The 144,179-nt window shown below is 42.4% G+C and overlaps 1 protein-coding gene across 10 annotated transcripts; it reads right to left on the bottom strand.

Moving 5' to 3' along the window:
* Positions 1-64,310: 64,310 nt before the first annotated feature.
* On the bottom strand, positions 64,311-133,103 carry Rab11fip2 (RAB11 family interacting protein 2). Of its 10 annotated transcripts, none has more exons than XR_005875939.1 (9): positions 132,390-133,103; positions 126,816-127,258; positions 125,726-126,194; positions 121,005-121,046; positions 104,636-104,681; positions 86,657-86,790; positions 85,768-85,814; positions 73,806-73,891; positions 64,311-69,384 (listed from the first exon to the last, which is right to left on the bottom strand). XR_005875939.1 is itself a non-coding variant. In XM_040742010.1 (8 exons), exons 1-7 carry the CDS (start codon positions 132,740-132,742, stop codon positions 85,808-85,810), a joined length of 1,494 nt encoding a protein of 497 aa, XP_040597944.1. In that variant the 5' UTR covers positions 132,743-133,103; the 3' UTR covers positions 64,311-68,868; positions 85,768-85,807. The 10 variants fall into 10 exon arrangements, 7 of the variants coding, with proteins under 7 accessions (XP_040597944.1, XP_040597939.1, XP_012980132.1 ...); XR_005875940.1 differs by having other exon boundaries at positions 64,311-68,868; XR_005875941.1 differs by lacking the exon at positions 121,005-121,046 and having other exon boundaries at positions 132,390-133,093.
* Between the last annotated feature and the right edge of the window lie 11,076 nt (positions 133,104-144,179).

Here is a 144,179-nt window from a genome sequence, read left to right as displayed (position 1 = left end):
CACCCAACACCTTCCTTGGACCTCTGAGTGTGTGTATAGGTGCGTGCCCTCTCCCACCCATAGGCATATACACCACAAGCAAGCAAACAAAATGCAATGTCTACCTGGTTTCCAGGCTGCTTGTACCATACCCAGCCCCCTAGCTCCCTGTATGTGTTCCTATTTCTTTGACATGCGTGGTTAATTTAAAGGTTCTACATCTTTCCCATTTCCTGTAAGGTCTAGGATGATTCTGTATAAAGGGCAGGTTTAGATCTCAATACCACAGGTCCACGTTGGAAGGCTGAAGCAGCTAGGTTACGTCCTCAACAAAGGATAGCCAGCAGTAGCAGCAGAAGCAGCAGCGACGGCGGTAACAACAGAGTAGATGAACAAACCATCAAGACGGGAAGTTAAGCAGGCGTAGAGATAAGCTTTTTCCCTTGGACCTTCCTATAGGTGGGTCATTCCTCCCTACCTCCCACCTCTCACCAAAGTTGAGTAGACCTTCACAAGGACTTACCCTAATCAAGACAGTCTCTTATAGGTATGCTTAATGGCTTGCCTATTAGTTGATTCTAGATCCAGGCCCACTGTGGTGTTTGTGTGTTTGTTAGATGTCCTTGCCTTCTAGTCTTTTTGCTATACAGTTGAGCATGTATAGGAATTCAGGGTTTTGGTGTCTGGACTGGGGGAAATGTGTTCTGAAAGATAAACATCATCAAGGTGATAACGTTCACAGCTTCTTAAAGTCTTAAGATTGTGTTAAGTGCATTAAAGAAAGCTACAAAGGGGTTTTTGCTGTCATTTGCTTATGTGTGTGTGTGTGTGTGTGTGTGTGTGTGTGTGTGGAGGGGGATTCATTTTTCCCCACTTCCAAATACAACACACTTCCAAGGATGCATCTGGATTGACTGTTGGCCCTGCCCAACTCCTACTTCCCAACATGTCAGAAAGTGCGTGATCTGCTTGTGTCTGAGAGAAGTTATTACTGCCCTGATGAAGTGACCAATAATAGCGTGGAGGTTAGAACAGAGCTCTGGATCGCAGAATCTGCTCAGCCCGTATGCTCCCTCCCCTCTAACTGACAGCAGAGTCTCAGAATTTAATATACTTTCAAGTGAGTTTTAGTACGTGTGACATTTTTTTTGGAGCCAAACGCTAAGTTCAGAGGAATGTCGGTTCCGTCAGAGTCTCACAACTGTGCTCTTGCTCCCTAATGAGATCCTGACCTTAGAGGTAAGTCCATTGTTACTTCCGACTCAAGAATGCAAATTCCCTAATTTTCTTTTGAGACTACTGTAGTTAATGAACTCAGCTACAGGGAGAAGTCCCCTCAACCCTGAGAGGTCCTCCATAGCTAGATAGGCTAATAAAAAAATTAGTCACTATTTTTTCCTATCAAAATGGACCAGATCCCTGCCTGGGCCCAAGAGTTTTGGCCACCCCATGGGAAGAAGCTAACAGTGACACTAATCCCCCCCCCCAAAGTGTTGGGTTTCTGTTTATTTTCAACATGAGCAACTTATAAGTAAATTTACCCTTTAAAAGGGTGGCCTATTTAATGGGCTCTAATTTAACTGAGAAAAAGTTATTCTTGTACATTTGCCTTATTTCAGCTCTTCACTCAACATCCCAGTTAGTACACATGGGAAATAGTTCTCAATTGCATTGTCAAGTCTAATGCTTTGGTATCTGCTGTCTAGATAGAGGCAGGAGCTGAGGCAGGACCTGGACTCAGAGGAAATGAGTGTCATGGTTGATTAGTAATGTCTGGGGAATGATTGGTAATGTCTGCTAGGGAAAGGGCCTGTGTTTACTTACCATGAGAATCATTCATGAACTTAGAAGACTCTTACTTCCTCTCCTTTTGGGCAGCAGGGAAAAGTGGTTTTGGCATTTGAGTTAAGAGATTGAGGAATCTCTTAACAAGTCAGGGAACCAAAGATTATAAGCAACAATCACAAAAATGCTAGTGTTGAAGTTGTTTCCAGGAGGAACTGGGAATTTGGTTTCTCCTATTTACTGGAAATTCTGGTGTGTTTGTTAAGGGCGTCTATGTTGGCATGGGTGCAGCTATTTCTCAAGAGGCTGCTGGTAATGGCACTGCCTAGGTTTTGTGTTATAAGTGACCTCTCTGAGACCAGCAAAACACCTCCTGAATCAGAAGTTTTGGTGTGGGGCCTGGGCATGTGTGTTTGCAAACTCTCTTAGGCAGGACCACTGGTGTAATGCATGGGACCCAGAGCAAACTAAAACTCGGAGTTCCTCATTAAATTTTATCTAGAATTTGAAACAGCAGCAGGAGACTATTACATCAAGCTGTATCACCTAGTTGTAATAATGCATGGTAATGTTTTAGAATCCTGAACTCACGACCCAGCCCAAAACACGGAGATGGAGTGATTTAGCTCATCAATCCAGTGGTGGTGAGGAAGTCAGACACCTTCCCAAACTCCCTTGCTGCATAGCATTTTAGGCCCAGAATTTCCCATCCCACATTGTGCCAATATCTACACACCAATTAAATGATATCTGAAACCTATCTCTCTTCAACCTATTTCCCAAATTGGTAACATGGAAAATTTGTTGCCATTTCCATGGGACCCTCCCTGTCCCTCCGATCGACTTACGAAGTTACCTAGCTGAATATTGAATTAAATGAGTTTGTAGTTCAGTAGGATTGCCTGGGTATTAACAAGCTTTGGATATGTTAACAATCTGATCCTAAGTGTTCCCCTTCTGGGCTCTATGATATTATCTACCATCGTTGAGACCACCACAACACCAGGTGCAGTGCTCAAAGAAGAAGTTGGAAGTTCAATCTCAGCCAGCACTTTCTTTCAAATAACCTTGTAATGAAACTGTCCATGTGTGTGTGCATATGTGTCTGTGTGTATGTGTGTGTGTGTGTGTGTGTGTGTACACAAGTACACTTCTGTGTGTGAGTCCACAAGCAAATTTTTGTGGAACCCAGAGAATAACCTTGACTGTCATTCCTCATCAACTGCTATTGGACATTTATTTATTTATCTGTTTGTTTGTTTGTTTGCTTTGGTAGCAAGGAGATTATAGGGAGGTGGGGTGATTGATTGGTTATCACAGTCCACAGGTCCTGTATGGGATTACAAGAACATCTCACCACAACTGTTGTTTTCTTTTTAATCTTTGTTTTTCTGTTTATGTGTTTTGTTTTCTTTCCTTGTATGAATGCTGGGGATCGAACTCAGGCCCCTGTGCTTGCAAGGCAAGCACTTTACTGACTGAGCCATCTCTGTAGCCCTGAAACATTGTTCTTACGAAGCTTCTGCAGGAACAGAAGCGGAAGATTCAGACTTCCAAGACACACAGGTACATCTATCACTACTCAGCCATTCTGTAACATATGACTGCTTTTGAACACTTTTTCTTTTTTCTTTTTAAGCAAACTCGAATTTGACCATTACTTTGTACATATTGACACACCAGTGTGTTTTGGAATACTTGTTCACACTCTAAAGATGTGTCTCTGCCTAAGGCACCTTCTGATTGGTTTAACAAAGAGCTAAATGTCCTATAGGAAGAGATATAGACAGGACTTCTGGGCAGAGAGAGGAAACTAGAGATGGATCTAGTTACAGGAAAGATGGGATGGAAGTAAAAGCCACTTGGTACAAGGTACATTAACAAAAATATGGATTAATTTAAGTTATAAGAGTAGTTAAAAACAAACCTAAGCTGAAGTTCACACTTTCATAATTAATAAGCCTCTGTGTAGCATAAATTCTCTTTGGTCTCAAAAATTCAGAGTCAGCTATCAGGAGTGAAAGCTGAAGGAGAAGAGAAGCAGAGTGGCCAGCCTCTAGAGTTCTTACCTCTACCAATGCTTAGACCAAAAGGGTGATCCTGTCCTCAGACTGCCTGCTTCAGACTGCCTCAGGCTGCACTGGGCTCCTGTCTCCTCCTACCTTATATTCCTCTCTCTGTCCAGCCATGTCATTCCTGTCTCCACCTCCCTAGTGCTGGGATTAAAGGTGTGTGGTCTCTAAGTGCTGAGATCACCTTTGTGTGAGCTCTGTTTCCCTTTTAGGCTAGATCCATTTCAGGTAGCCCAGGGTGGCCTTGAACTCACAGAGATCTGTCTGCCTCTGTGTGCCATTGCTGGAATTAAAGGTGTGTGCCGCTGCTGCCTGGCCTCTATTACTCACTTGACTCTGATCTTCAGGCAATCTTTATTTGTTAAAACACACACACACACACACACACACAAAATATTAACCACATTCCCTACCCCCTTTTTGTCTAAGATTAAAAAAATAAGATTATAAATTTTAAAGAGGCAGTTTGGGGACAGGATCGCCCCTTTGGCCTGTGCATTGGTAGAGGTAAGAATTGTCTAGTGGCTGGCTACTCTGCTTCTCTGATCCTTCAGCTTTCACCTCCTGGTATCTGACTCTGAGTTTTTATTGTTAAGGCCAAAGAGAATTTGTGCTACATCTGAGGGTCATTACTTGGGGACTGACTGGTAGGACAGAGAAAGACTCCCTAAACCGATGATCATTTAATAAAATATTTTCCTATTTTGGGTCTCTGGACATCTCATAAAATCTGTGCATTACAGTAGGAGACAGACAGTTTGGGATACACTTCCCAACATGACTGCAAGGTGTGGTTAGAGTTATTTCTCAAAGAGGCAAATACAAAAAGTGTGTTCATATCAGCTAAAGGGAAAATAAAGAAGGCAGAGATGAAAGAGAGACAGATAGAGTTGTGACTCTTTCTCATTGGTTCCCAGAATGAAGGGCTATAAGTCCTTGTTGGCTGTAAGTCACAAACCAGTTTAATGCCAGTCACCGGGACTCTAGCTATGTCCTGTGCCTTTTAGCTAACTAAGGCTTGAGCTGCTTCCTCCAACATCTCACTGACTGGGGATAGGGCACAGAGAGTCTACAGAAGGCTTATGAGAGGGAGGAAGAAGGACTCCTGGATGAGGTCCTAGGTCTTAAAAAAAAAAGCCCACCAGGCAGAGCGGAGGGGGCAGGCCCCTCTTCATAAGTGACTAATATTAGTGCCGAGGTGATACAGGTTAGGGTACCAGTTGCCTTGAGGTAAGGTGGGAGATGTCAGCAGGGCTTTGTTCAATGGAATGTTATAGGACGATGACTCAAAACTCATTATGCTGTCTCCTTTTGACAATTAGGTGACAGGCTACTTTGGCAATCTGCCCAACAGTTTCCTCGTCTTTAGATCCACTAAGAACTTCGTGTTCTGAAGAGACGTACTCTCTACGCTAACAGTGACAGCACAGGCCAACACATTGGTTGGCTCAGCCAGAAAAGTAGCTTGCTGCTAAACCTGACAGCCTGACCTTGACCTGCAGGACCCAAATGATGACTTCCACAGACAAGCACACCTCCCTTCAACCAACCAACCAACCAATCAGTACATGGTACATGTTAAAAAAAAGAAATCTAGTGACCCAGTATTATGCAGTCACATTCGATGGGGGTCTTGCTCATTGTTCAAGAGGCTTTTTGCTTTCAAGATGTAAGGGCTACAGCGAGTTCTTGCTGTTTATGCGATTCTGGTTTCTCCCATTCCGTCTTTTTAATTTGCACAGAAATGCTGAAATGCATCACAGGCTACTATGATCTCTTAGATCCAGCCAGGAGAGGGGCATTTTCTACCCTGAGGGCGTGGACGTATGACTGAATCAGCCACACTTGGGAAATTATTCGGAACCGTCTTCATAAGTCAGATTGAGCCAATCTGGATTTTGAACATTTGCTGTGATTTTTTTTTAGCATTTCATCTGTTTGTTTCTCAATATCTAGGCAGATTAAAGTCTTTTCATCTCAAATGGCATGGCTACGCATTAAAATGAACGGAGAAAGACTGACTCGACAGTGTGTGCAGATTTTTTTTTGTCACCAGTCAGATCACACTTTTCTTATTAATAGAAAAAAAAGGCTCATATTGAAAACAATGAAGAAAACACCAAAGAACAAAGTAGTGTGTGACTGACAGCTGGTCTCCTTGGGAACTGGCTGGACTAACTCAGGACGTTTTGCACAAATACACTGAGCACAAGAGGACTGAGCTAGCAGACCCCATACGCTGGCAACACTTCATTCAGATTGTTACTTCTGCCTGGTCACGTTCCCACCACCATGGTTTTCTGCTGGCTTCCTGCAAACCAGGCAGAAGCCCCTCTGAAATCTACGATGAGTTTTTTTTTCCTCCTTTGCGAGAGATTTATTTTGGTTTTGTTGTTGTTATACTTAACATAACAGATGTTCCGGCATTTTTTCACATAATACCACTGTGAGTCTCATGTTATCCTTAAAACCCTACAAAATTTTAGACAGCCCCTCTGAAATCACTTTCTCTTCCTTTGAAAAATTACCTATAAGAAGGCTTCCCCCGCCCCTCCTCCCTTCTCTCTGTTCATAATGATACATTAAAATGAAGGCTGTACGGAAGAGGGACTGTTTACTCCCACTTTACAGCTCTGGAATTAAGTGCTGTTGAAAGATAATTACCCCAGCGGTGGAGGCAGAGAGTCCACAGATCTACTGGAAGGGAATAAAAACGTCCCTCCTGATTTTCTTTTTCTCCTCTTCTGCACCCAGTTTATAAAGCAGGGCTACGAGGTGATGGTGGACTCACTGGGGAGTATTCTAACGACAAATCATCGGTTCTGGTTTTAATCAGGTGTGTCTGAGCCACATCTGTCTCCATGTGTTTGAGGAAGCAGTGGTGAGAAGCCCTGATGTGAGAGGGTCCTTAACTTAAAAGGCTTACAGGAACCCTGCCCGGGTCACCTCCCTTGCCTCACCTGGGATGCACTTGCTTTCAAGAATACAGCAGCCCATCCCCAGACCAGCCCTGGCTGTCAAGCTCAAAATTCTTCGGGTATGCAGAGAAGGTCACCACCACCTGCTCTGGAGATATATGGCACCTTTACCTGGCTCTTTGTCCCCTGTGACTTCGGTCACTAAAGACAACCGCCTTGATTTCAATCCTCTTTTATGATGAGGGTCCAACGACCTCCTTAAAGGAACAAGATGTTCATTTGCTTTTGCATTCAGCCTGGACTTCTCTCCTGACTTGACAGAGTGTGGGGGGGGGGTCCTTAGGCAGCCATTTCTCCGTATCACACTGCTTCCCGTGTCCCCAAATGCATACTTCAACCATTCAGTTAATTGTCTTCTGCCTTAATACCATGTCTCTTCTACACCCTCTGAGATATTCCTAGGTCATACTGATCCACTCATGAGTCCATAGCATTCTCTTTTTGCCTTCAACTACTTCGTCCGGAGGGCCATTCCCATGGCCTGTGTGCTTCTGGCTAGCACCCTTTGGGCAGCATGTCTGTGTAAATTAAGATTTTTGTTTGAGTTGCCAGTGACTGAAAAATAACCAAATTAGATTAAGTTAAAAAGACAGAAATAAATTGGTTCACACTTCTTGTAACTGAACCAAAACCAGCAGGGTGGTTGACTTCAGACGAAAGTTTTGACCAGAGTTTAAAAGATGTCCCGAGATCTGCTTTTCCTCTCTCAATGTCTCAGTTGTATACCTATAGTGTTAAGACCATCCCGTGGCTGCCCTCGGGTACAAGGTAGCTGTCAGTAGCTCCCACGGCTGCCACACCACTGGAAACGGAAATCCGGGTAACATACTCGCAGGCAAAGCTCACGGATCATGGAGATAATGTGATGGGCTGATTGGTTTGACCTAAGTCACATGTTTCAGGTTGTTCACAAGCACAACAGAAAAAAAAAAAAAAACCTCTACAGTTAGAAATGCAAACACCCAGGGAAGCCCTTTGCCTCACTCAGAAATAAGTAAAACCAGGAAGGCAAATCTGTGTGCTCTCCTCGGGGACAAGTGTTGTCTCTGCAACCAACAGGTGTTTTACCTGGACCCCAAGTGAATGACAACTGCCCACATTAACTTAATCAATACCGCCAAAAGCAAACAAAAACAAAGATACTTTAGAATGTCAACACTGCAACTCATATTGTCAGCAACAAACAAAAAGGAAGACATTTTGGAACTAACTTTACCTTGATTTCTTTATTCCTTCAGCTGGCAATCCCCTCCCAGGGGTTGTGTGTGTAGACACAGGCACCATATAGACGCCACATGTTCTAATAGGCGCCTGAGGCTGCCAGAGCAGATGTCCTGGTAGGATCCTGGCATTCTGAGTAAAGGCTTACTTTCACTGTGAAGATTCCAGTCGATGCAGCCCTGTCTACTGTCCTCACCTCTCAGCCAGGACCCTGAGCACAGACTGTCATTGTCTCTTTACAGATGCCTGGCTTCTGAAACCCTGGCTCCTCTTTGATCCTCCGAGAAGAAAGCATTTATCTTTTTTACAATGAAAGCCACTCGGAACGGCAAAAATCTGTAATTGATGGACTCTGGATGATAAAACGCTAATGTGTATGTATTTATTCAACACTGTGTAGCTGTATTATGAGTTGAACTAGGCCTTGGGTAATCAGAAATGTGTGAAAAGAAAATGGCTCCTGGCCTGTCCTGGCCTGTTGCCTTCATGGTTGAGTTATAGGTATATACGAATCAACACACCACACACACACACACACACACACACACACACACATGTGCGCGCGTGCGCACACCTCTTGGTCTCCTTTCAACTTATATAATGTCCTTGATGAGGCACAAGTACAGTTGGTTTATTAACTCTCTCCTTTTCCCCCAGGTTCCACGAGTTTTTGACTGTTTTCTGTTGCCTTCGAACCAACCCTGAGCAAGATACTTCCTGCTGCTACAGGACTCAGAAAAGAAAATTAAATAAATGACTGTCTTGTCCTAGGAATAAGTCATCCGTCTTATTCACACTAACATTGTACCTGAGTGGAAATAGAGCAAGGAACTATTTTTTTGTCTTTCTTAATTACTGTTATTTATAAACCTTTCTATGTATTTTGAAGTAGCATACCATTATGAAGTGAAGCTCCTTGCTGAATTTTCATACATCCTTTGCTTTGGTTGGCCCTCACCGCCATCCCCTCCACTCCTCCATATTCCTACTCTCTTGTACTCTGAGACTTTCAGCAATGCCGTTTTCCACCTCATGTCTCACACAGTCGGCTACTGTTGACGTGTTTATGTAAGAGAAGATAATAAAACCTTATCAACCTGTCAGCACGATTCCTGTAGTCAAAGTGGCCAACCATAAGCATCTTATTATTGGAGTCTATAGGGAAGATGTTACCCACCCTCACTCTTGTCTCTATCTTAGAGGCAAGCAGGATAAACCCACTCATTCCTCCCAGAAATACCCACGGAGAGCCTCCTAGAAGCTAGATACTACTACAAGCCAGAGAAGTAGAGCAAGCAAGACTCGGCCTCTTTTCTCTGGAAGCTTGTAGCTCCTGAGTATTCTGTGTAGGAAGAGTGTATCTATGTGGGGAAGGGGCGTTTGTTTCCTAGGCCTGCCACATCAGGTTGCCGATAGCTTGATGTTTTTATTTTCTAATAGTTCTACAAGCAGGAGAGATCCAATATCAAGATGTCAGGCTACTGATACAACTAGAGCTAGAGCGCTGGACTACCACATGCGAGGGCGTGGGTTTGATCCCCAACGCCTCAAAAATCCAAGAGGCCAGCAGGGGCGTCCCATGTGAACTCTCTAGCTTCTTGTGGCTCCTAGAAACCCTGGCTTGGGTCTCAAACATTTCAGGCCGGCCTCAGTCTAGGCATTTCTCACATGGCCTCCCCTCATCGTCTCTGTGTCTCTCATCTCGTCCTTCTCCTTGCCTGTGGATTGGGAGGTCCAGGAAACCCCTCTCTTAATGGCAAAGCTTCAGTACATTCTTTCCAAAGCTCTGTTCACACAATACTCAGGACGTGGGCACACAGAGTATTAATTCTGTTCACCCAAGGGAAATTTCCTTTAATTTTACCACTGAGGTCCTAGTATCAGTTCCTGAATCCTCGGTCTGTTTCCTGACGCCTGCCTTCCTCCATCGGTGGCCTTTTCCTCAGAGTATTCCAGTCTCACATGCCAGATGTCCTGATGCTGGGTGCTGGGTCCTGGGTGCCCAGGTCTTGCCAGGCTTCAACAAGGACTGCCCCACCAACAAAGCGAGTCTTCAATCGCCGCCTGAAGGAGTAGCTCTCACACTCTCAGGAAATGAAAGAGTGAAATAAAACCGTCGGCAGCAGAAACCACCTGAGGTCCCTAACCGTTTCTAATATCTTCGGTGCCAAAGCTGAGAAATAGCTCCAGAAGTTATAGCAAGGGATGGGGAGTTTCCGATAGATTTACCGGATACTGACCTATCTTTGTAAGTTAAAAGAGCAGGCAGAAATGGAGAGATATCATCTCCAAGTGAGACCTTGGAAGACGACCGAGGCTGACCCACAGTATGACACTGAGATGTCAGAAAAATTAGACATCCACATTGGTCACGGACCTCTCACCTAATTCAGGGAAGTGATATTCACAAACATTGTCGATATTTCTGAGTTTACAATCACACCTTTGACTGTTGACTTAAAGCATCTAGTTTGGTTCAGGCTACTGGTGATGTTTACACTTTGGAATCTATTATGCATAGAAAAATTAGGGATTATCTTTGACCCGAGTACCACATATTCTTAATGCAAAACTAAGTAGGGTTATTTATTCATTTAATCAATTCCATATGTTTGCCATCATCATGGCCATGTAGAGCAGACCTGATTTCCGCTGAGGTCAAACCCACATTGTCCTGCGTGCGAGGATCACAAGTCTGATTGGGACACAGGTCCCCTGGTTGGCATTCAGGCCACGTTAAGCCTCCCTGACTTGTGCCACATGGGGGGCATCGTTTCCTTCTTCAGCTGATGAGTCATCTGTCACTCAGGAAGGCAACCGGGAGTTTTCTTCTTCGTGGAAGCAAAACTCTGTGCCTCTGCGTGAGAAATACTTAACTCTGTGTCTGCTTTTCCTGCTTAATCTGGGGGTATGCCAGGGAACAGAACATAGAACACCAGGGGGAGAAAGAGGGATGACTATGTCTACAGCTGAAGCTGCTACCTAGATATTACAGTCAGTTCTAGAAATGGCACGTGCCAAATTCAGAACCGAGGGCCAGGATCTGAACCAAACCAAGCTCTGGTGAGGAAAGGTGAACTGTAAACTTTATGAAATCTAAGACGCACCCGTGGCCTGAGTGTGGTGTTCCTACGTGAGAGTGGAGGGCTTTGGGATACGGAGCATTGAGCCTGAGGGGTTAGGGCTACAATGCTGTTGATGAGGAGGAAGGCGCAAAATCCAGGGAACTGTTACACCCCTAGGTGGTGACTTAGGGAGTCCGTTGCTGTGATTTAAAATATGAACAAAAGCCACTTGGGGATGTAAGGGTTTATTTCACCTCGCACTTCCGGGTAATAGTGCATCACCCAGGGAAGTCAGGATAGGAACTCCAGAAGAGCGGGAACCTGGAAGCAGGAACTCACGCAGAGACCACAGAAGAGCACGGCTGACTAGCTTGCTCCTTCATGGCTTGCTTAGCCTGCTTTTGCGCAGAGATGGTCGCGCAATGGTCTGTGCCTTACCCCCTATCAATCATCAATGAAGAAAACACCCTCGCAGACTTGTACAGGCCAATTTTATGGAGGCGCTTCCTTGATTAAGAGTCCCCCTTCCCAGATGTCTAGGTTTGTGTCACGTTGACAAACACAACCAGCACAGCTGGCAAGTTGGCAGGTTGAAGCCCTACATGCGCCTGAAAGGCATAAGCAAGGCGGAAAGTGCAGCCTTTGGGGTGTACTCAGGCGCCATGGAGTTGTCTGCATGGCTGCAGTGTAGGACATGGGGGGTAAGAACTGGGGACTGGGGCCCCAGAGCGGTGGTTTGAAGAGGAACCAGTGAAGGGAGATGGCAGAGGCTTGGAAAAGCGTATTAAGAAAATACACGAACGGAAGGCCCTTTTGCTTATGTGATGGAGAGCCAGCAAAGATTTTTGGCATGGAAATGTGACACAATTTAAAAGGAAAAGATGATGTTGGGGGCTGGGAGAAGATGGAACGTCATGACAGTCGTCCAGGCTTTGCAGGACGATTGTGAAGGAGTATATAGAGACAGACATAGAGGAGTTTGAAGTTGCACACTGTAAGACTCATCTGCCTGTAGGGACACGGTGGCCCATATCCAGTTAATAAGGGCGCATAGCTTGGGACTCCAGGCTTTGAATACTCCAGTAATATCTCTTTGAACATCGGTTCAGTTCCTACTCCACAGACTCCTCTTGGAACTTCAATAAATCCATCCAGCAGATACCTACTGAATTCTTAGCCCATGCAAGTGTTCTGCTAGGCACCTAGGATTCCAAGAGGAAGCATGGACGTGTTCCCACGAGAGCAAATGATAATTGAGGAAAGGTAATGGGTAAAAAAAAAATAGTTCCCCTCTCTAGTGATTGGGCAAAACCAACCTCTTCACGATATGCTACCTCCTAGCTATTAAGACAGTCTCTTAACTTTTCCCAGTGACGCTACCCAGGCACTGGTCACCTTGTACCTCACTGTAAACTCCTTCAGCATCAGTCAGAGCATGTGCCAAGGTAGCCTCTAACCAATACTAGACATGGGCCTTCCTGCTCAGCACTTTGGGGACATTTGTGTTGTACATTGGAAATTCTTAGTTTCCCAGTTTCTTCACTATGCAAAACCCACCCACTTTATTCCTCACTTCTGTCTCCCAAACTGATACTTGAGCCTGGACCTGGCCTCCTCCAGCACATACAAGGTGGGTAGATTGTGCTCCCACGCTGCCACTGAAAGGCTAGTCACGGAGAGAGGACAAGTTCTGGGTCAGAAGTACAATGCTGTGGCTCCCCCAGGCCACTTTCAAAGACACTAACTACCATGTCAGGTGCCTGATGGGGCATGGGCAGCTCCATCTCACCATAGACCCTACAGCCAAGCAAGCGAGGCACACAGCGAGTGGGGAGCGGGTTATGAAAACATTACGATCCATCAGGTGTATGGGGCACCTAAAGAGCCATTACAGTGATTATTTTTGAAAACCACATGCACGGAAAAAAACGCTTCCAGTGACATGCCAAAGCTGTTAGAGCAACACCCAGATTCCACTGTAACAGGCAAACTATGGGGTCTGTGAAAGGTTTTGCCAAATAAGAATGAACACTCTTAGGATGGTAGCACTGTGGCAGCTGGGTTTTAATCTTAGAAAGACACTTCTCTGAAGATCAGCCCTCCCCTAGCCTCCACATCTGCACTGGCAAGAGAGCAAAGTTGCTACAAAGGCCCCTCCACCCTTCCTGGCTCTGGCAGAATCTCCCTTTCCTGGAACCTTTTACACGGAGTTCCCTGTGCCCTTGAAACCTCTTTACTCATAGGACACCAGAACCTGGACTCCTAGGCTTCCTTCCAGCCCCAGCACCCCACCCTGACAGTCTTGTACCTCTTCTAACTGACATCATCCTGCCCCACCCTCCCAGGCAGACCCCGAAGTCCAGGATCCTTTAGCACCATCAGCAATGTATGTGTCTCTGTCTCCTCTTCATTTGTTCATGGCTCTAATGGAGCCCACAGAGAGGATACTTTCTCCTTCACAACCTCACACCAGGAGGGAAGCTGAGAGACAGCTGGCAAGGGTGGGGCCCTCTTTCTTCTACCTGTGGCTTCTTTAACTTCAGGATAAAGTGAAGACAAGACGGGAGAAAGGAGTGAAAAGTGCGACTCCTCTGGTAGTTATCTACTCACTGGGTGGATAGATAAATATTCACACATGCGTATGTTCACGCTCGCCCTTCAATTCTCAATTAATCGATTTTGCACAATTTCAGGGAATCCTGGAAGCCACGATTTGCTTGGGAGTCTGAGAACTGAGAGTCAGAGCCTCTTTGCTAGAACCAAACTAATCAGCTGAAAGAGTTCAAAAGAGCAAGACAAAAACACCACAGACTATAGCAGCCAGCGCAGCTCAGAAACTCTAATCAGTAACGCAGTGAGTTTGGCACCTCTTTAAAGGGTAAGATCTCTGCCAGGATTAAAAAAACCAAACTCCAATTGCCTCCTTCCATAAGCCATCTTCCGCCCACCCCCCCTCAAAAGAAAACTCCCTGTAGCCTGTTTAAAATATCAGTAAAAGCAACATTGTCATCAATAAAAACTGAGCACAGATCAAATATTTGTCTCAGATAAGATACAATTCAAACTAAAAATATCAAATGAGTCAACAGAGACCATCCTAAGATAGGCAAACACAAGGACATTTAATACAGCTTCCTGCTTCTACTTTTCTCCAAATAAGCAAATAAACGTCCTTGAGTTGACATAAAATAAAAACCATATTAAAGCCTATATATTTTGTCAAGACATATTTAGAACTGCAGCATACCACGAATGTATATTGTTCATAGAATTTAAAGTGTCAAAAATTAAAATATGGACAATGAGAACAATTTAAAAACAAGCAGAAATTGATAGACTACTCTTAGGTTTGAATACTTTCAATGTGCCACTCTGGGTGCCTGATGTCTGATAAATGCCAACAAAAAGAAATTAATTGCTTGCACAATAAACTAAATCAAGTGAAATCTACAGTCCTAGAGCTTGCATCCAAAAGACAACATGCAATGTAATGGAATTTTAATGTAAACATTTGTATTTTATGCGTAGGAAGAGTGCTGTGAAATACCCAAACAAAATTAAGAGTTATGGCTGGTATGATTACTTGGGAGAAAATGTCTTTATTGTTGTTGATGCTATTATTTGGATTTTCCAAATCCCTCTTACAACTTGTAGATAACTTTTGTAATCAGAAGAACTGAAAATTTTAAAGGAATTGTAGAAAACATTCCTGAAGAAGCCTCTTCTCAGTTCACATCCTTTAGTACAAACATTTCTACTTTATTTCCTTCCTTTCCTTCTTCTTTTTTCTTTGCATTCAGCGCTAGGAGAAACATGAAAGATGTGTGAAAAGTTTTGCCAACACACCTGCACTGGAGGCTTAAGTTGTTTTCCACTTTATTTTTTTGTTTCTATGTGGCACGGCCAGTTGAATTTGGGAAATTCTTTCCTCTGATGCAGGAATTTTTCAAAGATGCCAATTTCATGGGACTGCTCTCTCTCTCTCTTAGTAGATCCAAGGCAGCATTTTTCTCCCTCAAGGGTGAATAGCCACCCAAAATAAGAACACTGGCTTGTTTTTAGTCATGAAGCAGCTTGCAGGTGGATGGCAATCTCCAAGCCTAGGGAAAAGTCTCGGGGATGGGGGGTTGGTGTTTGCTGGACTTCTGCAGGATATCATATGGCATAACCAATAGTGTAAGAAAATTCCAGAGACTGAGGAAATCGTAATCAGGGGAAAGAGCTGAGAACTCTCCTCCTCACACTCTATTCCTTTTGTGGCTGATCTTTAACAGAAGAAAGGAACAGGTGCAGGGGGAGTGTCCCCTCAGAATATACTGAGCGAATTCAACATCTTTTCAGCCCACACCAATGAAAGGGACTGGAGGCAGGGCAAATTCAAAAGCAGAAAGAAAATAACACGACGGAATATTTCTCAAAAGCTTTAAGAACAAAGATTCCCCCCTCCCCCATCCTCCCCCAGCGGAGACGTGAATACAGGTGGACATTCAGAAAACACTACCCACTACATTCAAATTCGTTTTACTGAGCTGGCCAGAGATAAAGGTGCATGAGATATTTATTGACAACTGATTTCAGCAAAAGCATGCAAAGAGAAGTTAATCGTTACTTTAGAGTAAGGAGTATGTCTCCATTGCTTCATAGTTTCAAAAGCCACTTTATATTCTGGAAGATATGGGGAAAAATGATGGATGAAACTATGGGTGTGCCATTTATATGGTGGCTTCAGTCATATATGCCACCAAGTGTAAACTTCAATATCCACTTAAATATTCACAAGACATTTGTCTCAGCATTATCAATCTGCTTAGATGCTGGTTTGTGTAGGAAGCTAACCGAGACAGATATCTGGATGAGCCGCACACTGAGACAGGCCTAGCATTAGATTAGTGGCTCCCAACCAGCTCAGATACAAAGACATTCAGTTAAACTCTATAACCCATCTGCAATACAATGACAGTTGCAATTATCTGGGGGCTATATCAGGGCCTCAAACACGTAAAGCCTGCACTCGACCACTGAGCTATACCATCAGCATAATAGCTATAATTGTGTGGAGAGGTGTGGACAGCTGGGGAGGGTGTTGGGTATCCTATTCTATGACTCTAACTCATTTTCTTGAAACAAGGACTCTCACTGAACGTGGAACCTGATGTTCCAGCTAGACTTCCTGACTAGCAAGTTCCCATGATCTACTTGTCTATGCTCCACCCAATGTTGGGATTTTAGGCATCCACAACTTCACCAGCTTTTACATGGGTTATGGGGATTTGAACTCAGATTCCCATGCTTGGGCAGCAAGTACAATTACATCGAGTCAACTCCCCAGCTCTTAAAAGTTACAATTTCAATTTAAGTTCTCTGAAAATAAATGCCAATACTAAAGGCTATCTTGAGCAATAACAATTTGATATCCAGCACAAACACATTCATAGGTAATTCCAAAAGGAATTGCAAAGCCAGGCATGGTGGCACATGCCTTTAATTTCAGCATTCTGGAGGTGCGGGTGAGTGGATCTCTGGTCTCTGTGAGTTCAGTGTCAGCCTGGTCTTATACATTACATACATACATACATACATACATACATACATACATACTGAATACCAAGGCAGCCAAGGCTACATAGGAGACCGTATCTTGAAAAAGATGCAGTTGCCGAGTATATAGTAATTGAGACCCTTCCTGTATTTTAATCTACTTCCTGGCCACTACAAGGTGAGCAGCTGGGTTCCACTATGCCTTTCTGCTGGTTTACACTGCCACATCAGAGGCTCCACAGTAACAGGGCCAAGTGAACATGATCTAAAACCTCTGAAATAGGATAAAACCATCTTCTTTCTATTGGCCATGAAAAGCAAACTAGAGTATCCTCCTTAGCATAGGAGCACCATTCCTTGACTTACTGGGTTAAATGGAACTACATGCCCTAGCCCATAAGATATAAATAGAAGCAACATGCACATTCCTGATAAGTTACAATTTAGTATCCAAGTGCATTGATAATGCTGAGATAAATATCTCATAAATATTAAAGGGGCTGGCTAAAATTACTGTATTGCTGAAGGTTTTATAAGCCAAATATATGGTTCTCCCCCTGCCCTTGGGTAATCTCTGGATGTTCAAGGTTCCATCTACCAATATGACTAAGAACACAGGAAGGACCTGGAGGATGGATACCAACCACCCAGGTCAAATGAAGATGATTTAGAAGCATTAGCAAGAAACGACTCTGTGTTGTGTTGAGATGTCAGGGATGCTGTTGCTGTATCATCACTAGCCTGATGCTGACTTGCACAGTCCCTTAGTGTGGTTACTTCTTCTTTATGGTTAGATCCTCCAGACCATTGTTCACATGACATTTTCCCCAAATTGCTTTACCCAGTTCATTGAAGATCTTCCTTGAGACTTCTATGAGACTGAAGATTCCCAAATGCATTCCAAGACACATATACCATTACCTATGGTCCTAGATTCTTAATTCTTTACATGTATTCTGCCTTGCCCAGGAAGGCTTTTGGATAACAACTTAAGTTCATCTTTCTAGTGAACAAGAAGGATGCAGTGAGGAAATCATTAACATTGACTATGGGGGAAAGGGACAAGGAGAAGGTTTGTGCTGTGTTGTGATGGGAATTGGGTGGATTGAGGAAGGGGGTTTATCATTTCTTCAAGTGAAGTCATCAGTCTCTGGGATTCCCACCAGAACTTCTACCTGCATACCCACCTTTGATTTGCTCTATTTTTCCAGATATTCTTACACCCATTCACATGGTCATGACACTGGCACATCTAAAGCCCATTTTAAAATCTTAACTTGCAGTGATTAGACTCTAATATTACCCACAATAGACTGAGGAGGGGCTTTCTTCTTCCCAGGAAGGGACACACAGTGGCTGCCAACCCCAGGGTGCCCATTGGAGTCTCCTGGGCAACTTAGAAATCTTTTAATGCCCAGCAACTAACTCAAAGAGCTTAGATCACACCCTTTGGGGATAAAAGTCTCTGAAAAAATTTAGCAAAACCATTTCTTTGTTTGGATTTCTGTAGTCTTGGAAAATAGCTGGTGATCATTTTGTTATTGAAAATATTTAATGCTTATAAATTGAAAAGAAGAATTATGCCCTTCCCTTTTCTCTAAATTCATTACCAAATTCCTGGGCCAAACCTCTAACCTTTGCATTAATTTGATAGTCCTTCATATAAGTTAGCAGTGGGTACATGGTGAATTACCACAAATCTTGCATCCTTTGAAGAGCATATGTTTCTTATAACCACATCTCTGAAGGCTATGCTTCTAGGCCAGCTTATATGGGCTCTATGTTTAGGAGTTCTAAAGAGTGCCATCACGACATTGGCCAAATTCTCCCTCAGGGAGCTCAGAGTATTTTGAATGGTTGTTGGTACTATTGGGCCGAGTTCCTCTTCTCTAGCTCTCAGCTGCCAGGACTATTTGTCATTCCTGGCCACAAAGCCCTATGAGCCACTTGTACTTAGAACCCTTCTGACACCAATGGGTGTGGAATGTTTTTCATACTGATTGTTATGACTTGAATCTGAAGTGTCTTCCACAAGCTCGCATTTCAAGAGCTTTTTCGCCAGCAATGGAGCCTGTGGAATATCTTTAGGTGGGTCGTGGCAGGCAGAGTGAAGTCACTAGGTACGGTTATACCTATCCCTGTTTCCAAGCTGATTCTGTTTCTTGGTCATCCACAATGTGAACAGTCATAACATCATGGTCCCACCATCAATGAAGGAGTTGTTCCCATACTCAAGCCTTTCCCACAGTGCTGACCCGAAATCTCTCTATACCATGAGCCAAAACACACCTTTCCCCCATTAAGCTGTTCCTGCCAGGTATGATGGTCAGAGCAACTCAAAAGTAGGGGTGTCGGATAATTCTATTCAGTTCTGACATTATCTACTTGGAAGTATTAGCAGCATCTGTTGAAGGCAGAGTCTCACATGGCTGTTACATTTCAGAAATCAATCACAAGCCCAGGACCACTGGAAGCTCTGACTAATGAACTATAAAGTCTGGGTGCTCCTGCCTCTCCCCTCCCCCTCCCCCACCTCCCACTCCCCCATCCCACAGTCAGTTTTAATAGTTTGATTAACTGAGCTCAGAAAAGCACTTCATTTACATTTGCAGGTCTATTTTAATGGGTGGATATGAACATCTACATACAAAGGCATATAACGCAGTGTTTGCAAGGGCCCAAAGGAAAGGAAATATGGTCCCAAGGATTACCACTAAACATGGATTCCTTCACTAATCAGAAACCTATCAGGTCTTGTGAAAAGCTTCATCAGGCTTAATCTCCAGCACTCTGCTTCCTGCTTCCTTCCCAAAGGTTAAAGGCCAGTGACCCTTCAATCAGTTGGTCTTTCTGGTGATCAGATCCATCCTGAGACTAACCAGAGGCTCTCCTCCAAGCCAACCCATTGCTGTGAATTCTGGAGCCATGAAAAAAGGTCTCTATGTTCCACAAAAGACACTTCCATCACCCAGGAAGCCCCAGGGGCTTAAAAGCCCTTTGTGTCTGGAATCAGGGACAAAGGTCAAATAACACAACAAAAGATATTTTGGTCACCCTGGCTACTGGCAAGTTACAGGGATTTTAGTGAATATTTCGTACATTGTTCCTTCCAGAGAAAGCCGAGAAAGGGAATCTTGCAAGTTTTCACCTGATTAAGTCAGATCCACTCAAGACAATCTCTTTTTTTCACTTACAATCAACCTCAAGTGCCTCTTGAATTTCCATTCACCTATTCTGATGGTTAGAAGTTAGTAAGTCCCGCCCACACCCAACGAGAGAGGGTTACTAAGAGGTGCTTCATGAAGGACCATTTAAAAAAATAAACTTATTAAAAATTAAAATTTCCCATAGTCTCCTGATATTTTATTTATTTTATTTTATTTTTTTTTGGTTTTTTGAGACAGGGTTTCTCTGTATTGTTTTGGAGGCTATCGGTCCAGCCCAGCCTCGAACTCACAGAGATCTGCCTGCCTCTGCCTCCCGAGTGCTGGGATTAAAGGCGTGCGCCACCACCGCCCGGCGTCTCCTGATATTTTAGCAGCCCCATCTAGACCTACCTCAGCCTCATGACTATCACCATCTTCATCCTCATCCAAATTAGTTCTAAATGATGAAGAAGGTGCTATAAAGATAGATTAACTCCTCCTTCCCACCACCCTGTCCCAGTTTCTACCTCCTATTCATTGTGTTGGCTTTATGGTCAACAGCTGTATATGTCTGGCTCCTATTAAGCCTGTTCTCAATTATGGCTGCCCCCCCCCAAGTCTTATGAAAGTTCACATTTAAGATCCATATGCAAGAATCAAAGATGTTTCCTCAACTAAGAAGAAGTCAGCTGTCTGCTGAGACCTTAGCAGGATCCCCATCCATCTGGGGCTAGGAATAGGTCTAAGTCAAATAGCATAGTCTCTGTTATCTCCTAAGACAACCAAAGGGCTGTGGGGAATATTTAGACATGAGAAAGGCTGGTCTTTTTTTTTTTTTTTTTTTTTTTTTGCAGGAACTAATGGGTGAAGATTAGGGAAGGTCTCCATGGGCAGAATTTAAACACTGAGTAATGAGGGAAAAAACATTCCTGGTTTCTTTTTCTTTTCTTGTGTGTGTGTGTGTGTTGCATCCATGGGGAAATTCAGGAATATACATGCCACAGCACATGTATGGAGGCCAGAGGATAATCTTGGTTGAAGATCTCTACCATCCACTTTGTTTGAGGCAAGCATTGTTTATTACTGCATTCGTACACTGGTTGTCCTTTAAGCTTCCAAGGAGTCCCCTGTCTCCACCTTCCATATTGCCATAGGAGCACTGGAAACCATAGATACAGTGGTTACACAGGTTCTGGGGATTTGAACTTGGGTCCTTATGTTTGCACAGCAAGCACTTCCCTCACTGAGCAATCGCCCCCCATCCCTCCTAGTTCCTTTTCAATCTCAGTTCTCTCAAATATTTTCCAATAAAAATACAAAGCAAAGGGAGAAATATAGTAATTTACACTTTAGCAGCCATCATGAAGCATATTTTAGCCACCTTCTGTCCAGTAAATAAGCACACAGAGTCAAAACACACATACAGCCATGCAATAGATGACTGTTGAAAAAATGAACACCCAAGGGAATTTTTTTTATAAGTTTCCACTTCTATTAGATTCAACATTGATGTGTTTTTCTCATTTAGGTTCACCAAGTAATGTTTATTATTAATTCAAATTCTCAGTATTGAAGGGAGAGATTTCCCATATGGCTGACATGCTGCTCTGTAGGTTCATAAATTTGGAAGAGTTTTGATTAACACTGACAGAAAGCCTTTGAAAACATATGGCTGGATATACATCATGTCACTTCTAATAAGATGACACTTCCTTCTTCGCTTTTCCCTAATAAGATGAGTTCAGTTGTGTTGAAGAAACATGGTAATACGCTGTTGCTTTTTCTTTATGGGAGATAAAAATGGAGAACAATAAACTGTGGTGCTGCAGACACTAAACGCACAGCAGATAGTGGGGATTAAAAAATACCAATAAATGGAGGAGGGAGGTCTCCAACAACCTTTTACAGACCCAATTAACATGTTGGAAACTTTAAAAAAGTGTTTTTGTTTTTTGACACCTCCTCACATTTGCCTCCTTGGTGATTCTGGTCCTGGTGATTCTGGTCCTGACTTGTTCCTTGATTGCTATAAACTAGGCCTCACAGATGGGAATTTCCATACCACTATGGATCAAAACCATGCTCATAAGGGTGGGAGAGATGGCTCAGTCAGCATAAAGACCTGAGTTCCTTCCCCTAAAATTCACATAAAAGGACTAGGTTCAAGGGAATGCACTTGTAATACCAGTATTGGGGCGGTAGGGGCAGGAGGATTCTTGGAGCCCACTGGGCAGGAAGTCTAGGTGAACCAGTGACTTCACTCTCACTGAGAAGCTCTGTCTGTAAAAGTAGGGTACAGAATAAATGAGGAAGTCACCTGAAATCAACCTCTAGCCTACACACACACTCACGTGCATGAACATACACACACGCGTGAACACACACATAGACACACTTTGCACATGCACACACATTCGTACACACACATGCACACACTCGCATGCATGAACACGCACACACACATACACATTCACAGGCATGAACATGTAGTGAGAGACCAGGTACCTGCAGCTAACCACGCCCTCTCTGGGCGTGGTCATGGGTACGTGGGAAGATTCAGGGGAATAAAAGAAGGAACAGGTGGGTGCTCTCGGCTCTCTTGGATCCTGACTGCGGTTCAGAGATCAGAGTGCTGACCCGGCTGTTCGTGTAAGTGATTGCTCTCTCTAAATAAATATCTAGACCTCTTTTCCACTATTAGTCGTGTGGATCTGTTCCATCATCATGAACACACACACAGACACACTTTGCACATGCACACACATACGTACACACACACATGCATACAGACACACAGAAAGAAAGACAAACACTTTTGTGCTACTGGGCCTCACTCAACCTACCACACGACGCGGAATGACTGAGTTTCATGAGATACTCGGATTCATTTAGAGTGAAGACAGGGGGCTTGAATGGGTGACACAAAAACATTCTGGAGACGTTCGGAAAGTTCTTCTCTCTACAGTGGTATAATAAGGGGTGAGGGGATATCAAATTCTATTGTTCTCACTGTGTCAGTTTAGGAGGAAAGTTAGAACACAGCACACTCATCAGGACCTTGGAAGAAAGTGCCGCGATAGAATGTCCCTAACTGGAGCCTGTTTTCATCTCCCTCCCCTTCTACACCGACAGGGAGAGGGAGACAGAAGCAAGGTGCTTCAGTTTGCGGGTCAGCAAATTCCCATCCTTAAAACGTAATCTCTAACACAGCGGTGCTGAGAGGTGTGGCATGCCAGATCACCAGGGCTGAAAGCTGCTGAGCAAGTGGGTTCCCGGCGAAAGGTGAGTGCGTCATCTTTCTCCTTCTGCCGTCCTCCACGGGCTAAGCCAAGCAGGTTCTTCTCACACGCGGTACCCTTGGCCCTGGTTCCATCAGCCTCCAGAACCGCAAGGAATAAATCTTGTTCTTTATGAATTACCCGGCAGCCTACAGTAGCTGCACGGAATGGGCTGAGAGCTAACAGCCGGGAAGGACTCTCTTGTTTTAAGACTCAAAGAACAAAAATGGGACCCAGATATACTGGAACAGTTAGAAATGAACACAGTGCCATGGTGAGTGGAAGGACTCCACATCCATGCACACATCTTTTGGAACAGACAGGCTTGAAGGACCTGACTCCAATGCACATGGCCTTTGGAGCAGAGGAGTGTGGACAGACTAGACACCCAATGTCCATGCACACGCCCTTTGGAACAGAGGAGGATGAGGAAAGAGGGTTAAAGGAACCTAGCAAACATGGATGAGAAATCCATCCTGGAAGAGAACAACTGAAGTTGTCAGTTGTTCCTAATTATCCTGTGATCCAAGCTGTAGAAGAACGTTATAAAAGCAGAGTCATTAAACAGACAGCAAGGTGACAATGACAAACTGACAGAGGGGAGCCTGGCTCACAACCCTCATCTCAGCACTGGGGAGGCTGAGGCAGGGGCTTGCTGTGAGTTCTGAGACACTAAGGGAAAGAACAGATGTAAATAAAAGTTAAACTTCTGGGATGGGAAAGTTCTTGAGACAACGATCATGATTGATTGATACGTGAGGTGAAAAATAGTGACCATCTCCTTGGAAGGCTACAGAATCACCTAGGAGAGAAGGCTCTGAGCATGCCTGTGAGGGACTTTCTAGATTAAGATAACCCACCTTACATGTGTCAGTCCTCTCTGACTAGATCCAGTCCTCTCTCTGACTAGATCCAGTCCTCTCTCTGACTAGATTCAGTCCTCTCTCTGACTAGATTCAGTCCTTTCTCTGACTAGATTCAATCCTTTGTCTGACTAGATTCAACCCTCTCTCTAGCTAGATTCAGTCCTCTCTCTGACTAACTGCAGTCCTCTCTCTGACTAGATCCAGTCCTTTCTCTGACTAGATTCAGTTCTCTCTCTGACTAGCTCCAATCCACACTCTGAAATCCTTGTCCTGGATAAAAAGGATGAAGGGATTTCAAGCTACAGAATTTATATCTCCAGACATCCTGCCTGAGGATCCTACATGCCTCAGACTGAGGATCCTGTTGCCTCAAGCTCCTGCCACTATGCCTTCCTATCATGAAGCCACGATGGACAGTGGCTTCAAAATGTGTATCCAACAAACCCTTCCTTCCTTACGTTGTTTTTATTGGGTATTTTATCACAGCCATGAATATATATGCATACTAAGGATAAAGGGGGAAAGAGAAATACAATTAGGACAAAGACAATGGGAAACAGGCACAGGTGTCCCTAAGATGACACTCCAAAAGAACAGAAAAGGATCTGTAGAGAAATAACAGAGAAGAACAAAATTTCCAAAGCAAACAAGCAACAGAAAACCTGGATCTGAAGACTGAAATGACACACTCAGTTCCAGAAAATCTCACAGAGGTTCCCACGGGGAGCTGGTGAAAATATAAAACTTAAGTACAAAGATTTTTTTCAAATTTCTAGGAAGTAAAAGGCGGTTACCATGTAATGGGGCCAGGAGGCTAATAAGACAAGCCATGACATTCCACATCAGAAGAGGAGGCAGGCGCTTCCAGAATATTCTATGGACACCAAAACCATGTGTGAAAAGGCTTTAACCAAAATGCTGTAATGTTTAATTAGAGAGGTCATTGACAGACATTCTCAAACCAGTGAGAGCATCCAGGAGTCCTTTGAACGTGTGCACACGTGTTCCTATGCACAAACGTGTGTGTGAGGTTGTGCGACTGTGTGCACCTGTGGAGATCAGAAGCTTAGTTGGGTGCCTTCTTTAACCATTCTTCACCTTTTGTTTTGAGATATGGTCTCACGCCAGATCGGGATTGGGCTAGAGCGGTAAACCCCAGAGACCACTCTGCCTCTGCCCCCAAGCGCTGGGATTACAGGTCTACCATCTCTTGCCCATGGGTTCTGGTGTTGGAACTCATAGCCTCACGTTTACACAGCAGGTGCTTTAGTGGTTGAACTGTGTTTACAACTCCCATTGGCCAGTGAAAAAGGGATTTCCAGCTGTGCCAGCCAGACGATCAAGAAATGAATCCAACAAAAGATGTAGATTTTAGAAGATATGATTTAAAAGACCATGAAAATGATGAGTCTGGATAAACATAGGTTAAGATCGAAGGTGAGGGCTTGGTTGCAGAACAGGAGCTATAAGCTAAAACGCTGAAAGCCTACAAAGCCGTCTAACCAATGTAATCAAGAGGCCCAGAGATGGAATTGATAAGATTCTTTAAAAAGTAATTGTATTTACCACAAAGACAGGATATTGTTTTTTTAAAAGTCATGAAATTGCTAATTTTTAAAGCTTTCCCATAATTACTTAAAAATATATAGCGATCTTTATCGTTTGAATCTGAAATGTCTCCAGGAGGCTTATGATTTGTGCTCTTGGTACCCAGCAGGTGGCGCTGTTTGGGGAGGCTGTGGAACCCTTAGGAGGTGGGTTGTGGCCATTGGAAGGAAGTCCCTATGGTGGGCTTTTAAAGGTTATACCCACCCAACTTTAGCTGTGGAATGTTCTCTGCTTTCTGGTCTTCCATGGCATGAACAATCACCACCATACGGTCCAATACCACTAATGCCAGCATGAACTAAAATTGTCTTAACCTAACAGTCGCTCAGTCAGTAAATTGCTTGTCTTAAGCATGAGAACCAGAGTTTGATCCCTCAGAACCTGTTAGTCACAGTGATGAACACTTGTAATTCCAATGCTGGAGAGGTGGAGATGGGTAGTTCCGTGAGGCTTGGTGATCAGACAGGCTAGCCTACTAAGAGAGCTTCAAGCCTATCTCAGTCTCAATCACAAAATCAAGATGGACAGCACTTGAGAAAGGACACAAGGGTTGTCCTCTGGCTCCATATGAAAACACACACACACACACACACACACACACACACACATAAAAACACACACATACTTTTTTGTTTTGTTTGTTTGTTGTTGTTTGTTTGTTTTTTGAGACAGGGTTTCTCTGTGTGGCTTTGGAGACTGTCCTGAAACTCGCTCTGTAGACCAGGCTGTCCCCAAACTCACAGAGATCCACCTGCCTCTGCATCCCCAGTGCTGGGATTTAAGGCGTGTGCTACCACCACCTGTTTCCACACTTAAATGTGAGCCAAAATAAGTATCTCACTCAAGGTATTTGGGCACTCTGTCATAGCAACACAAAAGTAGTTGATACAATGGTCGTTCAGGAAACACTCTTACGATAGAGAAATAACTGTAATTTAGAAACTCTGCTGTTATTATTGTCCATAATAAGTAAACATTAATCTACTTTAAAATAGTGTGCTGAATGCAACATGGATGAGAAATTGAACCAAGGAACATTTAAATGGACATAAGTGGAATACTTAGTAAAATTCAAATAAAATCTGGAGTTTCATAAGCAGTAATGAACCAGGGTTGGTTTCTCAGCTATGGCAAATGTACCATGGCAACATGGATATTAATATTAGCAGAGCCGGGGTGAGGAGGAGATGAGAAAGCTAGGTACTATATTTGTAAATTCTCGGTAAATCTGAAATGATTTCATATAAAAAAGGGTCCTAAAATATACTCAGCATGGTCATTTATACTTTTCCCCACATTTTTGTGGGGAATAAAGTCTAGGTAGAATTTATAGAACTTTGACACTGGATTATTTCCTGGCTTCAAATAGGGACTTGTAGTTCATATACTTTTAGTACTGATGAAAGTTGACAAGCTATGACTATTGTATATGACAAATGATGCTATTCAAATTTTAAAAATAAAGCCAATCAGAGAGTATTATGGAACATGAAAAATGCTTATCGTCGAACAACAACAAAAAGGACAGAAATATAATCACTGTCACCTCTTTTAGCTTTTGAGACAGAGTCCAAACTCTTGATCCTTCTGCCTCCATCTGCTGAATGCTAAGATTACGGGAAAGTGTTACCAAGCTTGGCCAGAGCCATCATACTCTGTAGGGATGAGCCCACAGAGCTATCCGCCCAAAAAGGGTGGAGATAGGAAGATTAGACAGGTGGGCTATTTAAGGAAAGGAAAAGTATTCTCTCGCTCTCTTTTCCTCTGGAACCCCCCCACTCTTTCTGTCCCCCCAGCTTGTATGTAAGTAAATATACTATATTCCACATTGCACTGACCTCCCGTCTCAATACTCTTTATATTTTATTGTAGCAACCTATTTCTCTCGGGGTGTCTGTGTGTCACGGCACATATGCGGTGGTTAGAGAGGAACCTGTGCAAAACGAGTTCCCTCCTTCCATGTGGATCCCAGGGTCTGACTCGGATCACCAGGCAGCAGGTGCCTTTACCAGCTCAGCCTTCTCACCAGCTCCCTAATCTTATTTTTTTAACTACATTTATGAACCAAGTCACTGAAAGAGGAGGACCGTTAAGTCACGGCTTGTCCCTGTCCCTAGATCACTAACTAAGCTTTGTTGTCTTCATGCATTTAAAATGCTTACAGTGGATCCACAGTGGGTGCTCGTTTGTAATAACGGGGGAGGTGGCCCTTAGAGCTTTACTGTCATCCTCGGAGTCTGGGCTGGCAGCTTGGCGAGTCCGCTGGAAAAGTTAATTAAAGCAGTGAATCATAAAATGCGATACGTACGTACCTTAGAGATTTAATTTTAACCTAAAACACATGGATGCTCACTCACTTGCCTTGCTTTTGATGTCGTGCCAAGGCCCCCTTTCTTTGTGTCAGGTTCTGCTGGTCAGACTTCTGAGCTGTCTTTCCTTCAAAACCACCCATAATGTGACATCCAGAAGGTCCAGTTTGGGCTTCTTTACTACATAATGGACCCTCAAAAACACTTAGAAACCAGCCTTTTCTATAATTCCAGTCCTTTCCCTGGTCCTTGATATGTGTTTTGCACACCCTGTCTGTCGCACTAATTTACCAAGCAATTTGCTATTGCTAAATCTTCCGGTAGTTTACAAAGGAGCGTATAAATAAGAAGCATATAATATCAACCCAACCAGGTGTCGATACGCTCATATAGATAATTTAGAGAACTCATATGGTTGGCCAGGCCATCATGGGTGGAGGTAACAGAAGTGTGTAGCTTAATAAGGAACAGTTTGCAAGCACCAAGTGGAAGGATTCGTGAAGTTAATAAAAGTTCTGCACCTCACCCGTCACACTGATGATACTGATGCAGGTCCGAAGAGCTCTGAAACAGAAGTAGAGATGGCAAGCCCCGATACCCCAGGGCTGTCTGAAATACGCAGGACCAATCTGCAGTCAAGGTCTCTGTTTGTTCATCTCTGTACTCCACACTGGACCGCCAGGCTCCCCCTCTCCCGGGCCCTGAATAGTTCCATGGACATGCATGAATGGCAAATAGGTATTTTGTGTCTTTTCTCGTAGGCTCTCAAGGACCACGATCTCTCTGTTGGAAGGAATAGGACACTGAGGCTCTGAAAATAGCTCAAGACCTTAGGCTTGATGGATGGAGAACTCCCCCCAAATGGATTATTCTGACTCTGAGCTCACTATTCCAGTGGCCCAGCTTGCTTTCTCTGTTTAGTAGCACAGGGTTAACAAATCAAGAGATATATGAAAGTACATACTGAAGAATGTCTTTTAAGTTTGAGCCTTTAAGTTTGAGCACAACTTTTCTCTGCGTCTCTGATCCAAAGAATCACCAGTTATTCAAAGGTAGTGTGTGTTATTGTACAGAACTACCTCCTACATACTCACAGTGACCCATCTCCATCTTTCTGTTAGCGACTCCTGGTCACAGAATCCAGAGTGTCTTTAGTACTATCCCTACTCCAGATAGTTCTCAATTTTGTAAGTATTACCTGTGTTTCTGACATACATAGAGTGCTAGACTATGTCCGGTGGGAGAAGATGAGCTTTTGGCTAAATAACCTTAGAGCTCCCTCATGCTCTTCCCGGATGTGCAGCTCTGAGCACCATAACTTTTTCTTTTTCAACACTTACCAGTTTGTACTGCTTTTTATAGATTTTATTTCTCAGTCTTATGTCTTCTTCACACTTCTTTTTTCCATAGTTAGGCCCCTCTAGTAAGCTATCCAAATTTGCACAATTCTCCCTCACCTTCTCTCTCCAAAATTCTATCTCTTAACAAGTGCAGCTGTGATGGTCAAGCTTGTCAACTTGATGTCACTTAGAACGACTGTGAAAACAAAGATCTAGGCCTGTATCTGAGGAATGAACTAGATTGGGTTAACTGAGTTGGGGAGATCCCACCTAATGCGGGTGGTACTATCCCATAGGAAACAGTGAGCCGGGCACAAGCATTGGATTATCTGCCCTCTTCTGCTCTCTCTTTCTCTTTCCTAACTGCAGATACAATGTGATTATCCACCTCTTGCCACCATACTTCCTCTGCCAGCTATGAGACCACCACCTTGAGCCCAAGCTCTTCAAACATGGACCCGTGGGGATAAACTATGCCCAAACCACAACAGTTACCACACAGGAGAAACTCGCAATACACACATCTTTCACTCTCTGTCCATTACTCCACTTTATTCTCCCTCTTGGCATGGCCACATTTTCCTGAGTTCACCCTCTGTCTATCCCACTACATTGCCAGGAGTAACGGTGTCTCCCTGGCTCACTACCGTTTGCAAGCCTAGATCCTACGTTGGAAGCTTGAAATACATTTTAAAATTACTGATTACGTCTCACTTGACACTGTATCCCTGTAGCCTCAAGTAGCATGTGGTGATATATTATTTATGATTTAATAAAGACTGCCTGAAGGATCAGAAACCAAAGCCGGCCACACTAGTCAGCTGTAGAAGCTAGGCAGTGTTGGCACACACCTTTAATCCCAGGACTCAGGAGACAGGCAGTTGGATCTCTCTGAGTTCAAGGTCATACTGGCCTACACAAGAGTGAAAAGTAATAGAACTCATACCTTTGATCCCAGCACTTGGGAGGTGGAGACAGGATTGATATGACTGGACACAGAAAGGAGTATAAGGAGGAGGAGGAGAACTGAGAGAGCTTTTGCCTGTGAGTATTTGTGGAGACAGGATAGCCATTTCAGTTCGGTAGAGGTAAGATCTACTGACTTGACTTCTCTGGTCTTCAGCTTGAAGCTTGAACGCCAATATCAGTCTCCCTCTGGGTCTTTTGTTATTTGTGCTACAACAAGCAATTGCAATGATATTAAAACTAATTTGGAGGCTGAAGAGATGGCTTAGTCAGTAAAGAGCTTGCCTTGCAAGCATCAGGATCTATGTTATTTAAAAAATCTGGATGTGGTGCAGCCCTGTAACCCCAGCACTGGGGAGATGGAGACATTCTAGATTAAGTCTTGCCTAATGGGTATGCTCCTGGCCAATGAGAGGCCTTGTCTCAAAAATAAGCTGGACAGTACTCAAGGATGTCCTCTGGCTTCTTCCATATGCACATATAAGAATGTGTTTACTTGCACCCATTAACACATACAAACACATGCATGCACCTACCCCCACACACATGCTTGCACGCACATGCACCAAAAATAAAATAATTTGAAAATCATAGTCATAAAGCTGGAGAACAAGCATTGGACCGAACCAAGCCCTCTAAATGTGGGTGCCAGCTAGGAGGCTAGGACAGTCTATGGGACCTCCAACAGTGGAGCCAGTGTTTATCCCTAGAGCACAAATGGATTTTGGGAGTCTATTTCCATTGGAGGAATACTATTGGCAGCCCAGATACAGGAAAGAGGGCCTAGGCCATCCACCAAATGATGTGACTGATTTTGATAGTCCCCCATGGAGGGCCTCATTATCCTTGGGAAGTGAGTGGGAGGGTGGTTGGGGGAATTGGTGGGGAGCATGGAAGGATGGGAGGGCGATGGAATGGGGGATTGATATGTAAATAAGAATGCTTATAAAATTTTTAAAAATTATTGGGAATAGTCTGTACACTAGACACTGCTCTCAGCTCAGCTCTTAGCTGGGTTAGTGTTTATCTCAATCACTCTAGAGGATAGGTTCTATGATTTTGTTTTTGTCATTGTTGTTTGCTTTAGTGTTGCTTTACCACTGACCCTGTACCCACCCCACCTCCACTCCACTCTGGGTAGGTATAGTATTATCTATTCACTTTAGGAAAGTGAGGCACAGAGAGATTAATGTACAAAGGTTAACACCGTGAATAAAAGTGAACGGTGCAGGTGTCTATAAACAGTGTTTCCTTGTGACACAATTCCTAGTCCCACTGTTCAATGAGCTACCCAGATACCCCCTATTAGTAGTTCAGTTTGCTCCCACAGAGGGAGAAAGAAAAACTTTGCAATGCTAGATTACATAAAAACTCGATGGAAACATCAATAAACACCACTCTGGGACTTGAGAAAAATATTTTAAGATGGAAAGATTTTATACCCTGTGGGCTGGTGGGCTGACTCAGTGTCAAGGCATTTGCTACCAAACCTGGTGACCTGAGCTCTATGCCAGGAGCCCACAGGGTGGAAAGAGAAGTGACCCTTACAAGTTGTCCTATGACCTCCACACATATACCACAGTGGGCATAAATGTACACATGAGTGTGCATGTGTGCACAATATATAAACAAATAAGTAAATGTAGTAAAACCTATTTTTTAAAAAAGAGATTATGTACCTTAGCTGCTTACTTAACCCTCAGAAGGGTTAAAAAGCCACTGGTTTTCAAAAAGGAAACTTCTGTTTCCTAATTTATGCCTATCTATCTCTCAACTGTCAGCAGGAACGCTGAAGGTCAGTGCAAGCTGCTCCAATAGGTGTTTCATAAGCTAAATGGTGATAAAGAATTAGATCCATCCCAAAGCCAAGGCAGAAATAGAGGTGAATACACGCTTCCAGCAAGCCAGTCCTCGCAGGACATAAATTATAGTTCCTCGAAGACAGAGGAGGCCTTCACTTAAGTCTCTCTGTGGGTTTTCAGGGCCTTTGACTATTGTGTTTGAAGTAAAAGTTAATAAAAAGTCCAGAACCAAGTTTGAAAAGGCGTGGGCACCAAGAGATTAATTCAAGAGCTTTTTTGAGGAAGTGCCCTCCATCATGATGGACCGTGGAATGAGAGGAACCTGGTCCCACATGTGGTCACAGGAATGTCCTAACTCCCAGTCCCAGCCATAAGCCTTGAGGTCTGTCACTCCCAACCCCCACCCCGGACCTCAGAAGAAAACCTGAGTGATTATTGGTTCCCAGGGGCAGGTAAAACCCAGCTTTGTGTCTCTTATACCTCCACAAGGCAAAGCTCTGTGGCTAGCAGTCCATCTGGAAAACCTATTCTCAAACTCAATCAGGCCCATAGGGGAAAGAGGCAGAAAGCAACTGTTTTGACCTTCCAAGCCTTGAGAATATCAGCATGTTTCATCAGCAGAGACCAATTGCCATGAGGATTTGAAGTGATTGTCAAGACAGACCAAGCCAAAGGCAACATATGCTTCTCTCAGCTCTGACCAGCACTCCCTACCGCCCTCCCTGCAAGGGAAGAAATGTTGACCCAAATAACTCACACCACCTAAGTCAATTGACCACAGCAGAGACTCTAGGGGGAACTAACCTTGGGGAGTCAGAGTTCAGGGCCCTGCAGATTGCAAGAGTTGTATACTGAGTGCTTGAGATGAGACTTAGTGGAGGTGTCTGAGACCCCACAGGGACTGTCGCTGTGAAGGAAGTTGACATTAAAATTGAATCAGCCTGGAAGAATCACATTAGGCCCAAGAGCCAGGCAGGTAACCCTTACTAACAAACGAGAGGCAGGACCTCAGCAATTTTCACCTCACTCTTTTCCAAGACAAAGCAAATATGTCAGCATAAAATGACATTTAAACCTAATCCAATATGAGCGCAGCACAAACGCAGAATAGCAAGGTGTTTTTCAAAGAGGGCACCCAAAAGGTTAAGTTCAGAGCCTACACACAGCTACTGAGCTGCAAACAGAAGCCACTGAACTAAAGACAGAAGCACTGGCCAGTGGTCCCCGAGGCCCATCTTGCTAGACCCACAGCTTGAGAGAATTCACCATCAAGGTCCTTAATTAAGGCCCAATTAAGGTAATCAGTGAAGGCCTGTGGATGTCACCCACAATACAGTGAAGTTAAGGACAGAACTTGGGGATGGCTCTAAGTGAAACTATCCAGGTGTGGAATTCTGAAATCCCGACACTGGAATTCAGATGCTGTGCTGATGAACCGTGGACAGGAGTCAGGAGATTTGCTAGCCGGCTTTCCATCCATGCCTGTGATGATCCTGAAGGCCTCTGCAGCACGTGAGGGGTTCAGAGTGGAGCTCAACGTAACAGGCCTTCAGGAGACATCTTGTCACTCTCTGTTTTATGTATTATTTATTTTCTTTGCAATCTACATGTTATAATGGCCACTGAGGACACTTACATCCCCACGCAGGGTCTCATGATGACTGCATCACGCAGGCCACTCATGCACATCCCTGAAGCATGAAGGATTCGGTTCCCCCCAAGCAACCCTCAGCCAATGGGAGAGAGGGTTTTGTGGATAATATTCTGACCATTTCTGTCTGATTTCAAGAAAATCCTCTGGAGACTCTGAATGCTTCATGACCCTCAGAGGGCTCCCCAGAACCGAGCCTCAGTTGCTCACAGCAGTGCTCAGCAGTTGTTTTGGTGCACGTGGTAGTGTTTTTCTCCTCTGCCCACCTCCCTCTGTCCCCTGTCTGCTTTCTGCTGTCTCCTAACAATTAAGAAACAATTCTATCCAGGGCCTTGTCAAGGTCCTGCGTCAAGAAAATGTAAGTAGCAAGACATCCAAAAATGTAAAGGGATAAGCAAATCCACACATACATCCATGCAGGCATACATACACATATACACATACACATACACATACACATACACATACACATACACATACACATACACATACACATACACATACACATACACATACACATGACACAAACCTGAAGCTGTAGGTCCAGTAACACCACTACTTCAGCTTTCTGTCATGCGAGCTAAGAAATCTCTTCTCCATTTTTTTTTAGTTTTGCTTAAGGCACGAAGCATGGGAATTATACCACGTGCTGCTAAAGAAGCCCCAAACAAGACAAGCTCTTGCACATTTCAACTAGTCGCAGTGGTGTGCGTCCAGGACCTTTTAGCTGGTAGTAGCTCCTGATGCCAGAGCTTACCGGCACGTTCCATAACGTAGAGCAGGAAGCAACATGCATGGAGCAAACAGAGCATGTGTTGTGTAAAGATTTTACCTTTACTCACGTGTATGTGGGGCGGCGAGGGTATAAGCACATGAGCACAGGTGCCGCACAAGCCACGAGAATCAGATTTGGGGTTACATGTAACTGTGAGTTTACCTGACATGGACGCTGGGAACTGAACTCACTAGCCCTGTGCAAGAGCAATACCTGCTCTTAACCACTCAGCCCTTTCTCTAGCCCCAAATCTCACGATTTATCAGAGCGTGAGGGCTCACACTGACATGCACATACCAGCTTTGCTGAACCCTATCCCAAGTGTTCCTAACATCCTTAACTCCAAGCATGTGTGCACACGCGTGCACACACACACACACACACTCACACAGCCTGTGCATACACAACCATGCACTCCTTTTTATAGTCCAATGCCAGCTTATGTAGTACTTGACCCAGCAGGGCCTCCAGAGCATTGTATGTCCTGACTGGCCAGTTCTGGCCTGAACCACTGTGTATTCGGAGCATCACCCCTGCATCAAACCTGGCGTTTTCCTTCATGGTGTTCTTTTAAAATTAATCCCCACAAAGCCCCAGAGTAATGCAACATAAAATCCTCAGCACGAAGGAAATGCTTCTTCCTCCAGATCCACCATGCTGCTAAAAATGCAGAGGAAATGGCTTTCTAGACAGTCTCTGCATGAATATTAATACCAGTGCCATACATCTGCAGACGTAACTCAGGCTTCTCATCTGGCCACACGATGAGCCAAGAAACCAACTGATGGGAAAAACTTTTCCCCCTTTCCTTCATGCAGCTCTGCCTGTGAACGGCAATGTGGGGTTCTTTCAAATTTTCTTTGCCCCCTAACTTGTACTGCTTGGTGGGTTTTTCTCTTCCTTCTTTCTTTCCTTCCTTCCTTCCTTCTTTCTTTCCTTCCTTCCCTCTTCCTCATTCTCCCTTTCTCCATCCCACCTCCTTCCTTCCTTTCTTTCTTTGGCATGAGGTGGACTTCCATAATCAAGAGGCTACTGATATTACTTTTCCATGAATTTCTTCTCCTTGGTCTTATATTACTTCTATCTAGGAGTATTTCTTCAATAGAAATACTTTTTTTTTGTTTTATCGAGACAGGGTTTCTCTGTATTGTTTTGGAGGCTGTAGGTCCAGCCTGGCCTCGAACTCGCAGAGATCCGCCTGCCTCTACCTCCCGAGTGCTGGGATTAAAGGCGTGTGCCACCACCGCCTGGTTTCAATAGAAATACTTTAAGAGCCAAATCTAACTACAAGCTCCTTGGAGGCCTCACAGTAAGCTGTGTTTTCTATACAGGCTAGGGGACATCTCGTGGATGGGTTCAAAGTCAAAGTGGATGGTCCCAGTCAGTCTTAACCCAGATGGGATTCTACAACAGGTGCGTTCAGGGCGGATGAAAACACAAACATGATCCAGGTGGGTGGATAGAAAGTCTCTGGAGAGTTTAGAAAGGGCTGCACGTGTGTCTAAACTTCCTGAGATTAGACATGGGAAAACATAGACCAGGCAGGTCTTCCTTTTAGACATGTCGGCTGAGGAAGGGACATGTCTGGACACCACTTGTAGGTGTATCTGTTGAGAAAGATGAAGGATCGTGCAAGAGATTTTGCAGGAAGTAGAGTCATGGCAAGGAGGAGAATGAGTTGAGATGATGTGGAAATGGACTTCAGTTTCAGACAAGATAATGTACGTGCCTGCTGACTCTCCTCTTCTCTACCTACTGATGATATGCTAGCTTCTCTCTCTCTCTCTCTCTCTCTCTCTCTCTCTCTCTCTCTCTCTCTCTCTCTCCCTCCCTCCCTCCCTCCCTCTCTCTCTCTGTCTCTCTCTCTCCATCTCTCTCTCTGTCTCTCTGTCTCTCTCTTTCTCTACCTCCCTCCCTCCCCCTCCCCCTCCCTCCCTCCCTCCCTCCCTCTCTCTCTCTCTCTCTACCTCCCTCCCTCCCCCTCCCCCTCCCTCCCTCCCTCCCTCCCTCCCTCTCTCTCTCTGTCTCTCTCTCTCCATCTCTCTCTCTGTCTCTCTGTCTCTCTCTTTCTCTACCTCCCTCCCTCCCCCTCCCTCCCTCCCTCCCTCCCTCCCTCCCTCTCTCTCTCTCTCTCTCTCTCTCTCTCTCTCTCTCTCTCTCTCTGTGTCTGTCTTTGAGCCAATCTGCCAATCTTTTCCTCTCAGAACCCTACATTAGTCTCCTGTGGCTACAGTACAGTTACCATAAACCCAGTGTCCCAAAACTACAGAAATGTACTGTGTCTTGGTTCTGGAGGCTAGAACCCCAGGAGAAGAAATCAACACTTCTGGGTAGGAGTGAGGTGTCAGCAGGACCACACTTGCACTTCCTTGGAAGATCCAGGAACCTCTTCCCTGCCTCTTCCGGCGTCTGATGGCCAACTGCATTCTTTGGCTTGTGACCATACCAAGCCAAACTCCACTTCTGAGATCACAGTGACTTTTTCTCTTCTATTTGAACCCACCCCCACTAGTTACTTCCACGACTCACCTGGGACTGTGTTTGGGCCTTGCCCAGGTGATTCAGGATAACACACCTACTTGAGATCCTTAATCACACTGGCCAAGTTGTGCCATGTGAGACACAACGGTCATGGAATGCTCTAGAGCAGTGGTTCTCATCCTTCCTAATGCTGTGACCCTTTCACGCAGTGGAGACCGCCCAACTATGAAATTATCTTGTTGCCCCTTCATAGCTGCAATTTTGCTACTGGCGTGAATCATAATGTAAGTATCTGATATGCAGGATGTCTGAGAGGATGGGTTGAGAACCAACCCTTCCTCTTGAGGGTATTATTCAGCCCACTACAGGCCTTATTAGAGAAGGTTCCTCCTCTTGTAGCCCCGGACTTACCATTTCTGCCACTCTCCCCATGTCAACATGTTCTTTGCTGTCTCTCAAGCGGTTTCCAGATTGAACCAGAGCATGAGGATTTTGATGTCCTACGTGTGGCCTTCAGACAAAGTCAGCTGGGACTTGGAAGAAAGCACTCCTTCTTGGGCTGGAGAGATGGCTCATTGGTTAGGAGCACTGGCTGCTTGCCCAGGGGACACGGGTTCAATTCCCAGCACCCACACGGCATCTCACAACTGTCTGTAACTCCGGATCCAGGGTATCTGACACCTTCACACCAATGCACATAAAATAAAGTTAGATAAATTTTTTTAATATAAAAAAAGAGACAATACTTCTTCTCCCTTGTTCCTGACTGGGATGACCCTAAAGCATACTCCATTGTCTTGGGATTCTCTGTTGAATCTGAACTGTAGCAGCCTGCTTACTGCCACATATTTCTAGGCTTCCTTCGTTCCCTGGCCCTGGCCTGGCTTCCTAGAGTACTCTCCTCCCACACTAACTGCTTGCAGCTACATCCTTGCCATAGAGTCCATTTCTGGAGCAAACCAAACTCCAGACAGACTTTTTACCTTCATTTTCAACACCATTTCCAGTAAGGGTGGGCTTTGGACCCGTTGAAAAATGTAAGAATCACATTCGATTTTCCGTTCTACAGCCAGGACCTGCTGAAGCTAACTGAACAAAAGGGGTCACCATTTTTAGAAAACGTAACTCTGAGAGCCACATGATCTAGGGCTCTGAAATCACATGACTTAGTTCCCAAAAGGCATATGGGATCCCCCCAGGCAGGAACTAAGGACCAAGTTCTATGCCCAGCAAGAACTCAAAAGGGGAATTGTCATATTAATAATTGGGGCTCTTTCCCCAAATTTCTTTTATGTGGGAGGATTTTAGTGTCCTGTCTGAATGCAGACTATGATAGTGTTAATCTCATATAAATAGAAACCAGTCCCAAAATGTATAATAATTGCATGTACTAACTCCTTTTGTCGACTTTTTGATTTAGTAAGACTTACTGTGGAGCTGGGCTTTATTGCATGACGATTCGACAGTAATCTTTTCTGGGGTTTTTACTTTATTTTGTTACATTTATCTTGCGTGCCAGATTCACACTCCCACAGTAACCATATGTGGAAAAGCCACAAAAGCTGTTAAGTACATTTAATTACTGTTTTGATGAGCTCATTTTTTAATTATGTTTATTGATTCTGTCTATATTGAAATAGTTTTAGCATTTCCAGAAAAAAAAGAAGCAGAATCAATATGCAGCAATTACTGAACATTTGATGATTGTGTGTGTAATTAAAACTTTCATAAACTATTTTTGAAAAATGTATCTCCGCTAATCCTAGAGCAGTGATTAACTGAGTTTCTCACCATGCTTAGGTAAGCTTTGGTTTTTCTTCTATGTAGAAGGAAAATAGGGTTCAGTGGAAAATATGTTTACAGTCAAATATTTCTGACTTTAAATGTCTCTTTTCCAAAACAGAAGAAAAGCACATATTGTACCTTGCACGATTTGCTAAAACACCGCTAACAATGATTAAACCCAAATTTAAACTTCCTAACAGCCCCACATTGCCAACTCTAAGATGACAACAACTGTCAGCTATACATATGTTGTCGCTAACTGACAGATTAGGGAGAAAAGACACTCAACCTTTTAGAGCCTGCCTGTTTCCTCTGCTCATGTCCTTGACTTCTTTTCTTTCCTGTAATTCTTAAGGAATTTTTACTTTAAAAACTATACAAGATCTCACAGAGTGCAGAGAATTAAATTAGAGCCATTTTCATCTTGGACAATTCATTATGCTCAGTCTGGCCACGGGGTAAGCAGGAAATAAAACCAAGGGAACAAAAGTAGGGAGTCATGTCTTTGAAAGGTGATGCCAGTCCATCTGTTCTGGGATGAGTATTTGTAGTTCCCTCCAATCCACCTGGCTGTGTTTCTAGAAGCACCGTGTTTCCCTGCTTACATAGGTAGCATCACCTGGCACTTCTGGAAACCTATATCATCTTAGCTACCCACACCAGGCCTTTTCAGAGAGAGCCCCAGGAGTTTGTATTGCAAATCCTACTTCCAGGCAACAAACAGGATGGGACCAATCCTCTCACCAATTGCCAGCATCTTCTCATTCTACAATGAGCTCTGACTCTTCTACAGAAGCAACACACAGGAAGACTGCTCCCAGGGTGGGGCAATGAAAGTGCCCCAGATGGAACCCAGTCCACATTTCCTCACTCTTTACCAGCAATGAATACCCCTTTGGCAAATGCATAGAGCATTTACTTTCTAGAAGCTCACAAGATCCAACGTTGCTCAAAGAGGATCATGGTGTATGTGATGTGGGAAGTCCTGTGATTATGACAATAAAGCACTGTTGGGCCAATAGGAATCTAGATAGGTGGGACTAGGAGTCCAGGAGGACTCTGGGAAGGAGAAACACAGAGAGTCAAGATGTAACGCCATGGGGTAGGAAGCCCGGAACTATTCTCCGGTAAGAGAAATACTTAGATTAACAATTATGGGGTAATTACTTAAGTCAGAGCTAGCCAGTAAGAAACAAGCAAGGCCAACAGCTTCATAATTAATATGGCCTCCTGTGTGTTTATTTGGGACTGATGAGGCTCTAGAACCAGGCTGGCGGGAAGGCTCCTCTCAAGGAAAAAGCTTCTCTTTACAGTGAATGAATTTGTTTCCTAAGACTACTATAACAGTAACCACAAGTTCTACCTACCTACCTATCTATCTATCTATCTATCTATCTATCTATCTATCTACCTACCTATCTATCATCTATCTATTATTTATTTACTTATTTAGAGTCATCACTCTTAACTCTTCCCTGTAGATTAGCATCCCCAGAGCAACTTCTCTGTGCATGTGTTGGGATTCAGTTAGCTCCCTTGTAAGTTTGGGTCCATTTTAATCCACTACAATCATGTATTGGTCAGGATCCCCTATGGAGAAAGAACCAATAGGACAGGCACACACAAAGATTTACTGATAGAAATTTGCTCACACGATCCTCTCAGAAGCTGAGAAGTTCAAAGATCAAGCTGAAGTCCCTAGAGAGCAGAGAATAAGCTCCTGTTTGAGCCTGAAGGCTCAGGTTCCAGGACCCTGATCTACAAGTCCTGATCCAAGAGGGGAGCAGGGCAAGCCAGCTCAACCTCAACAGCCAGACCAAGAGGAAGAATTCAAACTCCCTCTACCATGTTTCATATGGGCACTCAGTGGGCTGGCTGCTGTCCTCAAACATTGAGGAGGGCCACTGGCTTTACTTACTTTTCCAGTTCAAATGCTAATCTCTTGCAGAAACACTTCAAATAATTTTTAGTTACCTATCTTGGCATTCCACGGCCCAAAACAACTAGACACATGAAATTAGCCATCAAAAGCCTCTTCTTAAGTTGATTATATCAGCCAGGATCTCAGATCCAAACACCATCACTGTCACAGATTTTGGGAATTTGAGCTTTAATGTATCTTTGGAAGCCACAAAAGCAGGTGGGCTAATGGAGGGTGGTCTGCCTTCTAGAGTCTCCAATAATATGTTTTGTGTTTTTAAATGGCATCCAGACCATATAAAAAGCTGCCTTGTCTCACAGAATGCTTTCCCGAGATGCCTCTGGTCAGTTCTTACTAGGCCTCGCCAAGGTCACTGAAGGGTCACGGTGACAGTTTGCTTAGAACATCTTCTACCTTATGTTAGGGCCATCAGAACTGTGGCATACTCCAAGCTGGGGAAGCTGAGACAGTAGAATGTGTCTTTTGCCTTTTGTAATATGATTGGGAAAAGTGAACCTGTCAGGCATAGTGGGGTGATTCTAATGCTTAACATGTAGGCATTAATTCATCGGTGTTTGTTTCAAAGTTTCAGGGAAACCAACAAAATTGGGGAATGAGCCAAAAATCTCACTGAATTTCCATGGCATTTTACTGAAGGACTTTATGTAATACTAAGCAGAAAAACACAATAATTGGAAATGGCAAACAAGATTTTTCAGAAAATCTTGTTCCTTATTTGCAAGGACTGGCGGGGGGGGGTGATTTCTAAGCCATCTTTAGGACACATTTGCTAAAGGATTTACACTGATGAATGGAAAGGAGGGAATTGTCTTTATAAAGAGATTTATAAGGGCATTTTTTTCTCTCTCAAGAATTATGTGTAAGGTATATGTATGACAACAGTTTTGGTTTAATTTAAAAGGAAAGAACACTGAGCCCGTGTTGCTTTAACAAATGTCCATCGGCCCCCTGCTGCGCATGTGGCCTTTGGCTAGGTCTTGTGGGACAAGCGGAGATTGAGAGGCTGTCTGTGCTGTCACAGAACTGGGAATTCTGAGGGGGCGGGCTGTGGAACTGGCACAGGACCACCTGGTCCTGGATGACGACATGAGGATGAGACAGCAGTTAATGCTAAAGGAACTCCAAGAGACTCACTACACTAATCCACCCACTCTCAGTCCCCATTCCTTGGTTCACCACAACAGGCTCATCCTAAATGAAGGGCCTCTCCATCCTAGTAAACTGTGTACTTCCTCCAGTTAGTGACCTCCTTCAGAAGGGAAATCAGACTCTGTCCCCCGTGACTCCCGAGCACTTCATCAAACCGAACCTCTCTCCAGTGTCCCACCAACAGTGTTAAATCTGATTTTTGCCCATGTATGGACTGTGTGATATTGAATAACTGATTTAGATCCTTCAGTTTACCCATATAAATAATGAGGGCAACAATCGTCCACTCCCCTAGGTGATGAAACATTCACAATGTATCATCTACTATGTGGCTACTTGGATCCTCCATTCAGTAGCCCATTAACTACTCTTGTCTGACTTTATTGACCTTCCTCCCTGCCTGTACCAAGACTGAAAAGCAGAACCCCAGATAAGCAACCCACCATTGAGGAAACAAAGCAGATGACTTAAATGGGGACTCAGGGAACAAGATGGAGGCTGACACTTGGGCCCATGACAAGGTCTGTTCCCCTACTTCCCTGGTCTGTTCCTAACCCCGTCTTCTTCCTTCCTCTTCCCTTTCTCCTTCCTCTCCCCCTTCTTCCTCTCCCTCTTCCTCTTGCCCTCTGCTGTCTTCCTCCTCCTCTTCCTCCACCTTTACATATGGGGTCATTTAAGACTTCTCCAAACAGCCTCACCCAGCGAACTCTGCTCATTCAGGTCTTGACTCTGGCTGTTGACAGCCACTGACTTTTTCCACTTGACTCTAGCCCTTTAAGAGCACTGCTCCATAACAGTTATGTGATCCCAGGGGCATCTGGAAAGGCACGGCCACACTGAGTGTAATCAGGCCCAGACCAGCACAGTGTGCGTGGAAGCACTCTGCTCCAGCATTTCCACCCGCTCCCTGGATGCTAAGAGCCTGCAGGTTAAGACAGCCAGGCTGAAGGTCTCACGGGTCAAGCAAAGGGGTTAGCAATAGCAGCGATGCCACCAAGAAAGTGGATGCCTGCTTGAATGGCTTCTGCGCTGAAAGACTTAGGTCCTCTTCCCTTTCTTCAGATCCACCTCTGGTCCCAGACCATCACCATGTACCCCCATGAACAACAATCAGACACCAAAACATTCTGGGCAGCTTTTCTCTGGGGTCTGACTTCTCAACCCCCCTTCACACTCAGAGTCACAGATTCTTCTGCAGGTACAGCAAAAGCCACAAACAAGTGAACCCCGGAGAGCAGTGGCACGGGGCCTCTAATTGGATGAAATGCCTGAATTAGAGGAATTGGTGTGAACCTCTCTCTCTCTCTCTCTCTCTCTCTCTCTCTCTCTTTCTGTATGTGTGTTAATGTTTGAATGGAGGCATGTGTAAGAGATCAGAGGTCAACCTCAGGTGTTACCTTTTGTTTGAGACAGGCTTGCCACTGACCTGAAACTTCACTGAGCTAGACTAGCTGGGCAGCAAGCTCTAGGGATCCATCTATCTCTGCCTTCCGTCTGCCATCTCTAGAAGTGCACATGTTCCCCTCACCGAACCCAGCTTTTTATGTGGGCTCCTGGGCTCAAGGTGATGTCTTTACTCTCGCTCTCCAGCCCCAAGAGGATTTGTGTTTTAGAAAGATGACAGATGTCCATGGGGGCTCAGTTTTCCTGCTACTTTTGGAAGTTATTTTCATCTCACAAGGAGTGCAGTCACTGTGTTGCAATTACAAGAGTAGAGTAGATTTTATTCAGTGGCCTGCATGCTTCACTTTTATCTAGTCTGTTTTCAACAAGGACCCTGGTGGCAGAGGCTATGTTCCTCTCAATAATAAGTGTTTTCCTACAGTGAACACAATAGCTGCCATTTTTCAAGCATCTAACACGTGCCATGCCTTGAAATAAGAACTTTAAATCATGGCATTTAAGGTCAATGTCAGGGTAATTAGTTATATTAATGTATTATAATGGCATGGTACTAATAGTTATTACATTGATACCAATAAAATAAACCAAGTTAATCGATGTGCACAACACCCAGATAGGAGAAGGAGTGGAGAACACTAATCACATTATTAGCTCCCTTGAAGGATTTATTCTGAGAACACTTCTTCTCTTGCAAAACACACAAGGCTTAGTTTCCCTGACCTGGCACTTTCACAACTATTAAATGCCCATTAATATGATATTGAAGATTTCTAACTCATCTGGCCATGGGTTCACTTGGTCCCCCATTTCAACATTTTGTTATATAAAATAATATATCTACAGGTATGAGAATTCAGAGGTGGTGGTGTCTTCGGAACATAACTGTAAGACTTCCCATTACAGTGAGATTATACTTGCTCACAAAGCTTCTTAAGCCAGTTTAAAAAAGAAAAAGAAACCCCCAAATTCTGAATTCCTGCATGTGCCTCTTGAATTGGTATCTATGCCTCAATGTTCCATAGGCCTGACAGTCTCACTCCAACTTAGGGTATATAAACACACACACACACACACACACACACATGAGTCACTGGCATGTGACATACACATAGACAGTATCAAATCAGGGTGGGGCTCCAGAATATGTGCCTGGATAAATGAAAGCAACTGTTGGAAGGGACCCTGGGATTGATTCCAGACCAATTCTGGGTTCTCTCCTTGGAAGGACAGTAAGGCAGAATGGTTTGCTTGATGCTGTAGGACCTTCTACATCCCTCCCTCTGGTGTCTGTTATATACCCATCTTCTATTCTCTCTGCTGCTTATCCTTCTACTTGCCTTCTGCAGTGGAACAGAGTCTTGGGATTCTGTCTCCATATTCCTCCCTTTATCTTTCATTCCCCAGTACCTTTTCTGTCTCGTCGGTGGCCATAGCTTTTGGTACCAGTCTCTGGATTTATTCCTTGCATTTTTTTTGTTTGCCAAACCCCCTCCTGGTATTCAAACTATTCCTCAGTTCAGGTGCCTGGATCATTTGTGACATGATCCCTCTATAATTGTGATGTGCCTGGCTTGATTAATCAAGTTATGACCTCAGCAGCACAGACAGACCTGTTCCAAACTTTATAAGATGCCTGGGAGTTCCATGCTATCCGAGGGGAAGATATAAACAGGAATTGTTCATTTAAACGTTGTCACAGGTGTTGAAAAGCAATCACCCAATAACACCAAGGTACAGTATTAACATTTTTTTCCAGAAAGGCTCTATTTCTACTTACAGAGTCACAGAGCTCATGCTTTATAAGGCTGGATGGAAATCTTCATACATCCATCAACACTTATCTTTCAAACAGCCTTCTGGACCTGGATCAGTGGAAAATTAATTTCATAATAGAACCACTGCTTTCTTCTTGGAAATCTGAGACCTTTGTCCATTGCCAAGAGCAACGGGCTATAAAAGCTACTCCTTCGATATAACAGATCATAATTTATAAATATGAGATCTGGGTAATCCTTTGGGATATGGGGAGACACTTCCAAAGGGATTAGGCTAAGGGCTACCATGTTCTTTCTTTAGGTGACAACGACCCACCCAATATCTATCGACATTTGACCCATCCCATCTCTCTGCCATTAGATCAATTGGTAGGCTCTTTCTTTCGATGTATTGGGAACCTACTATATGCACAATCTGCTCAAGCAACTGACCAACAATGGCTTCTGCTCCAGAATGTGACGGTGTTCCCCTACCCAACCTCCTACCTTGTATTCTTGATTGGAAGCTTCAGTTTGTCTTTCAGGTCCAGCCTTCCAGCTGCCACCCGAGTGATCGTCTCCAGCCCCCAGGAGCTACAGTCCGCTTAAAACCTGTTTTTCCAAACAGTCTCCCCAATAACATCTAAACTCCTAAAATTAGGACCTAGGCAGAGCACAGGGCACATACTTGCTGTACTCACATAGCCTGTATGTGACTGTGCTTGTTAGATTCAGATCAAGCAGGGACGTAACCACTACGCAGCACTACCTCACTTGGAAAGATACAAAAGGTATGTCAATGCTGGACTAATTAGCCATTTCCTCCTTGGTACTTCCTTTATCTCAGGGCCTTGTATGATGGATCACTGCAGCCCGTCTGTCAGGTTCCTCCTTCAAAATAACCGACACAAGGCCTCAAAAGCATGGTGCCCTTGGGTTTCTGAGAGAGCCCATGGGCCAATACAGTAAACGGGTTGATTCCTATTATGAACCTCATTGAAGCCATTGCCAGCTATTAAGTTGCACTTTGAGAATGAAACCTCATGACTAGAGAAAACAATAAAGCGTTTATATTGGGCGGAAGCCACTTCTTAAACACAACACTGTGTAATACACATGCCCAATTAGACCTGCTGAAAGCAGACTTAACAGTCCTGGAGTGAACTGCCTTCTCAAGCACACTGCCAACTTCTGAAGCCCTCTTGGAGATCACAATTAGCATTAGAGCAGGTCTAAATTATCATAATTTATACGGGGGTGAGTTAGTGAAGAAACCTGTGACAAGCATCAGGTTGAACCACTGCATAAGGCACCCAGGGGACACAGACTTGAGTGGCTGGAGACATGGTGCCCTGACATTTTCTGGGCCATGCCACGCTCAGAGGCAGGCAAGTCTGCAGGTCAATGGTCTGGGTCAGGAGCCTGATCATGATGCTTCTCTGTGATGCCTCATGCCTAACGGAAAGTGACAGTAAACCCTTTTATTCTCTAAGACCAAGAAACTACAACCGTGGTTTTTTTTGTTTTTGGCTCTCCTCAGATACTTTTGCCCATTTCTCTCTTCTAACACCCTACTGCTGTGTTGCTATTGCCTATAACAATGCTAAAAATAATTGTTTCCACGAAATGAGCCAAGCAGACCCTTTGACGATGTTACCCACATGCCACCCAAGTGGCTTGTCAGAAAGGAAAGGAACGAAGAGGCAGGAATGTTAGATGACCTTCTCAAAGGTGGCACAGTCCATCCGTGGCCACAGACACAGCTTACAAAGCCATGCTTTCCCCGTGTCACCACTCAGAAGTGACTTCGAAGTCTTCAGCAAAGTGCCATCATGCCAGCTGCCCATGATTCTAAAAGAGGGACTGAATGTGTTTGTTTCCTTTCTTTGTTTCATTTTAAGCAGAAAGGAGAGGATAGTGGGTAAATGATTAGATCACAAGGGCGATACTTCCAGGCATGGGATTAATGCGCCCAGATGGCAGGTGTGATGGAAAGGCGTTGGTTGTTGTTAAATCTGATGACCTGAGTTTGACTTCAGGGATCCACATTACGTAAAGAGAACCGACTCCTGCAGGTTGTTCTCTGATGTCCGTGTGTGCTGAGGTGTACACACACACACACACACACACACACACACACACACACACACACACACACAGAGGTAACTAATTTTTTAAAAGAGAGACCCCAGCGAGCTCTCTCGCCCTGCCACCTGAAATCTGAAACAGAGCCCTCTCATAAGAGCCTATCCATTCCCAACCATGACGTCAGGCTCTTGATGTAAAGATGTGTGAGCGGTGTCTGTCATACGCCATCAAGACTCCTGGGGCTCTGCTACAGTAACCTAAAACGATGAAGACAACAGATGTTCCCAGGAAGGTAACAAGTACATAGGTAAACCTGCTGAGAAACTTGGCACAAGTGTCTGTTAAGGTTAGGAGGCAGAGGAGATGGCAGCTGGTCACAGAAGGGGTCCTCCCCTAACATATACAAAGTATCCCAGGAACAGGGTATAACATGACTGGGGCCTCCTCATTCATCCAGCTATCTTTGAAATCAAAGACCGCGAAACCCATGGAGTAACTGGGGGAGTAAACGAAGACAGGGTTAATGGAAGCATAAGAAATAAGGTGGCCTGGACCAGGGGATGGGGGGATCTTGACAGGACACATGGTGGTTGTGAGCATGTCTGTTGGTCCTCTTGTTACAGACTCAGCCTTCTCCACAACGCCTCACACATTACAACAGTTCACTGAACGAGCAGAGTCCAAGAAGTTCCCTGAGCAGTGACAGCAAGGAACTGCTTTCCCATCTTCTAAGGGAAGAGGCACCACACTGTTGAGAACCTCCCTCTGGTCTCTCAGCATGGAAAGATGGACATGCTTACCTCACAGCTCATGAGCCAGGGATCCCAGTAAACCTTCGAGCTTTCAGTTTCCTGCCCACCTTACTCAAAGAACAAAACTCAGAGTTGCAGTGATCCTGTGCTCGGCTATATTGGGCTGAGCTAAAGAAGGCGGAGAACAGCTTCCATTATCGTTCAGTTTTTAGGCCTGTGACTGTGGACTACTCTGGAAGGGACAGCATGGTCTATCGGGAAACCTTAAGGTAACACCCCAGTTTCCAGGCAGAGGTAAGGAAGGTATGAGGGCATAAGAGATTAAAGCAGAGAAGGCAAGTAACTTCAAGGGTAGGAGAGAAAGTGAAGGAGACAATGACCTAATTTTTAGAGTTCCCAAGAGATTCCTATAATGGTGAGAAGGAGGAAGGATGCCTGGGTCCAAACCTAATTTGACTCTGACTCAAGCAGTGACCTTTAACCTCAGGTCAGTGAGGGGAAATGCTGTCGTTGAATTAGACATAGCAAAGGCCTTTTCAGGTTTTTGTTGATGTGTGGCACTGATGTCTTTCAAAGTAAAGGGGACATTTTGAGCCACACCACAATTGAAGATGATAACTCCTTCTTTGGTTAAATACATTGGAGTTTTCTTGAAACTAGAAGCTAGGATTTTTGTTGTTTTGTTTTGTTTTAAACAGAGTCCTGGAACTCACTTTGTAGTAGACCAGGCTGGCCTTTTCTTTTTCCATGTTTTGAGATTACAATGTAATAACAACAATCCTCCCTTCCCTTTCCTCCCTCCAAACTCTCCCATGTATCTTACCCCACTCTCCTTCAAATACTTAGCCTCTTTTTTCTACTAATTATTATTGCCTGTGCATATATATATATATATGTGTGTGTGTGTGTGTGTGTGTGTGTGTATAAATATATATATTCCTAAATATAGCTTGTTCAGTCCACATAATGTTTCTTGTATGTGTGACTCTTGGGGCTGACACAGGACACCCAACTAGTTTGCTCTTCTTTGGGGAAGACCACCTCTCCTTCTCTCAGATTTTCTCAGTTGCCAATAGTCCTTTGTGTTGGGGGTATTCAACCACACTGTGAATCCTGACTTTGTGTTTGCATTAATTGGATAAAATTAACCTTGATTCAGGAAGCTGAGTTAGCGGCTAGTTGACAGAAGGCATCAAGAAGAGATAGAGGAATTGAAAGTGGTAGGGAGGGGTTTTGAGTTGCACAACTTTTTGTTTGTTTTGCTTTGCTCTGCTTTGTTTTTGCAAGGCAGAAGGATGGGACTTTTGAGAGATACCAACAGAAAAAGAGAGAAGGTGAGCTGGGTACTAGTGAACCTTTCTGAGCTAGCAGGTTTTCACACCAGCCTTTGAGCCTTTATTTATAAGTGAATCAATAGAGATTTAGTTAAAGCTACCTTTAGCAGCAGCAGCAGCAGCAGAGCCAGCGGTGCCTCCAGGAAAAGAATTCCCACCAGGCTTTAGCCTGAGTGGCCAGGCCATTGGCAGAGAAGCAGGACAGTAACAGTAGAATCCCAAATGCCGGCTGAAGCAGCAGAAGATTAAGGTGTAGCCACTGTGCTGAGGATAAAGCAACACTCTTGTCTAGGACTGAGACACCATGGATTTCTTTGTCCACTTTTGGCATGTCCATTGCTACCAACCTTGTTCAGCTCATGTTTGAGCAGTCATGTTATAAGACATTATGGGTGTAGCTTCTGCTCTTACTAGGAGGCCCAATACCACATCAAACTCCCAAATTCGCTGGCTTTTACAATCTTTATGCCTCATCTTAAACAAACCAAAGACATGGAACTAACTACACAAAGGACTTCAAATTCCCTGCTCCTTTCTAAAAAGTTAAACATTTATTTCTGTGTATGTACAGGTTTGGGTGTGAAGGGGGAGGTCCTTCTGTATACATGTTTCTCTTATAGGCTTGATGAATAAATCACTGATTGGCCAGTAGCCAAGCAAGAAGTATGGATGGGGCTACCAAATGAGGAGAATGCTGGGAAAAGGAGACAGAGAGAAGCTACCAGGGAGACGCCATGTAGCGGCCAAAGGAATAATATGCTGGAGCATTGTCCAGTAAGCCAAGACCACGTGGAAATACTTAGATTAATAGAAATGGGTTAATAATTAAGGGAGAGCTAGCCAATAAGAAGCCTGAGCCATTGGCCAAACAGTTTATAATTAATGTTAAGTTTCTGTGTATTTATTTGGGGCTAAATGGCTGTGGGACCAGATGTGACAGAAACTTCATTTACATAGGCATGTAGGGGTGTTTGTGTACATGTGTATGTGGGTGCCCAAGGAGACCAGAAGAGTGTGGCAGATCCCTTGGAGCTGGAGTTTTGGGTGACTGTGAGCTGCCTGCCATGGATACTGGGAACCAAGTTCTGGTTTGCTACAAGAGCAAGTGCTTTTTTTTTTTTTTTTTTTTTTTTGGTTTTACGAGACAGGGTTTCTCTGTATTGTTTTGGAGGCTGTTGGTCCAGCCTAGCCTCGAACTCACAGAGATCTGCCTGCCTCTGCCTCCCGAGTGCTGGGATTAAACGTGTGTTGACTACTAAGCCATCCCCTCTAGCCTTTTCCTTTTGTTTAGAATAAAACAAAGAATCAACAGAATAGGAATCAACGAACCTGGGTCCCACCCTCAAACTATGTATTAGAGGTTAATGGATAATGAAGGCTTTTTGAGGCTTCCCAAGTCACCTTCAGATGACAACATTCACTAGGACGTATCTTCTGCAACCATGAAAATTAGTGAGCTGTGTCACTCTGAGCAGGTCAATGAAAGTTGACAACTCCCCTTACATCCCTTGCTGACAAGTTGGGCTGTTATGGGATAAGGGTTAATGTAGGCAAAAATGACCAGTACTGTGTTGGCTCATGGGAAGTGCTTAACTCATAAATTATTTTATGTTAGTATTGATATGAACAAGAAAGCAACAAAGTATACTGTTTTTAAAGTATCACTTGGGTAAAATATAAATTTTGGGCCGAGTGTGGTGCTGCACATATTTAATTCCAGCACTTGGGAGGCAGAGGCAAGAAGATGTCTGTGAGTTCAAGGACAGCCTGGTCTACAACGCAAGTTCCAGGACAGCCAGAGCTTCATAGGAGACTGTGTCTCAAAAGCCCATAATTTTATTTTTTGTTGCAGATATTTTTATTTACCAAGAAAACAACACAAAAGCTACATAAAATACTGTTACAAACCAGGTGTCTGTGCAGGGTTCTAAGCGAGCAGATATGTAGTATTTGTTGTCTAAGCCGTCTCTCCTCAGTTTAGGTAGATGTTTCTCGAAGAACCGCTCCGTGCTTTTACTCATCAGGACGAGCAAAGAAGGCCCCTTGCATTTAAGCTGTCTTGGACACGTGCACATGTGTGTGTGTGTGTGTGCAGGAAGACGTGACCCTGTGCCTGTGTGTAATATCCATGTGCTTTTCTTGCCCTCCCCTTATATCTTATGAACAGAGCTGAGTTCATTCTACTTGGTGGCCAATTTTCCCCTCTGGAGAAACTTGGAGTGGTGACTGAGGGAAGGGCAGTAAGAACCTCCGGGATGGTGGAGAGGAACCAGGAGTATATGCACGGGTTTCGCTTCACTTTGTATCAGTCTCAATTAAGTAGCTTGGGCTGGGGAGGGGTCTGGGCTTGTGTGTGTGTGGGGGGGAACCTGATACCATAGCTAGGATCTCAGTCTATCGATGTACTAAATTGATGGCGATGGAAAGGATCCTCCGTAGACACAAAAGTACACTTGTTTTCAGATTAATGCACCCTGAATGTAGGCTTTTCAGGGCCTTCTCTGAGGGAGTTAACGCGTGCCTGCTCCAGGGCAGCTCCACAGCCTGGCGGTATTAACTTTGTGAAGTATTCACTTGCAGGCCTGACCTGGCCACTTGCTCGTGAATACACTGAAGGGTTGTTCTTTCCTAACATCTCAGGATGCGCACACTCACGGGGACACTAAAGGGCTTGTTTAAATCGCTGGCGACAGAGGGACAACCCGGAATGCATGCTGGGTGGACCTTACATGCTTCCCCAGGCCAAGTCCAAGTCACGTTGTCTACAGAGACCCATTTCCTCCTTCATTGACAGCGGGGCATCTCAATTACCTGCTGTTAAGCATCTTGGCCTTATCTTCGTGTAACCAATGCCTGTTTCTCTTTTTTAAAAAAATGACTTAACAGGAATTCAGGGTATTGTGTTGAGTTTTAATGGCTTATTTTGTCTCTCGTGTGATGCTTTCATAAGGACCCATAGTGGCTTTCTCTCTCTCTCCACCCCCCCCCCAGCTCCTTTAAAAAAATAACAGGAATCCTCGTGTTTGATGATGGCATGAGTTGGGATCGTCTTAACAGCTACAGAGGCTCAGTGGTTTAAGACTCTGGGCTGAAATCATATTGGAATCAGTACTTTAGGCTCTTTGAAGTTTTGATCTGGAATTTACTTAAGTTGGGAGGTTGGCAAGGAACCATCGGGTACTTCTAATTAAAGCAGGCTCCAAGTTTGAGAATGCTGGTAGAAGGCAGATATAGTTTATAGACATGCAGGAGCCAGGTCCCTCCCTCCTTCCTTTCCTCCCTTTCTCCTGCCTCCTTCCCTCCCTCCTCCCCTCCATCCCTCCATCCCTCCTTCCCTCCATTCTTGCCTTTCCTTTCTCCCTTTTCTTTCTCCCTCTCTCGTTTCTCCTCTTCTGTCCCCCATTTTTCTAACACAATAAATTCACTCATTTGCCTTTAAATTTCAGTAATCACATGATAAAAATTCCGTATTTGGTGGCCTTGACTTCGATGGGACTTCCTTAGGGCATGCCAATGTGTTCATGTTCTGATGGATAACTTTCTCCTTATTCCCAAAAGGGATTACGGTCTTTACAGAACACACCACACACCTTCCCCACTTTCCACAGAAATTGGTCTGGTCTCCAAGAACAGACCTCTTCAAGTTTTAGAGAATTGAGCCCCCCTCTCACTGCTCTTAGAGGTTCTGCTACAGCTGGCACATGCCATACAATGAATTTGTGGTGGGTCCATTAGTTTTTACAAGAAAGAATTTGTTACCTTTTCTGTTGCTGTGATTAAAAAATGCAACGCCCGAAAGCAATTTATGGGCTAAAGAATGTATTTGGGTGTACGGTTCCAGGGGCAAAGTCCATAAAAACAGGGGCAGAAGGAAGCCGAGAGATCTCAACTTCAACTACAAGTGTAGAACAGTAACAAATAGTGTAAGAAGAGGCTATAATTTTAAGGAGAATGGGGCAGAGTGTATGGGAGGGTTCAGGGGAGGAAGGAAAGGGGGACGTGTTGTAATTACAGCATAAACTAAAAAAATAAAGTAAGAAGAAAAGACTCTTATTGCTAGCTTTTAGTTTCTAGTGGAGAGAGGCTATAAGGTTTCAGAGATCACCCCCACTGCCGAGCTTCTTCCAGTAAGGTTATGTGAGGTGCACATATAAACCGTGCCACCAACTGAGGACCTAGTGTGCAAATACCCAAGCCTGGGGGAGAAACTCTCATTCCAGCTACTACAAATAGTGACGTATAAGCTGCTTTTTCTCTTTGTTATTGTGTGTGCATGTGGGGGTGAGAGGGGGTCAAGTGGGCGCATGTATGTGTGTAAGTACATCAGAGGACAACCTCAAGTATTCCTCAGGAGGGGTCCATGTTTTGACACAGCATCGTTCATTGGACTAGACTTTTTCCATACAGGCTACACTAGCCTAGCTGGCTAGAAAGCCTTCAGAAATCTGCCTGTCCCTGCCTAGTAATCATCACTAGGATTACAAAGCATGTGCCACCATGACTAGTTTTTTACGTGGTTTCTAGGGACCAGACTCAGGTCCTCACACTTGGTAGCACTCTGCTGACTGAGCCTTCTCTCCGTTTCCCGAAAGCGCTTCATCTAAAAGCATCACTCCTCCACTTAAGCCAACAAGGTCACTGAGAGCAGGATGAAAGCCTGGCAGCTCTGTCTTCATTCTATGGCTGCCTCTTTTACTTTGAGTGAGAGCCCTGCTTGAGGCATGTTATCATGTAAGGAGTGCTGGTCTACCTGACTTATCCCTCATTGAGACCAAAGATAAGAGCAACTTAGACATCTTGTGGGCAACTTATTACAATGTCCTGTTCTGGACAACCCTACCATAGGCACCTAAGGTGCTCAACCACTGTTCTAAACCTGCAGAATTCCAGTAACAGTGAAGTGACGCAGGGCAGACCACCTCCCAAGCAAGGACAGTTATCTGTGACTACAAGGCAGCATGGTGAAGCAGAAGTAACCATCTCCCGAGACACAGCCCACCTCTCAAGCAATAAGGACAGCTTACACAACCAACATGGTAAGGCTACTTAATATCCCACTGATGTCCTAGTTTCTCTAGTTAAACCCAGAACTCCTGTCAGCATCTTGTTGACAAACTTGAAGCCACTGGAACCTTTCATCCTTCCTTTTTGCTGATGTATGAGTACAATTCCCCCTCTCTGCATATTGGAATGAGTGGCTAACCCTACCCTGCTGGGATGGAGATTCTTTCTCTAAACCTATGGCTACATTATTGCATTGATTGTAAGACGTTTGAACTTTCATGTTTGTCTGTAAGCCTTCCAAACATGCCGCACTTCCATTTAGTTTACACACCACAGCTCTTTTCCTGTTGTTTCCAAACCTTGTGTGGATAAGGATTTTGGAAAAATATTAGTATATTTCAAGAAACACTTCTTATTCATCAGCTCAGGTTCAGGTGTATTAAGTCTCCAAGCCCCAGTCTAAGATTCTTTGTCTTCTCCACCAAATTGTACTGAGTCTGTGTCCAACATGAGAAGGTTGCTCACCTGGGCAATCCTAGGTCCTCTTCTTGAACCTTTCCAGCTCCACTTGCTAAGTGGAAACCCTGCTGACCTGATTCATTTTCTGGTCAAAAATAGTCACTATGTTTCATCCTAGAAAACTAACTACAGAGGCTTTGCTGCTTGCCTTTTACAGTCTTTATAATCTTGTCAAAAAACTCCCTTTTCACCACATGCTTTCTTTCTTTATGACTGGACCATTAGTCACGCTTCAGACAAGCCTTGTACTACTTCTTTCTATCTGGCTTTACTTTACAGTGTTTTTTTTTTCCATCACAATTTTTGTCTCTGAGTCTCTCTTCTGTTTTTTTGCTTTCTGGAATCCTCCTAGCTATTCTGCCACCCCACTAGTCCGTCAAAGCTTGCTAGCTCTTCAAATGGATGGCACCTTCCCCTACTTTATCTCTTCAGTGATCCCACAATAGGATACAAATCCCACTGATTTCATCGTGGCTGTTACATAAAATGGATGAGGGAACTGGTGGAAATCATTGAGAAAGTGGTAATGGCATACAGCAGGGACTCTGAAGACTCATAGGCTTCCCTTCCTACTCTCCTGCAACTTCACACCAGCGCCTGACCCCCAATACCATGCTATAATGCCCAACTGGATAAAGTTAACAGTCATTTATCAAGCACATGGAGATTTTCTATGAATCAGGCACATTACTAAGCTGCAGAAAGTCCTACTTAAATGCCAGCGTTCTCAGAGTAAATCAAGCCTTTATGTAGTATGTCACTTTTGGAAACAAATGTTGGGCTCAGTACCTATCCACAAAGGAATAGAGAGCATGGGCTGTTTCTATCAGTTTTTCTTGCTCTTGCTAATATATCGTGATTCACCGTAACATGAACAATGATGACTTTTAACATGGGAATAAGAGCATGTCATAAACTCTATTATCTAGGGTACTAGGAGTTTGTTTCTTTCTACGAGTTATAATTCAGTGAATTTCTCACTCAAGTATCTCTATTCTTTTCTTAGTCTGATTTTTGATAAAAAGGTTTATAAGTTTCTGTTTTTTTTCCTTAGTTGGGAGACCAGGATAAGACTAAAATTACAATGTTTCTATAATCCACTGTGTCGCATGTGACTCGCTTGCAAACATGACGATGTGACATGCTTAATAAGCAATGTCTTCCCACTGCTGTGTGTTATGGTTTGAATCTAAAAACGCCCCACATAGGCTGATGTTTCTGAATACTTGATCCTCAGCAAGTGGGGCCATTTGGGTGGGGGTAACTGTGGAAACTTTCGGAGGTGGGAGCCCAACTGGAGGGAGTAGATAACTATAAGTAGGCCTTGAGAGTTGTACCAAGGCCCCTTGCTCTCTGTTTCCCGATGAGCAGTGATGTGAGAGTTCTTTGTCACACATTCTCACAGCTTTGCCCTCCCTACCATGGTGGAACGGAGCCCTTAACTCCCCTTAATGTCTTCCTTTCATGTGTGAGACCATGCGATGAGGAACTAATGTACCTTAGGACCTGGGATGCATTTCTCCCAGAAATACGTATTGATATCATAGTTACAAATCCAACCAGGATGAGGAGATAGCTCAGTTGGCAAGGCACTTGCAGTCCAAGCGTCAGGACTCAAGTTCAGATCCCTGGCAAGCACACAAAAGCAAGGCATGGCAGCACATGACTGTGATCCCGGAACTTTAGAAACAGGCAAACACTTTCCCTGTGGTAAATCAGGGCAGATGATGGAGAGGAAAACAGGAAAGGGGGAAAGAATGGGCTTGAACTTCATGGGGTCTGAATAAGCTAGCCAGCCATCAACAAATCCCCATATAAGGGTGGCCACCAATGTTTGAGCAGAACCACATGAGGAGTAGATTTTTTTTTTCATCAAATGGGCCTGAGGTGAGTATCGACCTAGGCTAAAAATAGCGACAAAGGAAGCCTCACTTTAGGCAAAAACTAACTCAAAAATAAAGCATAGATTTAAAACTATACAACTTCCAAAAGAAGACGTTTTGAGTCAGAATTAGGTAAAGTAGCCTCAGACATTTTCTTAAGTATGTTGTTCATAAAAGATAAAATACTAAACCAAGTTAAGAAATTTTCCTATTAAAAATGGCACTTAAGACAACTTTTTAAAGGGCAAAATGCAGACTAGAATAAGAAACTTTTGCATAGTTTATTTTATAAAAGACACACCGGGTGGTGGTGGCCCACGCCTTTAATCCCAGCACTCAGGAGGCAGAGGCAGGCGGATCTCTGTGAGTTCGAGGCCAGGCTGGACCGACAGCCTCCGAAACAATACAGAGAAACCCTGTCTCATAAAAACCAAAACCAAAAAAAAAAAAAAAGACTCGTAGTATTCAGACTATCTCAAGAACATTCCAGATTCAATATCCACTAAACAGACAACCCAGGTAAAAAATCTAGTAAGAATGTTTTACTTATTTATTAGTTATTTAGTGTTTGTGTATAGGAGAGAGGAGAGGTGGGGGTAGAGAGACTGAGAACAGTTTTATGAAGCTGATTCTCTCCTTCCACTTTTAAATGATTTCTAGCGATGGAACTAAGCTTGCCAGCCTTGTGGGACAAGTACCTTGACACACTACTTCATCCTGCCAGCCTCAGAAAGCTGGCAACATCTGAGTAGACACTTTACCAAAAAAACAGAAAGAAAGAAAGAAAGAAAGAAAGAAAGAAAGAAAGGAAGGAAGGAAGGAAGGAAGGAAGGAAGGATGGATAGAAGGAAGGAAGGAGCCAAGTAAGAGCATGGCAAACCATTGTCAGGCATTAAGCTAATGAAAATCAAAGGTGTATATACTACTGTGCTTTTCCAGAAGCAATTCACAGGTCCAAGTTCTGAGTTTCCACAATGCCAATGATGAGAGTGGAGAGTCTTGCAGGCATGCCACAGAGCAGTTGGGGTTTCTTCTAAGTACACACTGAATAACCTAGCAATTACACTTAGTGTTTATCTGAGAAAAACATATATGTTCACTTAAAACCTGTATGTGGATACTTGGGACTTGCATTTGTAGTAGGTCTAAACTGAGAAAAAAGAATTGCTCTCCAACAAGTGAATGATGAGTGGCTAGGATCCATCCAGACAGGGAATGCTGCTGAGACATAAAAGGAAACGCATTATGATTCCCACAAACAACTTGGGTGAATCCTATGGAAATGATACTGAGCTTGAGAGCCACAGGCAGGGGGTGACACTTTATGGTTTTGCTTGCATAGAATTCCCAAAGTCACCACTTTATAGACATGGAGCGATGAGCAGCAGTTGCCAGGGGGTAAGGGATGAGAAGGGAGAAACTATGAAGGGCTGGCATAGGGGAAGCCCCTTTGGGGGAAGGAATGGTTCTGTATCCAACTAGGGATGGTAGTTACCAGACTCAAAAAAAAAACCCAATATGCACATACATTTATGTAAACTGTTAGTATTCTTTTTACTTGAATAAATAATAACATGCCAATATGTGTACACGTGTCTCTGTGCATATTCACATTGGTACATATGTGCTCATGTACACATGGAGGCCAGAAGACCTTGGGTGTCATTCATTAGTACATAGTCACCATGTAATGTTGCTGAGATAGTGTGTCTCACTGACCTGGAACCCACCCAGCAGGCTAGGCTAGCTGGCCAAAGATCCCCACGGACACACCCATCCCCACCTCCCCAGTGTCAGTATTATAATCCCTCAGGGTTTCCCCCCCATAAGTTCTGGGATCAAACCCAGGTTCTCATGCTTGCATGGAAGCCAAGCACTTTGCAGATTGAGTTATCTCCCTGATACCTGTACCAGTATTTTGACATCATACTGTGGTTGCGTCCAGTGAGGCTGGACATGCTTCTGAGTTCTAATGTTCTTGAAAGTCTTGACCATCCCCAGAGGTTACATTAGAAATAGTACAGGAACACACATAGCTACATTTCTGTTTGATTCCATGGGAGAGATATGTGAGCTGCCAAAGCTCTGACAGAGGGATTGACCTGGTTGTAAGGGTCACCAAGGATAGGAAAAGGACTTAAGGTCTGAGGGGAAGGGGAAGGTTAATGAGGTGAAGGGAGCTGGAGGTCAACAGCAATCCTCGGACTCAGACAAAGCTCAATTAAAGCAGTGAAATGAACCCTTAAACCTTTGGAGCTGGACGCACATGAAGATTCAAACAAGCTGGGGTAGCCTTATTTAGGGTTAGCTTCAGCCAATGGATGCCAGGGTCTCAGAAACCTTAAGCTGCTGAGTAAATTAGGTCAGGGATGGGGATATAAAGGGTGAAGAACATCTCTGTCAGCCAAGCCAGGAGTCCTTGGAGCTAGAACAGGAATCACTGCGAGGCTACCGGGTTAGATGTCTCGAAGTCCCCAGCCACTTGGAAGGAAGGTTTCCCCACGCACAGGTGTTTGCGTTGGCGAACAGGGCTATATGGGGGCACCCTGTGACCTTGTCCTGACTGTCAGGTATTACGAGGGAAAGAACTCACACTCCTTTTCTTCCACATACATTCCCCCCTCTGGTACTCTTGCCTTCCTGTAGCCTAGCCATCCATCCACTGAGGAGTCTCAGGAGCCAGGTACGACCCAGGCTCCTGCTCTTTCTTTCAGAGAGTTACATGGCATCCTTACATTTAGATCAGATGATCTTTCAGCTTCTTCAGCTACTGGCTTGCAGATTCTGCCCTGTTAGAGACCATACTCAACACTTCCATTTTTTTGCGTTCAAGCACTTTAACCCACCCATCCCTGTTTCAGAACACTTTCCTATAATGCAGCCGTTCTCAACCTGCGTGGGTCACGATCCCTTGGAGGGTGTCAAATGACCCCATTCACAGGGGTTGCCTGAAACTATCAGAAGACATGGATATTTATATGGCAATTCATAACAATAGTGAAACTACAGTTACAAAGTAGCAACAAAAATAATTTTGTGGCTGGGGGTCTCCACAACATGAGGAACTGTACTAAAGGGTCACAGTATTAGGAAGGTTGAGAACCACTGCTTTTATGGCACCTTGGACTCCAGCGATGATCTTAGAAGTGACATCCTTAGGTCATGTACAAAAAAAAAAGTGGTTTAACTCGCTCACTAACTTGTAATTGAAATGAAGAATTGTGTGGCCTTCCAACTGAAGAACTTAAATTTCCTCTTCATCATGGTTTGACTGAGCTAATATTTACACGTTTAATGCAAGTTTCAGCATTTTAGTTAAAATGTTCTTTTTACAATAGTTCTCTAATGAGAACGATTGGAATTATAACCATTAGTCATGTGTGCACAGTAGAGTACATCCAACCGATGAGCCAAAACATGTGCTTAAGAAAAAAAAAACATAGAAACAGAAGCAGACAAGAACATAAAGGGTTCCTTCCCTCCCCCCTCTATCCTTCCCCTCCCCCTTCCATTTCCTTTTATCTTTTTCTCTTCCTCTTCCTCACACTCTTTCTTTCTGAAGCCTCTCATTTTAACACTGACCTTCCTTCCAAGAGCACCACCATTCCCTAACTCAGTCCAGTCTAATAAGAGACATCACAAATATTCTGGATTCCTCCACTGAAAGATGGACTTAGAGCATTCCATGCTCACAATGGCCAGGTCTAGGTGGGCAGGGCAGTGTTGTATGCTCCCATTTTTAACTCTCAGCCAACCAAAACATGAGTGTTTATCTTTAGGCCTTGGCTGGAGCATCTGATTAATCCCACTTGGGAGACAGACTGCGAATAATGGGCCATTTTATTTTGACTGAGACACAATTGCCTTGAACTTGTCAGGAGTTCAGGTGTGGGGATCCGGCTACCTGGGGGCAGTTGCTGGAATGTGATGGTCTGTGCCCTCCTGATCATGCATCTGCCAGGCTACAGCCCTTGTAGGGCCCGGCTCCATTTCACGGGAATAACTCACCTATTCATGAACAATGAGGGTCAGATTGTACTTTTCCTTAACACAACATTAACTCTCAAAGAGCTGGAAATCCAGCCCCTGGTCCTGTGAGCTTAGACTCCAAATCAGTCACTGAGAACATTATATGAGCAGTAATCCCATTAAATATATCATCTTGCAAATATCTAAATCCAGTTAATTAACTTGTATTGCAAAAAAAAAAAAGAGCTCAGAGATAGAGATTTCAGAGCACAACCACACATTTTAGGGCCCTAATTATGCTTAAAAACAACTTTTAGGCTCTACTTTTCCACACAAAGTAGGAGGGAAACTGCCCTTCTCAGGGAATAAATGATTGTGGGGGCTGAGTTTATGAGACTTGGACAGAAGATAAGATATTCAAACATCTCAAAAATGAACTGATTTCTTACGTAAACTTTTCTTACTTGCGTCCTAGGGAGATTTTTTTAATAAAGGGATTAAACAAAGTCTTCTATTTTAATTAAAATTCATAGCAATACAATGTCATCTTTACAATGGTCACAGGAAGTAACCGGCTCCTGGATTTAGCTACCTTCAGAGTTCAGAATCAAGTGACTCTAGCATGATCCACCTGCCTCTCCCCATATGTGGGTTGTAAATTAATCACAGGAAGGGTTTAAAAATAAAAATAATGATTCTACTTAATAAAAAATCTCCTGTTGCTATATTAAAAATGTTGCATAATGGTTTTATTGGGGGCTGTATAACCTTATCTTTGTCTAGGATGTAGGCATGTATTTTAGACACAGACAGACAGACAGACAGACAGACAGACAGAGGCACACTGAGGCAGACAGCGCTCCTTCTTTGCCTGCTCAGTTCTGGCCACAACACACAGTCACACTGGATCTTCATCCCAATTTGTCAGCAGGATCAATCCCCTCAATACAATCTTTTCATTATGCTTCATGAAAAATCCACACCCTTGAAGTGTGAAATTCAAGACCGATTTATTTTACAATAGTTGAAATCGTGGCTTCTCTAGGCTATTGTTCTACACAGACAGAAAAGAATCACCATAAAGTATAAGAATAGTTTAAATATAAATAGTGCCATTCTCCCAAATAGTTCACATTCTTCTCCTACATGTAAATCCATTTATGTGTATAAAGAATATGCGAAATAAAAATCTGTTTTGAAATCTCAGTGTCAACTGAAATCTGGGGCAGATACAGTTTTTAAAAGATGTCAACAGGATTGGATTTATTCTCACTGAAATCCATGACCCCATTTGGGGCATCATAGTGCATTGTCCTGAAGAAAATATTCAGGGATTCTTTTTAGCATTATCATCCTCTCTCTCCAAATGTCACCAACACAAAGCATACCACCCTTATTAGAAAAATGTGTCTTATTGGGTCTTTATACCAACACAGCTTTGAGGAGTTTGTACTCAGAGGCTGTCAGGCAGGCTGGGAGAATAAAGGATTCCGCTTATTTCCCAGTCTTCTTTAGATACATGTTATCTAGAGTCCACAGAAACAACAAATATCTAACCCCAGACATGCAGCCTTGGTCAGGAGGCTCTGCATAAAATAGGCAGAAATTGCTGTGTGTCTAGTAATTTCAGGAATGTGTACACTCACCTTAAGGAGTCTTTAGCCTGGCATTGGGAGGATGACTCAGTGGGTAAAATGCTTGCTACACAAGCTTGAGGACTTCACTTTGGAATCCCCAACTCCTACGTAAAGGCCAGGCAGACCTAGCAGTCTGCTGATAGGGGAGCTCTGGAAATGGAGACAGGGAGGAGCCCTAGGACAATCTGGCTAGCTGGACTAGTTCCATCAACCAAATCTGAGTTCAAAATATAAGGTGGACTGAGATGAGGGAGATTCCAAATGTCAGACCTAAAGGCCTCCATATGCAAGCGCCCACCCACATGTGTAATGTGCATGTTCATGCAAAAGACCCAGTAACTGCATCTTCAACTGTTTTTCAGAAGTCAGCTGTGTGCTTTGTGATATTTAGCACTGAGAACGAATCAGGAAACACCCCCTTTGCCCACTAACAGCTCTGTGAACTCAGAAACAACTATACTTTTTCCTTTATTGGGGGCGGGAGTCTCTCTATGTAGCCTTGGGTGTCCTGGAACTCACTATGCAGACCAGCCTGGCCTCAAACTCACAGAAGACCACTTACTTTTGCCTCCCAAGTGCCATGATTAAAAGCCTGCACCATTATGCCCAGTCAAAAAGGCCTGTGCCACCATTCCTGGCCAATTGTTTCTTCCATTTAACAGACGAGGACGGTGAAACTTCCTCTTACCCCTTCTTCGGGATTCCTCATGGATTCCTCAAACTGTCCACTCAAAGCCACAGAGCTAATGAGTTACAAGGCTGGGATTCAGACCCAGACCACCAACCTCCCAAAGCCAGGCTTTTGGTCAAGAAGCTACAGAGTTTTCTGAACACATCACCCTGTACCCTATGCCTTAGCGGTTCCCAGTATTGCTCATGTACGCTCACACCAGAATCAGGAATACCTGCTGGTTGACCACAGGTCTCCTAGAGGCTGACACACCCCAAGAAAACAGCATGCCCATTAGTGCTGAACCAATAACTCTAAACCGGAAAGCTACAAATGACTCTCCAGGTGATACACTGACTTCTAGCTGATGACTGAGGGTGCACCAGCAGTTTGCCGGTTGTAAATGCTTGAGTTAAACTTAGGGCACTCAGGTCGGGCTGAGTCTGGTGAAAGGGTTAACCATCTCCCAGGCCTCCTCTCTTCCCTCTCCTGGGTCGTGTTGTCTAAAAGCCAGGCTCCCTGCACCACTGCTAACCCAGGACGTATCCTAATGACAGTATAATTAGAAGTATCATTGTGGTAATGATTCTTTTCATCTGGAACACAGGCTCACAAAAGGGGGCTCTCATTCAGCTAATCCCCCCCCTTCCTCTCTCCCATCCTCAGCTCTTTCCTTACTGAAGGTCAGCAGCACAGGGTTAATACCAGGTGTTTGACAAGTCCTCAGACTCAGGGCTAATCAAACCAATTAAAGAGAAACACATCCAAATTCTAGCGAATGATTTTACTCTTAAAAATGCCTCCCATTCATCAGGCCTGGTGGGTTTTCTTGATGAAGATGACAATGGGCCTCTTGTTCCTGCAACCTGTAGCCACTTGGTTCGGGTTCAGTGGGCCCAGAGAGAGGCATCCAGGCCTTAATCTGGTCTTTCTTTCCTACTTAAAAATCCAAAGGGTAGTGAAGTTTCTGATTTTTATCAGCCCCGGCAAGGCAGGAAAGGGAAGACAAAAAACATCTCCATGCACTGACTTGATACAGCCAGGATCTATTTGTTTGACTCAAATGCCTCTCGGAAGACTTCCATTGTTCATTTGCCACATGTGGAATAATGCAAGACATTAGGGAAGCATTAGAGCCACCAATAAATACACTTCCCAATCCCAGCAAACAAGGAACCCCAGGGCCCAGTCCTTTACAGAAATCTCTGCAGTATCCTGCAGCTCAGGACTCTCCCAGGGTGTCCCTATTTCAGCTCCTTTCCCAATAGCACCCTAGGAAGTGAAGGAGGATATTGAAGATACCGGGGCCAGATGTGAAAGAGAAAATGGACTACGGATTCTTAACAGGAGCAAGTGTTCTGTTAAGTCAGAGGACTTTTCATTCTCATAGTCACCAAGGATATCTCAGACAGAGCCACTCTCTGCATGAGCGAAATAACACCTCCATATAAATAACCAGGTAAAGAGTTTGGAGGTAACTTTGAGCATTTAGAGCAAATTTAGGTTAAAATGCATTTATTTGCTCCTGTCGGGCTTGAAAGGAAATCCAGCAGACAACTGTACTAATAAATTTAGTGTATTTAACAACAAGGCACCGATATTTAAGATGTAGCTTTTAGTAATGTTAACCAAATTTGTCATGAGATGATGTTTTTTAAAACCCATAAGCCACAAATAAGTACCATCCCCCAAGATTCAAAACCTTAAAAATGCAAATTATTCAATGAAGTATCTTCTTATTTGGTGCAAAGATATTAAATGACATCTTTAACTCTACCATTCAAATAATTATCTAGCATTTGAACACCACGTTGAAAAACTGCCATTGTTTATTAGAAATTAAAATTTAAATGAGCTATTTTCTTTCAGCAGGATTTTCTTAAAGTTTTAAAATTATGTTTATGAGATTAAAGTGTTACTGCTTTTTACTTTCTCGGGAAACACCTTTTCCTTCCTCTTTGCAGGCTGAATGCAGTTCAGGTCTGGTCAACACCACCTCACTAGTTCTGACTAATCGTGAGGATTATTTTATGTCTGAGGAATGAATTTGCACCTGTGACAGTTCATTGTTTCCAGGTTGAAAGTTATTAGATTTCACAAGACAGTCCATATTCAAATGGTTCCTTTGTTTCTCTGAATAGAAGGGAAGCTGAACAGATAGCTAAATGGGGTCACTCTGGGCATTTCTTGCTTTGGTGTTTCGAGACATGCTAACTCCATAATGTGTTAACAGGAGTTATGACAAAAAAATGAGATTGTTGGCTTTAACCCGTTATTATAAACATTTAAGAAATATACATTATAACAGAAAGAGGAAACAGCTTTCAAACAAACTAGTTAACCTCTAGGTAAATAAAGCCGTACAGTTTTCTATGCTTCAGACTTCTTTTTATATGTCTACCTGCTCTACCATGTCTAATGGAACAGACAAGTGCACCCTGTTTCAAACTAATTTGCAGCACCTTTAATTTTGAGGGGGTCCTCACATTTGTGGAAAGCGGGTTTATGACAAGCTTAGTGCATCTCATTTCTATGTGGATTCTACCCCCTCTCTCATCTGTGCCAAACCAGAAAGGTGTTTCGGAAAAGAAAATCACGATTTCCAAATTAATCAATATGTGAACTGCTCAAAGTGTAAAACCAACAGAAGTGTCTAGAGGCAGTCAGTCTCTTGCTGTCTATTTTTAGCTTCCTTGACCAATGCACAAAAGCTGTTTTAGAAACCCAGGTGGATTTGAAACTGGAAAGAAAATAACCCAAACGAATAAAGGTCTTTTTTTTTTTAATCCCGCTACAACCTTAGAAAATTCATTAAGGAAGGTGAAATGTAGCAGTTAGACCTTTTCCAATTTAATGTGACCACTGAGGTGGGCCTGACCTGAGTGACTGCAGCTTCACCCAGAGTTACTCTGAAATCTTTGCTTATTTCATGATCAACAGAACGGATCCAAGTCATGAGAAATGTCAAGTCCTGGGTGGCTGCATTTTCCTGCTTATTTTTTTAAGGTTAAGAACTGGACTTAATGCACGGGCTTTAGATGGTAATATTGAAATCAAATCCATTTGTCAGGTTTGTTTAAGACACAATAGGAAAACCATTATGAAAATGCAGGCACAAGCCTTTAAAAATAAAGGTTTCTTTGTTTCCTCTTATACCAATCGTCCCAAACAAGCATAAATTCCCTGCCTCTAACCTCTCTTAAAGAAACTAATATATTAAATTAAAAACTCTTATCTTTCCCTCTCATTTCCATCCCAAAATAAGTCCCCCCCACAACCACACTCTTTCAGAGTCTTTTTTTTTAATCACCTCGGGAATTAAATCCCAGCTATGGATTCAAAATGACAGATTTTGTGGGTTTTACTTCTCAGCGATGATGTCATTTGCGGGGAATTGTTGGGTAAACCATACACTCTTTTCAGAAACCTGCAATTACCTCTCTGAATAAAGAGATCAATGTCATGTTTCTAGAAATAATGGCTAATGATATGTCTCCCAAAAGGAAGTGGCGTTATTAATTACCTCATTGTGAACACACAGTTTATAGACAGCTCAGAGGGCCACTCGCCCAATTAAGTATAATGACTATAGCTTCAGTTAGTCCAACTGCATCGGGATTAACAAGCCCACAGCTTTACAGGCAAGAGAGGTAGACATGCCCAGTTAAGTGTACTCCCAGGCCATACCTGCATGCAGGGAAGATTTGGCGGTGAGAAGGGAAAATTCCCAACTATTTTGCAATCATCTTCTTTGTTTCTATGTCAGCTGCCTCAGTGTTGACCTCACCCCCAATGCCATTTAAACTGTATAATTTACATTATATGTTTAACTATATACTTATATGTGAAAATATTTTAAATGAGTTTAAAGACATAAAATTTTAGTATTATATTTAAAACTATATTGGAAGTGTATTCATTTCTGTATATACTCATAAGATTTTAAGATTTATGCAGTAATTTATATTTAAGTTGTGTGGGTAATTACAGAACTATATATTTATGTATAAAATGCAGTAGAGATATATTAACAATACAAAAAATTGACAAAAGAACAATGAACCATGACCCAAGGGACTGCAGATACCAACTAGAATTTACCTCTGCCAAGACTAAAGCCCTAATGTTGGATGTGGTAACACAGACTGCAATCCCAGTACTATGAAGGTCAGCACAGTATCAGAAACTAAGACAAAAAGAAGGAAGACAAAGTCTCTGTGTGTGTGTTTCTCTCTGTCTTAGTCTCCCTCCTTATGCACATGCACAATACACACACACACATGCATACACACATACATGTGCCCACACATACATGCACACATGCACACAAGCACACACACACTTGTATGGTGATTAAATGTTAAAAATTCTTTTAGGTCACAGAAGAGGCTGGCTGGAGAGCTTTCCACACAGCCCCATGTGTTAAGTTCAGCCATCTTTTAGATGACTTCATCCTGCTTTCCCTCAATGGGTTAACCCAGCAGTCCCGGGCTGTTGGTTTCATCTAGTTTTCTAATTGTTATGGAGGCTACACGTTGAGCTCTGGATAATGACATGAGACATTTAACATGTGTTCTGTTTGTCTCATTAACAAAGGTTAGTCAAAGCACTGTATCAGTGACAAAGGAGACGTCCCACTCCACATCTTTGGCCACACTGGGCTCTCCTTGGCTCCAACATGGACCGGAGGGAATGATGAGGATGTCACTGGCATCACAGAGGAGAAACTAGAGATGCTGAGTGTCCACATGCCAACTGTGTTGTCCATCTAAACATAGACATCAGGGGGTTCATGAAAGCCTCCACTGGCCACTCTAAAAAACTCCCATATTGCCTGCAACAGACCATGTTAGAATTAAAGAAACTGCAGTATGTCTAATTTCACTCCCAGAGAAACACTAGCATGTGATTTCCAGGAGCACAAACAAAATGCTCACAACAATGGCATTTGAGAATAAAAAATTATCAACAATGGAAATCTAAACAGAATACCATGCAGCAAGGAAAACCAACAATATGTACATATGTTTAAGTGGTTAGCATGTGAGTGGAGACATGCCAGGCACAAAGTCCAGGAGAGCAGCTCAAGTCTGAAGAGTGAGGCCAAGCTCAAGAGTCAGGGATGCCACAGGAGGCAGAAGGGTTCTGCAAGAAATGATGGCCAATGGGTCTCATAAGTGCTGTCTTCACGCCCATCCTTTATCCAGACAGGTGCTTTCATTTAAGAGTATGAGTACACTATACCTTATGTGAAATATTTTAATGCTCTCCATTATGTCTGAAGCCACGTTTACCTGGGGAAAACAGTATATATGAGGATCCTCCCAGCCACACCATTCATAGGAGAGGAAAAGGACAAGCAGTAGCCAGATATTGTACGTGGCTACCCTGCCGATGGGAGGGTTGTATGTGGTGTTTATGCAATTATGAACGTTGGTGTCCACGTGTGGATGTGCATGTAGGGCCAGAGGGCAGTACTGGTTATCTTCCTCGATAACTCTTCCACCTTATTATACAGTTTTGATGCAAAGTCCGTCAATGAAGCTGGAACCCCTGAATTCAGCGAGATTCATTGGCCAGAGTGCCGAGGACGTGCCCCATGTCCACATCTCTCTCAGCACTGGGGTTACGGGTATACTTTTGCTGTGAGCCCTCATGCTTGCTGTGCCCTAGGCACTTCGCCAACTGGGCTGTATCACCAGGAAATGAAAGAGAGTTTTTAAAAGGATTTCTTGATAAATGTAGGAAAGAACTAGCAAGGTTTAAATCAAGTGCTTTGAGCAAGGAAGATGAAAGATAATATTCCTCTGACCAGGATGAGGAGGCCAGGAACCCCGGAAGTACTAGGGGAGAACCACGTCTGTGAAGAGTAGGCCCTTGTCCTCTACCCCAGGAACCTCCTTGGGGACTAGGCCACGCAGTGTGGGCCTAGGTCCTGGTCCTGTCCCAGCCGTCGGCATTCAGGTGTCCATTGAGGCTGAGACAGAAGCCTCTGTCATGAAGGCTCTTCTTCATTCTGACACCCTCTGGTTCAGCCGTGGCCATTAATGCCTTTCTTCCAAACTGCTCAGCTCAGTTTTCAAGTTCCTCCACTCTCTCACCGCCTCTGGAGGGGACACTGGAATAAATCGGACAATAGTGTCACTTATAAAGCCAGCAGGCCTGAATGAGCAAGTCTCCTGTACCCGCATGTCCTTTTCTCCAGCACTCTGAAAGAGAGGCCTACGGAGCAGCCTGCCAATTCTGTACCATTTGTAGCTAAGAGAACATCAAGTTTAATAAGGGTGGACATTACCTGAGGCAGAATCATGCCCAGGGTTGTCCTCTATCCTCCACACGATTGTGTGCACACCTGCACACACACCACCTGTGTATGCATGCCTCACATGCAGGCGTGCGCGCGCACACACACATGCGCACACACACACACACACACACACACACACACACACACACACAACCCAACAGAAGCCAGACTGCGAATCTTGCTGTTCAGCTGGGGATCAGGAAACTCTAGGACAGCCGAGCTGTGAAGGGATCGGTCTGGTCTCCCGGAAGATGGAGAAAGTTAGGGCTGTGCAGTCATACTCGGACAGTTCCGGTCCCTGGGCTCCGGATAAACTGCAGCAGGCATCTGTGACGGCGTAAACACAAGCAGGACACACATATAAAATGACGCTGTGAAATAAAGTGTGGGAGAAACTTTCAAACCACCTGCAAGTCAATGCCCCAGCATAAATATTTCTTGTGTATATAGTTACTTCTAGTTTTGCCTGCCATTTTACATAGATGTCATATTCACTTGTTTTTAAATTTTATATCATAAACACCTGTAACGTGTCATCTTCCCACCAGCCGCCTGGATCCCAAGCTGTCTCAGCTCCCAAATAACACACAAAACCCTATATTAATTATGAAGCTGTTGGCCATTTGCTTGGTTTCTTATCTACTAGCTCTGACTTAATTATTAACCCATAACTGTTAATCTGAGTATTTCCACGTGGTCTTCTCTTACCGGAGAAAGGACCCGAACCTCTTACTTCTCCTGTGCCCTACATTGTGACTGACTGTGCCTCTGTTTCCCAGAATCCTCCTCGATTCCTAGTCCCACCTATCTTGCTTCCCTATTGGCCAACAGTGCTTTATTCAACAACCAGTAAGATAAGCACATACACAGAAGGACTTCCACCATCAAACCCCTTTTCCTATTCTTTCTAGCCTATGTAGACAATACTTTAATCTAGATATTATTAAGTTACCAATCTAACATATTATAATTTATCTAGGCAAGTCCTTTCTTTGGGACATTTAGATGAGTATATTATTCTACTGTTATGGAGAAATCTATAATTGATACTCTTATGCATAACCTTTTTCCTTTACAGTGTCTCATGAGTTTGATATTCATGATCGGATTTGTTACTAATCTCACTGAAGTAACTCAAAGACCTAACAAGCAACTTTGACTTCTGGTGGAAGGGTTAGGGTCCACCATGAGGAGAAGAAAGCAGATGTCACGTTGTACCCACAACCAAGAAGCCGAGAGAGGAGGTTGCTGCTCTGCTAAGTTTCTTTTTTTTTTTTTTTAATTCAGTCTAAGGCCCCAGCCGGTGGGATGGTATCACCCACATTCAAGGTGTGTCTTACTGAATGGTTTGAAGCATTCTGGGTAATCTTCATATGCATGCCTGACACGTGTCTCCTGTGTGATTCTAAAGTCAGTCAATCAGCAATGAAAACCGACCGCCACAGTCATTTAAACGTATTTCCTCATGGCTATGTTTTCATCTGTCTTTTCCCTCTATCCAGTACTTTGCTCTGAGTCACTTCTGAACATCTGAGATGCCCTGTGCATTCACCCCAGGAAAGACACCCTAGGGCAAAGGTTCTATCCAGATTCAGTGCCTGCAACAACACTCTCTCTCTCCCTCTCCCTCTCTCCATCTCTCTCTCTCTCTCCCTCCATCTCTACTCCATCTGTCTATCTCTATCTCTCTCCCCCCATATGCGTGTGCATGTATGTATGTTTGTCTCTCTGTGTGTATATGTGTGTTTCTCTCTCTCTCTCTGTCTCTCTCTGTCTCTCTCTCTCTGTGTGTGTATGTTTGTCAGTCTCTGTGTGTATGGTGTATGTTTGTCAGTCTCTGTGTATATGTGTGTGTATTGTGTATGTTTGTCTCTCTGTGTGTATATGTGTGTTTCTCTCTCTCTCCGTCTCCCTCTCCCCCCATCTGTGTGTGTGTGTGTGTATGTTTGTCAGTCTCTGTGTGTGTATTGTGTATGTTTGTCTCTCTGTGTATGTTTTTGTTTGTCTGTCTCTCTCTCTCCTGCCTCTTCTCCACATGCAGTCTTATAGAAGGAAAGAACGAAACAGCATTCTTTGTGGGGAGAGGAGTTTCCTTAAGCAATACATCTAGAAAGGGCACAGTGAGGAGTGGTTTAACATACAGGCCAGAAGTCAGGTCTTGTGTCTCAGTCCCGTCTGGGTAGGTATAACAAAATATCATAAACTTGATGACTTATAAACCAAAGAAATTTGCTTCTTACAATTATGGAGGCTGAAATTTAAGATCAAATTTAAGGGCACAGTGTCTGGCAGGGGTACACTTTCTGGTTCATGAGTGGCACCTTCTTGCTGATCTCCACATTGTGGAGGAACAAGGAATCTCATAAGACCACTTTCAGAGACCGTAATGCCATCTGTGAAGGTTCTCCTCTCATCATGTCCCCAAAGCCATTCCTCCCATATGTTACCTTGGGAGTTAGGCTTTCAGAATATCAGTCTGGGGGAAGACCTGACATTCAGACCTAGTCTTTTCTCCTTCTTGCTATGTTAGATGGGTCCCCTGTGTGGAATCAGATAGTAAGGTAAATAATTTTTAAATCTGCATCTAACTAATCTTAGTATGAGCCAAGAAGGGCATCAAAGAGTCTCTTCATGGGATCCAAAAGAGAAATTTTCCCTCTTTGTTTCTTTAGGAATAAAGTCTTAAAAGAGGGATGTAGAGGTGGTTCCGGGGCAGAAAGCATCCTGAAAAGTCTCACTTTGACAATCTCATTAAGATAGCCTATACCAGGTTCTAGCTCTCCTAGGCACAATGCCCTAAGACCTTCCAGCTGTGGTTACTGATCAGTCTGAAGAATGACATTTCTGAAAAGGACTTTTACCAATCCAGTCATCACCATCAATGGAGAATTCATGTGACCATGAAATCAGAAATGCCAAAGAATTTACCTCTTTGCTGTTGGATTGAGATTTGATGGAAGAAACAGCCAGGCAATTAATTCTATTTAGGAACCATGCATCTCAGCTTTGAAGTGAAATGGATTTCCCTGTGGCTTTATATTGGTTACAGCTTTTATTAAATTCAATTACTTTTCCCTCTGGTCTGCTCCATAAAGGTACGTTCAGAGAGTAGGATGGCTCTTAACAGAACTATTTCCACTGGAAAAGATGGTGACTGGGTTGGTTTGGCCACTAAAAAGGCTGGTTCTCAATAAGCAAAATAACAGATGACAGGTTGTGTTTGTGTGGTGGCCTCCAAGTCTTGCCATCATCAGCTGGCAAAGAAGCAAGGACACATCTCATTATCCATTTCTCTCTTTCTTGCCCGTATCCCCATTCAATGCCTTTGTCCCATCGCTACACAAACCAGTGAAACCGTGGGACCAGGGAAGTCTTCTCTGGAGACTTCTGGAGGTTGGGATCATTGTCATGGGAAAAGCCAAGAATAAATTACCTGTAAAGGGCATTGGGAAGCAGGGCCACCAGCTCTAAGCCTAGTTCTATCTCTAGCCATAGACTGATCACATCAGCTCATTAACCTTGTCTTCATATGACCTAAGGCAGGCCTGATGACTCTGATCCTCCCTGACCTGTCATAAGACTCAAACAGGAGAGTGAGACAGTGGACAAGTTCTCATAGCAAGACCTGAGGGGTGGGAGGTGTTCACTTGTAATCTATGAACTAGCAGATTGCTGTTTCAATGTAATTTCATGTAAACCATGGTTTGAGTAATTTTTGTTTTCCAAATGTGCTAGGATGTATCTTACCATGTGGAAAGAATGACCTTCCCTCCCTGAAATGCCTACTCGGAGATATTTCTAAAAATTTAATATTATTTGGCTAGAAAGTGACTGCAAACGTTGACTGCATTATCAGCCAATCAGGTGGCAGCTCCCAGCGAGGGCATTTTCTGACTTCAAGTCTAATGTATTTCTCTAATAAAATGACCAATTTTACAAGTCCCGGGCATTGCTTTAAAATGGTTGTATTAGGATCAAAAGCTCTGGTGCCACCTGGGACTAATAAGTGGTCTGTTTCTTCCAGAAACATCACCTACTTCAGCCCCAACCCTGGTTTCATGAAATTAAGACACACGCAAAACATCAGGCAGGGCTCAAAGAGATCGTTGAGGAATTATGTAGGTAAAATTCAATATTATGAGCTGGTAATTTTCCTCCAGGTTTGTCATTGAAAGGAGCCAAGTCTACACGGCAATCAGCATGCCTTCCACCAATAAAACACTTCCCAAACGAGATTCAAGCTCAACCACAAAGTCTTCAACAAGTGGCCTAAGTGCAGCTGAACTTGACTGTTTAATATCTACAATGCCCTCCTTCACTCTTCTTTGTGGAGTTGTAGCAGACATGAGTTCCAGGCAGAGACCATTTAAGCTGACATTAAAGAGAGCATTGGCACAAAAGGTCATTATTAGCCACATCAGGCTTCCCAGTGGAAGGATCCTATATTCTGGTACTTTGGGTATACTCTGTTGTGGCAATTCAACTGTCTCACGTTTGTGTGTTGACATTGAATCACTGAAGTTTTGTATACTGATCCAGACAATGAGGTTGATGTAGGGGCATAGGGTGTGGTTCTGAGCTTAATGGGCTCTGAATGTATTTGACCAACATGCAAAGACAGTGGTGCAGACTCAATGGTATTTGTCAAATGACCATATTTGTAGGGAGAGATCTTACTAGGTACCTGTAGCGCTGACCATGCCCGTTTGGGCGTGGCCACAGGTGCATACGTGGGGTGAGATACAGACCTGAGGAGAGGCTGGCCGCCCGCCCTCTCTGGGGGTTCCAGTCAGGTCTCAGAGAGAGCTGATACTGCATTCTCAGAGCGCCGACCCTGGGATAACAGTTTCTCATGTAAGTGATTTTTCTTTTCAATAAAATTAGCTTACTTCATCCCAATCCTGTGTACTGTAATTTGTGCAGCTACAAATATTGTCTATTACATGAGAAGAGTTTGTCTAGGATCTCAGAGAAGGGCACAATACGTCTACTTAGAGCACAGGGCAATGCACATCTCTCTTAGACAAGCTGCTGGAACAGCTAGACACCCACATGGTTTTAAAAAAATAAATATACTTAATGGAGACCTAGACTTTTCATAAAAACTTAACTCAAAATGTACCATAAACTAAAATTTGCAATACAAAACTATTAAATTCTTAAAGATAAAAGAGGAAAAATTAGATAGTTATGGCTATGGGGATGACTTACAAACCATAGTAAAGGGTTAGGATGTCTGTGAGAGAAATAACTGATACGCCTAATTTCACTAAAAAAAAAAAATGCGCTGGGTGGTGGTGGTGGTGCACGCCTTTAATCCCAGCACTCGGGAGGCAGAGGCAGGCGGATCACTGTGAGTTCGAGGCTGGGCTGGACCGATAGCCTCCAAAAGAATACAGAGAAACCCTGTCTCGAAAAACCAAAAAAAAAAAAAAAAAAAGAAAAAGAAAAGAAAAAAATGTTTTACAAAAGACACTCTAAGCAGAATAAAGCACGCTATCAAAACAACAACCAAAATACAACAAAGACATAAAGTTGGGTGGATCTGGGAAGAATTAGAGAGGAAAATGTGGGGTGGAAATGGCCATATTTCACTGTATATATCCATTGAATTTCTCAAAGAATAAATAAAAAAATAAGATTAGCAGAAATGTTTACAAAGATCTTGTAAATAAAGATATATTTGCCCCCCAACTATATATAACACTCTTAAAACTCATCAATAAGAAAGTTAATGACTTAATTAAAAGTAGCTGTTAAAACATGGCAAAAGAGGATTGGGGAGATAATTCAGTCAGTAAAGTGACTACTGAAAACATAGGGACCTAAGTGTATAGATCCCCAACATCCAAGTCGAGAACCAAGCCCTAGTGGTGAGAGCTTGTAATTGCAGCACTGGGGAGGTGGAGACTGCGTGATCCCAGCAACTCATTAGCCAGCTACACCAGATTCAGAGGGAGACCCTGTCTAAAAAAATAGCGAACAATTAAGATGGACACATCAACCTCAGTAAATATAACTGGGAAGAAGCCATTAGGTGTCTGAATGCCCCATCTGCTTACTTCTTGGGAGAGTCCTTCTGCCTGAACTGAGACCCAGTCTTTACCTTGACAAACACATGTGAAGACGACAATGGGACCCTGCCCTGAGAGTCATTCTGATGGGAAGCTGGTGGCATCTCTGCCTTTCTTACTTTGGCATTGTTTGCTGTCTATGTTGTGTCAATGCCACTCTTTGAAGCCCTTCTGAGTTTCATACCAAATTCAGGTCACATAACATCAGTGACTGTTTATCATGCTCAGCCACCAGTAATTTTATGTGAGAATGTGTAATCTTTCACAATTCCTCATTTTGGAATGTGTGGGAAGTCATTCATAGACAACTGGTGAAGCTAACACAATTGCACTTCAGAGGAATAATTTTTCAACTATTTAGAAGAAAGAAGGGTGGTGATTAAAAAAAACTATGATAGCAGAATTTCAGATGGGCAAAGGACCAGATGATGTCATATTCTCATGCTTCAAGAATTTGGAAGATTATATTGTTGTATGTGTAATGATGAGTAAGAACAGAGATATGCATGTCATCTAACAAGGCCTCTTAGGTCTCTATTATTGGGCTGCAACCTAACTGAATCTATTGATGTTCATGGATTATGAGCCAATCAAAACAAAGTCTTCATCAAATGTTTCTAGCTCTCTCCTTTCAGACACATGGTAAAGTTGTGTTTTCTGATCCCCTTCCTTTGATATAGAGCTGATTCACTAGTAGTAGTCAGTAGTTTATGATCAGAGATAATTTGCCACTTCTCAGTGGACGATTTAACTAGGTTCTCCTCAGAGATCTCTTTCTCAATACCAACAAGATTCCAAAGAGCATTAGTTCTATTCCTTCAGGCACTAGGGGCATCTCAGAGAAGAACCCTGCCTCCCAGCCCAGGCAAGCTGCGGTAAACATGCAGCATGAGAAAGTCTTTGTTATTCCAGGCTACTGAGATTTAGGGGATAGTCAACCTTGTTGATCCTGATGGACACAGAACCCATCTCCTAGGACAGAGAGCTCTCCAGCCTGAAAACTTAAAGATATCTAAATGAGGGAGCTGGAGAAATGGCTCCTTGTTTAAGAGTCCTTTTGGATCTTGTAGAGGACCAGAGTTCCGGCAGCCAAAAGAATGGGAAAAGGTATTTACTTCTACATCTCACAGAGGGCTAATATCCAAAATATATAAAGAACTCTAGAAACTAGACATCGACAAACTGCCTATAGCTCCAGCTCCAGCTCCAAGGGATATGCATGCCTCTCTAGGCCTCCACAAGCAACTGCACAAAAAGAATAAAATAATTTAGAAAGAATGGCACCCATAGACTCATGTGTTTGAATGCTTGGTCCATAGGAAGTGGCACTAGTAGGAGGTGTGGCCTTCTTAGAGGGAGTGTGTCACTATGGGTTTCAGAAGTTGAAGCTAGCTCTCTTCCTACAGCCTGCTGAAAACTCTGTTTACATCTGTGCCCCACTTTTTAATTGGATTATTTGGTTTGTCGATGTCCAGTTTCTAGAGGTCTTTATATATTTTGGATATTAGCCCTCTGTGAGATGTAGAAGTAAATACCTTTTCCCATTCTTTAGGCTGCTGTTTTATCCTATTGACAGTGTCCTTTGCCTTACAGAAGCTTTTCAGTTTCATGAGGTCCCATTTATTAATTGTTGAGCTTAGTGCCTGTGCTATTGGTGTTCTGTTCAGGATGTTGCTTCCTGTGCCAATGCATTCAAGGCCATTCCACACTTTCTCTTCTATCATATTCAGTGTGTCTGGTTTTATGTTTAGGTCTTTGGTCCTCCTGTACTTGAGTTTTGTGCAGAGTGATAGGTATGGATCTATTTGCATTCTTCTACATGATAACATCCAATTATTCCAACATCAGCTTTGAAGATGCTTTCTTTTTTCCCATTGTATATTTCTGGCTTCTTTATCAAAACTCGGTTGTCCATAGGTGTGTGGATTTATGTTGGGTCTTTTATTCAGTTCGATTCCATTTCACATAAATGTGTCTAGTTTTTTTTTATGCCAATACCATGTGGTTTTTGTTACCACAGCTGAGTAGTAGTTTGAAATCAGGACTTGTGATACCTCCATATTTTTATTGTATAAGATTGTTTTAGCTATTCTGTTTTTTTTAACATATGAAGTTGAGTGTTGTTCTTTCAAAATTTGTAAAGATGTGTTGGAATTTTGATGGGGGCTGAGCTGAATCTGTAGGGTGGCCATTTTTACTATGTTAATCCTACTGATCCGTGTGTATGGGAGATCTTCCCATCTTCTGATATCTTCTTTAAAGTCTTGAAGTTTTTATCATATAGGTCTTTCATTTTCTTGGTTAGAGTTATCCCAAGATGTTTTATATTATTTTTGGCTATTGTAAAGGGTGTTGTTTCTCTGATTTCTTTCTCAGTGCATTTGTTATTTGTATATAGGAAAGCTACTATTTGTTTTTGTTGTTGGTAATCTTGTATTCGGTCACTTCATGAAGATATTTATCAGCTGTAAGAGCTCCCTGGTAGAATTTTGGGGCTTGCTTATGTATACTATCATATCATCAGCAAATAGTAATACTTTGATTTCTTCCTTGCCAATTTGTATCCCCTTGTTCTCCTTCAGTTGTCTTATTGTTCTAGCTAGAACTGTAAGTACTATTTTGAATAGATATTGAGAGAGGGACATACTTGAGGAATCTCAAATGGCTGAGAAAGCACTTAAAGAAATGTTCATAACAGGTTAACTCATAAAGCCAGAAACTTGAAACAACCTAGATGTTCTTATACTGAAGAATGGATAAAAAATGTGGAAATTTATACCATGGAGTATTACTCAGATATTTTAAAAAATGACATCAGGATATTTTTGAGTAAACAGATGGAACTAGAAAATAAAATCATCCTGAATGAGGTAATCCAGAGACAGAAAGACAAAAATACTATGCACTCACTTATAAGTAGATATTTAACTGCAAAGCAAAAGATGATCATGCTACAGTCCACAGACCCAGAGAGGCTAAGTAACAAGGAGGGCTTAATCGAGTATGCAAGGATTTCCCTGAGAAGGGCAAACAGAATAGATGTCAAGGGTAGACTGGGAGTGGGTGGGGGTAGGAACAGCAGGGATCAGGTTGGGGGGGGGAGAAAATACTGTGAGAAATAACTGGAATGGGGGGCACATTTCCAGGGTGAGGTGGAAACCTAATATAGTGGAAACTCCATGGATCAAAGACAGAGCCTGAACCAGCCATCTTCTGTAACCAGGCAAGGTCCCAAGCGGAGGGTTTGGAACATCAACCCAGCCCCCAAACCTTCGACAGGAGCCTAGCAGAACTGTCATCAAAGAGAACAGAGAGACTTTATCCAGCAGCTGATGGGAGTAGATGCAGTCACATAGTCAAGCAGGCGGAGCTCATGGAGTCCCATGGAGGAGGGAGTGTCAGAAAAACCGGAGGAGTCAGGGACACCACAAGAACACGGCTCACAGAATAAACTGACCAGGACTCTTGGGAGCTCACAGAGATCAGGGATCCTGTAGGGCTCTGACCTAGGTCCTCTACACACATGTGATGGCAGAGGAGTTTGGTGTTCCTGTGGGAGTCTTAACAGTGGGAGCATGGGCTATCTTTGACTCTTTTGCCTACTTGTGGGACCCTTTTCTGCCTGCTGTGTTGCGTCTTCCAGCCTTGAATGTGATGGTGTGCACCGGTCTTATTGTTATTCCATGTTTGGTTGATGTCCCTGGGAGGCCTGCTCTTTTCTCAAGGGAGGTGGATCTGGGAGAGACGGGAGGTAGGGGGACACTGGGGGAAGGGGAAGGAGGGGGAAACCATGGTCAGGATGTAATACATTAGAGAACTTAAAAAAAAAGGATGTAGAACTCTCGGCTGTTTCTCCAGCACCATGTCTGCCAGCGCACCGACATGCTTCCTGCCATGATAATAATGAGCTAAAGCTCTCAACTGTGAGCTAGCCCCAATGAAATGTTTTCCTTTATAAGAGATGCTGTGGTCAAGGCATCCCTTCACAGCCATAGAAACTCTAAGGCAATATCTAAATGCTACTGAACATCCAACTCATACAAGCAATTCCCATAGCTCTGATCTTAGACACATCAAATTCACTAATGTTCCATTATTCCAGCTTCCATTTTCTCTGCCTATTAACTACAGCTGCCCTGAAATAGTGGCGGACACTGACGAGAGGTCACTGTGTGCCACCCACGTTTGAATATGACGTACGGATTTGCTCTCGAAAAAGACGCCAGAGTTTATGAGGCTGTCTAGGACGAGATGGATTTGCTCTCAGGAAATATTAGATCTCTAGATCTAGAAGAAGCCAAATAGAGGAAGGAAAACAAATAAAACAACTGACTAAAGGTGGCTTAAACAATAAAGGGATTTATGGTTCCCATAACTGAAGTAGTTCAGTATATTATGTGATATATATATATATATGTATACATATATATGTATGTGTATACATATATGTTATGTAATAGATATCTACAGTTTCATAAGTTTAAGAACAAATAATGCTTGAAAGACTTCCAGGGCTGGTGAGATGGTTCAGCTGCTAAAGATGCTTGTTGCCAGAGCAAACCTGACAAGCCTCCTTCTATCCCTGGAACCATGTAAAGGTGGAAAGAGAGAACTGATTCCACAAAGTTGTCTTCTGATGACCACATGTGTGTAATGGTACACACACACACACACACATATACATACACACATGTGGTTATGCTTGCTTGTCTACAGTCTGTGTTATTACCTAGACTCCAAAATTCTCAAAGACAAGGTCTAGATATATTTTAGTAATCAACATGTGTTCAATAATCAGCACACAATGAGAAGTAAACGCTAGTATATTATATACGTATATACTTAGTATTATTATATACATTCATATACACTTACATACTTAGTATATACTAGGAGTTCAATATTCAGTGAATGAATGAATGAATGAATGAACAGTACGACTTTAGCTGAAGAGATAGCGTCCCTTTTCCCTGTCCCAATTCGTTCCTAGGTAATGTGGCATGTTTTCACCTTACTGGAAAGATATTTCACAAGACCAAAGCAGTTACATGTATAATCATAATCCATTTATCTCTGTAATTAGACATTAATGTGGCTGAATTCAGCAGATGGTACATTGAGGAGACTAGGTGTTGAGCAGCATTAATGATACTTTGACACCTTTCCCAGCAAGAGAACCAGTGGGAAAGAAAATAGGGGGAAGAAGAGATGCGTGGATACCCCATAAAGGGAAGTTCAGGTCAGCAGTTCAGAGCACAGAGAAGACTCATGTCAGTAAAGGAGAGACAGAGGGATCTAGTGGAGGCTTCAAACGCCAGTCAGAACAGATTACAGAAATGCCTGGGAAAAGCTCAGGTCAGTAAGAAAACAAAAAGGGAGAATGGAAGTTACCTGATGTCCTCACAAATGCGTTTGTCAGGATGTCAGTAAGGACATTTAAAGAGTGATGATACCCGAGGGCCTTTCATTTTCCAGGACCTGGTTTGCTTTGCGCATGGCAGGAGGATGATTAGCACAGATGGCCAATGCCATCGATTTCTCATGGTACCAGTAAAGAATGGGTCAGTGAGATGACTCAGCAGGTAAAGGCAGTGCTGCCTAGCCCGAGGACCCAAGCTTGGTCCACAGGACCCAGAGTGTCAAAAGAGACAATTATTTCCTACAAGTGGCCTTGTGACCTCCATACCACATTCTCTGTCTCTGTGTCTCTTTGTCTCTGTCTCTCTGACACACACATACACAGAGGGCAAAGAGGGATGGAGGGAAGAAGGGAGGAAGAAAGATAGAGAGACAGAGAGACAGAGAGACAGAGAGACAGAGAGACAGAGAGAGAGATGCTGAAATTTATGGTGGCTTTTAAGGCAGGACAAACATTACCTCATAGAGGCAAGGAGGCTACAGTCTTTGTGCCAAATCTTCTGAGATGCATTTTGGAAATGCTATTCTTAGCACTTACTGGTAGGTGGGAGTTGTTTTGGGGATACTGAGATCATTTGCTGAAAGCTGTGAGGAATATAGGCATTGTCTATTCATGCCCACTCATCTCTCGGAAAGAGTTCTCCCGAAGTCTTCTGGATTGTTTCTTGTATAGGGCAATGCTGTCCCATCTTCCTACTGTCCCTGGGGATTTGACACCTTTAAGTCTCCTTTCCTCAATGGTTCTTTGCTTTCCTAAAAAAGTCAACAGTACCATAGTGTTGTCTGATGAGCATCTAGAAGTGACTTTGAACATGAGCGTGTTCCATAAGAAGGTGTGGGGCCAAATCAGTGTAATCCACACCTGTTTTGAGGGGCTGTCCACCTGCCAACCAATTATGATGAAGATCAGACAGGACTCTGACAAAGGCAAAGCTAGGGATGAGGAGTGGGGATGATGGAGTAAGTGGAGGAAATCCATTTCATCTATTCCATTTATTTGGAAGGTGCCTGAGTATTCACCTGACCTGCTGAACAGAAACTCTGGGGAGCCATCTCATCTTGAGTGTGTTTATTATGAGTTTTCACCAGATAGTATGAATCTCTCTGATCCCCTCGTAAGAATCCAGGGGGAAAAGATTTGAAAACTTGTGTGTGTGTGTGTGTGTGTGTGTGTGTGTGTGTGTGTGTGTGTGTATGTGAGAGAGAGAGACAGACAGACAGACAGACAGACACAGAGACAGAGAGAAACTTAGGGAAGGGTTACATTTGAATATAGAGATTTGGATTTTCTCTGTCTGGTTCTTGACACACTGTTATTGTTCCATGCAAGGCTTCTTTTCATGGTCTCAAACTCATGTTTATCCACCCTCTCATATCCTCACTTTTGCCCACCCTTGCTCACTCCTAATCTATGCAACCACTACGGCTTGTATGGCTAATCTTTAAATGTGTGTGTGTTCTAGGAAAATACAGAGTTTCGTTCAATGTTGTTGTTTATGTACATATGCATTGCTGTCGTATAGATGCTACTCTGTTCCATGCTGGGAAAGAGTCACACTTATGTCTTCTCACCAGTCCATCTAACTGTATGTCTATCTGTCCTGTGACTCTCAAGTGGGACAAAGCATTTATGATACATGCACTTAGCATTTCACCCACCCTCGTGAAAACCCCTGTTGCAGTGAACTCCGCTGTAACAGTCTTCTTGGAAACTGTCAGAGAATCCCTATGGAAACATCTTGAAAGGCACAGTTGCCAAGCCCTAAGGTATTTCGCTATGCTGATCACAGTGCATTCAGTGTGCCCAGGTTCCCAGTGCTCAAGAATGTGCCTTTGCTCCTAAACCCCACCAACACTGGGCATCTCCTGGCTTTTACTCTACAAACCTAACACCTCCTGGATTATCACAATCATTTTCTTGGGAACCCCAGATTTTAAGAATGTGCTGTGTTCATCCTCAGATCTTCAAAGCACTTCGAGTATCTCCTCACTGCATAAATGACTTGTTACATGAAAAGGCAGAATCAATGTCTGCTCCTTCCCAGTGGTGCTTGGAAGATCACACCACTGAATCTTCTGGCTTCCACCTACAGATTGGTGAGGAAGGAAGGACGGAGGGGTTTGCCTTTCTTTTCATTGTAGTCCTTTATTTATTCAACTGGCCATTCTAAGCATTAGAATACAGATCCTGAGTGGGGATAGATGATATGGTTTTTAGCAAGGTATTTTGTCAAGTGCAGAAACAAAAGCCATATAAAGAGAAATGTAGAGCATAGTTTGCAGAGTCAAGTCTTCCAGGTTTTCTTTCCTGCATGTGTGTGGTTTAAGCATGTGTACGTGATCACGTGAACGTGGGTCTGTGGAAGTCACAGGCTGCCTCGATATCTCTTCCTCAATTCCTCTGCACATCTCTTCACTGGGTCTGCAACTTGCCACTTTGGTTAGGCTGACTAGACATCAGGTATAAGAGACGTTCCTGCCTCTGTCTCCTCAATGCTGGGGTTGGAGATACCCACAGCCATGCATGGCTTTCTGCATGGGTGTTAGGGAACTGAACTCAAGCGCTCTACCCACTGAGACATCTCTCTAACCAATTTTTTTAAATGAAAACACCACCACTCCAGCTTGAGACAAAGAATACCAAGGACACAGGCAAGTTACTCTAATTTAGTAAGAGGATAAATAAGATCTGGACCAGAGTCTTGACAAACACTGCCCCTGTCACCCTAAAAGTTATTTCTTCCTTTCAGCACACCATAATTAATCCTCCAATACTTAGGTACTTAAAAAAATTTTCTCCCTGAAGCAGCAGGAGTGATTATCATGAATGATAAGTAAATTTGTCAGCATGAGTGCACTAAAGTAACTCCCATCAATCTGCACAAAGACATGCCTGGGGCTGGGAGGGCATATCTGCCACTCTGAAGGATGGCCTGAGTGGGTGTCATCCTCTTTTCCCTGCTGACATTACAAGTATATTATGTGTAATCTAATAGTTGCCAAAGCATGGGGAACTGCTTTTGACTGAATGAATTTACTGAGAAGCCTCATAGATGCAAATGGTCTTCCGACTCATTGGTGAGAAAAGATTGAGCTCCATAATAGGATCCAGCTGGAACTTGCCTTGAGCGTGGTCCAAATTCTTTAGGGGAACCTTTGGCTTTTTTTTTCTCTCAGTGTAGTTGAAAATGATATGCTATAGGTCTATTTTCTTTTGGTGGGGAAAACTTGTTTAAACACATTCAGAATGCTGCTCCTGTTTTTATTGAAGCTAACCCTCCTGTTTCCCTTTTTAAGAACGCTTAAATACAGACACAATCAAATTTGTTCTGTGTGAGCTGGTAAAGCCCACTGCCTGACAGAAATACAAAGTGGACTAAAACAGCTTTCCCCAAACTCATAACAGAGAGGTAGTGATATTTGTTATGCATAATAATACTAAAGACATTGAAGAATCCTGTGCACATTTAAAATTAATAACATTAATTGCTGTTGACTGCAATGCATGTTTCCAGGACAGAGACCCAGTGGCGCCCTTTTCCACAGATGGTATCCTTTTAAAGGAATGGAATGAGCAGGGCTTCCTGGAATTCAATACTGATTACTTATTATTATGAAACTTTTGTAGCCACATTTGAGAGCATCTCATTCATCCTAGCCTGGGAGGCATGTAGGATCACCTGGGTTGAAGCAAAATATCTATTTTATTAAAGATAAGGATTAAATGAGTGGGTATTGACGCTTCATGCATTGGAAGTAGGCTTCTCCAGCCTTCACCCTAAGTTAGATGGAACTGTACAGGCCCCCAGTCATCTAAAGGTCTATCCAACTAACAAAGCCCTTCCACAAGCAGAGCTTACCCACTGTACTGACACTGTCACCAAAAACATCCCAGAATGCAGAGATACTCCCCCTAAGGGGGACCAAGTGCTTCAGATGTAAGGTTCCCATCCTGCCAATCCAGTGAGCCATAACTCCTGAGGATGGGCAGAGATGGACTGTACCCAGGGCTTTCTCTCCTGGAAAATGGAGAGGAAACCGATGCCCTCCTATGGAAATAAACAGCCATGGAATTAAAAATGTCAGAGAATGATGTGGTTTCAAAATCATGCCTTACTATTGTATTTGTGCCTCATTGGGGTTATAATTCTCAAATTTACTCTTGGTGTGGTAACCATAGTAAAAAAGTAAGGGCAAATACACTTCTAACTAACATTAGCAAGTAGCGCCAGGTCTCAAGTGTGCCTTCTGTGTAAACTGTTATTGTTCAAGTAATTGCTGGCTTGTACTTTTTTTAATGTGTGCGTTTCCATTCCATTCACAATGATCTGATGTGCCTTCTTAGCAAACTGTTGCTGGGGAGACTCAGTCATTCTCTGCTTGGGCAACTATTTAAATTGGGAAATTCCTTGAATGACCTTAATTGGCCAGAGAGAGAAATCCCTCTCTCAATGTGCCTCCTCTTCTGTGTTGGCTTCAGGCTCACCCGGATGTGTGACAAACATTAAACAAACCATCACTTTGATTTGGTGATCCAGACTCACATCAAAGGTATCATCATCAAACACTTAGCAGAGGTGACGAAACCCAACGTGGCTCTGCATTGTAGAAAGCAGACAGCGGGCAGGGTGTCCTGGGGTGTTGGCACCGGAGAGAGGTGATGGGGGGGTGATTCTGGGTGCCGCTGCTCTGCAGGTGTCCTGCCAGCTACTGCCCTTTGATTTTTTTCACCCAGTTCTTTTGACACTAGTGGAGTCTTGGGTTCAGCTCAGCTTTCCCCAGCTCAAAACCACGCTGCTAGAATTGCAAAACATGGAAACACCTGTTTTTAATGTTGGTGGTTTTGATTTATTTTGAGGCAGGGTATCGTGATCCTGATGGTTTCTATCTAATTATGTAGTTGAGAATGAGCTCCAACTTCTGATCCTCTTGACTCACCACCACACTGGGTACATGCAATGCTGGGGGCTGAGCCTAGAACTTCTTGCATCGAATGCAAAAATACTCCGCCAAGTAAGCTACATCTCCAGCCCCAAAGGGTATTTTTTTTTCAATGCAGGTGGACACTATGAAACCCTAGACCACTGCACTTTGTAATTGTCGTGCTTTAGGGCCGTGAGAAACTTTAGAGCATCAACTCTTACAGCCCCCAACACTTCCTCTTTCTATCAAATGAGGAAATAGATGCAAATAAGCTTAGTAGTTGAATCAAACTTACATATGCCGTTCTCCAACTTTGTTCATCTCATCTCTGCTTCTCAAACCCTGTAAAAGTACAGAGAACACTCGGGATTAAGAGGAGGAGGATAGTGGGGATGTGTCCTAGTGACCTGACTGGAGGAAGGGTCATGCTCTGTAATCAGCTGTAGAGACAGTTCATCCCCTTCGCCACTTCTCTGATCCATGAATTCAACTAACTTTGGACTGAAAAGTTTCTGTGTCTGTACTGGACATGTCTAGATGTCTTTTTCTTGCCATTATCCCCTATACACCGTAGGAAAGCAACCATACATGAAACAGTTACAGCTGGCAATGACAAGTGCCCTGAGGTGATTTCAATGAGCAAAGTCTGGAGATTGTGTATGCAAACTTCTCCAGTGCTTGGATACCAGGGACAGACGTATCCGCACATTCTGATACACGGGGGGAATCCCTGGCGTTGGTTTTCTCGAGACATCAAGGGACAACTTTTTACCATGTTGCAGAACAAAATTAGAGTGTTGGGACACTTCCTATGCCAGATAGCTCTTTCTTCCTAATATATTTGAGGTCAGAGTCACTAGTCTCCTATTCAGTTTCACTGGGCAGGTCAGAGTTTCTATCTGGGAAAGCTGGGCAAGAGACGACCCCTGAGTCTTTTCTTTCCTACTTGATTGAACAGAGAACAAAACTCACATGACCCATAGTGACAATCTGTGTGGGTTGTTGGGCGGGTCCTGGGGTTATGGAAGAATGGCGGGAGTTGGCTTCCACATCAACCAAGTCAGACTACAAAGAGTCAAAGAAAGCTTGGGAATGAATGGGGTGGGAAGAGCACCCCCCCCCTTGGCATTCAGGCTGTGCAAGATAGTAGCCTAAACAGAGAGGGACAGAGAGGATCCACTTACCTGTCAGGGCATCTGTGAAGAGCCAGCGCCTGCAGGAGCAGGGGCCTTCTCAGAGAGGTCCTCCGGCTTGCTTCAAGGGCCATCAGCCACTGCAGTGACAGCTGAATCCTGGACACCTGGGGACCCACGGGCACCTTAAGAGAAAGGAGGGCAGGCAGAGACAGTGACAAGAAACCCATGACAGGAGACCAAGAGAACGGAGAAGGAAGGAAAAGGCCAGGTGGCACCACTTAGGTTTAATTAGGTGGGGGAGGGAACCTTGAGACCTGAGAGCAGAGACACCTGTGGAGTGAAAGTTGGAGGCCAGGGTCAAAGTTCGAGCAAAACAAGTCATCTGGGGCCCCTGATGGAAGGAATCCCTGGGGGAACTTATGAAGAAGCAGTGTGGGGAGGCAGAGAGGGGGTTATGGCAGATGAAGGGTAAAAATGGAAGCTGAGAGGGAGGGAAGGATCTGTGGGCGCTGACAGGAGTCTCAAGGCCTAGGAAACACTGAAGAGATGAACCTGTTGGCTGGATAGAATATGGGAGTAAATGCCAAGTCAGGAGGGATAGTAGAAGGGACTGGTGCCCAGCATAATGAGTTTTTCTCTTCTTTGATATTAGTGGTTCTCAACCTTCCTAATGCTGAGACCCGTTAATACGGTTCCTCATGTTGTGATGACCCCCAACCATAAAATTATTTTCATTGCTACTGCGGAACTGTAATTTTGCCACTGTTATGAATCATACACATCTGATATGTAGGGTATCTGATAATGTGGCCCCCGTGAAAGGGTTGTTTGACCCCAAGGGGTCACAACCAACAGATTGGGAACCAGTGTTTTATATCTTGTTTGCCTTAAGCATCCATTGGATACCCTTAAGACTCTGTGAAGACCAAATTAGATTTTCTCTTTTCTCCTTTCTTTATTTTGCAAATGTTAAACTTACAGAAGAATTAGAACAAAAACACCCTCTGTCCTCATGAATTCTCTTTACCATGATTGCAAAGGGAGGGCATTTTGCTTTTTTGTTTGAGCTCCGAATTAGTTTTTAGATCCATTTGAATATCAATTGCACACATCATAACAATTTTCACTGATGAATACTATGATACATCCTGTTTCTAAGAACAATGTCACTGCATTACATAAATATGAACATACCTAGGGAATTTTTTTTCTTTTTGAAAATAAATACTTTATTAAAAATATAGCAAAACCCATGTCCACTTCATGATTCTCCCTTTCATGTGCATTTATGCTGTTACTCCCTGAGAATTATCTGTTTGTCTCTTCACCTTGAACTAGGAACATCCTAGATGACTTTTTAAAATGACAGTATGGTAGAAATGACATTCTTTTTATAATTTTTTAATATTTTTTAAATTTAAGTTAGAAACAAGTTTTTTTCACATGTCAATCCCAGCTCCCTCTCCCTCCCCTCCTCCCCCACCCTCACCACCAGGTCCCCCAGTCCCCCACCCAATCTCCACTCTGATCCCCAGGGAGGGTGAGGTCCTCCACAGTAGATCTCCAGTTACTGTCATTTCATCCAGTGCAGGGCCTAGGCCCTTCATTTCACTTACTAAGTAGTTTATATTCAATTCTCAGCTATCCACCAAAACTATTACCTCTTCAAATCCAAAATCCAGAGATATCTGCACAATGCATTTATGTGTGTGTCTCTGCGGCCTGTTTTTAATTTGGAACACTTTATTAATAATTTATTGTTTGCCTCCCCTCACAGACTTTCTTGAAGATGGGATTCACCTTACTCTGGTTTTGTTTGAAATTTGAAAATTTTCTCTTGATATATTGAAATTAAATATTTCTGGTAAAAATAAATTACCTAGGAGATACTGACTTTTTCAGAGGGAAGCTGCACTTCAAGACTCCACAGCTTGTCTATGAATGCATGAATCTTGTTTATTTGTTTTTAAAATTTATACCCATGTCTTGGTTTCAACTCACAAATTATTTTGTTATAAGCAGATACTTAATAGCCACCCAGACACATATTAGTCATTGAATTTGATGCTAAGATTCAAGGCAAGGGAAACAATCTGGTAACGAAAATAAATTGTAGAATGTTGCTGCACAATACATAAAGATAATTGCAGAAGAAAGTCCTGTCCTGAATTCCATTCATCTGAGATCCCTGGAGGGACAGGACCCTTCACCATGGTCCTCCCAACAAGAGGGTATCGGCATATGTCTCTGCAAAGAACCTGGCACAGAGTATTGCATGCCTTGGGCAGAGGATCCAAGTTCTGGATGCCACCTGACAGCAAAGAAGCCCTCTTTCTGCTTTCATCGTCTTTTTTTCTTGTTTGTTCATTCTGAGTTGGGGGTCTTATGTAGATCTCCAGGGCCTAATGGAGCCCAGGCTGTTCTCTACCTCCAGGGATTGAAAGCAGTTCAGAGATAAGACTCAGGGGTTAAGAGTATTTATTGCTCTTGTAGAGAACCTGTATTCTGTTCACAGCATCCATATGGTTCTCACAGCCATCCATAACTCCAGTTCCAGAGCCTATGCCCCCTGCTAGCCTCCATGGCACTGCATGCATGTGGTTTACATACATGTGGGCAAAACACTCATACATAAAATAATCTAAAATATTTAAAAAGGAATTCAGGAAGGCAGTGCTAAAAGTGATTCTGTGATAGAAACTCTAGTTCTTGTGGTTTAGTGGAGACCAAACTGGACTCACACATATGCCATTCTGTTTGTATTCTGGAAGAGGTTGTCCTGACAGGTTACAGCTCATCAAGTTGAGCTAAAGAGCCCATGTGGATGGGGCAGGGCTTCTTGGAACTATTCCTGCTGGAAGGGGTGAATCCAGGTGTCTCTCGCGAATGAGAAAACTTCAATTTCCAGTTGGTAACATGCTTGTCACAAAAGCATGAGTTCAATCCCCAGTCACCATCTCAAAAAGCTGGGCACATGACCTGTGTCTATAATCCCAACTGTTGTGGAATATTATTTTAAGATGCGTTACATTTGCTTATGCTGTGGAACATATGTTTAATGATGCAAAGACATGCGGCATTCTCTCATGTTGCGCTTGTTTAACTTTGTGAAGCTGTGTTACTTTCCCTGTCTAAAACACCTGATAGGTCTAATAGAGAGCTGAACAGCTAGCAGCTAGGCAGAAGAAAGGATAGGCATGGCTGGCAGGCAGAGAGAATAAAAAGGAAGGGAAATCTGGGAGAAGACCAAGGAGAAAGAAAAGCAGGAGAGGAGGACATCAGGGGTCAGCCCCAGCAATGGAGTAAGAAGAAAGAAGCCCAAACGCAAAAGAGAGGTGGGATAATTTCAATTAAGAAAATCTGGCTAGAAATAAGCTAAGCTAAGGTGGGGGCATTTTTAAGTAAGAAAAAAATCTCCTGGGTGATTTATTTGGGAGTTGGGTGGCAGGCCCCAAAGAGTAGAAAGACAAAAGAGTCAGAGTTAAAAAAAAAACCAGTAACTGTACCTAACACTGAGGCAGCAAACACAGGAAGATCTCTGAGGGCTGCCAGCAAACTGGTATAGCTGAACCGGTGAGCTCCAAGATCACTGGGAGACCATGTCTCAAAATATAGGGTGGAAGGGAATTGGGGAAGACTCCTAATGTCAACCTCTGGTCTTGACCCACTCACATATGAACATATGGATACACACATAGACATTAAGAGAGAAAGAGCGATATTAGTTTTTCATAAGATTATTCTGAGAACTCACCCATGGTACTAATTTTGCTTGATTTTCTCTTAGTTTAAAGGAAAGACATAAACTCATAGTGACTGCTTACAACAGGACTAAAGTACCATTGAGGTCCATAATCGATTCCACAGTGAGTCATAGTACTCAGGTCAGCATTTTCAAGACCACAAAGGACAGACACATGGTGCTTTGTCCCCAAAGATGACCCAGGACATTCACAATGAACCCTCACCATAGCCTCCCTCTTGGCTTCATAGCAGTGACTTTCTTGTGGTCACCATGGGACTGAAGACTATTCTGAAACCTATCACTGAAGCACAAACTCTTAGAAGCATAATTCTAGTTCGTATTGATGCCAACATTTTTACTTCAAATCAGATACGTTAAGTGGCATTTTCACACTTGTGTGCACAGTTATACTATCCCATATTATGTGCAAGAGGCCAGAGGACACTGTGTCCTGCTCTGTCACTTTATACCTCATTCCCATGAGACAGGGCTTCTGGCTGAACGTAGTAGAGACTAGATGCCAGCAAGCTTCAGCAATCCTTCTGTCTCCTCCCACAGCACAGGCCTGTGCATGGCCATACGTCAGCACTGGGAATTTGAACTCAGGTTCTCATGCTTGTACTCCAAACACATTTTCATACTGAGCCATTTCCCCAGCTCCTAAAATTATCTCCTAAAAAATCTGCCTGAAACTAGAAAAGGGCCTCAATTTGGAAAGCCTCCTTGTCAGGTTTCAAATCACACCATTTTCAAAATTAAAATACATGGGTTATCTCTATCACAAACATGGTCTGCATATTTCATGTTTTGTGCCTCATTTGCTGTATATGTCTTTACAAAGTACATCATTGTCTTCAAATGTTGCTAATAGATGGTCTCAAGTACTACATATTATATAGTATTAAGTGGATGGCTTTGTAAAAAAATGCATCACAGATTAAAAGATTTTACAGCTTTTAAATCATGAAACATGTTAAATAGCAGTACATTAATAAAATTTTAATTTGCAATCATAAAAGCTTTAATGACACTATGGGATTAGCCAACTACTCATGAAGTGAATTATCTCTTTATAGAGGTGCCTTCTGGTAGGGTTCCCTGGAATATAACTTTAATTAATACAAAGCTGACAATCAATTTTACCTTGAGTTGGAGCCACCGTTTCTCCATCCAACTCCCAGGACTTTATTGGCCATCTCCACAAGGCCTCCTTCATAACTAGGAAGTAAGTGTAATAAACTGGACACAAGCCCACTGTGTTCTCTTAATATTATCTTGAGCAAAGATTTTCTGGAGAAAAAAACCAAGTCTGCAGCCACAGGTCCTAATGGAACTTTCTGAATTACTTACACTCTCTGGTTTAGCCCCCTAGTATTAGGTTTCCATGAGAGATGACACCAAAGTAAACACAGGAGGTCCCTCAGTATATTCACACTGTTAATGCCACCGGCATTATTATGATGAACAAAAGACGAAGACACTCTCCTATCAGATGTGGCTTTAATCACCTGCACGACCACCTTTTCTTCTGGCGAGAACTACACATTTCATTCTATATTGCTACTGAAAGGGATTTTGATTAAGTTTTAACTTTGTATTTATTGAGTTTGTATGGGTGTTGGCATGCACACCACAGCACATGTGTGAAGGCCAGAGGACAACCTCGGGAGCCAAGCTCTCTCCTTCTACTTGTACGTCAGTCATCAGGCCTCGTGGTAAGTGCTTTTACCTGCAGTGTCATCGTCTCTCTGGGCCTCAACTCAGTTTTAATTATGAAGAGGATTGAAGCTTTTTATGAGTAGGTTGCTTGACAAAACGATAATAGCAATCACAAAGTCAGGAAATGGCCGTTAAGCAAAACTGCCATCTCAACTTATCAGATGGCTTCATCATTCATCTTAGTGCATTTTGGATGTGTGTGTGTGTGTGTGTGTGTGTGTGTGTGTGTGTGGTATATATGCAACACATTTTCTTACCACACACAACATGGACTGTACCCTTTTTCTCGGTCCTATGCTAGTATCTTTGACGTCACTTATGACCTTTTTGAGGCTAGAGAAGGGCCCAAGCATTCAAATCATTAAGTTCCTAGATGCTGCTGTAGGACAAGGCTGTGAGCGCCAATGACTTAATCCAGACATATTTGCTCACCTGGGTAGACCCAAAAGTAGGGTAAAATTTTAAATAGCTAATGTGTAAAATATAAAAATTCTTCAGAAAGCATTAGATGGAGAAATGGCTCAGCTCTTAAGTGGAGGACTTGAGTTCCAGCACCTATGTCAGGAGGCTCACAACCACCTGTAATTCCATCCCCAAAGGATCAGCGGTACCTCTGGCTTCTAATACCTCCAGACCTATGCCCAGGAACTCAACGGTTTCAAAAAAGGGCTTCTGGTTTCACTGTTCCCAGGATATCTATTCTCTTATGCTTGCTTTGTCATGTATCATAACATCATAGCCCTAATGTGTGTGGGTGTAGTCACTGTACCAATCATAGTACCAGTGAGGATGTTTGCTGGGTGAGCCTGAAGTTTCCTGTTTGTCTATTATTAACAAGGATATGGCAGAATTCCAGTGACATGGCAGCTATAATCTTTACTATGCTCATTTCTTTTTTAAAAAAATCACCAACTTTACTAGTATTAATCAGATATATAATATCCTGAATTTGACCACTACACAGCAGAGTTGGGGTGAAAACCCCCAAGAAATTTTATGATCTTGTTTTCTGCCATGAATCCTGGCATATGGTGGGACTACCAAGCAATAAAACCACTGAACATTTAAGTATGCAACTTTAGTGTACAGGAAATATGAGACTATGAAGCACTTTGGGTTCAAACAGTTAATTGTAAGCAACTGTATACCCACAAAAAGATAAAAGTGTGAAAATTTGTTATGCAAGATTATTTGAGGAAAGCATAAAATGTGAGGCATTTGGATCAGAAGCCCATCTGAATGTATCATGTCTGAGACAGGAAATGGAACAAAAACTACCCTGAAAAATGACTTCATGCCGCTGGCTTTCAGCTTCTAAATCACCCTCAAATGCCTTTGTCTCTGCAGACTGAGAGACTAGGCTAGGGCTAGTTAGTAGAGAAAAAGATTAGAGAAAACACACTATCGAAGACAAGAGGTAGGTTAGAGACCCTGTAAAAGCCAAGGACTACTAGAAAGTAAGAAGTTAGCCACTTTGCAAAGAAAGCTCTTGCTTTAGAGAGACCTAACCGATGCCTAGGAATACACATGATCCACATCTCACAATATAGACTCTATTCTAGAGTCAAGGCAAGTGCTGGATGCACTGCAATCTACATGTCCAGACATACATGTGCATTTGCAGATATTAGAGCCAGTTTCTCTTGGATGGAATCTCAGATGGACAGGTAAGCATTTATGATGGCCATGATGGCGGCTGTGTGATCTCAGCCATAAATGAAAGGTAAGTGGTTAGAGAAACCATGTGTTTGCCAACCCCATTTACTCTTCCTTGACTAAAATTTCCTCCAGAACCTTGTGTCTTCTTTGCCTGGGTTGTGAAGGATAAATCAAGTGACACAGAAGAGAGCTCTTGCCATGGGCCTCGGCCTGAACGCCAGCACACATGGGGCAATCTGGGAGCAAGTCTCATGGTAGAGTGTCTGTATCTCCACATGTGCTGCAGAAAGCTCACTCTTAAGTTCTTAGAAACTTTTCTGGGGCTGGAAGGTGGCTCAGGGATAAAGGGGCTTGCTATGAGATCCTGATGGCCTGAATTTGATCCCTAAATTCCATGTTACTGATTATAGTAGTGCAAGTGTTTATAATCTCAACAAGCCTCTACGGAGACAAGGACCTATGCACATGCATGCCTATGCACATATTCTCCTCGCCCCTCTTTCTCTCTCTCTCTCTATCTACACACACACACACACACACAAAGTTAAAAGGTACTTGACTTCCACATGACTGTTCAGAGTCACATTCCCTACAAGACAGGTCTGGAGGCTGTATTGATCACTTGCCCCAAGACAACCTGTTTCATTACAGAGACAATGAAGAAGCCGATAGAAATGCATAATAGGAACAGCTTTACAATAAGAAATTCTGATGACTGGATTAAGTTTAAACACTTTAATCAACTATAACAAATCAATTATCATATATAAAAATTCTGACTCATGCATCAGATTACATAAATTATACAACTGTCACATTATACAATGTTTATATACTTTTGTACCTGCAAAAATGTATATGAGATACTAAACATTTACTTAAGAAGGTAGGGGCAATACTCTTCAATTATAAACAATGCTTATATCATTCCAACACTTGCTAAGAACATACATTTCTAGATCTGCAGCATTTTTTTTATTCCTCACAGTACATACAATCTAGAAGCTCTACAAATTAAAAGATTCAAATGTACCATTAGGGAACAAATTTCAATTCCTTCCATTGTAAGGGTTGATTTTTTTTGACAGAGAAAAGTAAATGAAATAAAACGTCAACTTTAGTTTAATGCTTGAAGAGCTTCTACACATCTTATTAAATACATCAGGAAGCCCTTCATATGCAGATTAATTAGTGAAGGTGATACCTATTGCATATTAAATACTTCCAAGGACAGCATCTGGATTATTAAAGTTATAAATCTGTGAAAATGGGGGCTTTCAGTACGTGCTGACAGACCCTCTCTATGCCACCACAAGCTTGCAGTACAGTCCTTCCCTTTGATGAAAAGAGATCAAATGACTGGACATGCTCACACCTTACTCACCCACACACGAGTGACACTTACTGCACCTTTAGGAAAGATGAGTATACAGACAGCAAAGTGTTTCTGCCTGCTTTCCCAATTCAAGGTAAGCTGCTTTTATTGGGGGATGGGGGTAAAGCTTTACAGGAAAACAAAAGCTTTAGTGTAACAGTTACTATAGATACTTAGCGATAGTAAGCCTTCCTTTTTATTTTTTGTTTAAGATTCTCCTTGTTCAAGAATAAGCACTCACATGGGGTTGGGGGGCTGGGATGCAGCAGGAGTGGGGCAATGGTAACGGGGACATGGAAAAGCAGGTCTGTCACTAATGAGCTTATTTACTTAGGTTTCTACTCATGAAACCCTTTTAAATACAAGGTGACATTTTCACAGCTGGAAAATTACAACTAGATCTTGATTTACTGCCAAAAGCAATACACATACTTATGTATAATCTATGAGTAATACTACATTCATGGGAGCAGAGCAAAACTAGGGTCGATGCAGAACACAGCAGCAAAAGGCAATGCTTCCAACACTTACCATTAATGGGTTACATGGCATCTTATATACAAGTCTAAGCAATGACCTTGGTGCTCGAGAATTGACACAAGTCCCAGTAGCTGGGTGATGTGGCGATACTGTCAGGCTGAGTTTAGAACTGGGAAGAGACTGGTGGTAAAATACTGTTGTTGTTTTAAGAAATAGCTTAATTATGTAACAGAAGTGTGTTAGCTTAAATCAGGCTTGAGAGAAGTGTTGATTCTGTGATTTAAAAAAAATCTTCTTGTCAGTAGAAGTGGTTTTGAGCATGTATTTATAGGCTATAAGTAGAAATAAAATATTCTTTAAAAATCTATTATGCATGCATTGTTTACTGAAACATACATTTTATTTCCACTTCTAAGGTAATACAAAAATAAATCACTAGAATATTCCGTGTGACATTTGGAAAATGACCTCCTTTCTATAGCGCCCAGCTTGCACTTAGCTTCAGGCATGGCCACATGCTATGTTCACTTGTTTTATTTCTAAGTTTGTTATGCTGACTATGATAAAAACATTAAGTTCACAAGTAACACAACATTTTACAGAGTGTAAATGGATACTTTCTATTTGTCTTAGACTTTTGTTTTTAATCTGGGTACAGTAACTGTGCCTCAGACAAACCTCACTGTCTACAGGACCACCACTGGACCATGCTTCGTTTAGGACTCTGAAGAGGAAAGCACCCGTCAGCCTAGCCAGTCACCAAAGGCAGATGAATCCACAGACACGGATTCTTAGGAAGGTGAAAACCTGTGGCTTATAGCTTACTTCTCATAAGAAGGGGCGGCAGCATTTAAACCATGCTTTTCAGATGAGACTTATGGAAAACTGACTCTCAGGGTAAAACAGGCAGACTACTTGAGTTCACTCTAGAAAGGACGTATTTGGCTGACTCATGTCACTGCACCTGCAGATATCTGTCACAATACTGGAAGCACACATCTGGGTGCTTTAAAAGGTTGAAGAGTCTCAGCAATGCCATGGTGAAAATATGCTAAGAATTTGGTAACATCTAATAAATGTTAATTTCAAATGGCACCATTTAAAAGTAATATTTACCAAGACCTCACATGGGAAAATCAAATCTACACTAGTCTTTGAAGTTTATTATAGAATCACTTTAATTATAAATGGAAGGAAAATTGATTTTAAAAAGCCATTTTCCCTTCTCTAGTTTAATTTTAGAAAAGTATCTAAGTTTGCATTTGGGAAAATTTCACTTCGAACGCCATATTTTCTAGAAAACCACAGAAACTCAGAAAATATAGATAACAAGGGGTTTTGTGACCAAAATTATGAAAATCAGCAAAACTATAATCTCTGCTTTCATTTAACTTTCAGTGAAGTCTTACTAGAGATAAACATCAGAAAAATGCAATTCACTGCAGGGCTGGGCATGCACTCACACTGGTCTCTGTGTGCAGACAGTCTTTTCATTCCCAATTCAGAAAGACAGTCTGCTTCAGAGCGTTTAGATCTGAAAGGCTGAAATACCAGCAGAAGATCAGCAACATTCTTACCTCATCACTTTTCACTTTAAATTTTAGGATAATTTTCTACAAATACATAAAGCAGATCCACACGGGAACTGCCATTCTAGGTAGGCGGGCTTAGACAGAGACCCCATAATTTGGTGACATATCAACTCCTCAAGGGTGGACGTGGGGTGCCCCACGCTATGATGCTGTTCTCAACATGCACTGTTGCGGAAGTCTTTGGATCAGGGCTCAAAGGCAACCATCTTGCTGATGAAACTGAAGCCAAGCCCTTCATTCCTACAGCTTGCTGTTGCCTTGGGTTATCAGGCAACAGGCAGCCAGCCCCTCGCTCCCCAGCTCATTTTCAGATATAACTTTGCTGTTGTCTTTGCTCATGATCCAAAATAGAACCAACTGTACTAGCTTATCTCCTGCTTGTACCTCCTGTAAACTCAACTAGCAGGAGAAAACAGCTGAAGAAATCTATGCTTCTATGCAAAGAATAAAGAGCCCTAAATTTTGTCATTTCTTGAAAAGGCTTGAGATCATCACGTTTTGGGGCAGAGGGCTTGGGGAGGGTGATGTTGAAGGAAGGAGTTGCATGTAGTGAATCCCTTCAAATTCAGGGTTCAGAGAATCAGGAGAGGATTGAAGCAGCTTCCCCATTGAGATGGGGTGGTCCTGGTGACCAGCGGTCCTAGGTGGATACTGCAAAAGCGTATTTTAAACTATGAGATTCGCATCCTAACCTTAGAGGCAACCACTTGTTTTTAAATGTCTTAAAAACACACATGTATATGAGGTATATGCATGTACTGTATACACGGAGACACTTGAACATACATAGTCATAGATACATTGGGAACTTGTTATTTCCTTCGTAGTGTTTATCGAGCAGTGTTCCTGACGCTAAGTGTGTCTAGACCGATTTCTAAGAATCCAGTAACAGTATCGGCTCTGCTTTACGGAATCTATTCCTGAGGAATAACTCATGGGCTGTTAAAGATATTTCCAGGCCTATGGCAGACAGGGGTCCAGAACCAGCATCCATGCGATGCCACAGAACTGCTCATACATCAAGGCATGCCGTTTTCAAGTGTCAGAGTGTAGAGTGCTTTACACACTCTAAAGTTTCTCTAGACAATACCTGTGAGTATGTACAGACCAACACGTCTCCCAATGATGGAGGGGAGGAGTAATGCACTCCCTTCCTCCCTTCCTTCTTTCTTATTCCACTCACTCTTCTCAACTATCAATACAGTCCTGTTGGCTCCACTAGCTATTGGTGAACTTGCCAGCTTTCCTGGACGGCTCATAGGGCACTCGCAGGATGCTGGGTGTCTCCTCCATCACCCTGACAAGGAGGTTGTCAATGTAGTCCTCTAGCTCACGGATGTGGGTGTCCTTCCTCCGAAGAAGTTCTTTGTGCTTCACAAGCTCCTGTAGCACCTCTTCGTAGGTCAGACTCCGGTACCCAGCCGTGGCATCGAAAGGATTGTTGTCCTGGAATGAAATGCAGACCTGCTTTAGCAGGCAGGACACAGTGACAGACATTAAGAGCTAGTCAGAATTTCATCTTCTGGTTTTTCTGAGGCTGATAAAGTGTCTTTCCAGCCATAGCTAGAACCAGGATGGCAGTTCTCAGGTGCAGCTAGTCCCAGGCTGGAAGGAAGGAAGACAGGCTAAAAGCCAGACTCTGCACCTGAAATTCCTTCTTACACTGGTAACAACTTCTTAGTCCCAGAGACTGCCCATGCTGGTGAGGCCTAAGCTGCAGTATGAGTGTTGAGGGTGTGGCTCTGTGGCAGAGCACTTGCTTAGCATGCAGAAGGCCCTAGGTTCCATCTTCAGCATGCTAGAGGGAATGGATGGGATATGCTCTATAATTTCAAACTGCGCATATAGATACTATACATATAAACACCACACATATAGACATCACAATACAATATACATAGACACTACACATATAGACACTACTTACAGGCACCACATATAGACACTGTACATATTGACACCATACATATACACTACACATATAAACACCACACATAAAGACACTGTACAAATAAACATAGACACCAAACATATAGACACTGTACATATGGACCCTGCACATGTAGACACTGTACATATAAACATAAACACCACACATATAGACATTGTACACAGACACCACAATACAGATACTGTACATACAGACACTGCATATAGACCCCGCACATATAGACGCTGTGCATACAGACACCACACATATGCACTGTACATACAGATACTGCATATAGACACTTTACATATACACACCACACACACAGACACTATACAAATAAACACCACACATACAGACACTGCAATACAGACACTGTGCTCACAGAATCTAAATTCCGATTCACACTTCTGCCTGGGTTTTTTTTATTGATGACGGCTATGAGAAATAGAAATACGAGTCTGCTTCTCTAATTTATTGAAAAATGATGAAGGCACCTGGAAGTAAACCAATGATCATGATCCATGGGTATAACTTCTGTCTTAGTTGACCAGCAAGGTGAGCTTTCTTTACCTGAGTAATAGATGCTCCCAGTTCCCAAAAACAACATTCACTTGTTTGACATTATTTCCATTTTTTACCCCTTTATCAGGAAGCTCAGAGCTCAGCTACAGTCACATTAATACAGTCAAGACAGCTCCATGCCCTCTCATCTCTCTCATTTACTTAGCCAATGATATTCTAAGGGCCAAAAAATCAAGCAAGAGCATAAACATAACCATAAGAGGATCTCGCTTTAACCTTTTTATTCTAACGGTGTGGTGATACCAACATCTAAAGAAAACAATTTGTGAGGGTGAAGATGGGCCCTGCAACACTCCCTCAATCTCAATGCCCTGGGATTTAGATCTCCACCATTTAATGTCGAGATACAAACAGTAGATTTGATGCCTTGAAAACACAGTTCTGCCCCTAAATGTAGGATGGTCTACATCACTGCTAGTCAAAACACTTCCATTTTGCCTTAAGAAAATAACTAAAATACTAAGGAAACCAGTCTTCTTGTTCCTGAGGCAGGACCCAGAGTCTGTCCAGCGGAGGATGGGTGAGGCCTGCAAAATACAGAAAGACTTCTGTTCCCACAGAAATTATGTGTCTCTCCCATCTTCAGAATCCTCCCTTTTTCACTGTCATGTGTCTGGGACTTTTCCATTAACACCAAGGCCAGGTCTTCACCACATCCTCTCCCTGCGGAAACCCTAGGCAGAAGCTAGAGTGGCATCCCAGTCACTCGAATGTGCCCCTTCTTCCTGGATATACACACTGGGAAGATTCTCAGATACCCCAGGCCTCAGGGCAGGCGGTGACAGCTTGCAACAGGCTTCACACTCTCCATGCAGAAGTGGACAGCATGATGAGCATGGACAATGAGTAAACAGGGATCAAGGTCCAGTGGCCCGCCACAGGCTAGAGAGACACAACCAGAAAACGGGTGAGATAGAGAGAGGCTCTGGCGACACCCGCTGTCCCATCAAGCATGGGTGATGTCATCCCTGATGGTCTGTAGCATTTTCCTAAGGGAAACAAGAAACCATGGAAGGCTTCTAAGCAGAAATGAATCACTTCTTAGCTCTTCTGCTATGATCAACTGTAAGCAGAAATATCTTGGGGGCAAAGTTCTAGGAAACTAACACGGCAACCATGGGTAAGACCATCTTTGGGCAGAGGCTGCTTACAGAGCTGTTGAAATACTTAAAGCATGAATTTGGATGTTATGAAAACCTTAACAGTCTCAATAATACCATGATAAAATATACAAAGTTTTTTTAACATTTAGTAAATGTTAACTTAAAAATTCTTACCAAGACCTCAAACAGGAAAATCATATCCTTTACTAGATACTGAAGTTTATTACAAACTTACTTTAATCATAAGTTAATAAATATTTAAGAAAAATGAGTTTGAATTCTGAAAGATATACTTTAAACAACTCATTTTATTTGTTGAAACTTTCTGAATTAAATTACTTGTGCCTCAACATTTCAAATGCTGCTCTTAAGTCCTATAAGGATACTGTGGGGCTAAATGCTGGCTGTCACCTTCCCTCTTGGGTCAGTTAAGCCTATAACATAATGTGCTGGTCACTGGTTGTTCAAAGGTATATTATAAATTTATTAATTATATTCTCATAATTTACTACAGTTTATAGTAAAGATGATAAACTATAGTGACCTTTTTTGACTTCTCAGAAATAAGCTAACCTTTGTACTTGAACACAAGTAATAATGTATAAAAATGAGGCAGGAATCAGGCTGGGTCTCACATCCCTTATCTGATGAGGCAGCTCCAACCCCTTTAGGCTCCAGAATTCTGTAATCTATTGACGAATGTTTTTTTTCTGAACTGCATTTTAAAATAATAAAGTCCAACTACTGTGATTTTATTTTTCTAACAAAATATTTACTGGAAAATTGGAGAACCGTGGTCATGAAATTCAACCTAAAGGGGCTATGCTACTTATAGATTACCAGCTTTATGTCATTGTTGCCGTTTAATGAATTTAACATAATGGCATCTGTTAAGGTTCTCTAATTTTGATTGAATTATATATATATATGTATAATGATTTTTCAATTACAAGTGATAGCATACTTTTAAAAATCATTCACATGGCTATATTTAACACTGCACCAATAATACTGGTTAATGGAGTTAATATTGTAACATTTATCTTAAGGAAGATAAATGACATGACAAAATTTTCCATTATAACGAAAGTGGTTTAAATGCCATGACAGGAATCATCTTAGTCTCACAAGATTACCTAGCATTTCAGGATACTATTCAATATTTTACAGTCAGAATGAACAACACACACACACACACACATATTCTTTATCTTCTTCATCCCAGCCTACTTCCTAGAAATGAATTTCTGTTCTTAGTAAAGTTCTCCTGTCTTCTCTTCAGGTGGATATTTTTACCCAAAATTCACCATTAGGTTTCTGAACAGGAAAACATCTTAGAGATATATGTACCATAAACTACTCTGGGAAAGAATAGAAATAATCAATAGAGCTCAGTCTTGGCTCCAGATTTTACTCAGTGTTTGAGAACCATGCAAATTTTCTAATATTAGGCATACAAGTCTTAAACTGACATATTACCACACACACACACACAAAACAAATGCATTTATAACTTCAAAGGAAATAATAAAGATTATTATCTAATATAAACAATGCTATATTATTATCCAATATAAAAATGTTTTCTTGTTATAAAAATAGTCTGCTTAAAGAGGAATACTCTCAAACAAATACAAAAAGTTGTTTTTCAAAAGTATGTTTACTAATCTCTAGGAAAAACTGAAAATCCCAACCTTAAAACTGGGAGAGGGCAAATGCAGCCTGCATCAGGACAGCCAAGAGCTCAGTATTGTGCTGAATACTTCATAAACAGCACACATTTTTAAGACATTTTCCTATGTTGAAATTTAACATAAATTTTTTCTTGTATCTTTTCTTTCACAACCAATCCTTTCTCTTCTTCATGTCTGCTAAAAGTAAAGTCCCTTATACAGACACAAAGACAGAGGACAGGGTAAGAGAGGAACAGTCCTCCATGAAGTTTTTAATCAGAATTTTAAATAATAAGACTCGAGTGGAAGATTCTCAGGATTATTAGCTATTTTTACCTTACACACAATCTAGTCTTCTAAACTAAGAAATATATATGTAAATTTTACAATATTTAAATCTAGACAAAAGCAAATTATCATGACTCAAAATAACTGAAGATTTAAAGAAAGGTTGTCCTGGTAACCAAATATTGGTGGGGTACTAACTGACATCCACGGCGACTGGAGGAGAGAGAGGGAGGAGATGAGGCCTGGCGCTCGCGGATCATCTCATTATTGTATAATGAGGAACTCTGCTCTGGGAACATCATCTCAGCTACTTTCACATCTTTTGTCCTCCTCTCTTCATCTCCCTTTCAGTTCTTAATTAGGCCTTAAAGAGCTCACACTGCCCTTTCAACTGGCTACTGCTCCTGCCTAAACACCGAGCCTCCACAGACAGGTGTTGGCACCAGCATAGCCGACATACAAACCTAATTACACAATACTCCGTCCAGAAGGAGAGAAAATAACTTGGTGGATGGCTATTACCGGAGAACTTCATGTAAATTACTTCAAACATCTTATAATCTTCAACATAAAAATTGTTCAAATACTTCTCCTGAAAACTAGTCTGTAAGGGCGCTTTCTCCTCTTAATTGTATCTTGCAGTACATTAGCAACACCTAGTAATCCTTTAACTGTCACTTAGAATGGTTAGATTCCAGAAAAAAATAATCACACATCAAGGATTCTTTTATCACCTTTAAATCCTTGAACTAAAACAATTTTCACATTTTATTTCTTTAAAGATTTCTGAGGATGTTTTAACAGCAATAAATTACAAGATTTAGAAAAGTACATCTACAAGCACACAGAAATTGTAATTAAGGTTACCTAATAAACAATAGCTACATATTAAATCGATTTTTGATGTTGCATTTTGTTTGAGATTAAGTAACAGCCCAGTAGAATTCATTTCACTATCTGATCAAAGGCTGACTTCATATAATCTGACATTGCTTCAAGACTGCCATATTATAAAAGACCTGAGTATTTATGAAACATCAAAACTTAAAAATCATTTACATAAAACAGCACAAGCATTATCTAAAGTCCATAGTGTCTTCTACCATCTTCACTTAAAATAAACTTTAACCCTGCCTTGACTTATTTTAGGGAAACCATATACTAGAAATTGTGATATGCAATTACACACATTAAGGGCAGATGGTTGAAACAGCAGCCACCAATGTCTTTCTGTTACTTGGTAAGAATGTAGTTTTATCCAAAGAACGTCTGCCTGTATTTTTATAAAGTGATTTTTCTCCAAGTCAACATCTTAGAAGACTCAGAGGTAACTAAACTCTTCTACACAATCCTCAACTTCAGATAACAATAAAACAAAGTAAACTACGCACATCCATTTAACTAACTGCCACCAGTTCTGGGATAGCTCTGGTTTGGGTCTGATCTGGAAGGTAAGCATCCTGAGGTATCTGTCCAAAGGCTTGCCTGGTAAACTCCAGTCTCTTACCATGCTGCTTTCCCACTGTATTGTTACCAAGCAGCTTTGCTTTATACTGGATCCCCATACAAACAACAAACGTCAGTCTACTTTCACAACTATAATGCGGACTCTGATACACAGCTTTTTCATTAAGGTCACAGGTTACAAATGTCGATTGTAACGCATCGGCTTGAACTGTCTCTGAACACATTTAGAAGCTACAGTCACTTGTATAATAAAAGCAAAGTCTCAGTTTCACTGTCTTTATCCCCAAACCACCACTTGATCAACAATGCTTCTGCCACGAGGCGGTTGAGGAGACAGCAGGGTTTGGGGATGTGTGCTATAGAGAAGCTAGATTTGCTCTCTGGTCATCTTGTAACCTCTTGTCAACTTACCGGGATTTTCCTGAGGTCTTCACTGCTTGTTGGAGTCATATGAAAACTAAGTAATAAAGCATAAAATAAATGTTAATTATGACACAGTCTATATGGTAAGAAACAGAAAAACAGAAACTTTTAAAACCACACTGCAACATGTCTGTCTAAAGTCCTAAAGTCTGTCTAAAGCAAGTGAAATTCAATTCAAAATGTAGAAAGCAAAACAGTCTTTACTCAACACCCTTAAAGCATTTGCAGGTTTAAACCCTGAAAGAAAGTCCTTCAGTTACCAGAATCAAAGAACCATCAATCTCAAATACATAGTTTCTAAATATCTTTAAGCATAGTGGATTTGCCAGAAAGATACTTCATAAAAGGAGTTCTTATAATATATTCCTCATCTCATATAGACATAGCTCAACCCTTTTGATACATTACTGTGGAAAGCTGAGTAAATTTAGGTATGGAAAGGTTATAAAATAAAAGAGCTCAGGGACCCTTTATTTAAAATGTTAACTGTGTTGGAAAAATTAACTTTCAAATCTTACCTTGTCCATGAGAATGAGTCCACAGTGGCAGAAACTATTTCTGTCATTAATGTGATTCCCAAGAAGCTAGCTTCCAAAATTTATTCAGAAACAGACCAAAACAAAACAGATCTTGTTCATGTGGAGACATCACAGCAGAATGCCACAGCCACTTTTTCCTTTGAAACATGCCCATTAGGAAGGAGACTACACCACCCAGAAGAGCTCAACTTCAAAGACATCTGATGAGTAACTATTTCATCGGTGTGCTTTCACTTCAGATTGTATCCAGCATTTAAACCCTTATCCCCAGAACAGCTATAAAGCATATTAATGTCCTGGAAGTCCTTTTATTACACATACACACATTAAAAAGAAGACTTAACTATAAGACATATTTTTCCATTATCTGCATGCTACATTAAAAAAAATAGTCTCCACTGAAGACTTAGGGAATTCACTTTTAAAATCTTGAGTGTGTGACAGAAAGTGTGGATACTGCTAGTCTTGCCTGGAACACATCCCTAATTACAAGAACATATCATGTCCCACACTGTAAAGCCTAAAAGGCATGATGCTTGTAGGACCAGCGAGAGAATTCGCTATGTAACCAGGGTACATTTGTTATGACTCAGGTGTGCACAGCCTGATTATAAAACCTGGGTGTGGGCCTCTCCCAGTGAGAGAGCTTGTGGAAGCACTTCAGCATTGCCGTGTGGCTGGGTGACTAGTTAGACAACCATAAGACATGTGCTGAGACCTGCAGTGCACCACTGAGAGATGATGTGGTCATCACATTTCCCCATCCCCGTACGTCACCATCTGCATGGTGTTCTGCAAGGTCCTACACTGGTGTCACCAAATCATCCATGCGTCAAAACCCTCACAAGAAATGAAAGGATAAGAACAAAGTCCCAAAGGCCATGATTGGAGTCCCTATACCTACAGTTATGTTCTGTGGTAGCAACTGCTGATAGGTGGTTTCTGTTTTCTCCAGTTCTCAGTCTAAGCTAGTGAAATGAAGGGGCCAGTGAGGCCAGTATCTCCTTGCTCCATGACCTCATGCATGCTTCCCGATAAACAGCACACTGCACTACACCCAAATCCTCTGGTGGACAGTCCCATGGGTAAGCATGGTTTACATGCAGGGGTGCCAAAACACCAGAGTGCTTATGAGAAGAGAAGGGGTCAAGGGCCCTGGATTTGTGTCTCTGTCCCTGAGTCTGCTGCTTTGTGACCTTGAACAAGTTACATTGACTATATCTTGGCTCCTTCACCTGTACCATGATGACAAAAATGTCTCTCAAACAAGACTGCTGCTATGGCTAGATAACACGAATGGACTAGCGTTGAAAAAAAAACAGAAGAACATGCTCTGTGTATGATTTTATCAACATCTGAGGTACTTTATATGAACTCTTAAACTCTTTATCAAAATTAACTGCTACTTTCACACCAACTAAGAGGGTCATAGGGTATCATTTTCTACCTTCCACAACTTCACTTTAAAAAGTAAGGAAACTAGGATGACTCCTTCCACCACTGACTGGTAGAATTTGGCCCCAAGACTTGTCCTAATGGGGACACCAGCCCTACGCCTGTTTCCTGTTGACTGATCTCTGTGAGTGCTGACTGTACTGCTGAGGCCCCAGCAAGGCATTCTGGATTAAATGGCCAGCCTCACTTCATTCACAGGATGACGGGGTTGGGTATCCCAGAGCCAGTGTGAGTCATGTTCTCTCACAGTACTCACTGAAGAAGGCGTGTTTCATGGGAAAAGCAGGATTTGAGACTCCATGAAAGACAAGAGAGGCTTGGCTGCCTACAAGAGGGCTCAGGACATATGTGCTAGGCAGTAGCATCACTACAGGACTCTGAAGCACAAACTTCAGGGGTGAGAGGCTTCGGAAGGACCTCAGACCTTCTCTATGAAGCAGCGAGCACGTTTTCCAAAAATATTAGTATCCTCTCAATAAGATATCAACGTACCACATTTGAGGTTCTGAGCTACTCTGTTCTACCCCAAGAATAAAATACCATGACTGTATCTGTTCAATGTCTTCAGGAGGAATTATTGACCTGAGAAATAACAAGCATGGGCATTTTACGATCAAAAGGATTTTCGGGGAACACATTTAGGTCAGATTTTTATCAAAATCACAAAACAATATAAAGTAAGTATTGAGTAGTTTTTTCTCAGAGAGCGAAAATGAAACTGAGGAACCCAAGAAAGGGCTGAGGATTCTTGGAGTTGACACAATAAGGGCGGTGAGGAGAAGGTATTCCAGGCAACAGCCCAGGCCCTGCCCTCTGCACCTGAGCATGTGCATGGGTACGAGCTTGCCTGTGAGCTGAGATCCCCACTCTGCACCATGTGCTGAGTGAGGCTCCCACGCTGGTATTGTCTGAAATCCAAAGGCTGAACCCTCCATTGTGGTCTGCTTTGTATACACACACTGACGTGTCAAACACATGACCAATTCAGTCATTCATGGCTGCCTTTTTTTAATGTGTCCTTACATGTGGGAAAAAAGAGTTAACTGAACTGGATTGAATTAGTGTGGTGCAAAATAAAATGTCTCTATTTATTGAAGTGTGGCACCAATTTGTGATATCTCTTTCTTTGGACTGGTGTCCTCATGTCAGACAAGATATTGAATAATACAATTTGACTGCTCAACTGAGCTGCTGACAAGTTAGGGAGTGATGTTTTCAATCAGGTATAAAATAAACCTGGGTATGTTCATGGTGAAGAGGGAGTCTGTATGACCTAAACTCCAGAACTTAAGTTTAATTTTAGAAAAAGACTTGAGGAAGTTTGAAGGAGCCACAGAATCCTAAAGTACTTTCTAAACAGACAAAAAGTATTTAACTCATATGCACAAACATATTTTAAATGAATAAAATGTCTTAACCTTAACACACCCAAGTTTTCAGGTAAAAGCACTGATATTTTTATCTGTAAATTCATTTAAAAATTCTGAAAAATGTTTACAAGTAAACTATAAATTTTGAAATATAAACTATTGTGCTTTTTAAATATTATTTTCATAGAAATCATTAACTTTCCTATAATATCATTTATTAATTTATCTTAGAGTAAGGAGTAAATAAAAACTGAGTAGAAATTGAAGTTTGTGTTATAACAGTCCTCCAGCCACAGGCACTAAAAACAAACCTGTGCCTATGAAATGATGGACTTGGTTGCTACAATGGTGATCCCAGCTTCTGGCGGCACTCAAAATGCTTCCTTTCTAAAAGCAAACGCAGTCTTTAAAGCAGGAGCTCTAAGACGGAAGAACTATTCAGAACTATTTAACAAGCATGAAGCACTTGCAAAGACAACAGAACACCTGAGAATAAAGGTCTGGTACAAGCAGATGCAACTATGTAACCTCCAGGCTTCAGAATGCTGTCAAGCAGGTGGCTATCGCGGCTCAGACTGCTCTTTCCAAAGTTTAGGGAAGCATCTCATTCTTCCTACTTTTCTTTCTAGACACCGTCACTGTTCAAATGACAAAGTCTATTTTGGCCTGCAGCTTTCTGCATTTTCCATTTAATTTGCGAATCCAAATTACTGACAACCCCAGAGTTGTGCCACCTGGCAGGGAGAGGGGACAGTTTTTTCAGACACTGGTCAGTACTTTACTATGTGAAGGAAGAAAGTGTAACTCTAAACCACCAAAGGAGAACTCCTGACAGTAATTGCTTTCCAAGGTCAGCGTCCTTCCTAAAGTGAATCAAGAAGACTCTAGGGACAGAGCTGCCCTCAGTGGCAAGGGCTGGGCGGGTGGGAGGGAGGGGCCAGAAGAAGCCGTTATGCATCATTAATCTTTAACATGTATGAGAATATGAGAGAAACATGCTTCACAGCATTGGACTGGTTTGTACTGGAGAGTAGAATACAGACACCAGTCCTCACAGCAAAAGGAATTACTCTCCTACACTGTAATCCCTACACCCCCAACACTGATTCTTTGATGATGATCTCTTTTTCCAGGGCAATTGCCTCAATTTCCAACCACGCTTTCCATTTCACCAAAGGCTACTCTTTCTCTTTGAGACTTTTTTTTCTGTTCAGAATGCCAACCTAAGTTTCCTCCCACATTACCAATGTCCCTTTTATTGCCACCTTCCTCGTTTTGTCCTTATGTGGGAAATGCCAGCTATTTCCTAGGAAAGTGGCCAGACCTCTCTCTACTCCACCTTGATGGCTTCACTTCTCCTGCTACTTTAGCTGCTACCACATCATGGATGAATGACTGAAATCTTTTCTCTACAAACACCACTTCTTTACCCTCTAGAATACTGAGTTTATTCCAGATTCAGAACAAGAACCCTACCTGCACCTCAAGGCGGACATGCCTATATTAACTACCCCTTTGCCTTTTCCATCAACTGTCTCCTGGGCACCCAAAGAGAAGCATCAGTCTTTAGCTGCAAAGTTCCTAACATACATCCTCCCTGGGTCTCAGCCTAGATCCTGTCTCCTTGCTGCTCACATTTGTGTTGCCTTTCTGATCATAGGAACACAATCACACCTCTATTCATCCTATCTTAGCCAATCTAGCCAAGGTTCTGTTGGCAATGGTGGCATCTCAGATGCAAGCATAACCGCATGATTAGCTATCAAAAGCTGGATATTCTGCTTGAATAACGACAAGTTCTTTAGCCAAGTTTTCAATCCCACCACATTTTAACCAGTTATCTTCCCAGCACTCTGTACCCAAGTACAAGTCATCTAACTGTTCAAAAATTTTATATTTTTAACTTTCAAATAATTAACATTGGAAGACCATTAAGAGACATTAGCATGACAGTCTTTTTACACAGCAAATTAGGGCCCAACAGCTGCCTTTCCTAAATCTAGTCTCACCCCAGAGATTCTCATGCTTCTATGCTGGAAGCCACTTGAAGGAATCCCATCTCATTAACCTTTCCAGCCTTACCTCTGCCACAGTGTCTACAGCATGGCAGGAGCATAAAGCATGGATGCTGAATGACTTAAAAAAAAACCATTTGTAAGAGCCACGATGGTAGGCTGAGTAAATCAACGGTAAGTCAATATGGTGTCTGCCAACAAGACAGCAGGTCCTTAGGTAACAGAGAAAACCCTCTTCCTAAGTAACCAAAGTTACTGATATTCATATCTAAGAGTATACAAGAAGATTGTTTTCAGTTCTTTTTAAGGGAAGAAATATCCCAGCATTTACAGCAATGCCCTGGTTGGCTTTTGTCAACTTGACACAAGCTAGAGTCATCTGAGAACAGGGAACCTCCACTGAGAAAATGCCCCATAAGATTACCCTGTAGGCAAGCCTTTGGAGCATCTTCTTGATTAATCATCAATCATTTTGGGAGGGACCTGCTCACCATAGGTGGTGCTGCCTTCTGGGCAGGTTATCCTGGGGCATATAAGAAAGCAGGCTGAGCAAGTCACAGGGAGCAAGTCAGTGGGCAGCACCCTTCCATGGCTCTGCATCATTTCCTACCTTCAGGGTCCTGCTTTGAGTTCCTGCCCAGTCTTCCCTTCATGAGGGACTATTAAGCTATAAGCTAATAAACCCTTTTTCCCCAAAATGCTTTTGGTTATGGTCTCTATCACAGCAACACAAAAGCAAACCATGACAAACTGCCAATAAGAACTTAAGTTTCAAATTAATGGACTTTCAATAAAATTAACTCAACTGGTCCGTTTTGCCACCACTTTAGCTATCTGACCATAATACAAATTAACTGAAGAACCCCCTGGTAAATTCTAAAAAGTTACACCTGTGCTTCTTATTTCATGTTCCAGAGTGGTTTCACAATAAAGGAGTTCTAAAAAATTGTTGATAATCCTCTTCCCAAAGCTCAAGCAGTATCTTAATTGAAGTAGCCAAATAGATTCTTTAGTAAACACATTCTAATTATAATTATGTCTGTTATGAGGCAAATAAAGCTGAGGAGACAAGATGAAACAGTATTTTTCTTTCTTTTTAGGAAAAAAGCAAGAAATATAGGACTAAGTCAAATTAATGGCAGAACAGCACCAGGAACGTCATGCTCTCTCCTGGGCCTGGGCACACCAAACACTCCAGTAACAAAGCAGAATGAATGCAGAACTGTCTGTGGGGATTAACAGCAATTTGCTTATTAATATTCTCGAGAGGTATCTTTTAGGAGATCTCAGAGGCAAGACAATTAAAAACCATGGTCAGTAACACCAAAGGTCACAGACAGCAAATCTAGACCGGAAGCTTTTCTATAATGAATACTAGCTGCTGCTTGAGAAAGGCCTAGAACATGAGGACTTGTAGATAGCAAAAGAAAGGCAGGCTTCGAGAACTTAATAGTCAATCAAGTTTATTAACTCATTTTTTTCTCCTGCTGAAGAAAAGGAATAGGAATTGTTGCAAAGACAGTACAGCAATTCCTGATTCCCACATATAAGCCCCGTGGAGGCCAAACCCAGTCCTTTAAGCCCCTCAATCTTTTTTTTCTCTTAAGTACCCTTAATACATGAGAAGAATAAATCCAGCAACATGCACACAGCTTCCCTGACATGTCAAGATGAACTTGACAATTTCAGGCATTTTACTCCCTAATTCCATCATGCCTCTCTTGATGCATAAAGACTCTTCTGTCACTAAGGAAACAGTATTGCTTATCTGTGCTCTGAAGAGACCTTGGCCTGCCATTGCTTGTGCCACACACCCACTACTAGTGTGAAAAAAAAGGGAAAGTAGTCCCTTTTATTTCAGAAGCAAAACAGAGAATTAGGACAGAGTAATACAAACAATGTTCCAACAGCCCCTCACTGGACTGGTACACGGTCTCCATCTACCCATGAAATCAAGGGCAGCCCAGCCTCCCAAAGCTGCCTGATCCTCTGAAGAGGTTGGAAGAGAATCTGAACTCCTGAGGAGGAGGAAGCATCCTGTCATCCTTTAAACCAGCTTAAAAATGCTAGAGGGTTCCACATCACTCCCAGCCAAGACACAAACTTGCTGGCTGTGACTGGGACAAGTCATATCTGGAGAAAAGCTGTGGCACCCCCTGGTTTCCAGCAAGGCTTCAGGTGTTCAATAACAGCATGCAGGGAGGGTGTTGGCCCACAGCACTCACATCTCCAGTCATCTCTGCAAAGCCTTCAAGAAGCAGTGAATTCTCAGAGCCCCTTCCTTGGTGACAAAACCATGGGCTCCTTTGCTAACTCTGCAGAAACACAGCTGTGGGAGCAACAGAGTTCTACCTGCTCAGCCCCCAGGCTGAGAAGTCCAGTCCAAAGGCATGCACAGTGAACAATTGTACTCAGCAGGACTGTAGAAACCCAGCCAGTAGACATGCACAGTAACCAAGTCTGCCTCAGTAGCATGTCTGCCTGAAAAATCTACGTCTATCAGAAAATACAGAGTTTCATATGGAAAAACTCTTTGCCCCTACAGACATATGAATAATCTCACTAGAAATTATGGATTATTCTATACTACTCAGATTTTTCTAAAAGTTTCTTCATTTAGAAAACAGTTAAAATACTGGTTCCCACCAGTTAAAAACTGCAGCTATAACCAATGCTGACATCCAAAGTTTCTTGTGCTACAACTTTCCCACTGTTGGGCTGCTCTAAACTGTATAATGAAAATTGCACCACACAATGTTGATCTTTCAGGGTTTTTTTTGGGGGGGGACTGTATTCTTTTTTCAGAATCTAGCACTACACTTGAAATGTGGCCTCACTGGCACTGGTGAGTTCCTGTGTCTCTTCCTACTCAGGCACAGGTAACAATTTCCTAAGCAGGATCTGTCACCTCACGCCCGTGCTGAAGAATCCTCGCTCTCTAGAGAACTAGGTGTTAAAGTCAAACCATGATATGCTAGTAAGCCAGGCTCGTGCCACCACTACCTCCAACCGCTGGCGGTTTAGACACACTGGGTCCCTGAGAGCTTTTAAAGCCTTCTCCCTTCATCAGAGCTCTTTCCCCAGATCTTCTTATGCACCCGTCCTTTGAGACTGTCCATTTCCCCTTTCCATTATCCCCAGACTGACTGACTCTGCTCACTTACACTTCTGCTCTTTGCTGTTGGTTTGACACAGGGTCTTGCTACGCAGCCCACCTGGCCTTGAATTCATGATCCTCTGCTTCTATCTCCTGAACGTTGGGATGCCACATGCACAGCACTGGACCTCATCTCACCTATAGTTTTAATTCCCGATAGCACTTCCCAACTGTACCATTCATTAGGACAATTCCACACTTTGACTCTATCTGCCTACAGCCTTAGAGACAGACTTCACCTTATGTATCATTTGCCTCTCAGTAACAATGGAATTCCTGTATGAGGAGAATCACCATAACCAAATAAAGGCAATGACCTTCCTCTAATAAGTGTGAAAACAAGAACCTTTCTTCTGGAACTTTGGTAGTCTAAAGGTGCAGGCCCAAGAGGATAACATTTTAAGGTCCCACTAATTCCTGTAAAATGACTACAATGTAAGATATTTAACATTCAAATTCTCATTTTATGTTTTATGTACAATGAGAAATGCTTGTCATTACTAAAAGCACCACAATAACAGAGCATAAGAAATGCAATCACCACTACATTAATTAGATGAGGGAATTTTGAGTCCTGAAACTCTGTGAGCAGATTTCCTAAGGCAGGGATCTTCTCAAAAGGGACTCTGAAATGATGCAAATTCTCAATAAATGTCCTTTATCCTTCTTATTATGACAACTGGAGCTGCCTTCTCTAATAAACTCTAGTATTTCTTTAAAGTGGAACATACACTCTACTTGGAGGAGTGTTTCCAGCTAATCTAGTTAGCACAATTGTCAAGTGTTCTGTAGATGCTGTGCAGTGAGGTCATAGCCAGAGTGACCTTTTCCATTTCTGTGTCCAGCACCAACCTCTGCGCTTTGCATGCCACATTAATCTCTTCCCCATCAGAGTATCCTATTTCACAGTGAAAGGCTAATGTACAAGACCTACAGCTTTTCACCAAAGATGCAAACCCAAACGTGACTTACAATTATGAACTTGTACCTATCCCATATTCCCTGCAAAGTGTTCTATTTTCATAGTACATTGTGAAATTCTTTGCTGAAGAATCAAATATAACCCTGAATCAAAATGTAAATCGCATTCAGTGTGGTTTTCGTTTTTCATAGCTTTAGACAATTCATTTCTTTGAAGATAAAAAAATGATATGGAGAACCATGTTTGTAAGTCTCTGATAAACAAAATACCTGACTGGCTGGACACCTCTTCCTCTACCAAGCTCCCTAACAAAGTGTCCCTGAAATAAAGCTGGGCTGCTGCACCTATTAAAAGGGGAGCATTGGGAGCCTGCAATAGCAATAGCACTTCCTTGGGAACCTACTAGGCAGAGAATGACAGGCATGGAATGTAGCTCCCTAACTCTAGCTAGAGAAGAAACGGTGAGATTGCTCAGTTTTTAATAAAGAACTCATCATTCAAATAGTATTAAAACACTATTTAGAAACTATTCCTTTGAAACCTATCAAATAACCTTTTCCCCATTTGCTTTACTCTTTAGTGGTTTTGGATACAGGGCCTCAGTATGTGGCAAAGGATGGCCTTGAACTCGTGATCTTTGTGCCTCAGCATCTTGAGTGCTGGAACAACAGGTGTGTACCACCACACATGGCTCTCTAACCACTTTCCATATCTTCATTACTGTTTACTAAAATGGGTGTGTCTATCAACTCATTTCTCAATCTATGTTCAGTGGTCAAGATCACGGCCAGAGACATTTGCCTTGAGGAAAGCCTACCCCAATTTTTAGTACACTGAAGTGCTCCTTTCTCTCATTTCCATGGCAAATGTCCTGTACTTCTATAGGGCATACTGTATTTTGTGTTGGGGACAGGTCATTTCTTTCATGACCCTCCTGATTGTTGGGGCACTAGGACCTTGGCCATGTAGCTCATACCCTCAGACTGCCATTCCTCAGAGACCTTTACACAGGCTTGTGAAGCATACAGAACATCTGGGGGCATGAACTTTAAGAAAACCAAGCATGTTCAAACATCAGCTATTTAAATGGCATTAGTCCCTTCATGAAATTTATCTCCAAGTGTAAAATAAGTATATAAAACACATTAAAATATCATCTAGCACCTAATAAAAACTTAGCTATTTATTCATAATTATATAATAACATTATACTCATTATAATTCAAAGAGGAATATCTTATCTTCAAACAGTAGTTCAAAGATACCTATGCCATATGCTCAGATCCTAATGTTTCTAGAAATGGAGTAAATGAATACAACAATAATTTTTGGTCTATTTTATACATCATCATTAGATATTCAGACAATCTGGCTACTGCAGTTACTACCATAAATAAATAATACATAAACACATTGCCTGCATTTCAAAAGGTGAAGCTTTATCAACAATAAAATGAAAGCAGTATCAGGTGATGGGGTCACAGAGCCCAGCTGGAAATGTCCCCGGCACAGAAACCAGAGGCCTGGAGAGGAAGCATGTACAAAAATAAATGAGGGCTATATGTTTAAGAAGCAAGGTTATTCCCACAGTGACTGACTCTCAGGAGATTAAGAAGAGAAAGATTTGGAAAAGCCAGAACCACTGGAGAGCAATGTGTATAGTCATTATAATGATAAGATGAAAACACTTTAAATGCATAAAATCTTTAAAGTTACTGAAATTTGCATTCTTGTGTTCAAAGAAGCCAAAGATTATTCAAGTGTTGGAAAACAAACTTGCAAGAGCTGTTAATGTTTTCATACTAGCTTGCTACTTTTAATTCAAAACACACAGTCCCTATACTTGAAAAAAAGACAAAAATAAACATCATCTCGTGATAAAAAACAAAAACTAAAACCTCAAACCTCTCCATCAAGACTAATACCCCAACTCTGATTCAGAAACCATATACATAACATTGTTCCATGAAACAAAATAGCTTCAAAAATGTTTTATCTTGTCAAATTGAAGACACATGATGGCCTGGGGAGTCAGTTCAGGTGGTAAAGTACTTGTCATGCAAGCATAACCAATGAGTTCTGATCCACAGCACACTCATAACAGATGAGCACAGTCCCAGAACGTGCACCTGAACCTCATCATTAGGAAGGCAAAGATAGAAGGGTAGCCAAATTGGTGAGCTCTAGGTTCAGTGAGAGACCCTGATGCAAAAAGTAAGGTGGGGAGAGATTAAAGAGTACACCCAGTGTTGACCTTCCGCACACACACACACACACACACACACACACACACACACACACACACACACACCCCATCACCTTTGGCTTCCACTTTTGGGATGCATCCTTACACTGGTTCCTTTTCTCCTCTTACCAACCCTTTGCCACTGTCTCACTCAAAAGTAGGAGAATGTGCAGAAGTGTTTCTCAAAAGGCACTCCCCACCTCTCCACCCAAAGCACATCAGGGCTCACAGCTTCCTAACTAACTAGTTATCCCCAACCTCAATCATCCCCTTTCCATTATTTCCCCACAGGCACTCCATGTTAGCACTGGACTAAGACACTGATTCCACCACATCACAGCCCACCTTAAAATGCTCTCGAAGCCTAAACACATTCAACTTATGCATGCAGACATCACAGTAAGCCTCCTTCAGCAGAAGCAGGAAGCTAAGAGCTCATAGCTCAACCACAAGCACACAAAGCAAAGAAAGTGAAATGGGAGTAAGGCTAGCCCTTAAACTTTCAAATCCTACCCCCAGTTACATACTTCCTCCTAACTTCTCCAAACAATGTTACCAACTGAAGACCAAGTGTCCAAGCTGATGGGACACACTCTCATTTAAACCACCACATTCTTTCATATGGAAAATATGGGAGAGAAAGTTATCATCTGATCACCAGAATTGAAATTCAGAAACATATTCATCTTGATATCCTGCAAGAGCTATACTGAGACAGGTCATGCAACATTAGAAACTCATTAAACTTTCCAGGCATACCATGCTTTTGACATCCGGACATGATGTCATCTACAAAGGTCATGCTCAAGAACCACATAGTCAGTTAAAAACTCCTCAAGAGCATTTACCCTTGTGGTTTTGTGTCAGGTTCACACTATTGCTGTCCTCAGCCTATATGGCCTGTGGCCACTAGTTGGACACACCTACCAGAATACAACACGTTTGTAGTAAAACGCTTGCCTGGGAGTTTTCTGAGTCAAAACTACAGGCCAATATCAAAGCTATATGGAAATAACCAGACCAAGTATTTGCAACTGGTAACAGCAACTCTCAAACGTGAGGTTTAGAAGAGAGCTGAAGGAAGGAACCTAGGCTAGGATGTCAAAACCAACTGCCCTGAGTGTGGTCTCTTCTCTGGGTGAAAGTCTGACCATTTTAAAATCACCAGAGGAGCAAGATAATCTAGAATAGGCAATTTTAGACAAGAGGCCACGAGTAAAAAACACACTCAACCAATGATGTTTAAAACATCGAGAAACATACAAAGTATGTCCTTCTGAAAGATTTTCCTCTAACTACACAGTTCAGTGCCATCATTAGCAAAGACCATCCACCTCCATCTAGCAAGCTCTTATGTTTCTTGATTTTACAAAGAAATAATTCCCTCAAATACTACCTTTAATAAAAAGGTTATGTATTGATTTATAAAAATTAGCATACTAGGGTCATTGGAATGTAATCTTAGTACTGTCCTGTTAGAAAGCTCTAGAGGAGGTACAGGCTCTTCCTTTCATTTGGTCATATCATAACGACCTGCTCTCTTTAACTATTGGACTCAGCACGTGTTATCCTGTGTCCAGTGCCTAAGAGCTCGTTAATTACCTAAACTATATCTCCATAGGTCTTGTTAATTACCCGTCTCCTGTCTCGGAGGACCTTGTTAATAACTTGTACAGTCTCTCTAAAGAGGTCCTAACAACACATTAAAATTAAAGATGCTTTTCTTTTAGCACCTGTCAAGTGCTGTAAATTGAGAAATTTTCACATCAGTTTATTAGCCTACAGTATTTTTTTTATGGGGGTTTGTGGTGTGTTTGCTTCCTCGTCTCTCACACATAATCTCTCTGTATCTTAATATCTCATCTTAAAAAAATAAAGAAGGAAAACTTAGCAAAGTTTGTCTTTTTTGTTACAGATATTTTTTGTTTTCAATTTTAAAGACCATAAATATCAATTTGCATTAGAGAGTTAGCAAAAGGATGGCATGGATGGTATCTGTAAATTAACCCAATGGGAGATGCGCCAATTAATGAGAGCCATTATAATGAGTATTAGGATGACAAAGGGTAGAAAAGTTTCAAGTCATCTCTGGGGAATCACACATAAGTTCCAGTCAGTGCTGTGGGAACTAATCACACCCATGCCTCTCACTCCCAGTCACCATTACATGGGAAACCTTGCAAATCCCTGGCCACTAATGGATTAAGGGCTCTAAAAAAATCATCCAAAGTTGACATTCACAGTCTCAAGGAGACTGCAGATTTTCAGACACAGAGATGATATAGACTATAATAGGCAAGTCATCTTCAGACAAATATGAACACACAGTAAATAAAGCCTTATACACAGTAAGGCTTACAATGCTAAGGACTACTTTAAATAAACACACGCGCGCGCGCGCACACACACACACACACACACACACACACACACACACAGTCCATAGAAGACATTGGAAAGGAAGATGTAACAACTATGAATAAGGCCTTTTCTTTAGGATTACTTGTTTACTTTTTCAAATAAACAAATGCAACCTTACAATAATAGTCTATTTTTATAGGCCTGTTACAGCTTCCTGATAATGGCTACATGTAACAGTTCGTGGTGATCCTTGGTCTGTGGAAGTTAGACACTTAAACATACACTCTGGGTAACTAATATTTTGTAGTTCCAAAGAATGATGTGACACAAACAGGAAATGATCAGTTAAGGGGTTGGGGAAAGAAGGGAGAAAGGAAAGGAAAGCTACCTGATCTCAAAAGGAAAAGGAATACTGTCAGTAAAGTTGCAAACTATTAGTGACAAATATGTCTTTATCTTATATACTATTTCTATACTTTCCTAAAAAATATTTTGCCTGAGATCATTGGTTAGGAAGAACACAGGAAGTCTGGGAAGGCTCTTTGATGACCAAATACAAGTGAAATATATGACCTAATCAAATGAAAAATCCCATAAACAAAATATAAAGCTCACTACTAGGTTATCATACAGCGACTGAGCAAAGGCTACCCAGTGTGTAGAGCTGTAAATAAAGCAGAAAGGAAAGAAGTAAAACATGTTTTCTGTGCCCGTCAGACAGCCTACATTTCCAAGACAAACAAAATGCTTGCATTATTTCTTGTTCTCTGACTTTATTAGCTCCTCACATAAAGCAGGTTTTTATTACTTATGTATTTAAAAGCTCTAGGTAACATCCTGGTGGCACAGGCCCATAATCCCAGCTCTAGAAGCTGAGGCAGACTGTCATAGCTGCAGGGTCAACTTGGTCTGTGGTAAACTCAAGGCCACCCTAAGCAACTTAATGACACCCTGTCTCAAAGTAAAAAGTAAAAAGAAAGCTGAGGATATAGCTCAGTAGTGGAGTACCAACCCAGGATGTGAGAGACAAAAGTAGTTTTTGTTGTTATATGTTTGCTAAAATAAGACAGGAAGTAACTTTCACCATGGAGTTAAAGAATTCCCATACCTAGGTGGAGGTCTGACATTTTTCAGACCTCCTCAGGAAAATATACATCATGGGGTATACACATCATCTCCTCAAATGACTAAGCATGCTTTTTGAGTCACTGATCACAACTGATGCCAGGGTTCATCTGTATCCTGACAAACGGTTCACCCTATGTACCCATAAACACCAGTCACGGGTCAGCTTTGTCCTCAATGCCCAATACAGTCAGGTACCTCTTACCTATTCCAACTCATGGAATCTCCCATTTGTGAATCTGTTTAACCAGGCTGCCTTGCCTGCTGTGTTCTCTATCTTAGGTAGGGTCCATTGAAATCTGAGTTTATCAGCTCAACTCCTGACTCCCAGCTGTCAAAACTGAATATGTATGACAAGAAGGATACAATTCAGATCAGCAAGTTTTAAACCTGGCTGATTGATCATCAATGGGAAGTTTTTAAAGCATTGATTTTCCTTCAAGGCACACTGATGAAAAGATTCATACTTCATGTGAAAGGAGATCCAACAGTTTAAAGACAAAGTGAAACAGGAGCCAACACTCATTCTCACTGGCCCAGATGAGAAGAGGCTAGGGTTGGGGGTAGTCAACAAAACTAGCATGGCACTCAAGAGAACATCCAAAGACCCAGACATAAGCATCTGATGGAAATTCCAAATCCTCTATCAGAACAAGCCCAAAGGAGGTAAACACCAGGATCCTACTCAGGAGAGAATGTGTTGTTAGCATTGCACAAAGAAGGGTTTGTGATACCCCTTCCTGTCCCATTTTTCGAGTGGAGGCAGAGAGGCCCACGAAGGAAATTAACTTCCCAAGGTGAGTGGGGAAGCTGGGCAAGAAGAAAAGTTGGGTAGTATGAGAAGGCTAAAAAATGACAAACCTTAACATTTACAAGTGTTTGGGGTTTCTGTTTAGACCCACACTTCTTATGCATTTCTAACCTGAGTTTTCTTAAACAGAACAGAAGGCATTTTGATCCACTGCTCACTCAGAAAGATAAATAATGGTAAATGTGACTGCATGGAAACATCTTAGCCACTTAATTCTGGGAGCATCTTTCTTGTAAAGGTTGTTTCAGGTGCCGTGCCCTTCCAGGGTTCAGGCTAATCTCTACTCAGCTAGTATGGATGTTAGCAAACTATTTCTGGAAAAGGTCAAAGAATAAAGCCCAGTGTGGTAGTGCATACCTGTAATTCCAACAATGAAGAGGCGTTTGAGGCCAACATGGACTGCATAGTGAAAGCATGAAAGTTAAAAAAAAAAAGGCCAAAGAATAAATATTGGTTCTGCAGGTCATAAGTTTCTGACATATATTATTTAATTCATTCATTCTAGCAACAAACACCCACACAAAGATGAGGATGGTTGTAACCCAACAAAATGTCATTTACAGAAACAGTCAACAAGACAGAGATGCCAAGGCCTCGTTGGTCAGTCCCTACTCTTGGCAAGGAAGAGACAATGAGGGCAAGCAGAAAACTACAGAGAAGGAAGCAGATGTACTACACAGCTCTCACACTGCCTCTGTACAGAGCCACAACAGTCGCATGCTCAAAACTCAAGTGCAGAACACACAACCAAGCGGTGGCTATGGAGGTGCTCAGCTGAAGCCTCCACGCTTGGAAGGCTGAGGAAGGAGGAGCTCAAGTGCAGCCCATCCTGTGACACACAGTGAGACAAGACTCATCTGAAAAACAACACTGATTGTGTGAACATATTTGCCCATTTCCACTATTCACATCATTTATAATGTTTTTAAAAAACAATTATTGTAAACAGCCTTTTAAAAACTCGCAACCCCAAAGACATATCTGCTCTTTAAAAATGATGTTTTGCTGGTATAGAAAGGGACTGCTTTACAATTAAGAAGCCATAACACAAATTAGTATTTGAATATGTTGATAATAAAATTTATCAACACTTTCCTCAGATTTTTGCCAACAAAAGGCAAGAGGAACAATTCTGAAGCACAAACAATACCATCTGACATTTTCCTAGAAATGACATGAATTATAACTATACTTTCATGTTCATGAGCAGGGGAAGATTGACAGACGTTAAGTGTTAACTGGCATCTACAATCTCAGTAGAAACTGAACTAGTGTCTTTCACCTGCACAATGCTGTATACTAAGCCAAGTCCATTCCCCTCTGGTCACACAGCTAAACCCAACTTCTTAACAGTTTGCAGTAAAGATGGAACCTGATTGAACTCTGGCCAAAGGGACATATGCAAACTCATGACCCCAGTCCTAGCATGGGACAATACACTATGTGGATGGCCCCCACCTCTCCGGGTGTGCCTCACTGACCCTTGAAGGTAAATAACAATGGGAGCACTACAAGAAGGAAGACGCCTAGCTCCATATTAAACCCCCACAGAGCACCTATTTACCCCATTCTCTAAGAATGTCCTGCACTAAGCCACTGAGATTGCAGTTGATAACCTAGTCTACCTGTCATATAGACCCTAGAAATGTTGGCTCATGTCATAAATCTTACATATTAGTATAAAACTCAGCTTTTTAAGTTAGTACTGGGGACTTAACCCAGGACCTTGCGCACACTAGGCAAGCACCCTTGCCAATGAGCTATATCTGTTCTTCTTTATTTAAACTTTTTGATTATGAAATAACATCTCATTAAGTTGCCCAGGCTGCCTCAACCTCCTGCGTGCTAGGCTAGCAGGTGTATGTTGTCACACCTGCTTGCCTCTCCTAGTTTAAATAGTGTTGAGGTAAAAATGTACATATCAATCTTTTTGGATCCATTTAAGTCTATTAATAAGATCTCCACAACTCACACTGGGCTGGAAGCAGGAGGCAGACAGAATGAAAAGGACATTTCTAGGACCTGTTTTACTACCATGTGTATGTTCAAAATTTCTAATGTGGACTGTCTACCAAGCAGTACACTGGAGATTAAGGTAAAAAAGATGAATGAAATGCAGGCCCTGCCTTTAAATTACTCGTGACAGTGGAAGGAAAAAGTGACTAAGCTATTCCTTCAGAAGATTAGACTGATTTAGGAAACTCTGAGCCCTAGAAGCCAATATTTCTCTCTGGCAGAGTGGGAAAGGCTTCTGGGAAGCAGAGCAGTCACCAGGAAGAACCCTGAAAGAGTGGACATCAGGGAGGAAGCTTGCCCTCCACTCAGCTCAGCATGCAGCCTGACTAACTTCCTCATCAGATTTCCACAAGGTTGTAGGAACAATTTCAAGATGCAAAATGAAGTGTGTTTTGTGGTTTCCAGTGTGGATTTTCCTCGGGCAGATGTTACATACACAAAACGAAAACCTTTGACTTCTAAAAGTTATGTTCTTAGTTACTGAAGAAGGAAGAACATAAAGAAAATTCTCCAGTGCTAGTCACATGCTTAATCACTTAGAGGATATTGATACAGTTCCTTCCCATGCTCCTGAAATCCTAGGCGTGCCAGTTCACATGCCAGTTTCATGACAATGTGTTGTGCTTTGAATTGACTCAGTAGTGTCAAAACTATGGGTCACAAAAGTTCAGATCTCTAAGTAAGTGTTACTTTGCATACTGGAAAAATAATTCACAATACATGATCTGTGTAGCCTCAAAAGCCCTGGTCTGGATATTGCTTGATTCAGCTGAGGGATGATACTGGAGGAGAGGAATTCTAGACACTCTGCTGACAATAGCCTCTCAAATTCCACCCACACTAAACTGCTGGCTGGAAACTCAGAACTGAGCCTTTTTATTCAGCCCATTTATATGCAACTGTTTTGTGCTTTAACTAGAGACACCCATTAACTACAAACGTTTTAATTCACTGGAAAGATGACTGTGACACAGAAAGAGAAATTTCCAGGAATGTATGTTCTGTCCTCATTTCTATAGCCTCATAAACACAAAGAAAAATGCCTTTTTTAAAATCTAGTCTTATATACTTCATATATAGAATTCATAACACAGACCTAATTTTGGTAAAAGTAGTGTTAAGTAAAACAAAGTGAAGCTGAAATCTACGAAGGCCATCTTCTCTATTAAAGCCCATGGAAGCCCAAGGCATTAAAGACTTTAGGACTCTTATTTTTTCATATGATAGCATAATTTTCAGACATTATTTTCCAACTAGTTCACTTTTTCTTGCTTTTCACTGTAAAATTAGATTACCCAATTTCTAAGTTATCTTGAACAACTGTAGTCAACAATCTCCTACAAAAAATAAAAATGTTCAGAAAGGGGGTGGGGGACACTCCTATTTATGCCTGTACTTAGGATTTGATAAAATATTAACACATCAAATATCAGCATGTTAGAACTTCACATCAACACTGTGAACTCTTCAATTGATTACTGATAGCAAAAATAAATATTTGTTTCTCCGAAGTATAATCTATATACACATAGAATGATTTTTTTCTAAAACCACAACAAATCACCATCTAATAATAAAAGAAAACAAACCAACAAAAAATGAGCACTTCCCTGTGGCAATTTTAAGTGCAAGGTTTTTTTCTAACCCAGCATAAAAAAAACACACACACACACACATACACACACACACACAAAGGGGGGAGATGGAGGGATGGAGGAGGGAGGGGGAAGGAGGGAGGAGGGAGAGGAAGGGAGAGGGAGGCCCAAGAGTGAGGCCTACCCAAGGGGCTGCTGATGCTCCATCTTCTGTTTGTAGTGGGGCAGAACAAAAAGCACTAATCTTAAAGAAAACAATACAGGATAATACATCAATCAAGATAGAGGTCACCTTTCCCTTACTGAAAACTCCTGGGACCCAACATGCTTTAGAGTTTGGTGTGGGGAGATTTTAGAATATATGCATAGACTTTATATACAAAAAGCCCAAATCCAAATGTTTCAATTCTGAAACTCAAGTGAGTTCCATCCATGATGAAAGCATTAACACTGCTGCCATACTTCTACAAAAAAGTATGTCAGGTTTCAAACCAAGGATGCTCACCCTGAAGCAGTGACCATCTATAGTTTCCCTGGCTTTGTACTATGTCCTTTATGCATTATTTACCCTCACTAAATCCTACAAAGTATTATTTTCTTAGCCTCAAAAGATGTAGATGCTGAGATCTACAGAGGTCATAGGACTACAAAGTGAGGATTCCTGCTCAGGCCTATATTCTAGACTTTACAATGGGAGGGAAAGTGTCCACTATATGGCAAACACTCTGCCTCTAATGTGTTCTTCCACAATTACTTAAAAATTTCAAGGTCATCTTCATCTTTGCTTGTGGTCCCTAATCCCTGACTTTAAGATGCTGTGGAGTAAGCAGCAGTACACATGGAAGGACCCAGGGCTTTAAATCTCCCATCTTCTTCAGCTGATTGCACTTGTCATCCCAGGGCTCTGGTTAGTGTGTTCACAGTACCCCCAAGGGTTACCAGATTTCAGAAAACATTCATGAATAAAAGGAATTTCTGACCAGCCATTTCATAAGGACAGTTAACAACGATTATGACAACATTAATACACCATCTTTGATACAGAACAGTGTGTTGACTGCTATTGGTTCACTAAAGCACCCCAAAGAGCCTATGATTTAATCCCTGGGAAGTACCTAGAAACACATTTCTGGATTGAACTCATAACCATGGTTTATTCACTCTCGCTGGGTCTCATCAAAAGCTATGCTGTTTTCTCCAAGACCTATCTATGGTGGCTTCCAGGCTCCCATACATAGGTGCAGACAAGGGTTAAGAGGAAGAAGACTTTGTTCTTCCAAGGCAAAACATTCAATTCCAAGGACATATGCAAGCAACAATGTTTAGGTCTATGATGAACTGTTAGAAAAGAATTAGGTAAAAAAAATTAAATGAATATAAAATATCCATGCATCTAAAAGGACTATTTATCACCTTCAGTTACAAGGTTCCCTAAATAGCACACACACTCCTCCTTGGTGAGCTTACCTTGAAGATGGCATTATAGTTGAAGCCCTGAATTTTGCTGTAAACGGATTGGTTGACTCATAATCAAAATAGTCCTGCCGGTTTTCATTAAACGCACTAGGTGATTTCAAGTCACAGGGGCTATCAGATCCCCCATCGTTAAGCTTCTCTGATCTTCTACTATCTTTCTTCCCGGTCACTCTTTCAAACAGGCTCACTTTCTCTCTTTTCTCTCTCTTATTTTCTTTCCTTACTTCAATTGGTTTTGAAAATAAATTCATGCTGCTCTCCCACGACTCACTGCTTTCTTCAAATGGATTCTTCTTTCTTGGCAGTGTTGCAAATTTTTGGGGTAATGAAGCAGTCACATTTATAAACGGGTCACTCTGTCTTCCAAAAGAGGGTTCGCCTTCGTCCACAATGCTGCCGGGTTGGTTCAGTTTAGAAGTATCAAAGCTTAGTGTTCTTCTGTGTGGAGACTTGAGACTTCCTACAAATATTTTTCCCCCATTAGTAGGTGATGGGTGACATACGCTATTACACTATTCTGCTGCTTCAGAATGAAAACAATTAGCTAAAGATATTAACCCTCAAAACAATCAAAACAATCTTAAAATTAGGTAAGGGATATTGTGTTGTAGATGGGCTAATAATAGTGTATTGTGAGACAATTGGTATCTTACTGGCTTAGAAACCATCACATGAGAAAAATATAAGGTAAACCCAAAGGACCTGCTGACAATGATCATGTTGGCAAGTCTTTGACTTTTCCTCTGGATAGAGACATTCTCTCTAGGAACACTGAGATGGGATGGGATATATGCTGCAGCTTTTCTTGTTTTGTTTTTTGGTGTGTACTACCACGTCACCACCTGCCTTGCTTTTTGAATGTGGGTTTTGGGGATTGAACTCAGGTCCTCCTGCTTTCCAGGCAAGTTACTTTACCAATCTAACCTGGCTGCAAGCTTCTGAAAAGCAGAAATGACAGAAAAAAAAAAGAAAGGAGACCAGGCCACGAGTGAAGACTAAGATTCATTTCATTATCGCCTATAATGTAAATACAAATACATAAAATACAAGGGAGGGATAAACAGAACTGAGTGCCACTTACCACTTTCTGGAACAACTCCAAAGGAATCTATCTGGCGACTGAGAAGATGTGTTGGACCTACAGCACTGGACTTCAGTTTTTCAGAAGACAAGTGGGACCCAGTTAAATCAGACATCGAATGGGCAGAAGAGAGCCGCTGAGGACCCAAAAGAAAAGGCTTTTTTGGTTTGGATTTCATCTGTGTTTCACCGCTTGAAAACTCAGTACTGGCATCGGGCGTGTGTGTGCTTGGAATGACTGCAGAAGATGTATCAGAGAATGTCCCGTCATTTTTTCTCCCTTTCATCTTATCTTTTAATTTTGCAAAAGGCGATCTCGTCTTATCCTTCATTGACAAGTCAAACATACTTGCTGTCATATTGTTTCTCATAAACTGAATATTGACCTTTATTTCACCCCTGTTTTTGATTCTCTTTCCTTGTTTGGATTCTAATCTAAACCACCTTCAAGAGAAGAGAAAAAGTTGGTTTTAACATATAATGGCAACAGCAAGCTGTGTTATATCCAGGCAGCTTTTTAAGTAAAGTGACTACCCATTATCTACACACTGAGTAAGAACCAGTCAACCACAAATTTCTAGGTTAACTCAGTGTTTAAAAAGAAAACATATCAAACAAACAAACTGGTCCTAAATTCTGTAGAATGACACAGACCAAAGGAGAGTATGTAAAGGGCTTTAGATAAAACTTCCCCTCATAATTCAAAACTCATCATCAAACATCCTTATCAACAATAGCTAATTATGTTTCCATATGGGACAAGTGTTACTAATGGCCTAAGGATATGTTTAACATTCAAAGACACTGAGCCAGGAACTGTAATTCATCACTTCCAATCATTTCTGAGTACCATAAAATGACAAATAATGATGACATTTAAATAAAATATTTAACTCCTATCCCAAAATATGATTTATAGGAAAAGAATTTTATTAACAGTGGAAATATTACATATCATTAAATTCAAAGTACCAATATTTATATTCATATAGAATGGATCTAAGCCTTTCCCTGAGTAAAATATGAAAAATGAGTAAAATGGAAGAAGTGATAAACAATAAGTCTTCTTGTGAAGTTTTCAAAGAATAAAAATATCAAATAACTCCTTCCAGAAAGTTACTGATTCTGCAAAGTAAAAAGGACTTTACAAACAAAGCCAGACCCCAGCTTTCGGGACTCTCTCGCATCATGCTGTCAATTTGTAAGTGAACTATATATGAAGCAGGACTTGTTTTGGTTTTGTCTACAGTATTTTTTATCCACAAGGAATCCTCCAGTTGTTGGGATCACTAGTGGTCACTCTACAGGGCAAACAGCCTGAACCCGCAGCATATTGCCCCAATGTTTTCATATCATTTAGTGACGGAGTCTGACACCCATTCTGAAGACACACTGTTATTTAAACACAGCTCTAGTAGAGTGCAATGGATTTTACAAAGCAACTCTGACCTAATTTTATATTACTTTTTTTTTCTTGCTGTTTGACAACAGGATAGCTAAAATACGGTTGGACTTCTTCTATACATCGACCCAAAGACTGGCACACAGGAAGGACAGAGTGCAGATACCCAACCTGTATCAGCTCCAAGATGCTGCCATGCTTCCTTGATGAACTGGAATGATTCAATCAATCAGGACTTAACCATACTGATGCCAAAACAAACAGTTACTTAACACAGAGACATTTATGATGGAATGAGTTACTCTAAGACCCTGGGCTGAGAAAAAAAGTTATACAATGATATAACATCTAAACAGGGATGGGAATAAGAGATGGCAGCGATGAACTGCAGGATGGAGCCCACCAAACAATACAAGCGTGAGCTCACAGAGCACCCCCAGGTGAGGCAATGCCACACACCCCAGAGCTAACTTGGGGTTTTGGAAAAGTGGGCCATTTTCAATGGTCTGAGAAATGCTTCTGATGGGTGATACCTGAGAAATACTCTAAAATATCAGGCTATGTGAAAAATGATTGAATGCTCTTTATAAGAATGTATCCCCCTCCCCAAACAAGCAACAAAAATATGTATGTGGAGTTTATAACAAGTTGATAAACCCAAGTTGAAGACAATATATCAACGGTTCCCAAAATGGAAGGGGTTGAAAGGTGGTCAAAATTCAGAGTTTTTGAAGAATGAATTATCTACTTTAACACCTTTACTCTGGTGATAAAGAAACTGAGGCAAGGAGAATGGCAAGTCGTTTCCCCAAGTCAGATGGACGTCAATAAGGAAAACATCTAAAGCTGACGAAAAACATCTGCAGAAAATACAAGCTAGTCCCTACTTGATGAAGCGCGTGTGTTAATAAGGTTAACCACATGGCTGCCACACGTTACAGAATACTGCATTTAACCAGAAAGCACACGGGGGGGGGTCTCTCCTCCAAGAGAGTTAGCTCCTTGAGAACAGCTTGCTTTACACTAAAAATTCACTCTATCTTTTATTTCTAGAATCATCTTCGTAAAATCAACAAGATTCAACTCCAAACATGCATATGCCTTGTGCCACTTTGGTTTTAGTAGGAAATTCTAAACACCTAAGCAAGTTTTAAAGAATAAAACAACAATGCATTTAAATACAAGTGTAAATACACTGGATTTTTCCTTTCTCCCTGTATAAAAACAAAACAACAACAAACAAATCAAAACCTTATAAAGAACTCTGATAAACACACTGATTTAAAGGGCAGGCCTGACAAGTAACTTTAGCTATTCTGTTTTGAAACTGATCTTAATGAGAAGAACTCCAAGAATCCTGAAATAATGTTTGTTTTCCCAGGCTTCAAAGAGACAAATGAAGACACTGCACTTGGGAGTTGCTGGATTAATGCCTGTTCTTTCCCACCTCTAGAGTGCTGGATTGAAATGGTATATGGCTTCTGTTCAATTTTCAGTGGGCACAGGTCCATTTCCAAAACTACCACACATGTGGGAATGATTTCCAAGCAACTGGTGCTCTGTGGTCAGAAATGGGACAAGACTGGCAATAAGGAGGCCAGAGGCCAGGAAGCAGGTGTAATGCAGACACACAGACACACACACACACATAGACACACACACACCACACACACACAACATAAAGTCTACACATGCACAAGTCACACCTAACTCCAGGTACTTTGATTATTATTAATTTTTAAGAGCATTGAGAAAAAGGATATCACCTACTTGGGTTACTTAAAAAAAACAATGGATATTTTGTAACAGCATCAACAATTTTTCCATTCTATTATTAAACATTGTGCTATTTCCTTAAATCCCATGCCAGAACCAACCCAGACATCTATTAAAAGAAGGCAAACGTGAAACTTCTCTGTCTGCTCAAAGGATCTGGCTCAGGCCTTTCCCCCTTCTCCATAGGGGAGAAAAATGTGTGTGTGTGTGTGTGTGTGTGTGTGTGTGTGTGTGTGTGTGTACACATATGTATATTCAAAGTAGAAAATTAAGTTAGAATAATAATTTTAAGTACAATACTTTTTGCCTTTCATGACACAACTAGAAGACAAGATGTAAACATGTGTCTATTCACTGTCGAAAAGTACAAAGTGTCACACCCAGCAGTTCCATGGGACATCTCAATCAGATGGTAGCCTTCATCACTCACTCCACTTTTCCAAAAAGCCCTTGGGAATATGCTGACAAGGTTTAGCAATGTGCAGAATATTAAATACCTTTCTTTTAATACACTGGTGGCTCAAGTCTGTCTCTTACTATGCCACATGTGCAGCTGGGCTGGAAAAGGAAGCTATTAAATATATTAAAAATCTAGAAATATTACCAATAAAGATACCTCATCAAATACACAGTTCCTATTTAGTCACCCACAAAAAAATATTAAGGGTTTAATACCATATGAAAATCCCTTTGTATGCAGCAACATCGCAAGCTCTGTTGAGAGCATTTCAAAGCATCTCCCCTCCAAAAGCTCTCTTTGGTTTTATAGACAGACTACGATATTAGAGATTGTTCATGGTCTAGTTTATTGTAACTGCGAAGCTGCCAAAGATGGAAATAAAACAAGAAATTTTAAAAGGCTATTTCATTCTCAGGATCTTTGTATCCACACTTGGGCCTACTTAAATTTGGGGAATTTACAGTTGAGAGGTTTTTAGTATATTATCATTAATATTAAAAGTTCTGTTTTAAAGCACAGTAAGAAATCTGAAGCTGTAGATACTTAAAATCTCACAGTCAAAACACTTTACAGGGTATAAACTAAATCACCCCAAACTGACAATTTGGGACAAATGATCGGGCTATTATTCGCTTTTCATTTTAAATCTGATGAAGAACCCTTCAGAAGAAAGAAAATGCTACTTGTTAAATATGAAGAAGTTTAAAACCATTAAATACACAACTTAAACTTTTTCTCATGTCCTCATTGAATATTTGCCTTTTGTTCTTCTTGTATTTCTAGTGTTTTGTCTTACACGCACTAAATCTTAGATGAAGACTTGATTCAAACAAAACAAAAGCAATTACTATTATGTGAAGTCTGCAGGTAGGTTTTTACAAAAAAGAAAAAAATGATCACTATTTTTGAAATGTAAGAAATTAACATGAACTTAAAATGATCATTGTAAAACAAAGTACTCTAGAAGGTAGATAAACTTACAGCAGGGCTGGAGGGGAAAGTAAAGAGTTCCATTCACCCTTCTCTCATGAAACTCCAGTCATCTCAATGACTTTGGAGCAGAAAACCAAGTACGTTAAAGGTTGGAGCCAGAGACCCACCTTTCCAAACAAGCTACTTGTTTGAATTTGGGACATAACATCCTAGGGCTGATTTGTATTTTGGTTTCTTAAATTAAGTATATCTAACTCAGGCTTGAAAGTTCTCTTTCAAAAGCCATGTTTTCATTGAAGAGGTCATTAAGCCACTGCGTCACAAGACTTTAATCACTGTCTCCAATCGTACAGCAGTTAATTCGGCCTAAACACTCCGGCTTTGCCGAACCCACTCTTCAGTAAACAATAGCTCCACTATACTGCAAATTCAAAGGGAAAAATGTCAGTGGGCTCAAGACTGGTGATGTTTGTGCAGACTTGCAAAACTTTTTTTTTCTTTCAACAACTTTCTACTCTACCAAGAAGTACTGACCCTGAAAACTGGTGAAGCAAAAAAATAAAGACCGACTGTTTACAATGCTGAAATACAGAGTTCTAAAACCAGCAATTTATCTTTTGACAGACCTTACTAGTAATTTACCTTTTAACAGTGTTCAGCAAACAGACCATAACATGCATAGATTTAATTTTCTGATTTTCTAGTTCATGCTCTAGGCCTCTTATAAAAAGTATTCATTTTCTTAAAATCCACTGCGATATATTCTAAGAGGTGTCTACCTCACACAGAAATGAGGAAAAATAATGGATCATTAATAACTCCACTTTAAAAAAATCATTTCACAGGAAAAGGTACTTTTTCTTCAAAGTCATGCAAATAGAAATGCTTAAAACCGGATCCGATTGCAATTCCCAAGACCCATGGCTCAAATATACTACATTCAAGAACAGTTCATCCATATATATTTAAGCGCCCCAAAATCCAAGACAAATTATATAACTTACTCTGTTTTCCTTCTTTGTTTGTCCTCAAAGATGTCATTGAGATTGATTGCCACCTGCCCTAAAAACTTATCCAGTCCCACTAGGGACCTGTGCATCACTATAAGAAAAAGAATGTATTTCTCTGGATTGCCCTGCATGAGCAACCCAGGCAACTCAAAGGAGGCCTCCTCCTTCCAGACAGGCTCCAGCGTTTTCTCTGCTACAGAAGTCGAGTACTTTTCTTTGCCCAGCTGAATTATGGTGTATGTGTCATTGGTGCCACTTTTGCCTTTTGGCTTCAGGTCTTTAGCTTGGAGCACTGTGACCTGCACGTGGGTTGGGAACCACTTTTGGGCTTGCTCGGACAGCATCATTCTGGGGTTTTATTTTGTTATGTTTTTCGGGTTTGGTTTTTTTTTGGGGGGTGGGAGGATGTTGTTTGTTTGTTTGTTTGTTTGTTTTCCTGCACCGAGTTCAAAAGCGCCGGCAGTGCCCCTCCCGCAAGCAAGGAGAGCCCGGTTCCCTGATCACAGCATCCTTAAGGGCACTTCAGCGAGCTTGGGGGTGGGGGAGCGGTGGAGATGGGGGGGCTGCCCCAAGGTCCCTAAGGGCTGATGTCAAAATGACCGGCTCGGACGGCCGGGGGCCGCCGCTGCGGGGGTCCCTTTCTTCCGCAGAAGGACAGGGGTCCACATCACCTGGCCGCCCGGTCCAGGCCTCCGCGCGCAGCCGGACGCCTCGCGTCGCCGCCACCGTCCCAGGGCCTGGCGCCCCTGCGGCCGGGCCTCCGCCCGGTGCGGCCCGGCTCCTCCTCCGACCCGGCTGATACGAACCGTCGGCGGCCGCGGGGCCTGGCTCCCTCCGCCCGCCCGCGCAGCCTCGCCTCGGCTCCTCCCCCGAGAGAGTGGCGTAGGCCTGGGCGAGCGGGGCGGAAGCCGCCGTCCAGGATGGTGGGGGGATCCCCGGCGGCAGCACGGGGCGAGGCCTGGCCTGAGGTGGGGGGGGAGGGGGGAACCCGCGGCTCCTAGCGCCCGGCGCGCGCCACTTCCGGGTTGGCGGTCTCCATGTTGAGCCGGGGCTGCGCGAGGGGGCGGGGCCGGGCGGGGTGGGGGGGTGGGGTTAGCGCCTCCCTGGTTGCCGTGACGACGAGGCGGCGGCGGGGAAGCGGGACACGCTGGAGGCTGGGATGCTCGCCCTAGATCCAGACCCCTCAGTGGGCACTGTGGCTCAGGCCTGGCAGTTGACGGCCTGGGGGATGCTTGAGCCCGCAGAGGCCTACAGGAGGTTTCAGGGAGGCGGCGCTGGGCCTTGCACAAACGCCTGCAATTTGGGAGAGAACCGGTTTCCATCTTGGAAGGCGGGGATCTGTCCCAGCTGTGTGCTGTGTGCCTGGCCCGGGGCCCTGGTGTCCTTGAATGGTGTTGAAGCACATAGCTCTTCTGTGACAGATACGCACTTCATCCAGCCATTCTCCATCCGTCTTCAAGAGAAAGCTTTCAGCCTACTGAAGGGGCCTTCTGAGCGCAGGCCAAAAGCGAAAGAAGCAGATAGATTCCCAAAGCCAGCATTGCTTCATAAAGATCATAGACTCTTTGGGGGTGCCATCATCCTCTGTGAACTATTTAGTCAAGTCATTTTCATTCCCTAAGTTCTACTTTTTTACACTGATGAAACAGGTCTCTACTACTCTCCAACCTATCGTGAGTATGGTGTCAAAAGCATTCCTTGAGCAGCCTTGAGTGCTCCTGGACACCAAGCCCACTTTCGTGGGAAAAGGGCACTATTATGGAATCATAAGTGGTGCTTTCCCGCCAGCACTGTGAAATGGGCTCTAGGTCTCTTTTTCCTGCTCTGTTTTTCAATCTCAGGACACCTACCTGTATTGACTATTTCCATCCGTGTCTTCCTAGGAAAATTATTAAATTCTTTGGACTACCTGGCAGCATGTTCAGCCTGCGGCCAACAATAGCTATGGATGAAGCCAAACACATTACAACCTACTTGGGTGTTGTGCGATTATTTAACCACATTGCACTGTTCTACATGGAGAACTTTATAGACAGATGACAGCATCTTGTAGCAATGTCAAAGGATGAATATCCCTAAAGGCTTTCAGAGAACGAAGCATGAAGTAGGCATGCTAGCCAACCTGTTGAATAACTAAATACCTTCTCTCTCTTTACAGGACTAATTTTGAGAATAAAACAATATGATAGATAGGAGTGTGCTTTTTCCAACTTAAAATAGCCATAAACTACAAGGTATTATGTTTATTATTTTCAGGCGACGTTTAAAATTTCAACCCTGGGAGACAGTGTTTGAAAAGGCCATGTGTGCAAAGCAGAACAAAATCATCACACTGCACACATAGCATCTGGATCCCAGAGTGGGCAATTGTCAAATTTAAAGAAAAATATTCTCAGGGATTTGTAAAGAGCACACTGGAGCCATCGGTGGTGGAATTTCACCAGCATCTCCAGAGAGAAATAATTCAACACCTGAAACTTGCAGAAAAACAAAATAAGCATCATGAAACCCAATTTAATTAGAAGTTTTATAAACTGTATTTTAAAGGCTTTACATTTCTATTATACGTTGCAATTAAGCAAAAGGCAATTAATTATAATAATGGATGCGTGTGTTTAAAGGGCTTAAAATGTTCGGGAAGCTTTATTAATGATTATAAACCTGTTTGCAAGTATCATTTCACTGATTGTTAAAATACAGCCAGCCATCTCTAGGGTAGAAGTTGGCTGTGGTAGTTCACAGCAACGCAATTAACAGACTCCAACACAACACAGAGAATGCTCTAAAAGGCAAGAGGTGGACAACTGAGATCATCTTTTCTGTCACACCTAAAGTTGAGTGAAGCAAACACAGAAACTGTAGGAGCCAAAGAAAGTCCAGAATTGAATTATAATAGGGAAGTAATTTCCTAGAGTGATTCCTTTTTATTGCACCACTCCATTCAGAATATAAAAACACATCAGCTGAGCCAAGTATATGGTTGCCTCATATGGAAAAATAATAGCATTTATATAAGAACTGAGATCAAAGTGATCTACTAAAGTGCTCAGTTTTCTATGTTTTAAAATTTATTTTTACTACTTTTAAGATGTACGTATGTAGAGTTATTTTTAAAGATAGAAAGCCCATGTAAGTGAATAAGGACAACCCCCATACTGAGGACAGCTACTTAACTTTTTTTTTTGTTCTTACTAATGATATGTCCAGAAGTCTTTAGCAAAATTCCAAACAAGAGCTCGAGGTAAAGGACATGTTTTATGGGAGGAAAATGTTGAGAATTCTAATTTCATACTGTTCACCATGATCCACCACACACACACGACCAGGAGGAGAATTCGTAGATGGAAACAGTGCCTTTCAAGACATTCTCGCAGGGGAGTTCATTCCAAACATTATGGAAGATTTTCCCATCCAACATCAGCATCTCTAAACTCATATCTTGCGGATCTCCTGTAGTACAATTAGGAACCCTTGGTGTTTAAATAGCCCACTGGGTCTAGCGTGTTAATACTTCAGTTTGTATTATGTAATGGGTGTGTTAATTGTTTTCCAGATGGAGATGCAGAAGCCAAGGGGAAGAAAGAATGTTGTGGGAATTTATTCAGCCAATGTACCTGCCCGCCCCTTCTGGGTGTGGTCTAAGGTGCTTCCTGCTTGAGGACTGATAAAATGGGAGAAGAGGTTTTCTCACTCTCTTGTGTGGTGCTCTTAGCTTCCTGCATCCCCAGGACAGAAGATCTCAGTAGCCCTCTGCCTTTATTGCTATTCGTGAGTGTTCTCCAATAAATATTTGATATCCTTGTATTAGGGCTCCTGCGGACTCCCTTGCTTCCACATACACAAGAAGCTTTTCTAAGGTTAAAACCTTCAAATTTCTGATACACACACACACACTCATGACACACATTTTTAAGTAAGAAAATGTTTGGCAAATTGAAGTCTAATAGCAAGGAAGTAGTATTGAGAGTTTATGAGGTCGTTTTGTTTCATTTTCATCACCGGGCTGATTAATCCTGTCTTGTGGGGTTGTGAGGTCTCAGTCTGTGCTACAGGAGAAGCAATGTGCTATGCAGTGTGCAATGCCCAAACCAGGAGCCTGGTTCTGAATCCCACACTTGCCTATTGCTGGCTATGTCTCTTCAGGAAGAAAATCTCCTTTGAGCCATCTGCAAAATCAGAGTCTGTCCTAGCAAACACAAGGGCATCCCTTACAGTCACAATCCCAAATCGTCTGTAAAATCAGTTTGTCCTATTGAACACCAGGGCATCCCTCACCGTCACAATTCCAACTTGTCCAGCTGTAGTACAAAGAAGCGAATTGCATTTTAATTACCTAAATGGGTGCAGACCAAAGCAGATTTCCTTTTTATGTAATTTATTAATCATGGATCCTCTAATTTGGAAAGAATATGTGTATATATGTATGTCTGTATATATTCAAGATGTCCTGTGTATTCTCTCTCCCAAATGAAAGCAATTAATGATCAGAGAAAGGAAACAAATGTAACTCTCTTTAATTGACCCTGCTTGAGGAAATGACACCAACAGCTCAGGATTTGGAAGAAATTACATATAGGGCAAGTGGTCTTGAAAAAAATCTTGAACTTTACTTGTAGGCATCAATATAACTTCTATTATCGGCAGCTTCTTTCAACTGTGAAGACATGCTGGGGAGCACGTATTTGCACATGAGAACCTTTCATGTAGAAGATTTTCCGTTTCTTGTTTATGGTCTCAAAATGTTACATTGAGAAAAGCCCGTAGACCTGCACATCAGAAGGCCTGAGTTGTACTCCTGCTTCTACAAAGCCACCAGCTATAGACCTGGCAAACCGTCATTGGCATCAACAGCCCCTTCTAACTGTGGAATTCTCAAAAGTCCTACTTGCTGAAAGTAAGAATTACTGTTCTTGAGAAACAGTGACTTCTTAGTTATTTCTCTCCCAATTCCAGCTGTCTCATTATTCGTGGTTTTAAATTCTTCAGAATGTAACTACTTACATTGGTTTAGGTAGAGCTTAGCCATGATTGGAATATTGGTTATTACTGAAAGATTATTATCAGAGTGACTTTAATTCATCCCCTCTGCTGACAAGATGGCTCATGAGTAAAGCAGTTGCTATGCAAGCCTGATAACCTGAGTTCAATCCCTGGAACCTACTAAAGGTGGAAGGAGAGAGCAGACTCCATAAAGTTGTTTTCTGGCCTCCACATGTACCCTGCATAAGTGTATACACACACACACACACACCCCACAAACACATATTACACACACATACACACACCACACACAAACACGTACCACACACACATATCACATCCATACACACAATACACACAAACACATGCCACATACATGCACACACACCACATATGGTGATATGTTACTTATGATTTATTAAAGCTTACCTGAGTGTACAGAAAGCAAAGCTAGACACAAGACATAGAGCCAGGCAGGGGTAGCACACATTTTTAATCCCAGGACTCAGCAACCAGAGGCAGACAAAGGTGATCTCAGCACTTGGGATCACATGCCTTTAATCCCAGGATTTGAGAGGTATCAAAGGAAGAAGCAAAGTCAGTCTTAGAGATTTAGTCTTCAGACACACTGAGGACAGGACAGGACAGTCTTTTCAGTTGTAGAGATAAGAGCTAGTGGCCAGCTGCTTTGCTTCTCTGACCATCAGCTTAAACCCCAATATCTGTCTCTGGGTTTTTTAAAAATTTTGTTTGTTTGTATATTTTAAATGATTTTTGGAGACAGGGTTTCTCTGTATTGTTTTGGAGGCTATCCTGGAACTTGCTCTGTAGACCAGGCTGGCCTCAAACTCACAGATATCCACCTGCCTCTGCCTCCCGAGTGCTGGGATTAAAGGCATGGGCCACCAATGCCTGGCTGTCTCTGGGTTTTTTATTATTCATACTATACATACACATGCCACACACTATAAATAAATAAAATTTGAAAAGACTGGTTCATTGTTCTTGTTTTTGTTTTAAAAAATAGAACTTCTTAAACAGGAGATTTTATTTTATGATGTGCATGAAATATATAGCATTTCTAGAATATGGATTAATTTGGAGAGCATTTAACTGGCAAGCTACTCTCAAAAAATGTGATGGCTTTGGTTCTTACCCTTCAGGTCCTTCTTGAATTTCTATTTACTGAATCTTTAAAGGCACTTGTCATAGTTTGTCTTATTTCTTACATTTTATGATTTTATATAAAGCCTGGGGGAGATGCTATTCTTGTCCCAGGGTCAGATTTCAAACCATCTCTCCTGAGGCAATTTTCAGTTGAACAGAACAATGACTTAGTCTATCTGAGTATTTGATGACAAACATATTTTAGCATCATGTGCTTATCTTTTTACACATTCTGGGTCAGGTCACTTTCAGAGCACCTACCATTGAAAAACCTCAACTACAGTCACAAAAAAATTCAACTACAGTCATTTTGTTGCTATCAGATGGATCATAGATCATCTGGATGGCCAGGATTAAACTTAAGATTGCCTTTAGTGTTGTTCATTTCAAGATGAGACAGGACACTTAGAAAACAGGTCCTCCATATCTTTTCAACAACTCTTGTACCTCAAATGGATATAAACATTACCTGAGCATCCTTGACATGATTCCAGGGCCTAACTCTGCTTTAGTAAGGCCACAGAGACAAACACAGATAAGTGACTGATTTGCAACCTATAGTATTCTCCAGAAAGTAGAAATCGGTATTGTGATGTTTGGCATGTATAAATGGCAGAGAGACTGAAAGGCATTAATGAACATTATCCATGGAAAAAGAACTATCCAGGCCTTCACTAACCACTCCTGCTTCCATAACAGAAAGATGAAATGCTACCTGACTGTCTTCTGTGGGCAAATGTTGAGTTTTATTCAGGACATCAAAGCAGACTCACCACCTCAATCAACATTAAACATTTGTTGCAGAACAGAGAACACTGCTGGACGGAAAAGTCTTTTATAAACAGAAAGAATTTATTAACTATGAAATTTTATCATGGTTTCAGGTTTGTATCTATTAAATATGTATGCATTAGTATCTACACATTTTACTTAAGCATCAATGTTTGCTTAAAATGATACGAGTTGAACAGATTTAAAAAGCAAGAAAATTCTAGTTTGCCATCATTCAAACTATATCAAAGTGCACTCAATTTTATAAGGAAAGGCACTTACAGAAGAAAAAAATAACTCAGTGCTATGAAGATAAATCCTTGTGGCGGTCTGAAACTGATGTATATTGTAAAACCAAAATACTATAAAATGAGGCTAAATTTAAATTTATTCTGGGAGGGCAAACCCAGTGCCTTCTTGAAAACACATGCCTTAACAAGCTCATGCGGTTATAAGGTTGATAATGACTTGATAACAGCTTATGCCATGCATGCCTTTCTCGTTCCTAGTAATTGGCAGTATCTTGTGACCTTCTGGTTTCAGACAAGTGCAAGGTGAGCTATGCTTAGAGTCTCAGATAAGAAAGCCAATTCGGACAAAAGAGTGAGTTCCCACTTTGCTATTTCAAAGCAGACAGTAAGAAAAGAGGTAATGGCCAAAGTTTATGCAATAAACAATGCGAAGGCCAAGGTAAAAGGACTGCCACAAGTTTAGTTCTGCTTGGGCTACACAGTGAGTTCGAGGCCAGCCTAGACTTCTAGGTAAGAGCCAGTCTGAGGGTTGGGCCGAGAATGGGATCAATAAAAGAGGCAGGTCATATGAAGATTCCTCCCCAGGGTAAAGATAGACTGATAAAGTTATCTTGATATAACTGGCTAGATGAAATGAGCATGCAAAGTGGAAAAAACTGGTGATGAGGGTCCAGGTGAACGTAGGCATCAAAAAGAAGAGGTTCACTGTATCTTGCTTCTCAGAAGGGACTTTGGAAGTGAATCAAGTCTCAAAGGCCATGTTTATTTGAAACAGCCACAGTATTAGCGGGATAAAAAGTTAAAGGCAGGGGGGACTTTGAGCAGAGGTCTGAGGCCTCTGGCCCAGCCTCCTACAAAAAAAAAAAGGCACCAGAAACCTCTAAATAGCTAATCCCCCCCCAAAGCTGTGGAAGTGATAGAGAGGGGGCTGATGGGTGTTGGGAGCATGAAGGCCCTTGTGCCCACAGATCACTAGGGAAACCAGGGCTGTCCTTTCTTAGAACACATAAGCTGTTTTCCCACCCAGAAGGCTGGGGATTGGAGGTGATTCACACCTGATGATCTGCATTATCTATAGGGCTGGGCCATATCCAGCTCCCACAACACATCCGGGGCCAGAGGTGGCTAGTAGTAGTAGAAGTGACACTTATATTATCTGTATAGCCAGGAGCTCCCCCAAGCTCCCACACCAGGGCCAGAAATGGCTAGTAGCCCAAATGATCTCTATGCTGTCCGTATGACTGGGGTCAGGCTAGATCCTTCCCTAGGCCCATAAACTATCTCTAGCCCCATCTTCTTAGAAGAAATGACATGTACTTTGAGTTAAATTTCAGTGTAATTATGCCTCCTTGTGCACTAGAGATTATATTACACCAGGTAACTTTTAAATTGTGCTGTTTATATATGCTGGAAATAAACCACTCCCAACACTGAACACATCCTACTGAACTGAGCTCTCCTTACTGCCTCTTTGTAGATCAGTTCACTGCTGGTCACGAAACTTGCAGGAACCCCCACAGATGGGAATACGTGGTGCTTCAGGCTGGGATCAGAAAGTTTCACAGGATCCACACCAAGGATCAGAGATTGACTATGATGAGGTTCCTTCCGCATACAGTGGACACAGGTGCTGGAAGGCACTGCTCAGGCTTTTACCTGGATCATTAGTTTCAGCCCTGACAGAAATATTAACGTTGGTTCCAGAGAGAATAGGGAGGAGGAAACTTTACCTGAAACAACATTTGGATTATTATTTATAATTTAAATCCTGAACAATTGGTTGTATCCAATATGGCATTTTCTGGATTGATCTTGATAGGAGAAACAGGGGGATCAAGATATAAATTATGTTGGTACATATGTGGGACAACAGCCACACATTTCTTATCTAGCACCTGATTGTGTGACCCAAGATCATATTGCTGGCATGAGAGATAACCACATAGTAAGCAAATTCCAGTGATAGCCAGAGCCCAGGGACTTGAGGGACTTTGTGTATTGTCATGAGTTGGTTGTGGGCCTTCTGTTCTGTCTGCTCCTGGTCATAGGTTAGGACTAAACATTACAAACGCTCAAAACTCTCGTGACCTTGTCCTGAGAACTAATGTGAATTGAGTGGAATTCCACCAGCGTAACAGAAAAGTATCTAGGCTCTTGTTGGATTTCAACTGTGGTGAGAACTCATGTTTTGGTGAGGTCCCTTACAAAATTAATGCCACTTGTGGGTTCCAGTGATAGCAGGGTATTTCATGAAGGAACCCTAGCACTCACCTTGCTCTTCTCTCTCGTTCCTACAGGTCATGTCTGCCTTCCAGCCTGAGGACAGTTTATGCATGCAAGTCATGGGGCTCACTCCTTCCTCTTCAGCTGTTGGCAACTGACCACGTCTGCAAGGGTTCTCTACTAGATCAATCTCATCAAAACAAATAGAGTCTCTAATACTTAGATTTTTTTAAGAAAGAGGATGGAGAGAAAGCTCTGTCATTAAAGTACTTGCCTTGCAAGCATGCATTCCCCAGAACCCACATTAAACAAACAAAAGAAGCCAGACATGGTGGTAGTCACCTGTGATTCCAATACTAGAGATACAGAGACAGGTCCACATGGATCTCCAGGGCTTCTTCACCAGCCTGTATTTCCGGGTTAGTTACAAACCAGTGTGAAACTGTCTCAAAAAGAAAAAAAACAACAAAGAGCAGCAATGGAAAACCATACCTAGCATTGTTCTGGGATCTTTACACACACACACACACGCATACACACACGCATACACACACACATACACACACACGCACGCATACACACACACACGCATACACACACATACACACACACATACACACACACGCATACACACACACACACACACACATACACACACACACACACACACACGCACACACACACACGCACACACACACACACACGCACACACACACACGCACACACACACACACACACACACACACACACTCCCCTTCCCTCATCCTCTGTAGCTACTTCTCTTAAGAGCAAACCTCCTTGACAGACTTTTGCTGTCTCCCCTGTTCCCTGTTGAACATGCATGCTCCAATCAGAATTTTGTCTTCATCCTACATCTACACATCACCAACACCAATACCAATCCTGGGGTCCTCGTCTTCTCTGAGCCTGTCAGCCCCGCTTGATACTTTTCATCAGTTGGCAAAACTGAGGTTTACACTTGCAAAACAAAGGCACCACAGAGCAAGCCCAAGGTTCAGAGTATCGGCCGTCTCTGGTGTAATATCTGGTGTGTGGCTTTGTAGCGTTGCTGTGACAGACGGTGCAAAGTAATGAAGACAGAAACAAAACGCTGCTCCACTGCATCCATCCATCCATGTACTTTTTCAATTATGCCTTAAGTACGTGCCACATTCACCCAGTGTACCCACCGTTAAATGCATTGGGCATCTTGGATTTATTGCATCTCTTAGAAAGCGTTAGGGGAAAAGAGAACGCTAACATGGCAGCTTCTACAAGAGACTCTCAAGTCCGCCTTTCAGTCATAAAAGTTTGTGCCCTGGGACCTTCCTCTGATCTAGTGACATATATAAGAACCTCTAATTTTATAAACATATGGTATAATATAAAACATACATACTATCTGTAAGTTCTACATGTTTACTATATCATTACAATTTTATAAATATCCCATAGTAAGCTACTATGTTATGATTCATGAATGTATTGTGTATAATTACATAATAATCTATTGTTATGTTTCGTATAGGCTATGTATAATTAACACATATGTATATAATTAGAGGTTCTTTAGCTGCTGGAACCGGAGAACTATAGCAACTAATTTGTTTAGAATGGTTTTATTGTATTGATATAAGTGCAGCAAAATCAGACACAAGAAATTTCATGGTTGCTTAAGCCAAATTGCAGACCTGAGCTGGAGCATGGGGTCTTAGCAGCAGGAGCTTGTGACTGGCACGGATGACCCACCATTGATGTGACTTGGGCTCCTCTCCCCCGTCTCCTGGCCGCTCTTCTTTGCCTCAGAGCTCTCCGCTGTTCCTGACCTGTGCCTCATCTCAGTGGTCATTAGCTCTGTCAGGACTCCTGCAGCACTGACTTTTGGCTTTCAGCTTTCATCCATGGCTAAGAGGGCATTTCATGAACCCAGCTCTTTTTCTTGGGGCAGACCATTGTGGTAGCTCTGATTCCACGACCTATGACTGTGTCTGCGTGTATGGAGAGAGCTGGGGCTCTGAGTTAGTGAGGGCATTGGTTTCCTAGCTGAGTCGGGATTTAAGGGGGGCAGTTCTCTTGAGCTTCACTGTTGGCAGGCAGATGCTTTGATTGATAAATATATAAAACACATTAAAACACAGACATCTAAGGGTTTTGGTGTGGTTCAAATTTCAGGGTCAAGCTTCATTTAGGAACGAAAATGCATTTTACTTCCCTGCTTAAGTGAAACAGAGTTCAGACTAATGCTATGTTCTTAACCTAGTCAACGTTTACAGCAGGAGCATTTCGATTCATACCCCTAGTTTTCCTCCTATCATCTGTTTGGCAAATTATAACTTTGCAAATCCTAAATGTTAATGTTGTCTAGTGAAGTAGGCATTTTAGATATCCTTCC

Source organism: Mesocricetus auratus, unplaced genomic scaffold, assembly GCF_017639785.1.
Source record: "Mesocricetus auratus isolate SY011 unplaced genomic scaffold, BCM_Maur_2.0 Super-Scaffold_4256, whole genome shotgun sequence".
Taxonomy (NCBI): Eukaryota; Metazoa; Chordata; class Mammalia; order Rodentia; family Cricetidae; genus Mesocricetus; species Mesocricetus auratus.
This window is presented reverse-complemented; position numbering and strand designations above follow the sequence as displayed.

Coding starts and splice junctions, on each gene's coding strand:
- Rab11fip2 (XM_040742005.1), bottom strand. CDS start 132,742: ATGATGCTGTCCGAGCAAGCCCAAAAGTGGTTCCCAACCCACGTGCAG. Junction 127,259..132,389: donor AAACAAAGAAGGAAAACAGA/GTAAGTTATATA, acceptor CTTCTCTTGAAG/GTGGTTTAGATTAGAATCCA. Junction 98,646..104,635: donor AAGACCTCAGGAAAATCCCG/GTAAGTTGACAA, acceptor TGCCTGCTAAAG/CAGGTCTGCATTTCATTCCA.